This window comes from Nomascus leucogenys, chromosome 11, assembly GCF_006542625.1.
Source record: "Nomascus leucogenys isolate Asia chromosome 11, Asia_NLE_v1, whole genome shotgun sequence".
In the NCBI taxonomy this organism is placed as follows: domain Eukaryota; kingdom Metazoa; phylum Chordata; class Mammalia; order Primates; family Hylobatidae; genus Nomascus; species Nomascus leucogenys.
Window position 1 is genome coordinate 35,315,672 of NC_044391.1, and position 144,179 is coordinate 35,459,850.

Genomic DNA, 144,179 nt, shown 5'->3' on the forward strand with positions numbered 1-144,179 from the left:
AATTTCCTACATTGAATTATAATCGATGGCCTCTGTGTCTTTCTTGCCTACTTAACTGAATTCAAGAGAAGGTGCTGTCTTCTTTACCTTTGTTATGTCCAGAGTATGCTCGATAAATTATATTAAAGTAATTAAGAATTGCATGTTTTATAAACACAATAAAACAATTCCCTCAGTAAAAGTAATAGACAAGTAAGGCAAGTTCCAGTTTTGCAATGTTGACACCCTTGTCTTCAGCAAACTCTGTGTGGCTAGATGCACAGCAGTTCCATCCATGTGTTCTTAAATTTCTCACTATGAATATCAGTGTAGTCATCATCATCTCCTTTAAAGGTGTCATCTCCACTGTGGGAAACTTTATGATGAATTCCAATTTTATTTTCCTTTAAACTCAAAGGGCGTTATTAAAGGCTAATGGCAGATTGTTTTCACATATTAAATGCCCATTCCTGCAAAAAGATTGTATATCCCCACTCACTTCAACTCAAACATAGCCATGTGACGTTCTATGGCCAATCACTATGAATGAAAGTGCTGAGCGTTAACTTCGGAGCAGAAGCTCCAACAGCCAGCAGTTGATTACCAAGTTGCTTATTTTTTCCCCTATGCAGCAAATGTCATCAATGTTCTGGGTTGATACTGTACCATCAGAAGGAAAACTAAAACAGGACTGCAGTTGAGTCATGTGGATATGTAAAGAAAGAATAAAATACACCACGCTTTTGCAAACCACTTAGCACAGTTTGGTATATCCTGCCTGAGGAAATGCTCTTGTGACATTAAGCTCTTGAATAAGCATCTTAGAGTTTCCCAAGCAGATATGACAATTAGCCTGAACATGGAAACCTCAGCTACTGGGTTTGCTATGGTGTATTCAACAGTGTTTTGAGCTTTTTGTGGGGAGTGAACACGGGGACATTTAGAACTCTGTGGTGTGTGTGTGTATGTGTGTAGGGGCTTGGTTGTTATAGTTACAGGGGACCTACTGTCATGTAGTACCTAGGGGCTACAGATGCTATATATCCTGCAATCCAAGAGAGAGCCCTGCTTAAGCCTAAAAACCCATTGCTTTGGTGGAGAGACACTGGACCATGCAAACCAGTGACAAATGTGCAGATTCATTAGTTATTTTCATAGTGGATTTATCAAAAATGTGTACTAGAATTTAACCTTCATTTAAATAGATTACTGAATCTACTAGTTTGTCAAGAATATTCACATGTATTCTTCCAAACCCTTGTTCAGAAAGTCATTGCATTTCTAATTTTACAGTACATTCTTGAGCCAATTCATTAATCAAAGGGTGATGTATGAAGACTTTTTTCCTGACATAACCTGTTCCCCCTCCCACCAAGATTTTTAATTGTTACTAATGTAGGTATAAATTTATTTATGCCCAGTTTTACCGGTTGTATGTTTTCCTGCCCTTTAGAAAATATTATCTTTTGCTGCTATCCTTAACAGATGTTATATATCTGCAGACTGACTTTATAGCTCCTTTCCCCTTTGTTTAACAATACCATACATATTTTGATTTTTCATCATAGGCTGATCCTGCCACTTCACATCATTCCTGTTGCTATGCTCTGATTTTCCTCTGTACCTTTTTGTTATTCTAGAAAGAAATGATTCTAAAGAGAATAAATTCTGCCTTCCAGAAGAAAATTTAATATTATATTCAGAAACTGATGAATCTTGTTCATCTTCATCTAATAGATCAAACATTGTGTTATATCTCTTGGGTGATACCTGACACTGTAAACTCATACGCAAGTTGCTGTTTCCTGTCAGCTCATTGCATCCTTAGCATTGCTGCTGCGTGTTTCTCTCCTTTCCAAGTTACTCTTGTGCATTGCATTTAATATATGTATTTCTTACTTGTGCCGGGGCATTGGTGTAATTTTACTGGCCTCACTGCTTCTAGTAGCACCTTGTATCAACTGTGAATTTGGTTGGAATACTTCTGCTCCCTTCTCTTTATTTAATTAAGTATCATATTTAACCTTCACCTTGAGGGCAGTATCTTACATAAAGTATCCACAGACTCTGGTGGAATCCATGTATCCTGATCACTAAAAAGTCAAGAAACCAAGAGTGCCTCTGTCATCTTTTCCATGGATCCTTAGTATTAGACCAGGAAGATTGGATGACTGAAAAAATTGGCTTGTCCTAAGACACAAGAAAAGACGAATAAAGGCATCCATGACCGAATTTTAGGGCGTGAAGTGAATAAATGAGTTAGTAATACAAGTAACTTTCAAAAGCAGCAAAAATCTTTGAGGCAAAATCTATTTTCTTCTTTCTCTGAATCTGGATTGATTGTATATATTGTCTGTAGTCATAGGGTGCATTCTAAGTCCTTTATTCCGTTTCTTTATATCAAGCCCAAGAAAGCAGTGTGAATGTTAATAGGTACTGAATAAACCCTGTGATCACTGTAGTACCTTATAATGATGTGTTCCCAAGCTGCCATATCACGGTTGATTATTACTTCTTTTTCTTTGCAATCCTTCATTTAATTTCCATTCCTTACCTTGCTGTTAATATTCCTGACTATTTGAATTCGTTTGAGAGTGCATGAGATGCTGTATCAAATGTTTTTGCTAAAATCCAAATGTATTACATCTCTCACGTTGCATTCATCCACTAATCTTGTAATTCAATAAAAAAAAAGCAATCAGATTTGTTTGGCATGATTTGTTCTGTGTAAATCCATGCTGCTTATTGCTCAATGGTGCTTAAATGATAAGTAGTGCTCAACGCAAATTTCCTCATCTAACTTCTCATTTTAGCTCAGAAAAGTCTATACTGTTTTTGTTCACAGATTTCTTCCTGGCACACAGCTAGTTTCTAGGTCCTAAAAACCAGAGAACAGAAAGACTACACTAGCTTTATTACAGTACCTTTTTTTTTTTTGCTTTTATATTATTCCTTTCCCAATTTATTATTCCTACATTTTCTCATTAGATTTCCATTAAATTTACAAGAGGAGTAATTTCTTTATTCTTATTTTCGTACACTATCTATTTAAGAAAAGTGTTAATGAAGGTACATGAAGACTATGAGAATAAAATTTATTTCAAGCATCTCCATTGAGAATAACGGACGATGCCTTGGTTATATTTATACAATTTCTTTCTCCATATTAGTCATGTAATATAATAAAGATAGATTAGCAATTCATCTCTTAATCTCAAATATACTGGTGGTAATCATTTTATTTTTATGGATCACTTTCATTTGGCCATAATTTAAGAACTTGTTATGGGTTGTATTGTGTCTCTCAAAGAAGACATGTTGGAATCCTAACCCCAGTACCTCAGAATGTGACCTTATTTAGAGATAGGGTCTTTATAGGCGTAAGCTGAAATGAGGTCATTTGGGTAGGTCTGAATTCCAGTATGACTGGTGTCCTTCAAAAAGGGGGAAATTTAGTCAGAAACAGAAATGCGTACAGAGAAGATGAGAGAGACAGAGAGAGGATGCCATCTACAAGTCAAATAAAGAGGCCTGAAACAGATCCAGCCCTCAGAAGGTACTGTCCCTGCTCACACCTTGATTTTGGAATTCTAGTCTCTAGAATTACAAGGTAATAATTTTCTGTTGTTTAAACCACCGTCTGTGCTACTTTGCTACAGCAGCCCTGGCCATCCAGTGTGGTACCTATCGTACATGTACATTATTTTGTTAGCATCATTATTCCGTTTAGATTACACTCTTCTGCAATGTGACAAATATTTCTGGTTCTTACTAATTACCGTTTTTATGCACATGTACCACCACAGCAAGCTTCAAGATACTTTAGGAATCAAAATATTCTTGAAAAAATGGAAGAAAAAAAGGATATTATATATCCAGCAGTTTTACACTTCTAAAGATGGATGATACTATTTTTAGTGACTTTGAGAAAGACTTGACACCCAGGAGTTAATTTTACTTCTTTTTAAGTTTTCAATCACCTCTCATCCATCAGGCAAGGGCTTAATGAGATGGTACGATAAGACCCCATGTCTTTTTATAGTCACGGGGTAGGGACACAAATCAAGGGAAAATTTTTGGCTTCTCTCATTTGGGTTCTGAATCTTGTGAGAAGTAATACAAGAATGGAAAGATAGTTGGTGATCATTGATTTCAGCAACAGTGACCTAAATAGACCTATGATTGTCTCCTGCTGGAAGAAGCGATAGGAATAATCCAACAAATAAGAGTTTTTAAACCAAAGTTCTCTGTTATTCCATCAGTTTTGCCATCTATTCACATCCTTCTACTATGCTCTTTGTCTACTTAAAGCAGGCATGGCCATGCTACATTCATTTTCATGAAGATATATCTAAAATTTATAAACCTTAAAATCTACCCAGTTCAGCCTCACACAAACTCAGACGCATATGTCCTTAATTCCTATAAATTTCCACAATTGGTTGACTGATATAATAGAAGATGAAAGCTATTATGGGTCACCATAGATAAATAAAGGGAAAAAAGGTTAATTTTACCAGATATAGAAAAGTTTTCCTGTTTGGGATATTTATTCTGGAAGGATGTTGTGATAATTCAATCATAAAATTTCTCCTGCAAGGCAACCCATGAAGAGCATTTCAACCAGGTTGTCCGATCTAGGGTGTAGGTAAAGAGTCAATTTATTTTCTAAACTTTGAGAGTAAAAGTGGGCGCTGTTAGCAATATGCTGAGAAAATAGATGTAAACAGGAACTGTCCTGAGACAAACTGTTGTACATAGGCAGTACCAAATTAGAAGCTTCCTTTTACAAAATAGTCACCGCAATGGACAGGTGGATCAAGGATTGGAATCCCTCAATGTCGGAAAGATCCCGTGACTCACTTCTAATGCCCTTTCTGAGCTTCCATGGTGGTGGGGTCGAGGTAGGGGGCCAGTTGTTAGGTGTGTTCCACAGCATCCACAAAATGGGGCCTGTTGGCTTTGAAAACCTCCTAACCAGTTGGTAATCGTTGCTTGGAACCAGCAAACACTCACTAATTCAATGACCCTCTTAGAACACAGTGAGGATTCCTAGTATGTACGTGTGCACAGCAAGTGGGCAGTTGATAAATGCTTTTAATCAAGATGGTCATGATCAAGGCAGTCCACAAGTTAATGAGTCAGTGATCTGCCCTGCCTTGATTTTAACTTAAATTCTCAACATCCTACTGCATTTTATGCCATATAGACCTACTTTAGTGATTAATTACTTTATTTGATAGCAACAGATATGATTGAACTTAAACACTCATAAATTTGAATGAAAGTATCCAGGCTTTTCACTGCCATCAGCAATCTTAAAGCTAGTTATTTACTGTACTCCTTTTATATAGGGTCTAAACCATACTGTTGAGCACTAAATGAGATACAACATCATATATCACTCAAGTGTGTGTTAGATCTATGTGGGTTAGTCTTAGTTTGAGGACAGGGATCACTTTTTATAGCTCTATTATATCTTCCATAGAATCTACCTATGAATTTGGATCCAGAAAATACACAGTCCACTGATGCTATAGTGGTGTTTAAAACTGATTAGGAAGATATTCATATTTGGGGATTCTGAAGGATTGAGTAAATGGATTTCCTAACATAGAACAAAGTGAAATGAATAATCCAGAGTGTGTTCTAATATGAGTGAATTAATACCCACTCAATGAATGAATCAGTGTACAGTTTTTCTCCTTTAGGATATAAATTGTCCAAATATTTATTTTCATATTTCTTCTTGTTTTGGTTTTAGAAATACTGCCTCAAGCTTTCTACAGAATCACAAATTCTTGTGAAAATAAGTGAACAATAAATGCAGGGGAAGAAGTCTTTTTTCACTTGATTCTGTTTCACAATTTTCTTGATACTGGATTTCAGAGGTAAACGTGACATAATTTGAATGGCAATTTTATGAGTTATATTTGTAGTATTTGCTATTTATACCTGCAAAACAAGCTCTTCATAAAGCCAAATCAGAAACAATGAACACACTTGGAATGCATCTCATTAGGGGTTGGTACCACAGGTGTCCCCTGGTATATGCTAGAGATTGGTTCCAGGACCTCCATATGTACTCAAATCTGGCCATTCAAGTCTGAAAAGTCACAGAAAAATATTCAGTTTCTGTTTTAATTTAGGAAGTTCTTAATGTTGTTTAAACCAATAATATGGTAAGAGGATAGTGTAGAGTGGGCCAATTTATCTCATTAGCCTAATTTTACTTTAATTAAATACTGTTGTTAGATCTAGCATGTTTGTTTTGGAATTTTTTTTCCTAAAAAAAGGTTATCTGAAATTATTACAGTCCTAAAGAGTTTAATAATAATCTATGCAATATGTTTGTGTCTTTGTGATGTTAATCAAATCTATTAATTCAAACTAAAGAAACATGAGTTCAAAAGATCAGTTTGTTGTTTGATGTGGTTTAAGGGGCTGTTTGTAAATATAAATATAAATTGCTGAGTGATTTCAAAATATTCAATAGGCTAGTTAAACTTTTTTTTCTTGCAACGGCTATTGGAACTATGTAAAATAGTTTTACACAACACTATTTATATACAATATTCATTTTTTTCCTTAATAAAGCTATTAGGCCAGGTGCGGCGGCTGACACCTGTAATCCCAGCAGTTGGGGAGACCGAGGTGGTGGATCACGAGGTCAGGAGTTCAAGGCCAGCCTGGCCAAGATGGTGAAACCCTTTCTCTTCTAAAAATACAAAAGTTAGCGGGGCATGCTGGGGGGCACCTGTAATCCCAGCTACTCGGGAGGCTGAGGCAGAGAATTGCTTGAATCCAGGAGGCAGACGTTGCAGTGAGCCGAGATCTCACCGCTGCACTCCAGCCTGGGTGACACAGTGAGACTCCGTTTCAAAAAATAAATAAATAAATAATAAATAAAGCTATTAAACTACAGTATAAAATCAAGAACAACCTATTAGTAAGTAAACTATAATTAATTTAAATTATCAGAAAGCATAAATTTGCATGTTTAAATTACTAATTGTAATATATGAAAAAGCATTTCTTTGACCATTTTTATTTTTATTTATTTTTACTTAAATTTTTTTGTCTTTTTTTTTTTTTTGAGATGGAGTTTCACTCTTGTTTCTCAGCCTGGAGTGCAGTGGTGCGATCTCAGCTCTCGGCAACCTCCATCTCTCAGGTTCAAGTGATTCTCCTGCCTCAGCCTCCCGAGTAGCTGAGATTACAGGCGCCCGCCACCATGCCCTGCTAATTTTCTGTATTTTTAGTAGAGAGGGGATTTCACCATGTTAGCCAGGCTGGTCTCGAACTCCTGACCTCAGGCGATCCACCTGCTCCAGCCTCCCAAAGTGCTGGGATTACAGGCATGAGTCACCAGGCTCGGCCCTAAAAAACAATTTTTTAAAGACGGAGTCTTGCTGTCACTCAGGCTAGAGAACAGTGGTGAAAGCTCACTGCAACCTCCGCCTCCTGGGTTCACGTGATTCTCCTGCCTCAGCCTCCTGAGTAGCTAAGATTACAGGTGCCACATCACCACGCCAGGCTAATTTTTGAATTTTTGGTAGAGACAGGGTTTTCCCATTTTGGACAAGTTGATCTCTAATTCCTGACATCAGGAGATTCACCTGCCTCGGCCTCCCAAATTGCTGGGATTACAAGCGTGAGCCACTGCACCTGGTTTCCTTGACCATTTTTGATAATACTTTATGAATAAAAACATCTAAACAGTTTGGAAATAGATAATGGTGATGGTTGTACAACACTGTGAATGTAATTAATGCCACTGAATTGTACACTTAAAAATGGTTAAAATGATGAGTAGTATTTCATATACATTTTACCACAATTTTTTTAAGTATAAAAATATTTGTTTAAAGAATGTAATGTTTGCAAATATTTTTAAGAACAAAGAAAAATAGTTTTGTGGTCATTGAAATAGAATAGTATTTTGCAGTTTAAAAAGCAATGGCCAGCCGGGCGCGATGGCTCACGCTTGTAATCCCAGCACTTTGGGAGGCTGAGGCAGGCGGATCACGAGGTCAGGAGATCGAGACCACGGTGAAACCCTGTCTCTACTAAAAACACACAAAAAATTAGCCGGGCGTGGTGGTGGGCGCCTGTAGTCCCAGCTACTCGGAGAGGCTGAGGCAGGAGAATGGCGTGAACCCGGGAGGCGGAGCTTGCAGTGAGCCGAGATTGCGCCACTGCACTCCAGCCTGGGCGACAAAGCGAGACTCCGTCTCAAAAAAAAAAAAAAAAAAGCAATGGCCAGGCATGGTGGCTCACAGCTGTAATCCCAGCACTTTGGGAGGCCAAGTCAGGAGTATTAATTGAGTCCAGGAGTTCAAGACCAGACTGGACGACATAAGATCATGGGGATACCCCATCTCTGCAAAAAACAAACAAACAAAAAAATCAAAAAAATTGTGAGACCTCACCTCTATAAAAAAATACAGACATTAGCTGGGAATAGCGGTGCACAGCTGTGGTCCCAGCTACATGGGAGGCTGAGGTGGGAGGATCGCTTGAGCCTGGGAGGAGGTCAAGGCTGCAGTGAGCCGTGTTCGCATGAAACTGCAGCCTGGGTAACGGAGCAAGATCCTGTCTCAAATAAAAATAAAAATAAAAAAAGTAATGTCACATGTGTAATCTTAATTTTTTTCTTCCCACCAACCTTGCCAATTAAATTCTCACATTAAACTTTCTATAAGATAAGTAGTTTCAATGTTACTTAAATGTGTACAAGAATGCCATAGTCCCCTTTGCAGAAATATGTCATTTAAAACAATTAATATTCTTTCATACAATAATTTCTATGTTTCTAGTCTTACTTTCTTTCTTTTTTTTTTTTTTTTGAGACAGAGTCTTGCCCTGTTGCCCAGGCTGGAGTGCAGTGGCACCATCTCAGCTCACTGCAAGCTCCGCCTCCCGGGTTCACGCCATTCTCCTGCCTCAGCCTCCTGAGTAGCAGGGACTACAGGTGCCCACCACCACATCCAGCTAATTTTTTGTATTTTTAGTAGAGACAGCGTTTTACCATGTTAGCCAAGATAGTCTTGATCTCCTGACCTCGTGATATGCCTTCCTCGGCCTTCCAAAGTGCTGGGATTACAGGTGTGAGCCACCGCACCCGGCCTCTAGTCTTACTTTCTATTTTAAAAACCATTTTTTGGCTTTTTCTGAATCATTTGACTTGAATCTTCCATGCTTTAAAAGTTTCCTGAAAATTCTATTACTTTCAGAAGTCCTGTCTAATAATGTAAATGATGGGGACAGTATATATAACTTTCTGAAGAGTTTGAGTAGTATTTGTTTCTTCATTAAGCTGTACCCATCTCCAATAGAAAGAAACAAAGAGGTACTTCAATCAGTTTGATTTCTAAATGTTTAAAGACACTTAAAAAACAACTCAGTTTATTGTTGCTGTTGTTTAAATAGTGCTTGATTTCTTTTTAGATTTTTCTACAAGGAATATTCAAAAATGAAAAAAAATTAACACTGTGTTTCAGCAGAATGTGTTATTATTATAGATATTTCTGTCATTAGAAATTAAATCAGAAAAGTAGCTAGGTCCAAGTTCCACAAAAAATGTAGGGTTCATGAATTGCCTGTGACCACGACATCTTGACACCAAGATATTCTGGTTTTGCCATTAGCTTCAGTGTCTCATCAGACAAAGCCAAGCAATTTGGAGGCAGTAACATAATTCACATATCTGTGCTGTCTGGCACATGGGAGTCACTGAAATAATTTATTTAGTTCCCTTCCCCAAATTTCTCCATGATATATTTATTGAAGGATTTATGGGAAACAAGGTATTTACAGAGATTAGAACATAGAACTCAAAAAGGATTTATCAGGGTCCTGGTATCTAAATTATCTTAAAAAAAGAATAATATATGGAAAAGTAGTGCAAAGACATTACTTGAGTGCCGTGGTCATAAACTACTAAAAATGACAAGATGATTAGAAGGCAGTCAAAAATTTAGATGACATTTATCAGTTTTAGATGTGCTACCTTTCAGAGTGATCATGACAGTCCAATATTTTCGGTTTCTGGGCTTTTATTTTAGATTTAAATTTTGAGCATATTTAATTTGCTATAATCACAATTTTCATAGCATGTTTTCTCAAACCATAAGTATAATTTTAATACAACCAAGTGAATTAAAAATTTTCTTCCCCATAGAAACATAAATATAATTTTAGAATGAAAGTAAATAATATTGGAGTCTATATGCAAAAAAGACCCTACCTTACATATGAATCCATAAACAATAGCTACGGTATATACACTTTTCATTGAAAATTCTGAAATCATTAATATTTCTATAAAGATATCCACTTAGTCTAATCAAATTCTCCTCTTAAACTATACTTTCCATAAACTGTTTTTTTTTTAAGTATGTCAAAGTGAGTCTCATGTATATAAAAAAAGAAGTCCTAAAAGTACTAGTTGAGCTCTGAATAAACTGGGTGAAATTTTCTGCTATCAAGTCCAACTATTACCATCTTTTTGAAACTTGGTTTTTGCAATTCTTAGTAGAATTGCTTAATATGTACATTTGCCTTCCTTATATTTTTTCCACCATCACTTTTACCCAATTTGTATTTTTTTTGTAATTCTATTTCCTCTCTTCTCCATATCAAATTGCAACTGGAAAATAGCTTACTCCCTTCTTATTTTTAAATTTTAGTTTTTGTTTTCTAGGATTCCAAGTAATAAACATCCAAATGACCTTCTCCTCTGTAATGTTTTCTCATTATAAGCTCTGCAAAGGCTGCATGATAGACAAAGTGGATCATTTTAGAAACCCCTATCATGTGGCAAAATTCTGTAGCTTCTGGCAATAGATCTCTTTCCTGGTTATAGAAAGATAAGTTGACTCATTTTTACAATTTTTTTTTGAGGAATAGAAATATTTTACACATTGTTCTTACCAAAAAGTAATGATCACTAGCAAATGATAAGATCACATAGTAACCCATATTAACACCAAAAGAAATGTATTAAAAAATAAAATCTGGATTAGACCACTGATTTAACTGTCATTACTATTATTATCATACCTTCTGTTTTTCTGTTTCATGACTTAGTGTTTTCCTGGGGGCTGGGGAAGGATTTGAATAATCTAAAGGCTTGATGTGATTACCAGACATTTTAGTGGAATAGATGAACTTTAATATAGCAAGTTTTCAAAATTATTTATGCAGAGCAAGATAAAAATATCTCAGTGGTAAATAAAAACAAACTCTAGTACTTTCAAACCCTAGATCCCTCAGCAGAACTCCATTGTTCCTGAGTAAATCAGTTAGAGTCTTTGCTCCACAGTCTTCCTCCTCCGTGTGGTGTTCTGAATAACAGCCCTGCCCTCACCCCTTATATCCATGTCCTAATCCCTGGGACCTATGAATAATTATCTAGCCAAAGGGACTTGGCACACGTCATCAAGGATCTTGAGATGGAGAGATTGTCCTGGATTATCTGCGCATCCCCTAAATGTAATCACAAGCATCCTTATAAGAGGCAGGAAGGAAATCTGACTATAGTAGAAGAGTATGTGACCATGGAAGCAGAGATTGAAGTGATGTAGCCAGGAGCCAAGGAATGTCAGCAGACTCTAGAAGTGAAAGCTGGAAGAATCTCCCCTGGAGCCTCCAGAAGGAACCAGACCTAAGGACATCTTGGTTTTAGCCTCTTAAGGCTTCTTTTGAACTTCTGCCTCCAGAACTATAAGACAAATTTGTGTAAATTACTGAAGTTGTGGTAATTGGTTACAGCATCTGCGGGAAACTAGACCTCCAAGATCCGCCTATGATTTGAGAAAAATGTTCTGCACTGTCAGCCTTGTGGATTTTTATTTTGAAGCACTTTTCATGGACATAACTTAAGAAAAATTATTTTTACTTAGTTATTTGAGATATAAGTGTTTGTTGCAATTAATCTATTGGGTATTAACATGTCATCATCAAGAGACAGCAAACAGCAGTGAAGATAAAAGCTGAGAGAAGATATTACATCATTAATGAATGATTTCTATGTTTGAGTAGCCAATTCAATGAGAAATTCAAAACACAAGCATCTTGCAGAAATCAGCTGCCAGATTTATTAATCTACCTGAAAATAAAAACATAAAAACACAACCAAAAAGTGGAATAAAAACAGAACTTAAAAAATTTTAGATACATTTTTCAAAAGAGTTTATAATGTAATATTTTCAACCCTTCTGTATTGGAAATACACTTAATGTTGGTCAATTATGTATTTAGTTCAGTGAGTCCTACGTTAAAACAGCAAAACATATAGTTTGTCCTTAAATATTATATAATTAATACCATTTCTGCCATTGTTCTCTTGTGATAACCCATGGCCCAATTCTTCCTCACTGACTGACTAAAACTAGACTATTAAAAAGAAGAAAAAGGAGAAAAGAGAAAAAGAAAAAAAAAGGAACAAAAATGAATCCTCAATAGTTTTCATTCAGAATATATTTTAAAGACTCACTTAAATTTTCTCCTTCAATTTCACCAAATCTCAATTATATATCTCAATTCTTTTTCCAATAAAACTTTCACTGAATATTTTAACATCTGTTTTTATTCTAAGTGCTGTAGATGGCCACATAAGCATAGTGGGGGGAAAAGGTTCTGATTTTTAAGGCATAGTTTTCTTTTTTAGGCCCATAACGGGCCAAAATAATACATGATGTATATGAACAACAATCATTGAAATCGCAGGTTACATACATATTTTGAAATTGGAGTATTTTTTGTAGTATTAAATGTGAAGAGTAGCAATTTTGGTGTTTGGGTTTCTCGACAACTGCTCCACTTAGAGAAATGAGCTGTGATCTGTGTAGTTTTGGAAAATGGGTAGCTGGGGGGATCATCTTTAAAGAATCTTTTTCATGCTCATCACGAAATGCTTTTACAATAGGTTTATTTTGACTTTGTGTTTAGAATTTTTTTTTTTTTTTTTTTACTTTTTGCTATAGACTCTTTAAAAAAGTTGTTCTTCTGGATATTATTGATAGATGGAACAAAATTCAAGTCCCTTGCTTGAATCTTTTAGCAAGCTATTCAGAGATTCTATATCCCCATTTACTCATGTTTTTTTCAAGGTGAATGAAACAACATACCCTGCTTTCAATATTTTCTCCAAATGCAAAACAAAAACAAAACAAAAAACTTTGAAACTTTACATCTTCTTTCAAACAATCCAATCACATTTACAGAAGTGTCCAAAAAGAGATGATGGATAATATCAGTGCCAGCACTATGTCATACAGCAACTTCCTCATACTCTTTGACAGTTTGTACATAATTTTCCATATCACCAAAAGTTACAAAAGGTTCCACAGTTTCCTTTAGCAAGCTGAAGCTTACTCTTCATTTGTCAATGTGCATAAAAGCTGCTTATAGCATAGCATGGCGTAAGCTATTTTTTAAGCAATAAATGGTTTGAGTCATCTATTTTGTCCTGAAATGCTATCTGTAGTTAACTGCACTGCTTATAAATGGTCATAGTAAATTCAGCATGAAAGAGAATACTACAGAAAAGACAGCAGCAGAAGCATTAGCATTATCTAATATTTATATACGTTATCAACATAACACAGCAGTAAAAGGTTTAAATGCATATCAATGGGTACCATGTCTAAAAATTACTATAGTACCTATTTAGTGTATTGGATATTTTTCTTAAAGAGTGTTTGCTGTAACTAGAACAGCATAATACATGATTTAGTACAGTTAATTCTTATTGATTAAATAATGTATTTATGTACTGAAGAAAGTGAAAAGGAGACAGATATTTTTTGCTTCATTTTGATCCCAGATTTAACATTTAAATGAAGATTCCAAAGGACCATGACATGTCATTATTTAACTGAAATGGGCTTCAAAATATTTAAAAGACAGTATGATTTGTATCTAAACAGCAAGGTGGCACCAGATACATGTAATGCTACTGGCCTATGACTCAGTTTGGAGCCAGAGTCCAAAATTGTGCCCCTCATTTACAGTCATGGCGATTATTCAACTTCAGAGAGAATTACCCATTTTATGGTTATCCTCTGCAAGTCATATATAAAGCAAAACAAAACAACAAACAGCAAATGCAATCGCTAAATACCTTTTTACAAGAGGTGCAAAAACAGTCATTTCTAACAATTAAACTGCCATTTACAGTAGATTGGGGTTTTTTTGTACACCTGCAGAGACTCATAAATGACAGGGGGAAATGCCCAAGGCAAATAGTCTCCAAGTGGATATTTACACAACGTGAAATTAACTGTACCATAGATACCCAGATAAAATAAACATTATCTTATGTTGTTATGAAATCAAATAGACATGATATAGTTTCATCATACTCAAAACTTGTAGGACCCCATCCCAAGCCTAAGTAAAAAGTAATCCCCAAATCCCTCTGCCCATTCACCCATTAGCTTCCTGTTACACAGAATAAATGTTTAGATTACTCCCACCCACCCTCAAATAAAGTGCACAGTCCATGGCAGACCATAGAATAATGCAACAGGAAAAGCCCCTTTTTGTGTATTATTATTTAAAAATAAAATACAAATAACAGAAATAAAACAAAGATTCAGCGATTCTCTGTATCTTGCAGAAAAAAGGAAAAGCGCAAAAACGCCCTGCTTGACTGTCACTTGTGTTAATACACGTAGCCTTCGTTGTAGGGATGGGGGTTGCAGCAGCCCCCTTCCGGCATGTAGGCCACGCTCTCATCAAAGTGAGATAGAGGCACTGTGTCCTCCTCATTGATGTGACGTTCCATGTCTGTCTTCAGCAGTGGGCGCTGATTATCTGGAAAGGCCATGGAGAAAAGGGCTTCTGGATCACACACAAATTTGTAGACATATCTCTCTCCAGCCACCTGATGATAACATGGAAGAGAAAAACCCATCCTCACCATCGCCAGATGGAGAAGGACAGGGAAGGAAAAGAACAGAAACGTGGTTTAATATACCAGCAAGGATGGGTAACTCTGGCCCATAAAAAGCAAACAACTAATAGCAGATACACATAAAAAAAAAAAAAAAGTCTTTACATTGTGGAATAATCTACAATTCAGTCAAGGAAGATGCAAAATGTTGACCTTGAATAATAATTAATTAATTCCAGATATAGCTAGGAAGCACAGGAATTTGCTTGTTTTAATATACAGGTAAACTTACATTGTTGTTTTGAAAAAAAAGTCAATTATTTAATGCAGGCATTTCATATTGAAAGCTTTTTTCTGCATTTTGAAAGGTAGTATCTACAAATCTGTACTTTTAAGGTACACTGTCCCTCTTAATATTACATATCTGAAATGGTAGAAAAACTAAATTCAAAATTTAAAAGAAAAATGTGCTTTATTCTCAGTAAGAATAGACTAGTGATTCACTGATTCACAGAGTAAATGGATTCTGTACTTTTTTTGGCACTGTGTGTTAAAGAAAGAAAGAAAGAAAGAGAGAAAGAAAGAAAGAAAGAGAGAAAGAAAGAAAGAAAGAAAGAAAGGATACATAGCCTCATTTAAATGAAAGATGGATCAAAAGGACAGTATCCTGGGTACATCACTTTTAAAAATGAAGGCAAGATGCATTAGACAGAGTTAAGGATGTGTGTAAAGTGTCAAATTGAAGTAAGAGGTGTAAAAAAGTGAAAGGAATTTAAAATACACAATGCATAGGGAGGAAATGAGAAAAAGAAATGTGACAACTGCCTGGAATAAAGAAATAGCATAATTTACAGGGTATGACATACCCCAAACTTAAATTCTGAGGACTAATGCTTCCCTAGAAAATTATAAACAACTGAGTGAGACGAATACGCCTCTTGTTAATAGACAATGCTGAGATCCTCTCAAAACCCCGGGGGGGCGGGGTGGGTGGATGAATACAGTTCTTTCTATTAACTTTGATAGTCACTTTGTATGGGTGTGTAGAGGTATGAGATTTTAGAAAGCTGAAGGTGACACGACACCTCCATGTTCCTGTATATGAACAAGGCATTTGCTAGTTGATTTTTCATGTGGGGCAACAGTGTGTTCCTGGGTTATAAAGTATCGCTATATCTTTGAGGGAAAAGGAACAATTGCCAATGAACACTGCTGCTCTGAATTCAACTTTTGAACATTTTTTTTTTGTTTTGCCCTGAATTTAAGTAAGAGGAACCACTTTAGAGAATTCCAATAATCTGAATGTACCTAGGTTTGAAAGAATGAACATGTAGTAGTTTTTGTGAATTTGGACCTGTTTCTTAGACTACCTCTCAGTGGCCTTTGCTGTGAAATGGAGACAGGAATGGCGCCTCAGAAAGCCCGTTGCGAGGCTGGGATGGAAGTCTCCAGCACAGAGCACTGTGCCATAAAGAGGAGTCTGGCATACATTTATTTACTTTAGTCCTTCATACAAAGAAAACTAAGATCTTAAAGGCGAAATGATGAAATGACCATAAACATAAAAATAGGCACTATCAGGAACAAAACTGAGATAGTAAATCCTAGTTTTCCTTTATTTTTTTCTTTGTTCAAAGTATTTGGAGAAAAAATAAAATAAAATAAATGGCCTGCATACCTCTGAGTGTTTTATAATGTGCTTTGTTTTGTTTGGGGCTGTGGAGGAAGAGACATTTGCTTTAAGTACTGGACTTCCTTTGACGGGTTGCTATTGGCTATACTTAGAAATTATGTAATAAATGAATTAAAATGTGTAACATGTAATTAAGCTTATACGATCTCTTAAGACTCTGCCTTTCCTCACTGCTTCCTTCTGTATTGCTTTTGAATAAACATTTTTAGGGCTACTACTTCATTTGCTGGACTATGTTAAATGCTACTGAGTTTAGAACAAGGGATGACAACCAACCAAGGGGAATGATGTCTTCCATTATGAGTAATAGAAGTACTAACGTGAAAAATGCTGTACATTAAGTATGGCCAAAATGCAACACTGAGACAGACAGAAAAAACAGGAATTTTTCCAGGGAGATAAATCAAAAGTAAACAAGAAGATAGCTTTAGAGCTGTGCTTTCAATGGCTGGATATTTAAATTATGTTTTATCTCTTAAAAGTTCAGAAGTAATATGGGGATTCTGAAGGATAAATTAGAAATTATCAATTAAGTTAAAACAAAGGGTCTATAATTATATCATCCAGAATATAATCACTGTTAACATATTGGTATATATTGTTCTAGGCATTTCCTAATTTTGAAATAGAAGTACACATAGGCATTGTCTGTAAGGTAAACATACACCGTTCCATTGTTTCTTACTTCTTCCGTATTACTAAAATTAATTACTGGTTTTCAATTTTTTTTAACATGTTCAGATGTAAGTTATTTTTATTTTTCTCTAATCTTCTAATTTTCTGTATTACATACACCACATATGTCCACAAAGTTTTAAGTTAATGAACAAATATAGCCATATAAATATTTTCTCCTACATGTTAAAATATATAATTCAACATCATAGTTTTTGCTATTTAAAAAAGGACAGCCTAGTTTTCCTCTGAATGACTATACTAGAATTTACTTGAACATCAGAATGGTAGGCATCTGAGAATGTAATTAGCTGGGTGCAGTGATGCAAGCCTGTAGTTCCAGCTACTCAAGAGGCTGAGGCAGGAGGATTGCTGGAGCCCAGGAGTTCAGAGATACTTTACATTGTGCCAGTTACAATGTAAAGTATCTCAAGTACATTATTTCATTTAATAATCACAGCAACTTTAATGAGGTAAGAATACCACCATTTACTAGGAAAATAATCTGTTCAAGAATGTAGTCTGGTGAGAGGCTAGCATTCAACTCTAATTCCTGACTGCCTTATCTGTTACTACTGTGCAATACTGCCCAGGGACACTGCTGAGCACCATCTGTGACAGCCCAGGTGATGTGCCCCTGCATTAGGAAGATGATGGTGAAAAGAAAGGAATGGAATGTATTTGAAGGATCTGACTACAAAAAGGTAGGTGAGAGAAAGGGAGGAATTAGAAATGACCCCAGGGTTGAGATGAAAAAGACAGGAGGAGCAGGTAGTAAACAGTTATACATTTTGAAGGCGTGATTCAGAAAACAGGAAGCAAGTGAAAATCGAAGTCAGCCTTTTCTTTTAAGGATCATGGAAGTTCTAACGTCTGAGCCAGCAAATTCTAGAGCACTGAGATAATATGCCTCTTGTTAATAGACAATGTTCTAGGAAAGTCAACAGTGCTATTTTTCGCTGCTCTAATAAGCTTCATGTAGCAACTGGTCTAGTTTTTCTCGGTATAACTATGGTGACATAAAAATGTGCCACAATCTATAACATGTAACTATGTTTACAAACACTAAAATAAACAAATGATACAAAATAAAACTGTAACGTTCATAATAGGTAAATCACAGACTTGGTTCACAGTGAAAGCAATTAGATTTCTGTACACTTGTAAAGCTAAAGGGTGTGATAACAACAAATATCCACGTTTTATCTTCATTCATTTATTTATTCCTTTCTTCAAAAATTTTATATTTTATTTTAAGTGTAATTCACTTGTTTTATCTCTACTCTTTTTTAAAAAGCTACTTTTGGCCGGGTGCATTGGTTCATGTTTGTAATCCTAGCCCCTTGGAGGCCAAGGCAGGCAGATTACCTGACGTCAGGAGTTCAAGACCAGACTGGCCAATATGGCGAAACGCCATCTCTTCTAAAAACACAAAAATTAGCTGGGCGTGGTGCGCACCTGTAGTCCCAGCAACTTAGGAGGCTGAGGCAGGAGAACTGCTTGAACCTGGGGGATGGAGGTTGCAGTGAACCAAGATCACACCATCGCACTCCACCCTAGGCGACAGAGCTAGAATCTGTCTCAAAACAAACAAACAAACAAACAAACAAACAAAAAGCTACTTTCAAATATTATGGGAAGCTCATTTGAAATAAAATATATTGAACTTCCACCAACCAAATGAGATCAAATGTTCATTTTTAATGAATGGTTTGGGATGTCAAACTATCAGATGATAAAACTAGGCAAGATTTGAGGCAAGGAAAAAAATGTTTTTACAAGTGAGAAAAAGAAATGTCTGTTTTAAGAATCAAAACAAGAAAAAAGAACAAATTTATTCTAAAGATTCTTTATGGCTATAAACAAAAGCAAGCATTTCAAAATTATATAATTGTAGACAACATGCATAAAAACTTCTGAAGATAGATGTGATATTAATACTAAAACAATCTTTTTTAACCATGTGCAGCAAAGTAGGACCTTCCAGAAAGCCTATTATTCTGAATACAATATCACTACACATTTGTCTACAATGTCTATGCATTTATACATAGAAAGGCTTGTAATACCAAAACCAAGAGGTAAGCATTTGTTAAAATGAGTGAAAACCTTGCTTCAGCAATGCAACGATATGTGGCGTTTAAAGTATGACGTGCAGATTAATGTGCAACATTTCAATGAATTTTAATGCTGTATTAGCTGCTCACCTTTTGCATAATTCCTTTCTCATAGTAATAGCGGAGTGAACGGCTAAGTTTATCATAGTTCATAGCTGGCCTGTTTTTCTGAATGCCCCAACGTCGGGCCACCTGCCGCAAAACAGAATTACATTGTAGTGTTAAGTATTAACTTATCAGCATATTTCATAAAAATTATCTAATTAATTAATTACTTCCAAACCCACAAAAATGTCCAACTCAAGGATATAAGTAAAGTGGCAAGAGCTATCGTAATCTGGATTTCCTGTGTCCTGGTTTTTTTTTTTTTTTTTTTCTTTTTGAGACAGAGTCTTCTTCTGTCACCCAGGCTGGGAGTGCAGTGGCGCGATCTTGGCTCACTGCAACCTCCGCCTCCCGTGTTCAAGCAATTCTCCTGCCTCAGCCTTCTGAGTAGCTGGGATTACAGGTGGGCCCCACCACGCCCGGCTAATTTTTGTATTTTTAGTAGAGATGGGGTTTCACCATGTTGGCCAGGCTGGTCTCGAACTGCTGACCTCAGGTGGTCTACCCACCTTGGCCTCCCAAAGTGTTGGGATTACAGGCGTGAGCCACTGCGCCTGGCCTGGTTTGTATTTTAAACCAGGCGTGCAGTGATCCTTCTGAAACACCACAATAGAATTATTTGTCACTATTGTTTTGGATACAAAATTAAATGGAAATAAGGAAATGTTTTTACAACAGGAATGAACAGGCTACAGTTCACCAAAATGAGGCATGTTTTTCATTCTGAGATATACTGTCTGTTTTATCCTTCTTGGTTTTTCAGACAAAAACTATTGATAAAGAGCAGCTTAGTGATCTCCTTGTAAAGGTGTTTTACTGAGGTTATGATAAGCCAAAGGAAAAAAGATACTCTGCTCAATACTATATGAAAGAGTGAACAAGTGGCAATGTGTGTAGCAGAGGAAACAGTATACAAATTAATAAGCCGAACTGCAAATACTTTTTATTGCCTAAAGCAGCAGCAGAATAAAACTGTGGGCAATACTAAACTGATGAATTAAGCATTCATTCAGAGAACAGTAATTGGATGCTAAAAATAAGAAGGAAGTGGAAAAGGTCACCATGTATATGAGTCCACAAACAAAAATCTCTAAAGCAGAATGTCTACTCTGTTGTTTAATAAAAAAACTCAGAGCTTTTTATTATGTGGCTTTGGAGGAGTAATGTATCTAAGAGTTTTTCAATAGCACTTTAAAAAAAATCCTCTCTCCTCAATGTATAATATCCCTACCTCATCACCACCCCAGGCTAGCCAAAGCAGTATACAGAAGAGTGTACCTTGCTTTTCCTACCCCAGCTAAAGTCACTCTCTCATTAATTTCCACTTTTTATTAGTCTGAGAAGAAACTGCAGCTGCCATGCAAACCTGGGCAACCCCAAGAGGACATTATCTAATAGGGCTAGGGAGTGCCTTCATTTCCATAAAATTCCAAGTTGTTGCTACGTAATATATACTAAAATAGAATGCTTTTCAAAGAGATCATTCTGTCTCTCTTCGCTTTATTAGTAATAACCTTTCTCCAGGTATTTTTTTTTTTTTAGAAATACTGATTCTAGCTATTTTCTGTCTCAGTAATTTTTATTCTCTGAATGAAGACATAAAGTACTTTAATGACATGCATCAGTATGTTTTTTAAGAGTAGAGAGATGTGATGTAACAGGGACAACATCATACATCCCAGCAGACAATCACAGTGGCAGGTACATCTTAATTTTCCAAAGATAAACTTTTTTTAATGTAAATCTTCTGAGCAATAGTGAATTGAAGTGGGGGGGGGAGGCTGGGGGGAGGCAATAAGAAATGAAAGCCATTTTCTAAAGAATATTTCATTCAAAAACGTAACTATGGACATCAGTGAACCTTTAATAAGCATAGCAGCCAAACTACATGCAAACCTGGAGGGGATGTGAAAATAAAGTATTAGTATCTCCTTAAACAATAATTTCTGAATCCTTATTCATTTATAAATGATTATTTTCTAGAAAGTCACCAGGATGCACCTAGAAAATAAAATACAACAACTTTAAGACAATGTGGTGGAGGTCTCTGGAGAGAGAAATATGATTTTTAAAAATACCACAGATGCTAAATGACGAGGTAATGGGTGCAGGAAATCAACATGGCACATGGATACATATGTAACAAACCTGCACATTGTGCACATGTACCCTAGAACCTAAAGTATAATAAAAAAAAAAAAAAAGAAAGTAATTGTTGGTTGAGATAGGTCATGTTTTGCTTTGTTTTGGTCCATTAAAAGAGTATTAGAGCAGAAAAAATAAAAATAAAAAAATAAAAAATAAAAATAAAAATACCACAGAGTTTGACGCTTCTCATGCCGGCTCATTCTCAGCATCACGGGTATTAGCGGACATTTAAAAACAATAGAATGTATTCTTAGAGTTGTTTTAGTGTGATATTCCTAATAGAGTTGAGGTAAATGGGAGAGAGCAATATGCTTAAGAGTTGCAGACAAGACAAAAGTTTTAAATTAACAGCATAAATAATTCCAGGCCAGGTAGACCAACCACCAACTAAGAAAGTTCATTCAGCCTTCACATACGACTGACCAATCGCCACCATATCCGACACCACTCAAAGTCAAGGCATAGTTTCCAATATGGAGTGGGAAAAATGGTGGGAAAACTTCCAGTGACTTCCTTATAATACGCTTTCAAATGAAAACTTAAGTTGTTAGCGAAGAGAGTAATAATACGCCTTCAAATGAAAACTTAAGTTGTTAGCGAAGAGAGTAAAAAGATGATAGCACTATGGCATTCACCCTTATCGTCAAATAAATTAAGTAAGACAATGTAATAGTTCAAGCATTATTCAACTTACTTTAAAATATCATGCTTGAATATGTAACACTGAACCTGAAAATAACAATCACGGCCTGGCTATCAGACTTTCTAGTAACTCTTCCAGCTTAGCAAGCTTCAATTTCATCAGAAGACTTTTATACTGAGTCTTATAGACGACTTTCTATGTTAATAATTGTTTCCTGGCCAGGCACAATGGCTCACACCTGTAATCCTAGCACTCTGGGAGGCTGAGGTGGGCAGATCACCTGAGGTCAGGAGTTCAAGACCACCCTGGCCAACATAGTGAAACCCCGTCCCTACTAAAAATACAAAAATTAGCTGGGTGTGGGGGTGCACACCTGAAATCCTAGCTACTGGGGAGGCTGAGGCAGGAGAATCACTTGAACCCGGGAGGCAGAGGTTGCAGTGAGCCAAGATCGCACCCCTGCACTCCAGCCTGGGTGACAGAGTGAGATTCCATCTCAAAAAAAAAAAACAAACAGTTGTTTCCTGGAACAATTCCCTAGGAGTCATGACTAATTCAAAAATAATATTTCATTATCTCAAATATCTCAGAAAAAGAGATGTTATGTGTTTTCTAAAGTTACCCTAAACACACTGAGCAGATAATCTGTGCAGGTCTGGAGTCTCACTCAATATCATTTTAAACTGCAAGATGAAATATAAAGAAAGGGAGCCCATCAGTAATTCCAATAAGATGGCTTCAGAGACATTTTTCACGGACTGTGCTGACACAGGCACCCAATGAGCTGCTAGGCAGTAGAGGGAACAGGGTGACCACAGGTCACAAAGACAAGAAATTTCACAAACCCTTTCCAAAGAAGAAATTTAAACAAGACCCTACAGTCATTGCCTGATGGAAGTAATTGCAACAGTCAGCAATGCAGCAATCAGATATGGGATGTTTCATTTTGAACAAAAGCCTTAGGAGACATTCAGTGCTTATTGCACAATTCCCATTGAGTTAGTTATTATTTGGAAATGCTCTACTGACTCTGAATTATCCAGCCTCTGTTTAACTTTATGAGGCTGCTACAGAAGAGTTGTCTAAATGTCAGTCTGTTGTATGGAACAGATGTAATTCTACTTCTTCCCTCCATTTAAAAATCACAGTAACTCAGAATTTGACAAAAATTAATGGTCATCTGGTGAAATCCCCTACTTATTCAAATCTGAACATCATAAAAGTCAACAGTTGCTATATAAAAAGCTTAATCATTTGCAAAAGAATTTTTCTTCTTCTGAGTGGATCAAGAAATACTGGCATAATTCAGTAATGTTCCCTATCTTAACAAATATATGGCAGGAATAACAACAACAAAAACCTCTGCTCAGTTTATTTTAATCACAGGTGAAGGGAAATAACTGTTTAACTGATACAAATCTCTGTAGAATGTGCTCAGTTCCAGCATGAACCAACTCTTGCAGTGATTATTAACATCTTCCATGAGGTGAAGAGCACACACTCCCATCATGCGAAAGGGCTTTCAAATTACATTGTTAAATGCTTCTAGTCTCAATTTGTTAGTGCTTAACATTTTTGTGGTTCTTTCACTTACATCATTTAAGAGTATCTATGAAAAAACTAATCTTCTTTGACAGCTAAGTTAATTTTAAACACACTACAGCATTCAAACACCCAAACATCATCCTGGATAATGAAAATTTTCAAATACTGACATTGAGTCTTCTGTGTGTGCATGCTTGATGTGGGGCAAGGAAGATACTGCAAAACTAACCTTCTAGTGTTACTAAAGTATTGATATAAACTGAAGGAGACTTGACTGTTCTAACCAGTGCCTTTTATTTCATACTTTCAGTACATTCTTGAGTCAGATAATCTCTTAAATTTTAAAAAGTTATGTAACCTTATCTTCTGGACATCAAATTAGGGCATGTTATCTGATTATAATTGAATACGTGGTTTAATAAAGACAGAAAATTCAAGACCCAGTAGTCAAGGCTGTGGATGTTCAGTGTATATGAAAATCACTTTGGGTTCAAACATTTTTTAAACTTACTGAATTTTTCAATATTACTGAGGTGTTTAGATTCAATACCTAATATAATCAGTTGGAGGTATGCTAGCTAAAAATCTTCCATTGCTTTTTTGGCTGATATAAACTACAGTCAATTTTAATAGTAGCAGAGAAAGTATCTTTAGTAATGAAGACATAACAACTTGATATTAACTTCACCTTTCCATCAGCAGTCCAAAATACTATTGATGAGTTATGCTACAGGAACAATAGTAGCCTTAAGCCTAAAGCTAGTTCTGGGAAGAATAAAAACTGAACTGAGAAATTCTTCATGGAAATACTCCATTAGTGTGTGGGGAGTGGGAAGGAGGGGACAATTGAAGTTAGTTGAAGGTGTCCTCCATTTCTCCGTACAGTATTATCTCTGTCCCGACTCTTCTTATTTTAGTAATTTTTTATGTGCTGTGGCAACATTTTAAACTTCATCCCAACCTTCCAATGGAGTATGCCAGTCCAGCTGACTTGGAACAAGTGTCACGGACAAAGGAAAATGTTTCTACCAGGCCTGTGCCTTGTAAGAGACACTTAAGGGCTGAGAATTTTCCACTGTTGCCCTTGCATCCCTTTATTCGCCACAGCTGTTTTTCCCTAATCTTCTTTTGAGCGTAACTTTGGCCTCTAAATGCTCCTCTCCAACCCTCATGACAAAATCCAAGTTGTCCAAATAATGATTTCTAATTTGAAAGAATCATTCGCCCATCCCCCAACCAGTTGACTTTTGCAGACATCGTTCCTCTCCCCTAAGGACCATAAAACCTCCCTCCTGCCTCGTTTCTCTAATTCAGATGCTCCTTTAGAAAGCCAGACATTCTTAAATAAAGGTGCAAAGCATGCTCTTGTTAATTTTCTCCAACATCAGTTTTGTAGGATTGTATACAACTGGAAGGAACATGCAATACATTGGTGATTTTAAGGGTAGACATGTTTTATCTCTGCATGCTTTTTAATTCAGAAAGTTTCCCTAAAGTCTTGAAATGATTAAGAATACATTTTTGGTATATTAATCAAATATGTCAGTTTCTTTATGTTATAACATGTCTGAGTGTCCTAATTAAAATCTATTAAACTAACCTCCTCAGGCTCAATCAGTTTAAATTCCATGCCTCGACCAGTCCAGGCAATAAAATGAGAATTTGAAGGGTCATCCAGAAGAGCTACCAAAAACTGCCAGAGCTGAAGTGATCCTCGCCGTTGGTATGTGGGTCCTTCCCGATACATTCCTGGCTCTTGTTTGATGTCTCCTAAATTAAAACATTTTTAAATTTCTATTATTAGCAATACTATGCTATCTTACATAAAATGTACATTAAATCAATCACTAATATGGTTAAACCACAATCAACCACTTTATGCGTGTTTATGAAATATATTATTACCATTATAGAGGAATTTGAAATAGTTAAATGGTTGAATATAAACGAGCAAGCTGTACAAACTTACAGATAACTATATATAACACAGGTGCAGAATAAATCCTGTGTCAATACGAATGACACACATCATTTACTTACAAAAATATTGTGGAACTATCTTTTTTTTAAATTGACTTCTTTAAAAACCATCGTATCTAATCAGACTTCTTTGCTTTTATTGTTAATGCTATTACCCACTGCTCTAGGCAACACTGAAGAGGGAATAATCAATCTTAAGCTCTGGGCATTTGATTCATACAAATTAAATTCTGTAAACTATAATTTATAAATATCTTATTGACCTGCTCATGACAGACTATTGAAAATTTTAATGCAAATATTTCAAAGCAAATTTGATAGTATCCTAAACTGAGTTAAGTAATCTTCACTTTATATAAATAAGGAAAATCTTGTGGGTAATTCAGGGCATACTGCATTATCATAGTACTACCCCTCCTTCACCGCATCATATACCTTCCTACTAAAGCTACTCCTTTTTCAACTGGTAACAAAAATTCTCTCTCATTTTTCTTTACCTCGTTTGTACTTCACTCACTTGAATTTAACTTGCTATTGTTTTTTCTAAAAGTCCAACTTAAAAATGCATGCACGAGAGATTTCTGTAAGTATGTATTTTTAAGCACAAAAAGTTTGTGTTACATTTATTTGATATTCATATCTAGTGTAAAAATCTGTTAAATAGAGCACAGCAATAAAGGTGTTCATGTTGCAATGCTTCTGGTATAAATCTGGTCAGTTATGTTAATTTTACAAAAAAAAAATACAAAGTTTTATGACTTCTGATTATTTACTTCCATCTCCAGCCACATGTCTCAAAAATATGTGGAACTGCTCACATTGGGGATTGAGTGTCTAGGGCCCTGCAAATATATCATTGTTAATGCATAAATTGCTCTTGCTCTTCTCCACTAAAGAAACAATTCAGACAAAATATATCTAAGCCTATGTAGTCATACTAAGTGTGAATTATAAAATAAACCAAATTGCACACTTTCTAAAACTTACCTATGGTCAGTAGAGAGACATATACCTCTTAAAATAATTACAGAAAGGGCAACATTTGAAAAACCTAAACCAAAATATGAAATGTGTGAGTCAATAGCTGCTAAAATCATTATGTTGTTTTGGTCTTAACATGATAATATAGAAGTGTATCTTCATATTGATTTCAATGACAGTTTTATTTATCTCAGTTTTTCCTTCTGAGATTTACAGTTTTTTTTTATGGGAGTAACTGAGTAATTATGCAGATAGAGTGAAACACTTAAATTTTATAGTCTCTATATTGCTTCTGCCTATAAATGTGACTCATCACACTGACCATGTACAGTGAAAAAATAACCCCCTCATTTTTCTTTCTTCTTGTTCTACATTACTTATAAAATACAAGACAAATACTATCTTCCAAAAAATGCTTTATTAGTGTAAAATTTAAGAGTATTTAAAAGTCGAAGGGAATAATCAAGGCAGCTTGTCCCCTAAATATTAGTGTGACTTTGGCCTGTCAGATTATATTGCAATTCTGTCCATAATTTTGAGATATTTTTCTTCCTTATATGCCCTTACTAATTTTCAAGATCTCTGAAAATACGAAGCTCACCAAACACGAAAGAAACTAATGAAGGTCATTCCAAGAATAAGAGGCTTTATATACTTTGTCTAAGAGAAAATGCTGTATTTTAAGAATTCTGATGCTCTGCTAATGTTGCTAAATAGTACGGTTCACCCCTCTGAAATGCAAAGCTTAAAGCTAACATCTATTGTAGAATAAAACCAAAAATGTGATTCCTATAGTTTTTTGTTTTTTTTGACTTTGAATGAATTTAGAAATTAAAAGGAGGATAAAGAAGCAGATCTTCCCTAGACTTACCAGACCTTCTGAGAAGGGTAAGGGTAGCAGAAAGCTCGGGAAGATGGGGTAATCTTCAAGCAACTAATCAGAAATTGAAAAGCAATCTGAGCATGTACATTGCTGTTTAAATAATGACAATTTAAAACTTTAGAGAGCACCCAAGTATTTATACCCATGATCCCCAAAGTTTGTGCAGTTAATCAGAGGGCCCCTGCTCGTTTCCTGTCAAACGATCAAAGCAGGAAATATGAAAACCACTCTGAAGAACCACTAAATCAATTAACTGTTTACTTTTTACCCAACCTTCCTAAAGATGCCAACTTTTGTCACCTTTGTAAAAAAAAAAAAAAATTCAATTTAACTTGACACCCTTTTCTAACATCTGAGACCTTTGCATTGCAATAGCAAGTGATATTAAAAGGTAATGCTTTCCTAACTCCCTTTTAAGCAATTACGAAGTCATGCTACATTAGTAACATACATCTTCCCCAGTAAAAAAAAAAAAAGGGGACTAACAATCACTAACTAAATGGGCAGTTATGTTGTTCCTGTGTTCCATAATGCATCTTTTCATGAACAATGAAAGAAGAGAGGCGGCGTTAGTCATTGGTCCATCCGCAGCAGCACGTTTTCTGCTCTGCTTTGTTAATTACAGGATCAGCTTTCAATAAATCTCGAATAACAAGCTGCATGTGCTCAGCAGGGCAATGGAAAGCCCCCTCTTAAGCTACACAAAGCTCAGCAAGAATGATGCTCTTTGGCTATTTCTCCAAAAATGAACTCTCCCCTAACATAAAAGAAAAGGTTTCTTACTGGGGCAAGGAAGAGATAAATTGTAATAGGTCAACGTTAGCTAAAATAAAGTGCATGATGAATTATGTGCATAGGAATCTTTAAGTAGGGACGTCCACTGTTTTCAGAAGAAGCGAAAGTAATCACTCCATCTTTAGAAAAATCAAAACTTGAGGCAAAGTGTAAAACTTACCATCGAATTTTTCTGGGACAACACAGGTGTCATCATAGAACTGCCTGGGGCCCTTTTCAAACATACAGCCTGTGGATGATAAAGGAATACATTTATTCATGATAGAAATGAAGCTCACAAACACTTAAAATGTAACCATTTAACATAAAAATTGTGATAGAAAATGACTCAGCCACCACCTTTCAGTTCCTTGACCCCTGGACACATTACTTAACCTCTGTGCCTCAGTTTCCTCATCTATTAAATGGGATGACAGTAACACCACTTATCATGTTATAGGGTTGCTGTAGTTTAGAGTGATGCCTAGTACACAGTGAAATATAAAAGTTAGTTATTTATATTGTTAACTCAAGCCAGAGCTCACCTAAATATTGGCAAGGATTTATAATGTATCGTCTCCTTTTTCAGATTCATCTAAATTTTATTGTTCAATGAAAAAGTGAGAAAGCAAGGTGAATTACTGGTATTCACATTAAATTATTAGTCTGATGCTCTGAGACAGATTTATTTTATCCCCTTACTTTCTTGTAAAAATATTTAGGTGGATTAACCTTCCTGTACTCAATTAGCAAGATAAAAGGAAAAAATAAGTTTCCCTTTTTTTTTTTTTTTTTTTTTTTTGCTGTAAGGTAAGTCCACAGAAAAAAAATGCAAAATAAATCAACAGCTTTTCATAATAATTTCCTCTCTCAAATATCCTTCACTGTGAACTTTCGTTGTTGCTATCTGTAACTACCAGGAATAAATTTCATAGAGTTTACTTTTATTTCTCAAATGTATTGGTCTTTATGGTGGGTATATAATACTAACAACAGAAGCAATGATAATTACATTGCATTTGTGCAAAACTTTTAATTTCAAATATTTTACATTTACCATCTCATACTACCCTTTAAAATTCTACTAATATCATTTATACAAAATAACCAATATTAGACCTAGCCTAAAAGAATGCATCCAAGTCGATCCTATTAAAGAGATGTAGAGTGTTTAGGTTAGGAACCATGCACATATTTCAGAAATCCTTTACTGACGATTATATCCAGATGAAATCATTTTTACCATTACTTTTTAGGTATCAAAGTCCTTTAGAGGCAAAGCTTTCCTACCACGGTTACCACAAACCTGTCTACGAGAAAACTCTTTCTCTAGGTCTCCTATGTGAAATCTCATTCATATAAATTATTTGTCCAAAAATATAAAATCCAGAACATTTAAAGGTGAAAACCTTTAAATCGATGGTATTTTACTCCAAAACTATGACTAGGTCTGTAAAAGCAAAACCAAATATTCCTCGAAGATACATTTCAGTAGTAGTAAAGTCGGCTAATCTATAAAGCATATGTTCTATTTTAAAAGGATGTGGTTGTTGACAAAAAAGAACACAGAAATCCACTTTTCAGTTGTTTCTATGCATATGACTCATGTTAACAACAAGATAGCACTACCTGAAACATCTTCTTTTTACTTTGGAGATAGTCTTAAAACAATTGCTTAGGGAACATAAATGATTTTTCCCAAATAATATAATGATTAATTAAATGACGTCATATTTGGGATGTCTGATTATTCTGAACGGTATTTACACGGAATTTCAATGGTGGACAACTTAACTTCTGTTCTGCTGGGATGAGCCAGGAAGCCTTCTTGCCTCATATAAATGGAGTGGCAGCTAGGCACTTCTGAAAGAGGAGACAATATTGGTGAAAAAGTCTGGAACTGAAACGCTGCAGTTATCAATGGACAGGGTGCAGACAGAGAAGATACAGAAACGGACACAGGTTCCCATGTGGGGAACATGTCAAAATATAATCAACATTTCAGGCAGGGCCCACACATGAAAGGAAAGAATGAAGAGTATATATCTTGGTGAATGCTGATTCTCTTGAATAGGAAGGTGAATTCAAAGTTTTACCCAAATAAACCTTGCTAAAGGTCAGCTCAAACAGCAACCCACATGAATGTGATGGTGTCCTTGAAACAGGGTCACAAGTTTTAAATATGCACCAGGACATTTAGCAAATACATTTGTATAATCCCATAGCATTCTATGAATATAGCAACATTTGAAACACTTAGAAGCTTTCAAGTTGAAAATACTGTAAAATGTATTATCAAAAGTTTTATTATGCTATTATACTATGCCTTCTTCATATGAAGTATTATGAAGCATATAATTCTGACCATATAAAAGACAGAGTTAACACTGTTTCCTGATATCTGCATTTATAATAGGGTTGCAGTATAGTTAATCTTTAGGGTTACCAAATAGTTAGCAATCCATTTTAGCTCAACTTCTTAGCCAATGGTACTTCAAATTAATTTTTAATGCTATTTTGATTTATTCCCAGACATAAGGTCCCTTAAAGCAGCTGGGGCTGGAAGGGACAGTGTTAATAACTCTGCCATCAGCTCAGCAGCTGCTTTGAGGCAAGCATTTTGTTGAACTAATGTTGACACCCTGCCACAAAATACTTTTATTGACTGCTGCACACCTGGATTGCGGCTATAAAAACAGCTGGCTGACTCTGGAGGCAGCTAGAGGAAAACAGATAGGCTAAACTCTATTACATATAAGTGTGACTAAATGCAGTCTTTCCTTCCCAGAGTGGGAGAAAAGGAGGGAGAAAGGAAGTGCAAACATTTCTGAGAAATTCACTATTTAATGTCAAAGAACACCTTATAAAAGTGTTTTAACATATTACAAAATTAGCATAATCCTGGAAAACTAGGTATTTGACATCAGATTTGAGATCTGATGAATAATTTCACTAATACATACCATCTCTATTCAAACAGCTGATTTGTTTGTTGCTATATTTACTTTATAACATTCTTAATAAATTCTAATCTATGATATTTAAGATATACTGATGTAAAATTCATAATAAATTAATAACTTATATAATAAGGCTAATGCCAGAATCTCCATTACACTTCCAAAGGCCAAAACTTGTGAACTCAAAAAAGCAATGGATGGCAGTTTAGAAATATATGGAATACGACTGTGTTTTTGCCAATTCCTGTTACTATTTATACTCTAGTGTAAATAAAATTAACATCTAGCTCTTAAAATGGATACACTTGGCTAGCATTGTTTAAATCTGGTCTATACTTAAAATTGGTGTCCTTTATACAGTCCAGAGAAGCCTGAAAAAATATGGCTAAGGGGAGATTATCCCTATAAAGTAAGTAAAGTCATGTTATCCTTAAGTGATATCAGTTAATTTATGACTATCAGAGTGGGTCAGACTCTAATCAAATTGTAGAAACATTTCCAAAGTGATTATTCAATCAAATGACTAACATGGTTAATTAGGAGCCATAAACATTGCTCTGAAGTTCATCAAAGTAATGACTTGCCCAGAAAAATTACTGCTAATTAAATTGCCTGCTGCTTTCATTTCTACCTTATCTAATAAAAAATCCAACCAATGAAGTTTGGCATTACATTTTAACTTTTGTTAAATGCTTGACTATGATCCAAACTAGCTAAGCGGCGACTTCAAAGGCAAATGTTTTGTGGCAGAGGAAGGAGGCATTGCATATACATTCACTTCTGTTTCTTCACAAATAAAATGTACATAGTTCAACAACTGTAACAAGATGTAGTTTGACCCATGCAAAAATATTAAGATGACAGCATATTCACACTGTCCTATTATGCATCCACAGATTATAGTTTTAGGATCATTAGTACAAGTACAGCACAATGGTTATAAACAGGCACCTTGTCATCTGATAGAACTGATTTTGAATCTCAGTTCTGACATTGCATGGGAGTATGACATTTTGTTGTTATTTAACATCTCTAACTCCCAACTTCCTCATCTGTAAAATGGGAATAATAATAATGACATCCTTAGAAGGGTTGTTGGGAGGACCATATGGAGTAAGTTACGTGCAACATTTTGCGCAGTATCTGCACACTGTAAGAATTCACCATACGGGAATTTATTAATAACACTCTATTTTTAAGTGATCCTCACAAGTATTTAAACTAAGTACTTTAACCACAGTACTTAAAACTAGAAATAATTATATATCTAAATAAGTTACATTTGTTATCTTACTCTGCTGTTCTTAAATTATATGAGATGACTGATTTGTTGATTATTAGTGTACCTATTCTGGAATGTTTTTCACAAATCTATCTATTAATCTATGATATCTAAAATACAATAAAATTCATTATAAACTTATAAGGTTTAAGCCAGACTCTCCAGTAGATGCTTTAACTATTTGGGGGTACCTCTTTTTTTTTTTTTTTGAGACAGTCTCGCTCTGTCGCCCAGGCTGGAGTGCAGTGGCGCGATCTCGGCTCACTGCAAGCTCCGCCTCCTGGCTCACGCCATTCTCCTGCCTCAGCCTCCTGAGTAGCTGGGACTACAGGCGTCCGCCAGCACGCCCGGCTAATTTTTTGTATTTTTAGTAGAGATGGGGTTTCACCATGTTGACCAGGCTGGTCTCGAACTCTTGACCTCAAGTGATCCATCCACCTCGGCCTCCCAAAGTGCTGGGATTACAGGCATGAGTCACCTCGCCCGGCCGGGGGTACCTCTTTTGAGCTTCTTTTTACAGTATTACCCCCTCATGTTAGCTCCTAAAGGGCTCTGGCTTTAAAAGTTTTAAATTAAATCTAAAAATTAAATTATGTAAATTTAATTTAGAACAAAGAATTTTATTTGTTTCAAAACTTGTGGATCAAAGACCTCTATGACATATTAGTACTGGCCAAATCAGCTTACAGAAATTAAACTGCCTATAATTTGTTACAGATGAGTTCATGGTGATGAAAGCTGATCTAATATGCTGTAAAAATTCAAAGCAACAAAGCACTGCTGTCATTTTAATGCACTAATCAATGTAATGGAAGTTAAGAATAATAAACTAACAACCCAAACTATCTAATTTGATTAGTCTTCACGTTTAGTAACATCAGTAAAGTTCTCTTCAAATTAAAATACACAGACAAGAAACTAAAAAAAAAAAAAAACTTACTTTCTTCTCTGTCTCTTGATTTGCATTTTCAAGCTATGCTGGGAAACATAATATTGATTTGGGAAGATTTACCAAAGGTTTGACCACAAAGTGCAGTTTTGAATTTGCACATTTAAAATTGCTAGGCACTCTCTGATTTGCATATTTGCTGCCTCTATGGCAGAATGGAGGCTCTCCTTTAGGGGAGAGTTTGCTTAAAATTTCAAGGAGCTACATCAGGCCACGGCAAAGAGAAAAGATTTGCCACAATTGTCTGAAATATCTGTACAGAGGTGGCTGAAATTGCTCTGCTATCAAATGGTGTGTAAATCTGGAATTATAACATAACCTCTAAATAAGGGAGAAAAACAAGTCTCTTTCATTTGATGCTTTTGGTTAAATTCCTCTAGCAATAATGAGTGTATAACTTAATTAAGCATTCGAATCTCTTAGAGTAAATGAGAAATCTCAGTAAAATATAAATATGTTTGATGTTTTATTTTAATGTGGTTTTGCTTTCCTGTAAGTATATAGTGCAAAGCTGGATTGATTATACACTTCACTAACTCCTTGTGGAGGTGATATGACAAAATCAAGCCCACATAAACTTGTCTATTGTATATTGATGATTTCTAAAACTTGGCACATAAAATATCCACAGCCAAAATGTGTATGTAAACACATACCTGAAATTATCATATACTCAGTAAAAAATGTGTGTGTGTATCAATGCATACCTAGGAGTTTCAACTAGTTTTTCAAAAACATTTGTCTATTATGTAAAAAATACTGAGTTATATTAAGCATTAATGTCACCAATCTCATTCAAGAAAGATGAGCATACTGACAGATCTTGCCAATATTCTATCTCTTTTAAACTTGGTACTTTACTAGATTTTTTGTTTGCTTACTTCTTCTCATTTGCTGTTAAGCTCATAGTTTATGTTTAAAATCCAAAGGTTTACAAGGGTGCATAAATAACCTGAGTTTTATGCAGATGTGTTTAAATGCAAAGGCATCACATATATGCCATACTTTTAGCCTGCTTTTCCAATTGTCACGTCAAATTGAGTGCAGTCAATTGAGAAAACTTATTTCATAAAGTTTCCTAGAATGAATGATAATGGAAATAAATTTTTTTTTACCACTTTTACCATATGACTACTCTATTGTAGAACAAGTCTAAAAGTAATTATCTTCCAAAATAAGGACATATATATCTGAATTCATGTGAGAATGATAGCAAAAAAGTCAAGTTTTATAAGACCTATTTGCTGTTCATTAGTAAGCTCAATGTGAATATAACATCTTAGTTACTAAACTTGATGTGAATGTAACATCTTAGCTACTGAACTGGATGTGAATATAACATCTTAGTTACTGAACTTCACATGAATGTAACATCTTAGTTACTGAACTTCACATGAATGTAACATCTTAGTTACTGAACCTCATGTGAAGAAGGCAGCAAAGCTGGAGAAATCCTGACAAGGGAGTGATAAATTTAGTATTACCTCACTCACACTTAGATGGGATCTTTCTCTTTAGGGTTTTAAGTAAACTGTGAATATAAATAATGTAAAATCTGCAGAGATACTTACTTCACAATAGCTCAGAGGTACTGAATCTACTATTGATTGAGTATAGGGGGAGAACTATGTTAATTTTTAGATGGTTTTAATATGCTTGTAACAGCATTTGCAAAATCTTAAAAAAAGAGAGAGAAAAGTAGGGGTCAGAGGTGGTGGCTCACGTCTGTAATCCTAGCACTTTGGGAGGCCAAGGTGGGCAGATCGCTTGAGGTCAGGGGTTCCAGACCACCCTAGCCAACATGGTGAAACCCTGTCTCTACTAAAAATACAAAATTTAGCCGGGCATGGTGGCGCGTGCCTGTCATCCTAGCTACTCGGGAGGCTGAGGCAGGAGAATCACTTGAACCTAGGAGGTGGAGGTTTCAGCAAGCCGAGATTGTACCACTGCACTCCAGCCTGGGTGACAGAGTGAGACTCCGTCTCAAAAAAAGAGTAGGCAGGGCACAGTAGCTCGTGCCTGTAATCTTGGCACTTTGGGAGGCCGAGGTGGGAGGATTGATTGAGCCCAGGAGTTCAAGACCAGCCTGGGCAATATGGTGAAACCCCATCTCTACCAAAAATATTTAAAAAGTTAGCTGGATGTGGTGGCACACACCTGTAGTCCCAGCTACTCAAGAGGCTAAGATGGGAGGATGGTTTGAGCATAGGAGGCAGAGGTTGCAGTGAGCCCAGATCATACTACTGTACTCCAACCTAGGCAACAGAGCCAGACCTTGTCCAAAAAAAAAAAAAGTAAAAGTAAAGTAAAGAAAGAAAAAGTAAAAGTAAAATAAGTAAATAATGAAGTTATAGCAGTTATCTGAATTTAGGTGCTTTTGAAAACTTAAGGCTACATGGCAAAAAGTAACAGTATAGAATTTTATCTACACAATTATAAACTTCTCTTGTAAGCACCTGGGGTTTTCTTTTGGACAGTACCCCACACAAATAATGACCAGATCCAAACAACATTAGATTATATGATCTACTAGGCTCACACTATTACAAGTTTTACAAGCCTGTGATAGTCTTACTAAGCTGAAATTTTAAAATAAAGTTGAAGTGATAGAAAACATGGGCACAACTGTAACTTTGAGTATTTATTTATTTATTTATTTTGAGATGGAGTTTCACTCTTGTTGCCCAGGCTGGAGTGTAACAGTGCGATCTCAGCTCACTGCAACCTTTGCCTCCCGGGTTCAAGTGATTCTCCCGCCTCAGCCTCCCTAGTAGCTGGGATTACAGGCATGCACCACCATGCCCTGCTAATTTTGTACTTTTAGTAGAGACAGGGTTTCACTATCTTAAGTCAGGCTGGTTTTGAACTCCTGACCTCAGGTGATCCACCGCCTTGGCCTCCCAAAGTACTGGGGTTACAGGCGTAAGCCACCACGCCTGACCAACTTTGAGTATTTATTTCATACTAACATACTCTGACAATTAACAGAGGTTTAAAAGAAAATATGAGGCCGGGCGCGGGGGCTCACACCTGTAATCCCAGCATTTTGGGAGGCCGAGGCGGGTGGATCATGAGGTCAGGAGATGGAGACCATCCTGGCTAACACGGTGAAACCCCATCTCTACTGAAAATACAAAAAATTAGCCAGGAGTGGTGGTGGGCGCCAGTAGTCCCAGCCATGTGGGAGGCTGAGGCAGGAGAATGGGGTGAACCCGGGAGGCGGAGCTTGCAGTTAACCGAGATCGTGCCACTGCACTCCAGACTGGGAGACAGAGTGAGACTCCATCTCAAAAAAAAAAAAAAAAAAAAAGAAAAGAAAAAGAAAATATGATACAGGATGCCATTAGCTGCCAAAATGGGCCACACAAAATTCTGAAGAGATAGTGGTTTTAACGTGGAATTTCAATGCTAAATTTCTCTCCTGCTGGAATCTACATGATTTGAAAAAAAACATACCATGAACAGCTTTGTCCTCTTGTTTTCATCTCTCCTTGGATCACCACAATATTCAGATAACTTTTTCTATTTGCTTTGAATATGAATAATACTACTAAGAAGTTCAGCAAGACTGTTTCTCTTGCTGGACTAGCACAATATGACTGTTTTAAGAGTATTGTCCCTCTTATTTTATCTTATCCTGTAGCCCCAAATACTGTACTTTTAATTATTAGAAATAATAATGGCATCTTAATAAAGGACTAGCAGTCTTTGAAGAAGTATCTAGTCAAAATAAAATCATGTCAATGGAAATCCTTTATTATTGCCTGCACCCCATTATGTGCTAGAAACTGTAACTTTATAAACATAACCATATTTATATATTTATATCAGTAACTTTATAAACATAACCATATTTAACCATTACAAAAACACTAAAAGATGAGAGTTATTTGCCCTTTTATAAATGAGGAAACTGGAGGCATAAGGGGTTACAAAACACGCTCAATATGACACAAATTGTAAATGGATGTCAGGCCCAGGATTTAGTATAATATTTCCAGTGTCATACTAAGTGAGTGGTTTTTTTTTTTTAAAATACTGAGAAAAACAGATGAAGCAGTGAAATGTACAGACCCACATACTAAAAAAAAAAAAAAAAAAAATTACCGGAACGGAGAGTTGAAAAATACTTTTAAAGAGAATAGTTAAATGAATCACAGTAACACATGCTTGTTGTTCTTTTGGTTTTTTTTTTTTTGATACTTTTCATATTTATCTTTGAATTACTTTCCTGTAAAATTTTCCAGATTGTTAGAGAAAACTAAATAGAAACCACACACACACACACACACACACACACACACACACAATAAGAACAATAACCATCCATTTAATCTGATAAAAATTCCTTGAAAATTTTTTCAAGTTGTTCATATCCTAGTTGAAAATGTTTTATGATATAAAATGTCTCTTTTCCTCAAACCTATTAGTTAACTCATTTAAGTATAGAAATCATTTAAGTGTAAAAATTCTAAAACTATAATAGAAACCTAAAAACATATACTTAGTTATGTAAACACTTTAAAAAATGTTATATGTTCCCTTCTTTTGTTCACATTCATGAAACAGACAAAAACACACAAAGACACACACACACACACACACAGAGAGAGAGAGAGAGAGAGAAGAGAGATCCAAACATGTATCTTTAAACTGTCTCATTTAATTTCAAATCTCAGTTCCACTTATAAAAACAGTTGTATGTTCACTTTACCCACTTGAAATAAGCAGTTCTGGGCCTAAATATCCTGGTTGTTTTATTAAAAAAGAAACTAAAAGTCCCACACTATAAAAGCACACTCCACCCCCTTCTAATTGCCTTTTTCCAAGCTAGTACAACTCACAAGCAGATTACCCATCCCTTCCCCCTTTCCTGCCTGTAAAATCCAAGTTAGACAAACACTGTGGGGCTGAAATGACATATTTGAATGGAATTCAGACCCACCAGTTCCTGTTTATGTTTCTGATTTGAGAATGTTGTCTTCTCATTCACTATACATTAGGAACACTGCAAGGCCATAAATAGTGTCAGGTTACTTGCAAGCAGGACCAATGAGCATTAATCATTACTTCCAGTCAACTGGCAAAAGCAGCAGCTGATGGAACACTACACCCTTCAGCTCTGTATAAATGGACATTCCAGAGACAGTGAGTGTGTGTGTGTGTGTGTTTCCTTTCAGTCTCCATTTTATGAATGAAACTCCAGGCTCTATAGCATCCATTCATGTAAGAGAAATGCTTACAGGGCTCTGCCCCTAGGGATCAATCAGTCATGGGTAAAACTGGTATGATTGGTTTAAGACAGCCTTCAGCCTTCCATTACTGACTTAAAATGCAGTCCCTGTCCATTTGGCCTGTGTTAATGCATAAAGAGTAAATCCAGACTGTAGTCTCAATTCTCAAATCAAATCACTAGAGCCAATGCCACTTACTGTAACTGTAGATTTAGAGCATATTTAAGTATTTCTTAGAAAAACTGATATAGTGGGCCAGAGTACTGGTTTGGGAGATTTGCAATTTTAACTCCAAAAGGAATGAGGAAAACTCATATGAGACATGCTAAGCAATAAAATGCAAAGTCAAATTGTGAGGCCAATCTATGACCTCTATTATAATAACAAAATCAATTAGGAAGACATCACTGTCACTTTTCACGATTGAAGCACCTAAAAATCAGAGATTAAGTGATCTACTAGTCCACAAATCACTGGCTGAGTTAAAGAAAATTATCTTTGGATATTGAGAAAGAGCTAAGATGTTAACATTTTCTGAAAGTTCAATAGCTCATTCTTTAAAGTTCCCAAGTGATCCTATACTTGAATGTCTTTAAGCAATAGTTTTAGAGTTAGGAGGGAAAAAATGAGCTGCCATGTTTCAGGAGAAAATGTAGCCATAAGCAAATGATGTTCTGTACTGGCATAAGGCCATAGTTTGGCCTTTGGAAGTGTTACATATCAAGTACAAAAGGCCAAAGTTCATGGAATCATAATCATTGCTGCACTGGAAATTACTAAAGATGGCAATACTTAAAAATATCCAGAGTTTTTAGGGAAAGGAAGCAATATACGAGCAATTATGGAAATACTTTTTGAAGAGTCAATCCTATCCTGAATAGTGTTAAATATGGAATGGGTTTTATTAGCCATTTGTAATTTGGTCCTTGACTCCAAAGGGGAAAAAAACACTTTTTTCTTTCGGTGACCTGAAGCCATGTGAGAAAAAAGTTGCAGTAAACAGTCCCTGTGTATATCTCTAAACCACTGATCAACAGATCCCTACCATGCCTACAGAAAAGGAAGAGGATAAACAGAAAAATTGCCCAGTCTTTGGTTTTAAACCTGGGAAGGATTATTTATTATGGCATTGTGACAAATATTTAACCTCCAATTTCTAATATCTGATTAATAAAGTCATACAGAATAAATAAATTTATGGCCATATGTTAGAGCTCAAAACTAAAATACTTAACTTAGGCAGGTGGGAGACAAACCCACCATTCAGAAAAAATATGGGACAGAGGAAAGTCACTAAAGAGTGAACGTATACCGAATTATTAATTTTTTGCTAACTTTTTTTCCAGGGCTTTAAAAATAGTCAATATTTTCTAAGGAATTACTCTTTAAGGTGGTTCAAAAATATGTAAATAAAAATGACAAACTGAAGATGAATATCTTCAAATGTAATATTTCATATTTAAAATAATTGTAATATGTTGTCTAACTTCCATTATTCAATATATTTAAAGTCTGATCAATGTAATACATGAATTACAACTTTATAATTATTAGGGGCTGGATATAAAATTCATAATAGATTGATTTGAGAAGTATATGCATTATCTATATTGAAATAATTTGTTTAGGTGTTCAGAGTTTTAGATATTGTGGTTTTTATAATTCTAGGCCTTCTCCTATAACTATATAAGAGAGAGGTGGGTCTTGAGATAGACTGCTGCAGTTGCTGAGAAGAGAAGAAGGCATACATTCGTAACAACTTGGTGACTCTTCCATACTTTCAAAGGGAATATGAATAGAAAAATACTATCCTACTTCCTTTCCTCCTTAGCTGCCTAATTAGAATCCCAGCAATAATACAATTTTTAAAAAATAACTGAGATAAAATAATTTCTTCAGTGTGAAAACACTGAATAGTAAGTGACATTGGAATGTTCAGACAGTGGTGGTATGCACCTGTAATCCCAACCACGGTGAGGCTGAGGAGGGAGAATTGCTTGAGGCCAAGAGTTAGCAACTTACCTGGGCAAGACAGCGAGACCCTATCTCTTTAAAACACATCAGGCAAAACAAAACAAGACACACACACACAGAATGTTCAAGCGGGAGAAATTATTGATCATGGGCTTTCCATTTTGGAAATAATGAAGCCTGCTAGTTTATGGTAATCCTTGAATATTCAAAATAAATATCAGTTACCTTTATTTCTACTCCCTGTGTTCCATCTGACTTTAATTAGTGTCTTTCAACAGCTTTCCTTTTTGTAATCACTGCATACTTTCTGTTTCCTGGATAATATTTTTGGTTGTTTATGTGTACCCCAATTGTTCAGAAAGGATGAAAGAAAAGTGTATTAGAAAATATGTGTGAGGTTAGTTTCCCTAGAATACGTATCTCATCTTGTAAGTAAATAGTAATAAATTGTTTTTTAAGGTAAAATATCCTGATGACACAATTTCTGAGATATTGCTAGATGAGTAGTAGTAATAAATGCAATAGTAATAGTTTAGAAATAAATGACTGGGACATTTTAGCCCTCTGAATGTTGTCATTTTTTTCTTAAGTTTTGTGCAAGTTTAGTCAGTTGACTGAGGCTCTGACACGTCATCTCCAAACCTATAAAACACTACACATTTATATTTTTATATGGATGCAAAAAATAACCATGTTGTTCTTGCTCCATTACCCAATTATTTAATCCTACAACTTTCACTTTCAAACCATATTATAAACTCTGCAAGGGGAAGCCCAAGCAATGCTTACTACTACAGGCAGCATTAGGAATTACTTCACTACTTTTCCTACTATTTGATTAGGATGAGTATCCACCAACACAGCAAAACATAGAATAACATTTACAATATAAAAACATTCCTCTCTTGCCATTTCAGAAACCCAAGAGTATTTAAATTTCTTGATTAAAGTGCCAGCTTGGGCCTATGTGAATAGCAGATAGATTTGTCAGCTCTGACAGATGAAAGTTAAACATATTCCAGTTTTAACATATTTAACATAAGGTAAATATTTTTTCAGTATTTATTTCATCATTTTCCTGCCTACACATAATTTTTCGATGTGCTAAGGACAGATAACCGTTCTCTAAATTTACAGGCTTTTCTACTGGCTTTTGTCAAAGCCCTAATAGGGTAATAAAGAAGTATATGAGGAGCTTGGGAGGGGTTGTTGGGGTGAATAATGGATGGATTTTAAATGAAGAATGGGCCTGGCACGGTGGCTCATGCCTGTTATCCCAGCATTTTGGGAGGCTGAGGTGGGCGGATCACCTAAGGTTGGAAGTTTGAGACCAGCATGACCAACATGGAGAAACCGTGTCTCTACTAAAAATACAAAATTAGCCGGGCATGGTGGTGGTGCACGCCTGTGATCCCAGCTACTCAGGAGGCTGAGGCAGGAGAATCATTTGAATTAGGGAGGCAGAGGTTGTGGTGAGCTGAGATCGTGCCATTGTACTCCAGCCGGGGCAACAAGAGTGAAACTCCGTCTCAAAAAAAATAATAAAATAAATAAAATAAAATGAAGAATGGAAAAAGCACCCTATTCCTCAAAAACAGCTTTCTTTACATCTGTTGGAGATCCTGTAATCCCTCATAAGCTTACTTGTGAAAAATGGATTCAGCTAACAATGGTCTGAAAAGCACGGCTCAAGGTGAAGTGTAAGCCACTGAGCCATCAAGGGCATTAAGAAAGAAAGAGTGAGGTCCAATGAGAAGACTCAAACTAAGTTCATGCAATCAAGGACTTAGAGCTTGGAAGGGCCATTAATTAGCCACTTTTTCTTCTCATTATTTTTCAGCCTTTTTCAAAAGAGCTATTACAAAAGATCACTTCTTTGATAATCTCAGTTCTTAAGAATGCTCATGGTATATTTTTTAAAAGAAAGCAGAATGCATCTTCATCATTTATATCGTTGAATTGCTCTATTTTTCTACCTCACTGCAGTGAACACCTTAACATTTAGAGTAAAATGTGGGCACTATTTAATGTGAAATGTTCTCCTCCCAAATTAGTGAAAGCACACCTCACATCTTCAAGCAGATGCCCTGGATCATGAAGAGCCTTCGAAAACCATACAAAAACACTCAGTATTTCCTTTTAATCTGAACAATTATGTAGAAAGACAAATCATGAACTCTCCACTAAACTAAGAATTAGAAAATACTAATTTTAGTTTTGGCTGCTTCACAATATATCTGTAACTGATGGTAAGTTACTTCATTTGGATGAACCTCAGATATTTATCTGTAAAATTTGGGTGTGAAGAAGAAGTTTGAAGTAGGTGAACTTCAAGAGCTTTCATGATAAAAGGATTTAGAATTCTATGAAACATTTATTTGTGTCAACTTCCCAATTTAAAATAGCATGAACAACATTTGCCGCCAAAGAGTTACGTGCCTCCAAATTGAAAAAAGGCCTTATCAGCAGCGGCAGGAGTGGCCTTAAGAAACACAATTTAAAAATGCAAAAACATTTTCTTTGGCAAACATATGATGTTGAGTTCTCACCCCTGCCCTCTGCTTTTATTTCCTACTCTCTCTAAGCTCAAAGTACGCGGCATTGTCCTTTATTTTCTTATTTTAGCTATCTTCCTCTCACCTTTGAAAGTTCTTCTTTCCCTCTCTTCATTCCCTACTCTGATTAAGTTGCTCCACCACATGGCTGAGAAGCATTGTTTAATTAGGATAACAGACTAGGTCTTAAGGGCTAAAAACACCTTATTAATGTACATTACTCCTCCAACCAACTACTGGGTTAAGATTTTTAATAAACTACAATGTGCAAAGGAATAAAATCCTAATGGTAGGACTGCAAGCACTGTGCCAGGTGAACATGAATCCCATTATTTTCCCTCCCTCCTCTAAGGCAGTCCTAGACACAAACCAATAGAAAGTCATTTACGCTTACAACATATGAGACTGTAACATCCTTTACTTGTTTTCACTTATAGGACTGACGTGATGACTTTGGACAATTCTCTTCTTCAACTATAAATTGATTGTTTTTTTTTTTTTTTTTTTTTGAGACGGAGTCTCGCTCTGTTGCCCAGGCTGGAGTGCAGTGGCGCGATCTCGGCTCACTGCAAGCTCCACCTCCCATGTTCACACCATTCTCCTGCCTCAGCCTCCCGAGTAGCTGGGACTACAGGTGCCCGCCACCGTGTCCGGCTAATTTTTTGTATTTTTTTTTAGTAGAGACGGGGTTTCACCGTGGTCTTGATCTCCTGACCTCGTGATCCACCCACCCCACCCTCCCAAAGTGCTGGGATTACAGGCATGAGCCACCGTGCCTGGCCAGATTGATTTTTTTTTTTTAAATACTCATTCTGTTTGATTAGGAAAGCAGCACATAAGCATTGTTAAAATATAAAATATTAATACTTCACAGATACAAAATATCACCTATAATATCACCACCTATATATAGCCAAGGTATTTCTGTACTGGCTCTTAATTTGCATGAGTTATGCTTTGCATACTTTTAAAAACTCAGTAGTCTCATTTTATTAAATATTTTTCAAAAATCTGACTTCTAATGGCTGCATAATATTTCTTTTACAGGTACCCATAACTTACTTTACCATTCACTTATTATATATTTTTAATATTTTGCTTTCTCTCTGTCTCTCTCAAACATTCACTATGCATCTTTCACTATGTCTTAGAATAAATTCCTGAGAGTGAAATTACCCCCATCAAAACATGTGAACACTGTGTGCTGGTATTTTTTAAAGTCAAAGTTTAGTTTCATGTGCCCACTACCCCTCTAAAAAAATCTACTGTAAGATATCAAAAAGTAAAATAAAATGAAACAAAAAAAGCAAAATATCAACCAACCAACTAACAAATTCAGCTCTAATAAAATATATTGCTATAAACATCTAAAATATTTGCCTCACTGGACATTCTGAATTTGCAAAACCTCATATGTGGTCATGAAAATGGGAAAATAGTCTTGACTCTAAGAAAAAAGAATACTTTGTACGGGAATCTCCATGAGGCACTCCAGATGAAGCACTCAATGTGTATTTAATACTTCTTATGTGGGCATTTGACCATAAGGGAATGAAAAAAAAATCATGTTGGATTTAGAAAAAAGCAACCAACCAACAACAACAAAAAATGTGTACTGCTTTATGCAGCATAATTAAGGCTAGAGAAGACAAGGAAAGTGACAAAAATAGATGGATTGGATTGGATCTTTTAGAACCTAGTATCATGATACAATCATGATCATACTGTACTGGTTCATCAAATTGGCCCTAAATATCTGTTTCTTGTTTCCTCACTGTCTTCTGATCGAAGTTATTTTCTTTTCTCCTGAATAAAAATTTATACTCTACTAACATAGTATTTTGCATTTTTTATCTTAAATATTAGGCAGTTGAAATTGCATTCCTGTAATTATAATTATAACTAATAGACCTTCCATTTCCCATGTCATAATTAATGTCAGGCTTTATTAGAGCACAATCATAAGCTACCTTTTCCCTTACGAGGCTTCTTTTATTTTCACAACATTTATGGTGTATAGAATTAAGCAATAAAGAGTTCTAAAGGTCTTCTGTAAGAATAGCCTTTGGATCATAGATGCTGAGTTAACTGACTTAGAAAATGCTTTTTACGGCAGGGCGCAGTGGCTCACGCCTGTAATCCCGGCACTTTGGGAGGCTGAGGCTGGCGGATCACTTGAGGTCAGGCGTTTGAGACCAGCCTAGCCAACGTGATGAACCCCTGTCTCTAATTAAAAACAGAAAAATCAGCTGGGCATGGTGGTACACGCCTGTAGTCCCAGATACTCAGGAGGCTGAGGCAGGAGAACTGCTTGAACCTGGGAGGCGGAGGTTGCGGTGAGCCGAAATCACACCACTGCACTCCAGCCTGGGCGACAGAATGAAACTCCATCTCAAAATACAAAAACAAATAAAGAAAATGCTTTTCACATTGTTTTTAAACCACATATAAATCTATGTGCTTCCTAATGTGCTATTTGTTCAACACCAATAGGTGAAAAAATAAATCACTGATTCAGTGATAAATGCATTAGATTTCCTCAAAGATTATTAAGCATACTTTCAGCAAGGATGAAAAAATTAATGACAACCAAACAAAATATCTACGGATCATATTTGTTGATTGCAATGTATGACATTTACACATGTGTCAACTTAACTGCAGCAATCTCGTGGCGAGTAAAATACATTTTGATACCCACAGATTAATTTTTCATAGGCCCTGGTTATGGGGTTACTATATTTATTTTAAATCCTATCGGAAAGATATAATTTTACCATTTAACTATTCAAGCAAAATACAACTGTATCCTACTGCGAACTGAAATTAGAACTCAAAGGTGGTATACAACTTTGGTAATTTTAAATATAATTTAAAGCGCAGAATGCAATATAAAATTAACAGCTTTTTAGGTAAGAATTTTACAAGTAATCTGCAAGACATGGCATACTTACAAAAGAGATGCCATACATACCTTCGACAAACGATGCTGGACTATGTTTTGAAGATTATATATGACTCAATCTGTGCTTTTGAGGGTCAAATAGTGACTGGCTCTGAAGTCCGTATTACGTATGAATGTAATTCTTACAGCACAAGATGCTATATTTCGCCTTTATTAGAATTTTAAAATCTCGTTTCCATTAGGTTCACATCTTCTTAAGAAAAGTTATACATTCTCAATACCACACTACATATAACTGTATATACAATATAAATATGAGGAGAAGATATACATGGAGCAATCATAGAATCAAGAAAAGAGTTTCAGGCTGGGCATGGTGGCTCACGCCTGTAATCCCAGCACTTTAGCAGGCTGAGGCGGGCAGATCACTAGGTCAAGAGATTGAGACCAGCCTGACCAACATGGAGAAACCCCATCTCTACTAAAAATACAAAATTAGCCGGGCATGGTGGCGCATGCCTGTAATCCCAGCTACTCCGGAGGCTGAGGCAGGAGAATCGCTTGAACCTGGGAGGCAGAGTTTGCGGTGAGCTGAGATTGAGCCACTGCACTCCAGCCTGGCAACAGAGCAAGACTCCATCTCAAAAAAAAAAAAAAAAAAAAGAAAGAAAAAGAAGAGTTTCAATGTTGCTCTTTTTGGTATCATACATATAAAAACATTTCTAGGCAGGGCATGGTGGCTCACACCAGTAATCCCAGCACTTTGGGAGGCCAAGGCAGCCAGATCACCTGAGGTCAGGAGTCTGAGACCAGCCTGGCCAACATGGTGAAACCCCGTCTCTACTAAAACTACAAAAATCAGCCGGGCATGATGGCGGGTGCCTGTAATCCCAGTTACTCGGGAGGCTGAGGCGGGAGTATTGCTTGGACCCGGGAGGCGGAGGTTGCAGTGAGCTGAGAATGCACCACTGCACTCAAGCCTGGGCGACAGAGCGAGACTCCGTCTCAAAAAAAATTCATTTCTAGAGCACAAAAAGAAATATTTTAAGTGCTATGCTATACATGTTCTTTGGAATGATTATTTGAGATAATTTATATGATTTCCACATAAAGTTTCTTGAAATCATGATGAATTTTAAAAACTACAACAAATTAAAATGTGGTTTTGGGAATAAGGATAATATAAATTAACAGGATTTGAAATTTACAGAGATAAATGTGTACTATTTATAATAAAGCCCACTGTATTGCAGGGTTCTTAATTATAGACACCAGTGGACGATACAAAAGGTTCTAAACCGAGACCACAATGGGAATTTCAAGATACTCCCCAAATTACAGTCCCTGGGGCAAAAATTCAAATAAAGACTCTTATACAATCTGTTAAAATTTCTTAAATTGTAAATCAGCCAAGTAAACTGATAAATAAGGTGTCTTCTCATCTTTGCAACTGTATACCATAACAACCTCACAGCCATGTCAAATTTAGTAGTTGAGGAAATCTCTAAAATGAGCCTGGAAGAGTATGGTATGGAGAAAGCTAGTACCCAGTCTTCAGATCCTGACGCACCCCACTTTTTGTCTCTCTTCCTATCCTTGAGCTCAATACTGGGCCACGCTGTGAGAGTTTCACACACCAAGATCCATCCTCATGCCTTCACAAACAGCTGCCCTTTAGCCACCCTTGAACCTAGCACTATATATAGGAGCAATGTGCTCTGCTTTCAGAAAACAGGGCCTGGGATGAACTTGCTCAGGCCTTGGAAGTAGACTCAAGGCCACTTGGGCAGAGAATTCATAGGTTTTGGGGAGCTCGCATGCTTTCTAGAAGTTGAGGCATGCCTCAAGGGGGCCAATTCCCTTCATCCTTTGAACTTATTGGCCAGTGTAGAAGGATGACCAGAGGGAGACTTCTAAGTCACAGGGGTCTCTTTTGCAGAGCCTTAAGGGCGTTCATTATCAAGCAGGTAATCTCATATGCAAACTGGTAGCTCCAGACCTGGAGATAGTTTTCTTTACTCAAGTAGACTGATGATAGAAAAACTCAGCAGAGGAAGCAATACTCCCTTCATAAAGAATACCCAAACTTTATATCCAGACAAAAGGAAATGAAACTGTTCTCAAATATTTCCATATCCACAACCATCTATTGACCAGATACAATAATGTTAACAATATTTTACAGGTACATGGTAACCTTATAAACATTAGCTTTTATTTCATAGATTATTTTTCAAAATACCTGAGATGTGTTAAAAACAGATGTCCTGATTTGGCAGATTATAGAAGGAAAAACTCAGCAGAGTTAAGTAATTCTTTTAAAGTCTCAAGGTTCAAATATTGGCAAAGTTGGTGGTACTATTTGGAAAAAAAAAATTTTTTTTTTTTTTTGAGATGGAGTCTTACTCTGTCACCCAGGCTGGAGTGCAATGGCACAATCTCGGCTCACTATAACTTCCACCTCCTGGGTTCAACCAACTTTCCTGCCTCAGCCTATCAAGTAGCTGGGACTACAGGCACGTGCCACCATGCCCAGCTAATTTTTTGTATTTTTAGTAGAGACAGGGTTTCACCATGTTAGCCAGGATGGTCTCAATCTCCTGACCTCGTAACCCACCCACCTCGGCCTCCCAAAGTGCTGGGATTACAGGCATGAGCCACCAGACTGGAAAAGATTTTAAACCTTCCCTCCTTTCAGGAAACCCCTCTCCCCCACTTGACGCGCTGCTTTGTACTACTTTCTAGCTCACAGAGACAAAGCTAAACTTTACGAATAATCTGTTATTCCCCTCTTAATATAATATGTAAGAATTCTTACTTACGAACACTTAGAATCTTTGCCACCAATAATTTTTTTTTTTTTTTTTTTTTAGATTTTTGAGACGGAGTCTCTCTCTGTCACCCAGGCTGGAGTGCAGTGGTGCGATCTCGGCTCACTGCAACCTCTGCCTCCCGGGTTCAAGCAATTCTCTTGCCTCAGCCTCCCGAGTACCTGGGACTACAGGCACGTGCCACCATCCCTGGCTAATTTTTTGTATATTTAGTAGAGACGGGGTTTCACCGTGTTAGCCAGGGTGGCCTCAATCTCCTGACCTCGTGATCCACCAGTCTCAGCCTCCCAAAGTGCTGGGATTACAGGCGTGATCCACCACACCAGGACCCCAGTAATTTTTTAAAAAATGTTATAAGCAATATGTGACCTAGTTCAGAAGAATATTACTTTCTGTAAACATTTTTATTAAGTAGCACTGTAGTAGCAAAATAACAAGAAAAAAAAAATGCAGAATTAAGAAAAAAATTGCAATGTCCCTCTTGAGCTGAGACTGTACATAATTCTGTAAAGTGTATTTTTCTTTAAACTGGTTTTGTTTCCAGACACTATTTCAACCATCACCTCATGTCAAAATGACCTGATAGTCCAAATCTTTACACGTAGATGAAGTTTTAATGAAGGGACAAAATCTGAAAGATCTTATTAAAAAATGATCAGGAGCTACCTAGTCTGATACCAACACTAACCAACGTGACAAGGGAGGTGAAAAAGTGCCTTGAATGTAATTTGAGCAGAGCACGGGCCTACCTGAGTCATATGCAAAATCTCTGGGTTCCTGTTTAATCATCAGAGGAGGGGGAAAGCTTTGGCTGGCCGCACTGCCAACCATGGTGTTGTGTTCATACACTGGGTCGTGGTACTCCTGCTTAAAGCCTTGTGGTGGGAAGGGGATGTTTGGCTCAGACATCTGGCGTTGGTACATAGGACGTCCTTCCCTTGGCATTGTCGGCAAAGGAGGAAAGGAGTTACAGGGTTCAGAAAGCTGGCGGCGAAATCTAGGGAATAAGAGAGTGTGTTTCAGATGAAATGGTAACGTGGAACATTCTTTAAAATACGGATACGGTTTTTCATTTCTTAGTGAATGAACATGATACCAGCTGACCTGAAGTGTAAATCTTTAACAAGCATTACATTTTTCTTTCCTGGGTTAATAGCTCTATGTTTTTTAATCATATGACTTACATTCCCTTTCTAATCAGTCTCTTGCAGCACTGTTGCAGTATATGAATTAAAGATGTACTTTGAGTAAGGATTGGAGAGCAATGAACAACTTTGAGGATTTTACACACACACACACACACCACACACACACACACACACAACGATTAATGGCTAAAACACCTAGTTCTAAATCAATTGGATCACTGATAATTTCCACACAAAAGAGTCTTAAATGATTATATACCAAAAAAAAAAGGGAGGAGGGAAATAGAGTCTGATCTCAAACTGCATCCTCTATCTTTTAATTCTGTTACCAAACTGATCAATAAACAAAAAACCAAACAAACAAAAACCTACTTATTGGTTTTCCTTCCATTACCATCCATTGCTGAGGAAGTAAGAGAGGAATGACTCTTCTCAAATCAGCAGGACTTTCAATTCCTCAACAATGTCCTAATTAACATTGTGTTCTAGTAAGAAACAAAACTGGGTATTATAAGGACTCAAACCCAAGCTGGTTTTAAAAAGACTACCTCTTTACTGTCAAACAGCAATGCAGACCATATTGGCTTCCAATAGATTCAAATACAGTATCAGGTTGATAAAAAAAAAAGCATAAATCCACAGCTGATCTCCAAAGGTGAAAATAACATATAGTGTTGGTATAGGTTTGGGGCAAGTCCCGCTGTTAGGACATGAGGAAGTTCTGAGGCCTCAGCAGAAGGCTAGAAATGAGTCCTATGCCTCTTCCTTCTTGGTTATACTTCATAACGATTGGCTAATCACATAATCCTTCTGTTCTGTGTTTCTCATCCATAATATCATTGACCCACCACAAAGATGTGGATTAATTAAAGATTTAAAAGTGCTCTAAAAATGCCCCAGGAGTGCTTAAAAATAACCTATAAAACACTTCTATGAGCAAATATAAGCCTATTAACCCCCCCACTAAAAGCATTCCTGAGACTTTAATTTGGAAAGTTAGCATTTAATTTCGGTAATGTTAAATGAAAATAAGGTAAAAGCTAAAGAATGGCAAAGCGATTGCTTTAGCATTTCTAAGAACACTCCATCCTGTGATTTAACTCTAGGCTCACTGGTGGTCATGGAAAGCACTGAAATTCCACCTACACCTGCAGAAAATAAACTTAGAAACTCGGATATTGCAGAGCAGTTAGGCTGACTGGCACTGCATTCATTTCCCTTCTCTTGCTTATTTCATTAGCCAAAAAAAGAAACAGAAATTATCATTAAGAACTGTCAAGGAGTGAATCAGAAAATTGTAACTTGAAGTTAAAATAAGAAACTGGCTCACTTGTGAAGCCTTAAAAGGAAGTTAATAATACTTGTAACTGAAAGCTTTGTAAGGAATCAAGCCATTTGTTTTTACGAGTCGACCTGATTCCAGTTGGAAGTTGCTGGGGAACATGTATATATCAAACACGCATGCTTCTCAGGAAGTTGCAAGGTTTTGGTGCAATTCTTAGGAGCCACTGACCAATGGTAAAGAGAAAGTGATTCAAGAAGCTTCTGGAAAGGAGTTAACAGATAAGGAGACATACTGATGAACTCCCAGATCAAGAAAAACAGGGTGTAAGTGGTGGAAACACTGAGAAAGAGAGACAGGGCTCCTGCACAGTGGGTTCAGGAAAAAGTGCCAAAGGGCTGGCCCAAGGAGCAGAGTGAGGCTGAGGAAAGGAAGCAGGGTGCAGGCCAGTTGGCCGTAAAGCGTTCCCAGAGTGAAGTGGGGTGCCTGGCTGGAGGGGGTGTTTTGGGGAAAGGATCTGTTCCCAGAGCAAATTTGCCATTTATAACTGAGGGACTGTCATTTGTTGGCCAGAGCCCTCTAAGAAATCCTCCTCAGAAACATACGGCTTCAGAGATTTTCCTGGGACTGGCCAGCTGGTACTGTCCTCAAAACTCAGTCAGGGGTCAGTGGGAAAAGACCCCGAGCTTCCCTCTTGGAGTTCCGGGCCGGCTGTTCGCAGTCTCAAATATTTGACTTCAAGTAGAGAAACTAAAATGGATTTGGCTAAAGCATTTCAAGTTAGGTCACCTAAAACCAGGCACACTGCTTATTCAGCAGTCACCTTCCCTAAGAAATAACCAGTTTGCACAAAAAGCGAATTATACAATCTGTAATTCTGGCGCTGATCAGAAGAGTGAGATTCAGTTATCAAGAGCTCCGAGAAGTCACCAGTAGTGGAGAAAATAAAACTTTGTTTGTTCATACTTTTTTGTTCCCTTTTAGCTCTGCACAATGTGCATCTGTTTAATGGCCCACCCTGCAATAAGAATTCTTTCATCTGTATTTACAAAACTGTTTACACAGATGCACATACCATTGCACTCTGACAAAGTCTCAAGGCTACGGGGTGAGAAGAAAAAGATAATAGGAAGCATTTAATAACTACCCCACAAGAGGACTTAGTGATGGAAACAAGGGTGGAAAAGACAAGGCTTTGTATCACATTGTAAAGAACGCTTTCATCTTATGCCCTTTATAGCAAAATGAGTTTCTGAATTTGAGATTGAGTCCCATGAAAAAACCTATAAAAAGTAGATTTGAGTGCTCCCTTATTTTCAGAAAGTTGCCAGTGGCACATCTTCTGCTTTCCTCTGCTGATCTAGAAGATTCCTTTGGCTGAGTTATTTTTACAATGGTGTCTCAGAGCCAGTTTGCACTGACTTATTGTCAAACTTGCAGGAATTTTTTGAGCCAGTTCTTAAACACAGCCACTATTAAGAGTTAAATTATATAACTTCACAATCAAAAAATATGTTAAAAACAAAAGATAAAAATGCAAAACTCATCACTTTCTAATGATCTTACTACATTTCATTACCAATTATACACCTGAGGTTACTTATGTCTCCTGTATCCGTATGCTAGAAATACTACATTACGCTGTGCTATTGCATCTTTGCAACTCGGCATTCAGGGTTGTCACAGTGATGGCTCATAGTGGGCCATGAAAGCAATATGTACATCACAGACCCAGCAAAAGCTACTGATGAGGGCGTTTTGTTTTTCTCTCATGCAGGCTGTTGCAAACATTTACCAGCACACCACTGCATATAGAAGCACAAGGCAGAAGAGATAAAGGAGATGCTGTATATAAGCAACCTGGATTTTAAGCTGTATATTAAGGTAGTACATCTCAGAACCTCTACAGGTTTTATTTAATATTTTATTTAAATATGAATTTCTTAATCTCAAGGAGTCAAGAATTACCTAACACAGTATTCTCCTTAGATCTTCGCTATGTTTCTTGCCTTGCTCCTTTCTAAGTAATACTAATTGAGTCTCTATCTCTTTAATTGTATATTCTCAGTGTCCAGAGTCATGTGTCTACTGATATTAAATATTCATCACCTGGAAAAGATGGTCAACAGTTTTAATCAAATAAATTATATTCTGCAAAACTATGTACAGCTGAACCATTCAATATAAGGTAAAAAACCTAATTCCATAAGCTACCTACTAAAATTAGTCTCCTAACTTTACAGAACAAGTACACACATATGCTCATAAAAATGGGATGATCTGATTTAAAGTTTAAGTGAAGCAATTTAATTCAAGCAAAGCGAAAGGGAAATGCTCAAATGTCAGTAGATAGATTAATTTTCCATTTTAGCAACCAATTTAAATGTTTATAAAAGGAATGTTTATAAATGACTTTCTCCACAAATTATAAGTATAGATAGAGTGAGCTCTTTCTAAAAATATTTTGCACAGATGTGCAAAATTAATAGGCTCACCTTAGATCTACTCCAGGCCTTCAGAATTGTTAATACAAATTTTTTCCAAGAATGCAAAAAACAGTTTCTAGAAAACTGGTATCTGCAGGTTACCTGTGGTCCATGGGGTAGCTGCTATCTGGTATGGACTGCGATGGAGGGAGGTGAGCTGGGAAGGCCCGGTCAGGTTTCGGTGTATGAGTTGAGTTTGGAGATGCATGATGCAGTGGGGACACTGGCGTGCTGGATGGTGTGGGGGGGTTGGAGGGCCTCATTCCCACTTGTGGCTTCTGATCATAGGCACTACCCAGGGGACAAAAGAAAAGAGAACATTTCTTTCTTTGGAGCAATTTTTTTAAGAAGTTTCTAATCCAAAGGAAGAAAAGATATTTTAGACTGAAGTCAAATGGAAATGAAAACTTTGTTGTTGCTGTTGTTGTTTAAATCCAGAACAGATAAACTTCAAAATCACAACACCCTTAAACAGAAAATAGGATAATTAATGCAAAACCTTGTAACACAACAAATATTAAATGTGTATTTTTAATGCATATACAAACAACTTAGTATAGGGAAAATTACGTCCAAAAAAGCAGTGGTATTTTTCCCATCTATTCTTGATATATCTATTTAACAAAGTTTGATAGATCTTTCCTAAATTATTAAATACTTCTGATATTATATTCTTCTTTTATATTATGTAAGATTTTAAAACAAGAACATCAGCTTAATAAGGTAGAGACTACACCTGGCTTGCTTTTATTTGTGGTGGGATTTTAAGATGCTTTTACTTTATTTTCATTTTATTATATTAAATAAATGATGCTTGGCATTAACTTCCTCACATGGGATAATGAAGATTAATGAGGTAAATTAAAATGTCTGATATATTTAAACTTTCTTAGAGAATAAGTACAAAATAATGTTATTAGGAATAAAATCCTATTATAGTCTAACTTCTAAACACTCACAGTTACAAAAGAATAAAACGAGTAAGCTTGATTTTATATTATGATTTTAAACTGCTTTCCTACGTGTAACTTTCAGGAATGTGATTTAACTAATTTTTGTCATCTATAAAATATTTTACTAAAACTAAATTTTCTTAAAATTTTTTAACAACAGGACATTTCTAAGTTAGAATGCTGTATTTCATTTTGCTGGGCGCAGTGGCTCTTGCCCGTGATCCTAGCACTTTGGGAGACTGAGGTGGGAGGATCGCTTAAGCACAGGAGTTTAAGATCAGCCTGAGCAACATGGTGAAACCCCGTCTCTACTAAAAATACAAAAAATTAGCTGGGCGTGGTGATGCATGTCTGTAGGCTCAGATACTCCCGAGACTGAGGTGAGAGGATCGCTTAAACTCGGGAGGCAGAGGTTGCAGTGAGCCCAGATTGCGCCACTGCACTCCAGCCTGGCTGACAGAGTGAGACCCTGTCTCCAAAAAAATAAGTAAAATAAAATAAAAAGCAATCATCAGTACACTTTTTTCTTTAGAAAGAAATATTTCTTTTTGAATTAAATTATGTAATAATTTATTCTGTTGCTCCATCAATGCAACGGAATCATATCCAGCTGCAAAAATCTTTTACAAGGAGTAAAGGAATATATGCTGCACAAGGCTGCTCTTGCTTTAAAGCAAAGTCAACAGTGTTCATATAATGAATTCCATGTTTGGTTCCACCTGTGTTCTTTACCAGTATTTCTGAAGAAAAACCCACTTCTTTTGTGAAATGGTTCACCTAACTCATTCTCATGAATGAAGAAAAAAATGATACTATTCCCCCATGAAATGCTGTACTCAATAATATTTTCTGTGTAGAGATGGAAGTACCAGAATTTATTGCATATACCATATATCACTGTGGGGATTATTCATCCCCCAAAAGAAACACAAAATATTCAGGTAATTCCTTTATTATTGATTTGTGGATGTCAGATATGGCATATAAAACAGTGATGATTTCACAGTCACAATTCTGATTAATGCTGAAAGGCAATGACAATTCTATATCTAACTGGCATTGACTAGAAATTCCTCAATATGTTAAATAATTATGCTGTGGATACACAGTACTTGTAAGGAGAAAATGCAAAAACAAAACTAAACTATAAAATAAAACTCCGATCGATCAATACTGTCTTATCTGAACTCAGTATGCTTTAATAGTTAGCTTCTACAAGAGACCTTTTTTTATAAAACTTTGCAGTTTCAACTGAGCTAGCTCATAATTTCAGGCTCTGGTGAACCTCTTAGAAAAGCAAATATAAAAGACAAGTTTGCAAGAACAAATGGTAATAAAATATCTGAGCATTGGTCAGCTGCCATAATGGCACAAGTCTATGTTTCTTTTTTATTTTTGAGATGGAGTCTCGCTCTTGTTGCCCAGGCTGGAGTGCAATGGCGTGATCTCGGCTCACAGCAACCTCCACCTCCCAGGTTCAAGCGATTCTCCTGCCTCAGCCTCCGGAGTAGCTGGGATTACAGGCATGCGCCACTATGCCCGGCTAATTTTGTATTTTTAGTAGAGACGAGGTTTCTCCATGTTGGTCAGGCTGGTCCTGAACTCCCGACCTCAGGTGATCCGACCAGCTCTGCCTCCCAAAGTGTTGGGATTACAGGCATGAGCCACCACATCTGGCCTATGTTTCTAGAATCTTACATGTCTTGGACATAAAGAGTGTATGCAATAAATATCTAAGGAAGACCCCTTTGGGTCATAATGTACAATGAATCTGAATTGATATAACTTATAAAACAGTACGAATATTTGGAATAATTTGTGTAAGTTTCCAAACTTCTTTTAAGAACTAAGTTTCTACTGTGATTGAGAGTGATAATACTCAGTAGAGGCAGCCAACTTTTTCTTTATGCAATTAAAGGCCAATATGAAAAGTAGCATCATGCAATTTACTTTGAAGGGTTTTTAATGAACACATATGTGATCAAATTTTCTAATAAATGAACACTGTACTTTTACTGCACCACCCTTTATTATCATAAGAAGAACAACCAGCTTTTTAATAGATAATAGCCTCTGCTAAGCCTTATGAAATTCCCTTTTTATTGCCATTGTCCATGAACTCATCTTATAGATCATCTGCAAAGCCTGACAGATAACTAATGTACTGCTTAGACCTGCCAAATGTTTCATTTTTTTCTACAAACTCTCTATCTAAAGTGTATAATGCATTCATTCTAATGGGAACTTTCAAAAGCTGCTTGTGCCAAGTAAAACCCCTTTTTCCAACCCAAGATGCATCACTACAGTAGAAAAGCAACTAATGATCTGGATAAAAATTATTGCTTTAAAATGAATCCAAAGTGTGTGATTGGATGGTAAATAGTTCTTTAGAGTTCTGCTAAATGCATTACCTAATTAGCTTGTTACATATTAAAGATGTAACTCATAAAATATGACTTGAGATTTCATATTATTCTGGACTTTTTGATTCAGTAAGAACCACTATCCTACATACATACACCTGGTGGCTTTACCTGACATTGTACAGGCACTTTTCTCCATAGCTGAATTTAAAGGGCTGTTCTTGACTGCAGGCAGAGCCGATTTCTGAACATGGACTGTGGGGTTCTTTCTTGATTTTCAGTGGTAGGCCATGAAAAGCCACTAGAAAAAAGAACAAACATATCCACAAAAATTAAATGCTGTTAGGAATTATGGAGATTAATGTGTTCTACTTCTCTTGTTAAAAATGTCATTCACATTTCATATTAACTTATATATGTAAGAAAAATCATGTTTGATGAATTTCAGTAGCAGAAGATTTCAGAGAATCTTCATATACTCCTTTTCTGCCTTTATTGTGTAACAAAATGCATGCTTGAATTTTCTCTCATTACTTAAGTGAATCACTTGTAATTTGCTTAACTAATATTAACAATGCTAGAAGCTCAATTTCAAGAAAGTACATTTTGAAAACATATCAGAAAGGTTTCCAATGACTAAAGCAGAAAAATTACAACTGATTAGCCAAGAATCAACTAAAGACCAAAATATAATTTTAAGCATTATTGAAAGGAAAATATATCAACTGCATCAATAATAATAGTTTAATGAAATGACAACTAGACTGGGACAAAGAAAATCCAGGTGCAGGTCCAGAAGTGACTGATATTACTTTGGGCAAAAACTCAACATCTTTGAGGCCAGTTCTCATCTATAAAATAGAGATTAAGTATCTGCCTATCTAATTACCAGAACTGTGAAGATGAAATCTGAGAAATATGTAAATGTTGTTTGTCACATGTAATCTACCATGAAACAATTATTTGATATGAAATGATGTTTTCACCTTTTTACTGTGACTTAATGCATAGTAACGCTTACATGTATTTATGTTCAATAACGTACAAAGCTACATCACAAAATATGAAAACTAGAAAAATATGTATATGGGGAGGGAATCACAGCTGTAAATTCAATAATTAAAAAAACATGCTATAGGCCGGGTGCTGTGGCTCACGCCGGTAATCCCAACACTTTGGGAGGCCAAGGCAAGTGGATCACCTGAGGTCAGGAGTTTAAGACCAGCCTGAGCAACATGGTGAAAGCCTGTCTCTACAAAAATACAAAAATTAGCCGGGTATGATTGCAGGTGCTTGTAATCCCAGCTACTTGGGAGGCTGAGACAGGAGAATTGCTTGAACCGAGAAGGTGGAGGTTGCAGTGAGCCGAGATCATGCCATTGCACTCCAGCCTGGGCAACAGAGCGAGACTCCACCTCAAAAAAAAAAAAAAAGAAAAAAAAAAGCTATATATTTTTTATTCTTCGATATGAAACTGAAGAAATGCCTATTAGAAATCATATTAGAATAATTAAATTTTTGGTATAAATGGGAAATTGGTTTAAAAAAGGAAAAAATAGTCATAAGAATAGATTTTGTAATTTACATATAATATCCACAGGTATGAATAGTCAAGGGATAAACACATAACAGAGACACACGTTCTGGAGATTTATTCTAACTCTTACACAAACTAAAATTAAAACACAGTATGTTAAGTCCGCTTTCCATAAGGGAAGATATGACAAGAGGAATTTTGTGGTTTTTGATGTCATTTGTCATTCAATCTTAATTATGCCATTATAGAATTATAAACTTGCATTAGCTTGAATGTTATATATAATTTTTAATATAAAAATTTGGTATCACAAACTACCAAGCTTCAAGAAAACAAATACTATTTGTTTTATATGCATATAATTTTGCTACAAGTGTTCAATGGCAATCAAGAGTCATCTGAAATATTCTAGAAAACAAATTTGCCAAATAGGCACATTTTACTTAAGTGATCTAAGAGAAACTTAACACATAATAATAAAATAATTACCCTGGGTATACTATTTCAAAGCATTTTTTAATGTAGTGTGTGTGTACATACATGTTTCGTATGCCTATTCAAAGTAAAGAGAAAAGAAAAAGAGAAATTTTGTCTATCTCCATATATCAAGAATACTCATGTGCATTAACTTTACCAAGTCAGAAAGCTCTAATTCTTCCAATAGAAAAGGCCTAAGAGCCTCAAGAATCAATTATGAGGATTTGAATTCTGATTTGAACAAACCAACTATAAAAAGACAACTCTGCAATAAATAAGACATTTTAGTATAGACTAGTTATTAGATAATTTAATAAATCATTGTTAATTTTGTTGGATGTAACAATAGTTGTATTTTAAAAGTTTTAATGTTAGAGGCTCATAAAATATTTACAGATAAATATCCAGAATTTCCTTTAAAATACTCCAGAAAAAATAATTGTGTATGAGGAAAGTGATGAATAAGACTAGAAAAATGTTGGTAAATGGTAAAAGCCAATTGAAGGGCAGGAGGGAGTTAACATTATTCTCTTAACATTTGTCTATGTGTCCTAAATTTCCTGGGTAAACATTTTTTAAATGTGAAAAGCAAACCCACGAAGAATTTAAAGTAGTGCCCTAGGCCCAGTACGGTGGCTCACACCTGTAATCCCAGCTCTTTGGGAGGTCAATGTGGGGAGATCACTTGAGTCCAAGAGTTGGAGACCAGTCTGGTCAAACCCCATCTCCACTAAAAATACAAAAATTAGCCAGATATGGTGATGTTCACCTATAATTCCAGCTACTCGGGAGGCTGGGGCACGAGAATCACTTGAACCCGCAAGGCAGAGTTTGCTGAGATCGCGCCAGTGCACTCCAGCCTAGGTGACAGAGTGAGATTCTGCCTCGAATAAATAAATAAATAAAGTAAGAAAATTGTCTCCCAGTGTATATCTGCGTGTTGTGTGTGTGTACGTGAGATCTTAGAATAACAAATACTAAATGACACAGCTTTGTAATACATTAACCATGCATTTCTTTTTTCTTTTTTTTTTTTTTTTTTTGAGACGGAGTCTCGCTCTGTCGCCCAGGCTGGAGTTCAGTGGCGTGATCTTGGCTCACTGCAAGCTCCGCCTCCCAGGTTCATGCCATTCTCCTGCCTCAGCCTCCCGAGTAGCTGGGACTACAGGCGCCCACCACCACACCCAGCTAATTTTTGTATTTTTAGTAGAGACGGGGTTTCACTGTGTTAGTCAGGATGGTCTCGATTTCCTGACCTCATGATCCGCCTGCCTCGGCCTCCTAAAACGCTGGGATTACAGGCGTGAGCCACCGTGCCTGGCCTCTTTTTTTTTTTTTAAACAAGTGGTTTTCAATTATTTATTACATCTTTGAACATATTTAGCAAAATGTGTATTTCCAAGTTTTGTTTTGTTTTTTAACTTTCATTTTAGGTTCAGGGGTACATGTGCAGATAGGTAAACTCGTGTCATGGGGGTTTGTTGTACAGATTATTTCATCACCCAGATACTAAGCCTAGTACCCAGTAGTTATTTTTTCTGGTCCTCTTCGTCTTTCCACCCTCCATCCTCAAGTAGCCCCCAGTGTCTGTTCTTCCCCTTTGTGTCCATGTGTTCTCATCATCTAGCTCCTACTTATAAGTGAGAACATGCATATATCCAAGTTTTAGCACTTCAGATTCAGTATTGGGTTGTACATTTTCATAAGAAAAAGTAGTAGCAACATATAAGGAATTCAAGTAACAAATCATATTATACCTGAGAGATTAGATCAGGTTTACATGACTAACAATTGATGACCTCTATAGCTAATAAATATGCATGCAGTATGATATAAAGTTTATCATATTTATCAAAATGTCAGCCATACTGGAGACTATAATGTTTAATATTACTATATTTTAAGTCTTGAGTACTATGAAGTAGGAAAATATTTATAAACAGGACACAAAAAGTACTAACCATAAAAGACAAAATATCAGCAAATTAAGCTTCAATGAAATTAAGAACACCTTTTCAAAAGACACTATTAAAAAAAGGAAAGTAAGTCACAAGCTATAAGATGTTTTAAGTAGAAAGATCTGACAAAGAACTCATATTTAACAAAATAGGAATTGCAGCATATCAGTAAGACAAGACAAATTCCCCATTTAAAAAATGGGCAAAAAGTCTTGAAACAGGCAGGTAGTTCACAAAAGAGGATATCCAGATGGCAAAACAAATCGGAACGACAACAAAATATATGCAAAGGTATTTAAAATCTTTATTCTTCAGCAAACTGCAAAATAATCCACATGAGATTATCACCGTATAGCTGTATCAGATAGATATAGATATCACTAGAATGACTAACCTGCAAAAGATAGACATTACGAACTTTTGGTGAAGACATGAAGCAATAAGCTGCTGAGAGTATGGATTAGTATAATAAGCACTTTGGAAAACTTTCTGGCAGTAGAGGGCAACAGAAATCTACTCTATGATCCATTAAGACACCCTTAGGATATATCCAAGAAAAACGAGTGCATATGTTCACCAAAAGACATGTGTGAGAATGTTCAAAGAAGCTTTATTCATGATAGCAAAAACTGGAAAAACTCAAATATTCATCAATGGGCAAATGGATAAATAAATCATGGCATATGCATACAATGGAATGAATACTATACAGGAATAAAAAGGGACAAATTACATGCAAAAACACAGATAATCTCACAGGTAAAAAGTTATGGAAATACATCTTGCTGGAAACATTTTATATCTTGCTCTGGGTGGTGGTTATATGGATATATACACATGTAAAATTCATCAAACTATACACTTCAGATTTTTGCATTATAATGAATGTATATCAATGTAAAATTTAAAAAACTGAGGGACATTAATCAAAGCTACACTAATTAAGTTACTTGAACATGTCCGGCCTTCTGACCCAGTTGAGACATCTGAAAATGTGCTTCAACTTCACAGGAGAAATTATTCCAGATGGGTAGGGAATGGAGGGTGGAGAGAAATGGCATGTTTGGGGCGCCATCAAGAATGGCTGCTAGCATAACAACAGCCTTCTACCAAAATGTCCATTAACATGGACCTAGAAGCAAAAGGCATGATCCATGCTAGTGGAAATGCTATTTGGTGCTCTACTGCTTTCAGATTGGCCCAGTGAGTTTCCTGGAGTGACCTTAGAAGAAAGGGCATGTCTTCGTCTGTTTAGGCTGCTGTAACAAAAATACCATAGACTGTATGGTTTATAAACAACAGGTATTTATTGCTCACAGTTCTGGAAGCTGGGAAATCCAGCATCCAGTCACCAGCAGATTAAGTGTTTGGTAAAAGCTCACTTCCTGGTTCACAGATAGCCATCTTCTTGTTGCAACTTCACATAGCAAAAATCACAAGTGAGCTCCCTGGGATCTCTTTAGTAAGGGAATAGCGGCACTAATCCCATTGGCTCCATCTTCATGACCTAATCACTTCCCAAAGTCCTCACCTCCAAATACCATCACATTGGGGAGTAAGTTTCAAAATCTGAATTTGCTGGGGTGGGGGTGGTGGGACGGAGACACAAACATTCAGTCTACTGCAGGGCATAAGGATTCTCAAAAGGTTATCAGAGGCAAGCTGATCCCTGAACACAGGATCCCCAAATCTGGCACATCATCAAATTATCTAGGGAGCTGCTGGAGAAACACAGATTCTCAGACCTCGTTTGTTATTGGTTGGATTGTGTCCCCGCAAAATTTACATGTTGAAATTTCAACACCGGAATCTCTTATTTGGAAGATTAAATTAACATAAGGTCATTAAGGTGAGCACTAATCCAATATGACTAGTATCCTTATAAAAGGGGGAATCTGGATAAAGAAACATGCACACAGGGAGACTGCTACGTGAAAATGAGGGCATAGGTAAGAGTGAGGCCTCTACCAGCCAAGGAATGCCAGAGGTTCCCAAGAAACTACCAGAGCTAGGGAAGAGGCAGGGAATAGATTCTCTCTCACAGCCCTCCGATCCCTGCTGACATCCTTCATCTTGGATTTCCAGCCTCCAGAATTGTGAAACAACAAATTTCACAAAGCAACCCAGTTTGTAATACTTAGTTACAGCAGCTCAAGAAAACTAATACACCACTCCCAGAAATTCCATTCATTAGAGCTGGGTTGTATCAGGATTCTGAATCTTATAAAACTTTTTAGGTGATGCTCATAATTGGGCAAATTTGAATCCACTGTGATCTGATGTATGCTGCATTCAAATAGGTCCAGTAGTTGAAAAGAGTTTTTTTTTAAAAAATCCAGCAACATCTTCCTTTTCCTTAGATGCCAACACTCAAGGATTCTTACAAGTTCTTCCGCTCCAGCAGTTTTGGGATCCCCAACTCTCTCCATAACAGGTTCAACTATGTGGGCCTCGGTCACTATGGGCCCTTGAAACTGATTTTTTTTTTCTAATCGTAAGCCAAATAAGTAATCCAATGAATCTGAGATGGCAAAAAAAACCTTTTTTTTTTGAATTGCTGCATGTGAGGAAAAAAGAGAAAGCCAACCTAAAAATCTTCAACTTATAGCACAAAAGCCGTAGGCTACATTATTTTCCTCATTTTAACTTTCCTGCTTCCTGGAGATTCTATGTCACAAAAATGACTTCTCTTATTTATTCTTAAATAAGAGTACTGTAGAGACCCCCCCATCAGAGAGGGCTGAGTTGAAAACGTGTTGGGTATTTCATCACAGGGCTGAGAATCTGAGTCTGCTAACAGGCGGTTTTCCAGTTCATTGGCACAGGCACAAGCGAAAGCAGCACATTCATTTTGTGCAATTTGCTTTACCTTCCCACATGGAGTTGGTGCATGTAAAAGGCTGTTAAGTACTAAATTATTCCTTATCAAATCACCATCATCTGGAGTCATGATCAACACTAATTAAATTACTTTCGTTGAACACGGCTCCAGCCTGCTGCCGAGGCTGCTAGGTACTTTTCATTTCTCTTACAGTACCGTCCTTGCTGGGTCTGGAACAGAGTTACAGGCATCTGCATTGTTTGTAGTTTTAATTACAGTGAATCTTTCCTTCTTCAAGTGTACCAAATCAAGTGAGTTAAGTCCTTCATTTCATTTGCAAAGCGGTGGTTCAAAATGATATTATATTTTTTATCCCTGACTTCAGACAGGTCAGATAATTTATCTAGAAAATCTGCAGTCTTCCTCTGGCATTCTTCAAACACATTTTCCATGGAAACTTTTATGATCCACAACTCCTCCGGACAATCAAATTTTTGGGAGGAAAGGCAGAAAGAACACTCAAGAGATGTTTCGTGCATTTTTTCTTTGATGGAAGCTTGACCTTTAAAACCACATCTTAAGGCTGACTAATGATCACTTGAGTTCTTCTAATGGTTAAATTTAAGAGCTCCAAAATACCAAGACTTTAAAAAATGCACTTCCAAAATAAACTTAACCACTTCTTAATTCAGAAGTTTACTTGGGGTTATGGTATTCCTCATGAAGTGTTTGCTTAACTAGTAACTGTTTTCACTTTAGAACTATGAACTATGACACATCATTGCTTTCCATTTTTTCTACCTATATTTTAGAAAGAGGGCACAATCTCGTCATTATTATTCTACCAGAGGATAGAAATGCCCTTAGCTGTCTAAAAGCAACAATGCTGGTATACAACTACAGCTTTGGCTGAGGGTAGATACATAGTGTAAAATCACATTTGAACACTTGAAATATAAGTGGATAATATGCATTTATTTATTTACTTATTTTATTTATTTATTCATTCATTTATTTATTTTGAGACAGAGTCTCACTCTGTCCGCCAGGCTGGAGTGCAATGGCAGGATCTCAGCTCACCACAACCTCTGCCTCGTGGGTTCAAGCGATTCTCCTGCTTCAGCCTCCCAAGTAGCTGGGTTACAGGTGTGTGCCACCATGCTCAGCTAAGTTTTTTGTATTTTTAGTAGAGACGGGGTTTCACCATGTTGGCCAGGCTGGTCTCAAACTCCTGACCGCCTCAGCCTCCCAAAGTGCTGGGATTATAGGCGTGAGCCACCACACCTGGCTGAGAATATGAATTTAAAATTTGCTCATAGGAGAATAATTTCCCAAACAATCATAACATTGGGGCATTATTTGTATCCTTACATTGAAAACAGATAATGTTTGTTACAACTGACTGGTTAATGTAAATCCAGAGAATGAACAATGAAATCTATGAGTCACGTATGTTTTTGTTTATATTTTTACAGTGAAGATGATGATGTCTTGTAAATTTAACAAAGATAATATGTTTAAGTGTTGACTGAACAAACTCTGGTTGAGTTTGGAATCCTAATAGAAAACACTAACTATACAAAAAAAATAAAATAACTCAAACACACATAATATTTAACCATTTTCAAAGAATTGTCCCATATTCTATTTGATTCTCATGAGTTAAGACAAGAACATATATAATCCTTCCCATTTAACAGATCTTTTAAAAAGGCACAAAGAAGTTAAGCACCATGTCTGACTAAAGATCTAACACTAAATCATAACACATTAAGAATTAGAGCCCTGGGCTCAATCTTAAGATTGTAACTGTTGAACTCTTGAGTATATAATTCAAATTGATTTATACACACACATTCATTATTTCCTTCATGCATGAGCACCACTATCACATTATACGAGATGTTTATTCATTCATTTCTTCAGCAATTAATTCATTAATTCATTTGTTAATTCATCTACCATGCCCCAGACACTATGGCAGGTCCTGAAAGGGTGAAGGAGTATGGAGCTATGGAATGAAGATAAATAGTAAGACACAGTCCTTATTATCAAGAGCTCATAGAAGTCCAATTAGAGCTTTATTTGGTGTTTTAACAATTCCCTAATAAAGACATTAGGCAGTATTCTTTAAGTTTGACTAATTCACGTGTGTCTGATACATGTATCTGTATGTATGACCTTAGTACTATATTCTTGGCACATGTATCTAAATAAAAACACTTCTCAGAGTATTCATGTTTGCTTTTAGGCAATCTGCCTTCTTTCAATTTATTACTGTGACCAAAGGCATTTAAAAATTCACACCACTCATATTCCACTGAAGGAAGAATGTTGCTATTCAACATTTGAAGCTTCCCCTATACTCTGATAACCAAAATGTCACAATGATGGAAAGGTCTCCTTCTATATGTGGACAGCGAAAGTAAATACAGTGATAAGTTGTCTTGGCTCTGACCTTTCACTCTGCTTTCCTCCCAACTCTTGTCATAAGAGTGAAATAGGGTATCAGTTTCTGTGAGTAGCAAACAATTACCCTGGGAAGAGAAACACATTTTTAATTCTTCTCTAAACAGAAATAAAATTTATAGTTTTGGAGGAAGAGCCTTGAAGACAGTCTCTTTATTTTGAGGTTGTGTTTTCTGGTCTGTTCAAAAATTATGTTTTAGAATAGTCTTCTGTATGCTGTTCTAGAACAGAGGTTGGCAAATTACAGCCCATGGGCCAAATCTGGCCTTCCACCTGTTTTTGTAAATGAAGCGTTAGTAGAACACTCTCCCACCCGTTCATTTCGGTCTAGTCTAGGGCTACTTTGAGCTACAATGGCCAAATGGAGTAGTTGTAACAGAAACCATATGACCCACAAAGCCTGAAATATTTACTATCTGACTCTTTACAGAGAAAAGTTTGCTGATTCCTGTTCAGAATATAATCTATAATAAAAAAAGGAGAAGGAAAACACCAAAGTGGCTGGATGGAAAGTGACACCTGCTAGTGACAGAGACAGCTCAACTAGTCAACAAAGGACACTTAATTTTCATCCCTTAACTCTTGGTTTACTCTGACTCTCAAAACCAAAAATGTGCAGACTTGTGTAGCCAATTTTACAGCAATATACACAAACTAGCTGATTAAAAAAATGACACAAAATTGAGACTAAAACTCTACAAATTTATGTGCTTTGAGAAATTTCAAGGCATTTACTTAGATCAGGGTGATGATGTATAACATGGAGAATTTTTTGCACCTGTCTAAAAAATATAACTGAAAAAGTCAAAACAAATCATAGTGTGGATACTAAAGTGCTTGTAAAAAAAATTTTCACTTGGCTATAGCAGTGATTTAAAAAAAAAAAAATCTCTGTAAAAGGGAGGGGGGAAGTAAATGGTATACATAAATTAGATTATTTAAGACCAGATACAAGCATGGCATGAAAAATGCACACAGCGTTTTATACAAATATATGTAGTTAGGAATACACTCAGTAGATGAAAAGCATTCACTTTAAGTTAATATCACTTCAATTTCAGGTAATAAATGGATCACAATGACCTCAATTAGTGCTCAGTTAAATTCTAGAAGCAAAGGGGAAGGCTTGAGTATAAATAAAGACAATGGTGTCACATGCTTTGTGAATCCATCTTCCAAGACACACAGAAGCAGAAGGCACTTTCAGCTGCATCTGAGGCTCTCAAAGATTCTTTCTAGTACATTTACCTCTTCCAAGCCCTCCCCACCCCCACTGTGTACATATACCACTCACACATACACACACCAATATCCATTACTAAAGGGCCTAATCTCAGCCATCAGCAGAGTGCCTTTATGGGGCCATTAAACCATTTCTCTTGTTTACAGTGCCTGAAGAAAGATGTGAATTATGTCTGTGACAAAACAAGCGATAACATTTCTAAACTGCTATCAAAATGCAAACTGAAACACATTTAAGGACAGGGACCCTGATTCGAGTTTTCATGATTTTCCATTATTTGCAGCATCTGGAAATACATTCACCTATAATATTTCCGAGAGAGGAATTTAGACCATAGCACAGCAAGTTGATATGTATTTTTTTCTTAAATAATATTCTTTAAGGAGAGCAGCCATTTAAAAAAAAATGCCACCAAGTTTTAAAGGAGTATTGTCAGTCTGCAGAGATCAGATACCCAGTTTGCCCCTGGAAGTTATTTTGGCAGCACAGGGGAAAAGTGATGTGAACTCTCATCCCTTTTTAGGAACATCAGGGTTTTTAAATTGAAGCAGACGTTAGATATGATTAAGTTTTCAGGATTGAGCCAGTGTTTGTTTTAGCTTCAGAGACCTTTGTACTAAAGAAATCACAATTGGAAGCCCAGTGTGCAAAACAGATAAGAGTGGAGCTACCTTTATGGGGGAAGGCAAGCAGTCATCAATATGCCCCCACCTTGCTTCCTGAAGTAGATCCTTAGCACGTGCAAGGATCTTCCTGGGCAGTTCAAAAATCAGTGCTGAGTCTCAGAACTCATTTCACAGAAGGGAGCATCAAACTTTTGTGAGTGTGTTTGTGTGTGTGAGTGTGTGTGTGTATGAAAGAGAGAGAGAGATCCCAAACTCCTACCAGTAACAGTAACTTCACACTCTCTTGCAGGGATCCCTGAGTAGTCTTGCCAGGGTGTACCTAAATGAAGGAGATACAGTTTGAAAAAGCCCCGGAAGTGATCAGGTGTCTACAGACTTGGAAACTAGTGCTGAGGACAGAGTGGCGGCTTTCGGATGAATGCTGCAGCCTCATAAGGCAGCTGTTTCTCAAAAGCAGACTTAAACATTCAACTGTCTCTACATTGGAGAATACCATAACATCTTAATAGAAGAGAATGGGTAAGTATTCCAGATTGGGGTCCATCTTTCATCTTTTCAAAAAGTAGTGGGGATACCAAGATGTGGCCAACTCTCACTTTCAGAAGGTCACTTTCCCGCAGCCCTGATGATCTAAATCAGAGGTTGCCAACATTTCTTTGTTTCAGAGTGGTTGCAAATAACTTCAATTAACTGTGGTCATTTAAAAATCAGCTTCAAAATCTTCTGGTTTAAAAATCCAAACTGCTGGCTGGCTTCTCTAGGAACACACACACACACACACACACACACACACACACACACAATATCAAGCAATACTGGGTCCAATATCCTGCTTGAAAAACAGGTCAGGAGTTGGCTGAGCCACTCTCAGCTGCCCCTTTGCCCAGGACCTGTGCTTTCCTATATGCCACAGTCCCCACAGTCCCCACCACTCCATTCCCCATACCACTTGGGCTAAGTTCACTTCACTCACTTATCAGCCTGCCTACCCCCTATTTAACACATAGATAAGAAATCATGTTTACAAGTAAATGTGCACGTGCATGTTCTCTCTCTCTCTCACACACACATACACATCATCTCTAATTAGCAAAAATAAATATTATAAAACTTATGTTACACTCATGAGTTAAATACTCAAGTACCTACTCACGAGCAATAAGACATAGTGGCAAAGCTAGCAGGCACTTAAATCTGCCTAGTTCCAAATCTTGCCACTGCCACTTATTAACTGTAAGACTGGGCAATCCACTTAACCTCTCTGTACTTCGGTTTTCTCATCTATAAAATGGGATAATAACAGCACCTGCCTCACAGAGTTTCTGATAGGACTAAGGGAGCCACTACGTATAAAGTGTATATTGAGTCCTTAATGATGTTAATTGTTGGTGTTATTATTCAAACCCGGAATCATCAAGTGTTACAGCCAAAAGAGAACATGTAGATGACCCAGCTACATAAAAGCTGACTGGTTACAAACATGGAGACTAAATCTTGGCTTTGCCACTTACTAACTGAAGGACTTCTGGTGAGCTAGGTAACCTTTGTGTTACTCAGTTTCCCCTTTTGTAATATCAAATATTGTAATATCAAAGTTATTCATTATAATTTCAAATATTGTAATGTCAAAAATCCCACAGAACTTCCTCATGGGATTTGTGTAAGAATTTAATGAGGTAACACATATGAGAACTTAATAGTACCTGACATGTGGCAAGTACTCAGTAAATGTTTGTTACTACTAGTAATAGTCCAACCACCTCCTTATACCGAAGACAAACAGACTCAAGGATGTACACTGACTTGTAGAAACAGAGCTTCAAGCCATCAGATGTTACTTCACTACTTTTTCTATTTAATCTTGTTTCCAATTTCTCTATCAGCCAACTACACACTAAGAGCAAAAAAATAAATAAAAATAAACATGGAAAAAGTCAATTAGGACAAGGTATCCTGACAGAAGGAAAAAGCAAAAGGTGTGGCCTGGTAGAAAGAACATTGGATTAGGAGTTGAGTAATCTCTACCCAGTTCCTACCCAGCTAGCTGCATAATCATGGACTAACTGTGCAACCTCCCTGGGCTTCTATTCCTAATCTGCAAACTGAAGCCATTAGGCCAAGTCATCTTTTTTGTAGCTCTAAAATGTAATGCCTGTGTGTAAGTGCCTGCTTATTTACTGATGTAAGAGAGAAGAGGAAAATGGCAAAGGTCTGATACAAGAATTCCAAGGGCATAACATTCTAAAGCCATTTACTAATAAGGGCACAGAGCTCTACAAGCTTCAATAATAACTGAGGGCATTTGCTGCATTTTAGCAAAGGGTGGCAACCAACGTTCATAATGGCAACCCTTAATCATCACGAAAAAGCAAAATTGGGTATAAGTACTATATTTAAGAAGGGAGGGAGGGTACATAATGCACATTAGAAAGAGGTACATGCAATACGGTTAACATTTTTAAATACTTGATGCTTTAAAATTTGACTACAGGGACCCCCCACTTTTCAGTAGGAAATTTGGGAAAGTAAGATGTTACTATATTAATAAAGAAAAGGCAGAATTGAAAGACAAAGTTAGATTCCTAATTTTAAAAGCATCACAAGCATCATCAATTGCAAAATAAAGAGACCAAATGCAGAATATGTTGATTCATTCCTCTAAATTTTAAAGCCAAAACTTAATATAATGGTACTTCAGCAGTAGTGGTACTAAATGATCCTCATCTTCACAGTCTAATTGCCAGGAGAAAGTGCCCTGGGAGGAAACTGGTTCTTCCATCTGGAAAAAGGATAAGAACAGGGAAAGGAAGGCCTAATGTATGAACAATCCAAATCTAATCAGTTTTGCATTTTGCATTGGCTTCAAATCAGATCTTCCTACCCCTACTGGTCCAGTAGATGGAAAGCAGCATGACACTATTTTTTTGGAAACAAATTCTGTACAGGGAGCCCAAACATACAGTACTTCATATCCAACTGGCAGGAATAAAACCTGAACAAGCTGCAGCTATTTGAGAAACAGATCTAATAAATTGAAATGAAGTGCCTGAATCAAGATACCCATCCAAATCCACACCTCTCAAAATTTGCTATACTTAATAAATTACCTAATTATGACCTTTATGAATATTGAAAACACCTCTTCTACAGAAATTGTCCCACTTTGCTGTAATAGGGACACTCTTTAAGCCCTGCAAAGTTCCAAAAATAAAAATCTCTTCTCTGCCTAGTAATGCTGTAAGTTTTTTCAAATAATGGACAATACTTATTTAGAAGAGACTGGGAAGTATTTGTTGTTATTCGTAGCTGAGTTGAGGTTGGAAGATCCCAGCACTTGCGGGTGTTTCTCAGGCCAGGATGAAGTACTGAGGAATGCTACGGCAGGTGGGCCTGCAGAACGTGCAGACACCAGAGGTGCTTTGTCCTGGCTACTGAGTGACTATGAAGACAGGTTCTTCCCATAAGAACATGTAAAAAAAATAAATAAATAAAAAGGTGGGCTTCCTTCTACGCTGCATCCCCCACACCTCCACCAGGATGCCAGAACAAATTCCATAGTGCTACCCTCTGTAGGCAATCTGTATAGATCTCTAACAAATAGTTTAGAACAAAGTGGTAAATATATTCCTTGAAGTCCAGTGCTACAAAAAAGAAAGCTGATCATAAACAGCAGAAAATAGTGGATGAAGATGTAGCATCTAAAGATAACTTATTCAGAAGTAAATGATAAATATGATCTTTAATTTTCCTTTTTTATTAAATCACAAACACAGGAGCTCCACCTTAAGATTTTACATTAGTTATTTTATCAATGCGCCATAGTAACATACAAAATTAATATTGCTACCAAACACTAATATGCCTGTCATCGCTTTGAAATAATAATTACTAAAAAGGCATTTCTAAGATTTGTAAGTATTACTCACTAAGAACAAGTAGTCAAATAAATGTATTAACATGAAATAAAATAAAATCATTTTCTCCAGCAGTATTTTAAAGGCAATAAAATAAGTAATCAGTGATGCAAATACTTGCTTAAATGAATTTATTACTGTGGTCTTCAGAACCAGAGCAGTATAATTCTAAATTTAGAATTCACCTCATATGGATTGGCATGATCTAAACAATTCTTCAAATAAGCCCAGAGGTAAGAGCAATGGTACATGGCTTACAAAGTGGAGAAGGCCAACACCAAGACAACTAAAACTCCACATCTATACACCACACTCATGAATCTAGGGAAATACTGTTATTGTTCCATTCGTCAAATGTTTGTGCATTACCTGTTTAATATTTAGCTCCTGGAAAGGATCTTTCAATCTCAGTTTGGTGATCCTATATTGCTTGAAAAATTTTATTCTCTTTTGAGTTATTGAATCCTCACTTTTGATACATCATTTCACATACTTTTCTTCCAGTCTGTATGTAAAAAGGGTCTGTAGTTTGAATGGTCTTAAATTGACTATTTTAGCACCAAAATGACATGCTGGATAAGTAGGAAACAACCCTCAACGGTTGAAGTACACCTGCAGCATTCTTATGTCACCCTACTGAAGACATGATTGAGATCAATTCAGACATCACTAGTCACTTGGCTCCTTGTTCAAAACAACCCCATTGGTAGACAATCAAAGCTGAAAATATGTTCTGAATACCAGAGCTAGGAAAGTTTGCCCAAAAAAAGAAAGCCAGCTGGCTAGGGCCAAAAAAAGTACCTTTCAGTAAATGCCAATAAAACTTTACAGGCTGCCAAAATAACAAAGATAGAGTAATTACAAAGGAAACTTCACAATTTTCCTGACAATAAACACCTTCTTAAAACGAAATTTTCTGTCACCTGGTCTCAATTGTTACAGTTGTTAATACTGGCTGGGGTAAATCTTGCAAAAACATTTTATTTGAACCAACTACTAATTTGGCACAACATTTTTATAATTTTTACCCCAAAATAAATTTGAAAAATGTTCTTTAAAAATCCCTTCTGATATTTAATTCAATGTATATTGAAGGAGTTTCCATGAGGAACTGCCACTCTTACAGAAAAGCTTCTACCCAAAGTATTTCACCCAACTTGAAAATTTTTCATTTAACTGTATAAGATTAAGAATCCCCCCTCAAAAAAAAGGGAGATGTATGACATACAAAAGTAAAGACTGTGATTGGGCAGGGCCACTTTTTTTTAAAGTAGTCAAGTCCTTTTTTAATTTCTTAACAGTAAAATAAATATTAACTTAAAAACATTTACAGCAAAAGAGCTACATCAGAATAACGAACTCTAAGAGTCTCTGCTGACACAAACCCAGCCATTGCCAATAAAACAAGTAGCAAACAAGCCAAACGCTGACAAGGAAAGCCAAGCAAGAAAGGCTTGGATAGACTTAACCGTGGCCATGAAATACACAGTGAGGAGACACTGTGTAAGACACCTATGTAAGAAACTAATTTGAATACCTCTTTAAATATTTTGCAAGTATTGTAGGAACTAAATGTATTGGATCAGTGAATGCACAGATCACATTTCCATACCTAGAGGATATACTCCCAAGAAAATTATTATTGGAATGAAGAATTTTTGAATTATATTAGCATATTATGAGTAATTTTTGTGATTTCTTAACACACTCACTTTTTTCTACAAGAACACATCTCTAATTTTTCATCGGGATCCATTTGGGAGTTCTGAATCACAAATGAACCAAGCCAAATTACAGTATTTCATAAGGAGTTTAAGAGATTACTCTTGTCCATCTGCACAGTCTTTAAAATGAACAGTTACTGAGAAGTGCTGTAATCATAGATATGCAGCTTGTTAAATCTGATTTCAATACCAATACCCTGCATGCAGTTTATATTAAGTCATATTTATACAAAGTTACAATTACATTTGACTTCGTTGATATGATCTAGTGATAAAGAAATATTACAATAGCTGAAAATATAAAATGAAGTATTGTACAACTATTCATTAATTACATACACTTGTAACCTAAGAAATGTTCTTAATTTTCACCCTATTTATAATAATCCAGAAGTGCTTCTTAAATGTTCGTTAAATTCTTGTTACACTTTATAGAGTCGTTGATATAACTTCCCAGCTGCTAGTTCAAAGGATTTTTGTTTCTTTTTTATCAGCTCTAGAGTCTCCCTATTACACTGTTCCAGGAGTGTACCCTTAAGGCTGTATTACAGGAGAGAACTCCATATAATAAGATCATTTCCATCCTTCAGGAACCAAGCCTTGTCTGATGGGAACCAAGATAGTTCACCTGTTACTAAATTTGCCTCCATAGCAATAGTGTCATGGCAACATTCCAATGTATATTTTTTACTTTGACTTGCTAACTGCAAATAAGGGGAAATTAGATTACTACATTAAGCATAAAATGTAGAGCATAACTAGGTAGCGGTGGTGTACAGGTGTTACTGGAAATAGAAAATCTCAGCATGGAAGCAATAATACTTGAATAGTACAAATCTTTTTGCTTCTATCTTGGGCAGAGCATTTTGTAGTAACATCAAAATACATATCAAATCATACTAATCCTTGCACAATGCAAGTCTTTATGTTATACATAATATACAGTATACAGAGGCACTACATAGGAAATAAACTCTGCATTTGATTTTATTGTCACATAAATTTCATTGAAGTAAATATCAGTTACTAATTTCTGTGGATTAATAAAATTTTTAAAAGACTCCAAGGAAAATTGCAAAATGTCAAAAAAATCAAGATGTGATTATGAAATTATGAAGATGGATCTCTATTATTAAATGAGGAGGTATATCCAAATATTCAAGAGTTCTAATGTTTAACTGCCTTCTTTAAAAACATCAAACTATATTTACTGCTACGTAAACCTAAGGCACCTATTTATTTATTTATTTTTTATTTTTATTTTTTTTGAGATGGAGTCTCACTCTGTCGCCCAGGCTGGAGTGCAGTGGTGGGATCTCGGCTCACTGCAAGCTCCGCCTCCCAGGTTCACGCCATTCTCCTGCCTCAGCCTCCCAAGTAGCTGGGACTACAGGTGGCCGCCACCATGCCTGGCTAATTTTTTGTATTTTTTAGTAGAGATGGGGTTTCACTGTGTTAGCCAGGATGGTCTCGATCTCCTGACCTCGTGATTTGCCCGCCTCGGCCTCCCAAAGTGCTGAGATTACAGGCATGAGCCACTGCGCCCAGCCTAAGGCACCTATTTAAATGTAACCTTTTGAGATGCTTAGATGGTGGCATCAAGCCCATTTGAATGAACAGGTATTACAATGTTTGCTCTAGATCACAGATCAATTAAAGGGATAATCATTTTTCTACAACTTGGTGATCAAAGAGGACGGTAAACAATGACAACAAACAGCATTGGTTGTCTACCAACACAATACAATGGTGGAAACTTGCATATGGAATGAATTTTTTAATATTTCTGTCTTATTTTATTTTCTGCATTATAATCTAGTTCTTTAGAACAATGAGCTCTGCCAAAGCGTCTGCTGTAACTCCACGTGTAAGGTGCATCAAATACTGTAGCCAGCTGATATATTCAGCAGCTTATATTAGCACTTAAACACACAAAGAAGATTTATACAGCACTCCTTTGTAATTGATAGTTCCAAAAAACTAGAAAAGTATGAAGATGAAAGAGCGCTCTGCTCTCCTTCCAAGTGTGCAAATAGAAAAGATGAACTGTGGAGAAACACATGGATACCACCTGCAAAACAATCCTATGATCACAACCACGATAGGCCTGGTTTGCATTCTCCTCCTCACCGCTTTGAAGTAAATAGAAGCTTTGTAAATTGAGGGTGTGCATAGGGATAAAAGTTAAGTCAGATAAAGCCTGATTCTCCTCTTACCATACAAGGCATACATAAATTCTTAGCCAGTGACTATTTCTTTGAATTACCACATTTGATTCCACTGACATAAAATTTCTGGTATATATGCATTATTTAGCATGTATTTGTTTTAAATATGGTTAACTAGAAGTGTGCCTATATGCTAAAATCCATTTACAAAAATACATTATACCCTTTGCTTTTTTCTTTCCACTTTCTCCTCCCCAATAACACGACATTTTCATCCTCAGAAATTTCCAGGTTGGCCCATTTGTTGTTGTTCAGATAAACCTTGAATACATCTGACTTCTGCTAACCCACAAAATGACCTATCAAACTTCATTCCCATTGCTATCCAGTGTGTATGTCTATATTCAAACACTGCTATCATTCTCTCTGATGGACAGAGCAATTAATACCTGGTCTTGTCTCAACTTAATAGGCCCTCCCCTCATCACTCGGTAAATCATACAAATCTTGAGAAGCCCAGTTGATATGCGGTAAGCACAGATATATTAAAAATTAGGTGCCAAGGAAGATCGTTCCAGTTCTGTCACTACTTGGGTACTGTTTGTTACTTTGGGCAAACTGTTTTGCTCCCGACAATCTTAGTTTTGGCACACAGCTCTAGGAGACAGTGTAGTATCGTGGTTAAGAGTATAAACTCTGCAGCCAGATCTACAACTTGGCTGCTGTATGACACAGGACAATCCACCTAACTACTCTGTGCCTCGATTTTCTCACCAAAAGAAGGAGATAATAATAGTTTCTACTAAATAAGGATGTTATGAAGATTGGCTGCGTTAAGATATTTATAACGTGTTTAGAAGAGGAACTAGCACATAGTGAGTATTACACAAGTATTAGCTATTATTATCCAACAAATACAGAGATATTGAGTGAATAATCTCCAGGTTCCTGTCATTTCTAATATTTCATTGAGTAGATTTCTCATTCTGTTGTAGGTGAGGCTTCATTTTCTTCATGAGGTCTTTCTCAAGTACTCCAATCTGTGCTGATCTTACTTAAAAAAAAAAAAAAAAAAAACTATAGAATTTAGTGTCTGTAAGGACCACTCATTTAATTTGTAGTCAGGTAGTATTTTTTAAATTGTTAATACAATAATAGTAATAATATTAATAATTATGAATGCTCTATTTTATCCTCCTTACACATCTCTAGTATCCTCACTCTTCAAAGCCCCTTTGAAAGATGAGGAAATGGAAGTACTAAGAGATTAATTGACATACCAAGGTTACCTGGCTATCAATAGGAAGTAGTAGATGGGGCACTGAGCCTAACTAGTAAGACTCCAAAGCCTGCACTCTTAGGTGCTATTTTAACTTCCCACTCTACTGTACCTTAACTAGTCCCAGCATATGCTTCCCCTTCTTCCATACTTCACAGTATGCTTTTACAAGGCAGGAATCATGTTTTTTTAAATATTTTTATGCATAAGAATTATATCCCATATAAACAGATACTTAAGTACCTATCTATCTTTATCCTGGCATTATAACTATGCAAGTAATTCATATAATGTCTAAAATGGAATAAGTCTCAAAATGATTGCTTAAAAATGGTTTGTTCTGGCCAGGCACAGTGGCTCACACCTGTAATCCCAGCACTTTGCAAGGCCGAGGCAGGTGGATCATTTGAGGTCAGGAGTTCCAGACCAGCCTGGCCTACATGGTGAAACCCCGTCTCTATTAAAAATACAAAAAGTAGCCAGAGTGGTGGCACATGCCTGTAATCCCACCTACTCGGGAGGCTGAGGCAGGAGAATGGCTGGAACCTGGGAGGCAGAGGTTCCAGTGAGCCAAGATAACACTACTGCCCTCCAGCCTGGGCAGCAGAGTGAGACTCTGTCTCAAAAAAAAAAAAAAAAAAAAGACTTATTCTCTGGAACCTTTTTTTTTTTAAAAATTGGGAGCCATACATAGATTATTTATCTTTCTTAAGTTAAATACTTAAGAGTACTGTGCACAGACAACCTACCACATAAAATAAAGAGCAGGCTCTTTCACAGATCTGTAATGTATTTGCTGCTACATCTAAAGTATTTCTTCTCTTTGAGTTGTTAGTGGAGGACAATGGAAAGGAAGATGGTATTCACCTCTTAGAGAACAATCTATAATGAATAATTACATCTGTCTAGGGAAGATATGCTACCAGTATGTGGCAGCAGTAATGACATCACAAACCAACTCTTCCATGGCTAAATTAATCAAATGCAATCATCTTAAATTCTTTTAACTGTATTATCAACATTGCTATTCTGAATTTTCATTACTGTTACTGTACCTTATAAAGTCCTCTGCCCTCAAAACAGTACATAAATTAAGTAGATATTGATACTGCCTGACTTCTACAGAGCTACTGAGTTATTCAATACTCATCTTTGTGCCAGATTCTTCAGACAAGATACCTCATTTAATCATTACATTCATCCATTTATTTTCCCCTTTTACTTACACAGTTTAAAGAAGTTAATTAGTTCAAAATCACAAAAATGGCAAATTATAAAACTTAGATTTAAACCTACTCCAATCTATAAATCTATAAATAAAATTATAAATCTATAAATCTATAAATTTTCTATAAAACTTAGATTTAAACCTACTCCAAAGCTCACATGTGGCCATGTGAGCTTATAGCACTACTTTAAGATTTTACCTCAGTGCCAAATTCTCTGATGCTAGTAATTCTTTTTGGAGAGAGAAAAACTAGAACCTATTTTTCTTATATTTAGCATGCAGAATCCAATTGATGAAACTCAAATTCTAATTTGTTTTGTTGTTGTTATTGATTTTTCTTGGGAGCTGAAAATATAAGAATCTGTTATCATATGCCAGGAGTGGTGGCTAATGCCTACAATGCCAACACTTTGTGAGGAAGGATCACTTGGGTCCACAAGTTCAAGACTGCTGGGCAACACAGCAATACCTCCTTTCTACAAACAATAATAATAATAATTAAAAAATAGCTGGGCATAGTAGCGCACACCGGTAGTCCCAGCTACTCAAGAGGCTGAGTTGGGAGGATCGCTTGAGCGCGGGTGGTTGAGGCTGCAGTGAGCCATGATTGCCCCACTGCACTCCAGCCTAGAAAACAGAGCAAGACCTCATCTCGAAAAAAAGAAAAAGAAAAAGAATCTGTTATTATATAAGAATGATAGAACTAATATTTGTGAAATACTTTGGGTCAAATACATCTGGTCCTGTAGAAGCCCAGCCATAGCCTAATAATTGATTGATTGGAAAAGTAGCTATTTTATAAGGTGATCTTTGGTCATTCACAATTTAAGCAGCCCATTAATTTAAAATGGGCTTCAAGAGGACCATTTTAAAGCTGAATACCACTTCACTGCAAATAGTGTTACAGCAAGGGTCCTGTGGATTCATTTTTATTATTTAAATAGCAATGATCATAAAATTAGCACCCTTGTAATGTAGTTCTCATCTTGATTATTGCTATTTAACTAGTGAAATTTTTTCTTCAGGCTGAGTGAACACTATAATTATTACAGCTTTACATTGTAAAGGTTGCATCTTAATTGAAAAATCAACACTTTTTTTTCCCCTTTCAATGAATACATCAACTTTGAAAGCAAAAAAAACATGGAGGATAGAAGCAATTTTGTTAGACCCACAAATTAGGGTGTCCTTGACTGACCAGAATTCATAACCCATAATCTTACACATAAGATGCTAACTGATCCTATAGTAGGGTCTATATTATAAATATCAGAATGTTTCCAGCACAACACTTTTTGTTTTTGAATTCCTATGGTCAAAGTAGATTTGAACAAACAACACTTCTGAGTTTCTTCTGACAGTATCATTACAGATATGCACCCAACTACTTGGTGTCATCAACAGCAAAAGATCAAGTTGTTACAACTATTTATAGTATGTATAGATACAGTAGATAAAGTCCACATGTTGGTAGGTGTAGACATTATTTATGAGTATGAAGAAAAACACTAAAAGGTAAGTTGATCAGAAATGAATGCACGTGTGATATATTATGAATGTTATGTTTTGTGTATTTCATATATCTATATATTTTTGTATATACAGAATAAAAGCTTATATAGTATGTTCCATGTGCCAAATATATTACTTAGATATTTCACATAAACATATACAATGTTACACACACACACACACGTGTGTATATATATATATATATACTCATTTAGTCACCCTAGGGAAGATAATATTTATCCCATTTTTATGCAAGAAGAAACTGAGGCACAATGATTTAAATTGCTTGTACAAGGTCACACACCTAGTAAATAGTAGAGATTTGAACTCAAGAGGCCTAGGTCCAATGTCCTACTCTTATACAGTACAATGTACTCAGTCCCATAGATAAATCTCATCACGTTTATATCATATGGCTTTAGTGTCTTCAACATCAACACTATCAGTAGCATGAAATAATATAAAAAAGTAGTATCAGACAAAATGCAAAATGTGATATTCAATTAATTTCAGCACATTAGCAAATGTTCCTGGCCTAATTATGTGTTGCCAAACAGAGTCCAAACCAAAATTTTAAAATTCTCTTTTGAGAGCATCATTATTTTGTTAAGCAAACATTCAGGATTCCTGAAGCTGAAGACCTATGTATACATAGAACTTAACCACATTTCTACAATCCAAAGCACGAGCATAAAGATTTTCATAGACAAACAGGGAACTTCAGGGATTGTCTACCCTACCCTTGCTTTCCATAAATGTATTAGTTTGTGCATTATGTTATAAATTAGAATAATTCCATGAAGAATAAAAATCATTTTTGATAAATTTTCCATTTTTCTTTTATTTTATTACACAAGCATACAAATATATGTATGTATACACAGATGTGGCTAAAACACTTATTTTACATCTTTAATTCATTTGTATAGTCATGGCAAATCAATGAGTAACAACTTTGTACATTTTACTGGAATGCATACAAGGGAAAATGTGTTACAAGGTGAGTTTTGGTTCTGCCATTCCACACCTATGAATGTAGTTCCTTATATAGGAACCACACTAAACCTGCAGGAGCTTTGTCTACTCTCTCTATATCCTAAGGTCATTGTGAGAATCAAATGAGATACAGGATGTGAAAATGGCCTATGAAATCTAAAATGCTGGATATAAATGATTAGTATTATTGCTAGTATTGTATTCATCTTTCAGTTCACAGCACCTAGCGCAATGCCTGGCACTATGAATATTTGTGAACATAACTTATTTTTCATTATGAAAAAAAGCTATGGTAAGAATTTAACCAACAGGACAAGCTGCATGTTACCAAAATAAAAATGCCAAATCTAAAGAGTCTAAAACTGCTATTCCCTTAACTATTATAAATAATATGAAAATAAGAGCATATTTTTCCAATTTTGTAATCACAAAATTCATGTGTGTCTTACTGTATTCACAACTATTGAAATTTTGCATTAAGGTTTTTGAAAACATTTTAATACCAATCTTGGCAAAAAAAAAAAAAATGTAATGCACACACACACCTATACATATATATATATAGAGAGAAGTTCACTGATGACTTCTCATTTTCTTAGAATTTAACAAAAATTCTAAGAAAAGAATGTTATATTTTACATAAAATTCAGATGCTTGCATATATTAGCCTGCTTATATGTACATCGCGCACACATAAATTCATATGTCCATCTCTACATAAGACCTATAAATAAGAGGATAGGTCTATATATTCCATAAGCACATTATCCGAACTTCAGAAATTGCTGTATAAAAGCCAAAAGCCTAAATTTCCACTTTGATCAATGGGACAGCTTTATCACAAAATGGGATGACTGGCGTTTATTGATTAGCTGATAACTTTCTAATGCGACAGCCTTTAATCTGCAATAAAACTATGAATGAAAATAGAGCTTTCACAAAGGAAAACAGGGGTTGATTTTCCTGAAAGAATACAAGAACATGGAGATTTCAGATGGCAAAAACATCCAGAGAAACACAGCAATGACATCCAGGTATTTGGCTTTCCCTGCAGACCCATGAGTTGAGACAACTGCATCACCTGACATTCTGGCCCCAGTGCCAAGGACTAAGGAATCAAATCAAATCAACATAATAAGGCTGTTGTGTTCATGAGGATGGAGAAAAACAACCCCAAACAGCAGTAAAAGTTCACTTCACAGCAGGACCACCATTTCAAAGGAAAAGCTAACACTACTGAGAGGTTTGCTTCAATACTACCCATACATCTTGATAGGGATGAGCCATTTTTAACCATGTTGGGTGGCCTTGATAGTATTTGACAGAACTTTTGCTGGTAACTCTGCAGCTGGAAATAATTCTAAGAAAAGCATCTTCCGGTTTAGGACTAAATTCAGTGTTGAAAAATTCTGGGGGATAAATGGAGAAAGGAGGGCATATATTTCTAATCAAAATTTATCCAGAATTTTGTATTGGTTTATAGATCATGATCATACTTAATGTGAAAAATCTACATAATACTAAGCTAAGAATTATGCATAGATACATTAACATTGATAAAGGAGACAAAACCTGGAATAAAAATATTGAATTGAATTCATTCCTTCATCCAACAAATATACATTTGTGCTAGTGATGTAGCAGAATTTAAAAATACCCTTTTGAATAACAAAATGGGTGAGAAAAGTATTTCTTATTCCAGTGTCACAAATAGTGAATCTGATAAAGAAAAAAATCACTAATGAGTGAAAGTATCCAGGTTCATATTTTTTCTTATTTGCTATTTTCCCAACACACAACTAAGGGTGTACAATCTTTCTTTTAAAATCATAAAGAGCCTGATAATCTTCTTGGATTTCAGTTTTCCATCTTTAAATTAAAGGTGTTGATATCATTAATCTTTATCGTCTCAAGCTACAGCTTTGAAATTTCTATGAATATTTACTACTATAATGGGAATTCCATGAACACTAGTAATACTCCTACTGCTACTACTAATACCTCCGCCGCTGCTGCTACTACTACTACTGCCTTCATTCCCAAATGGCTGTTCTCCTCCAGTGAGAAAAATACGCCATGTCTGAAACATTCTGGGGCCAAAACCTGTGCATAAACAACACATAAATACACAGTGTTATCATAAACATCTCTCGAATTCTGGTAAATAAGAGAAAATCTCTGAGGCAGAGAAGTGCACACACTGCAGCCTAGACAAGGACTGGAATAGTTCCTGAACACCATGTCCTCCCATCTATTTTTCTCACAGCTATTCGCTCAGATGAGTTCACAGAGTATCTTTCTTGAGACAAACCTCTATTGCAAGGAGCTCTTGGTCTCTCTTCATCTATCATAACTTGGTGAGAATAATTTTCAAAAACTATTAGTGAAACACATTCTTTGTTAGCCATGCAGATTTTTTTTTTCAGAATAGAAACAGTTTTGAAGCTTGTATGTGTAGTCTGAGTATTGGCTATCAGGGAGGGAAGATCTGCACAGACTAAGCAACCATGAGTTGGGATTCTCAGCTGTGTAATTTCAGTCATCACGTGCCTTAGTTATTTGATTATTTTATGCCCTGGGTTTCTCTTCATGTAAAACAGGAACAATATCAAGTTATTTCAGAGTATTTGTCCTAATAGAGATTATTGAGAAATGTGTGGTGAGATAGGAGTATCTAATAATATTTATTAAAGTGCCCTAATCTGGTAACTGAGATTTAGCTCTAATGTTACATAAATGCAAACAGCTTTCCATTAGCCCTCAAAGAAAAATAAAACAGAGGGAAATAAAAGCAGATATTGGCACTCGTTTTCAAACAATTCAAGCCACCTGTGCATGAATACGTTTTTTAAAAAATAAGATTCTAAATACCCAAGAAACTATTCATTCAATTCAGTATTCAATGAATACCTCAAACATGTGAATCATACACATAAACAGGGCATGAACCATCCTCTATAAGCCAATGAAAACAGGATTAAAATTAGGATCTATGTAAAGTATGTATTGGCACATAGAATTCGTTAATTCTGACTAAGATAATCAAGGGAAAAATAACATCTGATCTGAATCTTAAAGAACAAATATGATCTCAATGAATAGGACAATACTTTGTAAATAGTAATAATTAACAGTAGAGTACATCACTTTTTAAAAGTCCAAAGATATTCTTGTCAGTCCCCTATAACATGAATTTTAGCGTAGGTCAACAAGGTGTTAACACAGACACTGATAGCCATCATCCACTAGGGAATCCAGTGGCCTTGCCTTTGGAAAGAGTACATTTTGTTAAAGTAAGTATAAAATTAAGTCTGGGTGTGGTGGCTCACACCTGTAATCCCAGCACAGTAGGGGGTCAAGGCGGGAGGATTGCTTGGTCTCAGGAGTTCGAGACCGGCATGGGCAACATGGCGAAACCCCATCTCTACAAAAAAATACAAAAATTAGCTGGGATGGTGGTGCATGCCTATGGTCTCAGGCTGAGATGGGAGAGTCATTTGAGCCCAGGAGATTGAGGTCGCTTGAGCCCAGGAGATTGAGGCTGCAGTGAGCTGAGATCATGCTACTGCACTCCAGACTGGGTGACAGAGTGAGACCCAGTCTCAAAAACAAAAACAAAAACAAACAAAAACACCTAAAATTACATGAAACCTAAGCACATTTTCTTCAATATGTAATAGATCAGAGTCTGAATACACAGTGATTATGCATAGATTTCACATCACTCATATAATTTCACATTACTCAATATGTGATAAATACAACTTCATTTATCAATTATATGCAGTAAGAACATAAGCTCCATGATAGCAGATATTTTTCTGACTTTTTTCACCACTGTATCGCCAGTGACTAGGACAAAGCCTGGCATATAATAGGGACTCAAAACTCATTTGTTGAATGAATAAACATCTAGAGTCTTATAAACCTACGTAACACCTGTACAGACTACAACTGTGTAGCATATGTACCCAATAAATAAATTAATTAAACTAAAATCTCATAGGTAAAATAAGAATTGTTACACTGTTAAGATTTATTATTCATATTTAAAAATCATAAAAATAACAGTAATGGATACAGATCTCATTTGCAAAATATAATCATTCCAATTTTGCAAACAGAAATGTGAATACAAGATTCTGCTACAATAAAAGATAATTAAAGGGTCCATCACAATTCAAACCTCTTCAACAGGACCTAAAAACTAGTCAAAACAGGACTATATAGGCAATAACTAGGAGTAACTATGAAACAAATCTCTGAATAGCTTAATAATGTCACACCTACAGCAAAACAAACCAAAAAAACTTCTTTGCTAAACTCTAGATTTACAAAAGATTCAAAAGATTACATGCAAAACCATTGCACAAAGGTACTTTTCTGATCTTAAAGCTTAATCAGATATTGTATAAACAGTATTTTTAATCTAGCCATTCCTGATATATTGCCAATAATGGAGTTCTTGAGTTAACATTACCCTTAGCTACTGTCAAATGCAAATAGTGCTTTAGATTTAAGAAAACAATGGCATCTAACCAAAATTTTTACCTAGTAAGACACAGCACCAACTCTCTTTAGGAAAAAATTCAATAACAGACAGAAGCAAATACGCATCGTGCATCTTAAATAGATGTTTATTATGATTTTAAAAAAGTGGAAAAATGATACCAATAAAAACCCATAACAAACACTAAGCATACAATTACGATGTGAAGGTCCACATGTACTAGTTTAGCTCAGGTTATTTCTTCTTTATATCTTATTTTATGAAACTTACATATTCTTTGAGGTGGTAGCCCCCAAATATATTTATTTTCATGACTGCTTTTATTTTAGTTTCAAATACTAATAATTGTTGTGTTTACTTTTTTACGTATCAGAATATATAGATGTATGTGTATTTATTAAAAATATGGGGACAAAAAGTATAATATTTGGTTCTACAAATAATTTTCCACTAACATCCTTTACCTAGATTTTTCCAATAAATATTGTTTGGCTTATATTTCTATCAAGTCCATACATTGTATAACAAAATAATTATTTAATATGAGGTCAAGTTCAACCAAATAAGGTATAGATTACTGTCTTCAAAATAACTTGTGACCAATTATAGGGAGGGTAAGTAAAAAATATTTGCTGACATAACTTCCTTTGAGCACATTTCAAAAGTCAATTTCTACAATATATTGTTATATTAAGGACAAAATTAAAGAAGAAAAATAGGAAAGAAAAAGCTAATTAGACTTGGGTTAATATACATATTTTTAGCTTTCAGCTTTGGAAGAGCAAGCACCAGTTTTGTAGAGTTTTGAATTTTAGTTTTTGGTTTTCATCTGGGCAGTAAGCTTGCCCTATCTACCTTAACAAGAATAAACTGGTAAAACCAAAAATAATGAAAAGTATCTACCAGAGCATACTTTACTAAAATCAAGACTAATATAATTTTGTCACTGTAAGTATACAGAATATAAGTATTGGCTGCACCTGTCCAATACTTATATTCCGTATACTTACAGTGAGAAAATTATAAGTATACCAATAAAGGAAAGTACACCTACTTCCTATAAAGGAAAGTGTCCTTCATAGCAAATTCTACATACATTATTCCCCCATGAATTATGTTTTTTTCTAAAACTCACTTTTCAATTCAAGCACACATTCACCATATTTAGCTAGTATCCTTTCTCTTTTCCTTCTGGCACAAAATCATAATGTGGCTCTGGGCCTGAAAGATTTGTTTCCCTGTCAACTTACAGATAAGTAAATAAAGGTTAGGAGACATACCCAAGGTCTATGATTTAGATTTTATTTCTTTTACTGGACTTGATGGATTCCTGGGAGGGTATCTAAAATAAAAATTATTGCAAGAGATCCTACTTGCAAGATGGAGAGTACCTTTCATTGGATTTTCATTTTGATTTAAAAAATGTATTCCTTGTAAAACAATCAAGGACCAAACTAAAATTTTTGCTTTACTGGAAAGGGGGCTGCTGGGCTTTGTGACAGAGATAGACCGCATTTGCACCAGTGGAAGAGTAGAACATCTAATGACAAGAATTCCTACTAGACACACCTAGAACAGGGTGGGTCATCAGTGCCTTGGCTCTCTCTAATCAGCATTGGGAAGTTCCTTCTAAACTAGAATTGGTTCCAGTATAACAGAAATCTACAATCAGCAATGACTTTCTCACAGCTAAAATAGAGAATAATCTTTGGAAGTGGAAAATATATATAATTCTAGCAAAGATGATAAAAAATAAGAACATATTTAAAATATCATTTTTATATAGCCTTCATTTTTTGATTCCCTAGTATATTTTAAAAATAAGATGACAACATATTACTTAAATAATATTTTCCAGAAACTGATTGCCTCTATCACATAACGAATTGTATATGGGTATGAATGGCAAGGTTCATCTTACAACTTAATTGCAAAAGACTGATACTGCTGTCTTTATTTTATAATTAAAGTATATGAGAAAATATCTAACCTTGCACTCCACGAAAGGCCTGCATCAGAATCACCTAACAGCTCCTTAGAGATACAGAAGCCTAGTTCTAGGCCTCTAATGTCAAGCTCTCACAGGACAGGAAACAGGAAGCTGCATTTGCACAAGCTTCCCAAATGATTTTTATTCATGCCCAGGTCTGAATAAGATTAACGGACTGAAGTAGAATCAGACAGCGGATTACTGGCATTAAAGTAATTAAAACCTATCGAAAATGTTTTTCTTTCTTCGTAGGACAACAGGTAAAATCTAAAACTGATAAAACAAGAAGTTGCAGTACAAGCATATTATTTAGTATGTAGGACAACCAAAAGGCAGTTGCTTCTAGAGAGGACTGTGAGTTGTGGGTTGCAGGAATGGGGAATAATTTTATTTGCACTTTTTCCTACTCTGTAAATATACTGCTTTGACAAAATATTTAAACTGGGCCAGGTGCAGTGGCTCACGTTGGGAGGCCGAGGCAGGAGAATCACGAGGTCAGGAGATGGAGACCATCCTGGCTAACACAGTGAAACCCCGTCTACACTAAAAATACAAAAAAAAAATTAGCCGGGCGTGGTGGCGGGCGCCTGTGGTCCCAGCTACTCGGGAGGCTGAGGCCGGAGAACGGCATGAACCCGGGAGGCGGAGCTTGCAGTGAGCCGAGGTAACGCCACTGCACTCCTGCCTGGGCGACAGAGCGAGATCCCGTCTCAAAACACACACACACACACACACACACACACACACACACACACACACACACAAAGCAGCAACTGCAAAAAGCATACCCAAAAGAAACTCAGAACCATCAAGAGGTAGCTATCGTGTAGCTCTCAGGAATACTAACTTGGGCGAGAAGGTATGCAACTAGTCATGCTTGAAATGGATAGTTTGAGTCTATTTGGTAACATGTTTAAATATGCTTCAAAAAAAGTTTTAAATTTTTTTGAAACTGAAAACAAACCAAAAAACCATGTTCTTAAATCCAAAAAAATGCCATTTCTCTTTCAGTGTGTGCTCTCATTTTGGTAAAAGCAGTCAGAAAAACGAAAGAAGACGAAGTTTTCCTGACCAATCATATCAAAAAAACTTAATCGGGCAAGAAAGTTTTCAAAATTAGTAATAAAAAAATCAACTTTATAAAGTACTCACTGTATGTGTTGAAAGAAACAAGATGTAGGAAGGTAACTTAGTAAAAAGGCAGGAAATTATGAAAACAAACCATAAATGGAATTTTTCTGATCCTGGACAAGAATGTGTTAACATAAATTATTCAGTCAGGGTCTACACAGACCTGACTGACTTCAGTTTTCTAAGAAGCAGATTTGTAACAGTAATCTAAGTACTTCTTTTTTCCACTTCATTGCAAAAAAAAAAAGTCAAATGCTATTCTTTCTTTTATTTATTTTATTTTATTTATTTATTTTTTGAGACAGAATCTTACTCTGTCACCCAGGCTGGACTGCAATGGCACGATCTCGGCTCACTGCAACCTCTACCTCACAGGTTCAAGTAATTCTCCTGCCCCAGCCTCCTGAGTAGCTGGGATTACAGGCATGCGACACCACGCCCAGATAATTTTGTAGTTTTAGTAGAGATGGGGTTTCGCCATGTTAGCCAGGCTAGTCTCGAACTCCTGACCTTAGGTGATATGCCTGCCTCGGCCTCCCAAAGTGCTGGAACTACAGACGTGAGCCAATGTGCCCGACCCAAATGCTATTCTTAAACCAGAAATTCTTAAAGAAACAAAGTGTAGTTATGATTTTCATTTACTTAAAGTGTCATCCATGTAATAATAATAGTGGTTTTAAACAGTTGAGTCCCCAAACAAGGGTTTGTCTGGATGATTTTTGTATGGTCCACTAGTATTGTATTACAGTTATCTGATAAAGTATAGAAGTTTGCAAAAGATTTACTTTTGTAAATAGTGAAGAGTCAGGGTTATTATTATTTCTCTAATAACATTTTTTCCAAATTGACTTGCATTCCAGTGTGTTTTACTGACTGTAAGACAAAGCAGTAGAGTTACAAGGATCTATCCTGTTGGGAATTTTGCATAACCCTGGGACTTATGCACACTCCTGGAAATGTTCTGGAAGAAGATAAAATGTAAACGTGAAAGTCATTATCATGTGAATCACTACAGAGAAAAGACTGAAATGAACTAATGTAACCAAATGGAAACAAACTAGTTATAAAAAATAACACATAACTTTGTTACGAAGAACAAAATGAAAGGTGGTAGATTTTTAAAGATGAATGATATAACGGCCAGGCATGGTGGCTCATGACTGTAATCCCAGCACTTTGGGAAGCTAAGGCGGGCAGATCACTTGAAGTCAGGTGTTTGAGACTAGCCTGGACATCAATAGTGAAACTCTGTCTCTACTAAAAATATAAAAATTATCCGGGCATGGTAGCGCATGCCTGTAATCCCAGCTACCTGGGAGGCTGGGGCAAGAGACACTTGAACCCGGGAGGCAGGAGTTGCAGTGAGCCGAGATCGTACCACTGCACTCCAGCCTAGATGATACAGCAAGACTCTGTCTCAAAAAGAAAAAAAAAAATGATGTAACTGAATTTAAAATACATGATTTAAGGCTGGGCATGATGGCTCATGCCTGCAATCCTGGCACTTCAGGAGGTCGACTTGAGCAGATCACTTAAGCCTAGGAGTTCAAGACCAGCCTGGGCAAAACCCCATCTCTCTATAAAATACAAAAATTGGCCGGGCATGGTGGTGCATGCCTGTAGTCCCAGCTACTTGGGAGGCTGAAGTAGGGTAGACTGCTGAACTGAGGATGCAGAGTTTGCAGTGAGCCAAAATCATGCCACTGCACTCTAGCCAGGGCAACCAAGCAAGACCCTGTCTCAGAATAAAATAAGATTGAAAACATAAGATTATTGATGTAATTAGAGTAAACAATTTAGGAAAATTCTGTTTAAATACAAACGTATATCCACTTCAGAAACATAAGGATCACCTATGTTTGAAATACTCCTTAATTTGTCCTTTTTGAGAAGATACACTTCTATTTCTTCTGGACTAAAGCACATCCTAACGTAATTCTATTTTTTCCAACAGAGTGTCTGAGTTATGAAAAGATTTATTGCTAAGAAATAAACAATTTGTTAAAAGCATGTTATCGTTTCTCTTAGCCTTCATCGATTTCCTGGCATGCACGTGTAGGAACTTGTTTTCACTTGGTTTTTATTTTTATTTTCTGATAGATATAGGGTCTCATTATGTTGCCCAGGCTGGTCTCCAACTCCCGAGCTCAAGCAATTCTCCACTTCAACCTTCCAAAGTGCCAGGATTATAGGCATGAGCCACCATGCCCAGGCTCTGTTTTCACTTATTTTTAATGCCTATACTTGCTTCAAAGTTAGCATCCTTCAAAGGTTAGCAATCTATAGTATACTATTACTGGATTCCACGTTTCCAATTAAAATATTTTGTAAACAGCAACAAACGATGCTTAGGGAAATTTTTAGAAAGTTCTCAAGTGTTATGGTTTAATCTCATTTTCACAATTTTTGGATGCTCTGATCTCTATTATTCTACATGCATTTAAACATGTTACAGTCAAATGCATGTTCTATAATCTAGTATTGAGCAAAATTTTGTTCTTCATTCTCTTAACCTTCATTTACCAAAGGACTAAAGCAGTAAAAGCTAAGGCAGAAGCATCTTATTTCATTGAGGTATGCAGGGAAAACTGATTACTCACATTTTAAAAAATATCCCCATATTTTTTGTAACAGGCCACACAGAGGGGATGGAGTTTCTTTCTCTTTCTAGAGATAGGATCCCTCTGCCCCCACTAAGCATACCCAGATGGACAAGAATCAAACATCTGTTTAAAGGCATTTTGGAGACCATCTAACCTCTCAATTCCAATATTTGATAAACTTCTGCATCCAGAAATCCTTTTTAGTATCTAATACAAATGCCCTATTCTTCTTTTTAAATCATTTCCCTCTTGTCCTTTCTTCGGTGAAGAATAAAATTAGCTGGTCATTATGATCTGAACAATAGTCCTTCATGTCTGTGAAAACCTGAAATAACATATCCCTCCACTTTTTTTTTAAATTAGGCTATTTCAGACTTATTTTTGCCTCTGTTTATAGGTTTTTAAAAATTATTATGTGTCTTATTTACATGTCCCAAAGCCATATTTGTTAAACTGTAAATATTCTCTAATTGAAGTAAAATAAACCTTCACAATTCTGAAAACATTTGGTTAAACTTTCATAGTTTTGGCAAGTTTTCCCAGAATGAGACTATACATGCAGTTTTAAGGCCTATCATATGTTTCTACCTTAAGAAAGGAATTAAGACTCTGAAGATGCTTAAGAGGAAATAAGCACTAAGAAGGTGATCATGAATACAATGATAATTTTACTTATTGTTCTTCTATAACGTGTAAACCATGCTGAATGTGACGTGCTTCTTATACCCTCAAGAAGTTCACAATCTTATCAAAGACACAAATGTATCTAAAATACTATAATACAATAAATATAATATACAAGATGCTGTGGAGTCCAGCTAACTCTGTGGGGTCAGGGTGGCAAGAAAAGGTTGAGAAAGACTTCAATGAGGTGAAATCTAAGCTGAGTCTGAAATAGGAGGTTCACCAGATTGCAAAGCAAAAATGAAAAGTTTTAAAGCAAAATGAACGTATGCAAGGCCAAAGAGATTTAAAACAACTCAATCTGCCCAGAGAACTGAAAAATTAGAAGGGCTAAAGTACAGAGGAAAGGAAAAGACAGGGTACTGGAGTAGCAAGAGTTTAAACCGAAAGGATAGTGAAGGCCTGGGTTATAGAAGAATTTTCCGTACAGCTAAAGAAATAGGACTTTGTCCTGCAGGCAGTTTAAGAAGAAAAGTAACAAGGCCAAATAGTTGTGTGTTAATGCTACTGCACGGGGTGGCTTGCAAAGAGGGAAAATCAAAAGACAAGAAAACCAACCAAAAGGCTGACTCAGAAGTTCAGTCAAGGCAGAATGTAGGTGTGTGAACTAAAGCAATGAAATAGGGATGAAAGAGAGGCCATGAAATTAAGATATTTTTGAAAGCTAGGATCAACAACTTGGTTAGCAATTTGAGGTTTATTGTAAAGAACCGAGGTCTCTGAGGATAAATATCAGGATTTCAGTTTGGATGGTGATGCCACTAACTTAGAAAGGCAACAGAAGTAAAAGAGCAACGTCGGTCAGGAAAAAATCATGATTTCACTGTTGGACTTGCTAAGTGTAAATTGTCTGTGGAGCGCTGCGTTAAAGATTGGAGTTGGCATGTAGATGGTGTTTTGTGCAATGCACAGCCAAGGGCTAAGGGAGTGAGTCCAGAGGTGCTGCCTTTTTCTAATCTGCACAGGGACACTAGGGGGGATCAGGTGAGGATGTCCAATAGACAGCTTCGGAGGGAAGAACCAGGCTGGAGACAACAATGTGGAAGACATCACTGTTCGAAGCTGTGCTGACCAATACAGTAGCCAGTAGCCAGACATGTCTAAATTTAAAATAATCAAAATTAAATAAAGTTAAAAATTCATTTCCTCAGTCCCACTAACCATATTTGGTGCGCTCAACGGCCAATGTGGTTAGTGGACACTGTATCAGGTGGCACAGGTGTAGTCATTTCCATCACAGAAAGTTCTATGGGACAGTGCTGGCATGGTGCATGTAAAATAAGAGGAAAGGGGCTCATACCTGTGATCCCAGTACTTTGGGAGGCCAAGGCGGGCGGATCACGAGGTCAGGAGATCGAGACCATCCTGGCCAACACGGTGAAACCCCATCTCTACTAAAAATATATAAAATTAGCTGGGCATGGTGGCAGATGCCTATAGTCCCAGCTACTGGGGAGGCTGAGACAGGAGAATGGCTGAGCCAGGAGAATGGCGTGAACCCGGGAGGTGGAGCTTGCAGTGAGCCAAGATTGCGCCACTGCACTCTAGCCTGGGCAATAGGGTGAGACTCTGTCTCAAAAAAAAAAAAAAAAAAAGAAAGAAAAAAAAAAAGGAAAGGTTTGGGGACAGAACCCCAGGGAAAGAAGAGGTCCTCAAAGAGGAGGGAAGGAAGATGAGTTGAGTAAGAAGGAGTGGTCAAGGGAGTAACAAACAAAAAAAAAAAAAAAAAAGGAAGAAAATCACGCCAGTGTGGCCTTCAGAGAAGAGTTCAAAGAGACTAAATATTCAAGAATAAGAAAACCTGACAAGAAGTCAAATAAGAAAAGCAGTAAAAAATTACCTGTAGGTGGTTCATTTTACCCTGACAATTGGTATAATATTGGAATTGCTATCAATTACTTTGGATGTAAAATATCAACGAGATTAATTCTTCTACTCAGACGACGTGTTTAGCTTTTAGAAAGAAGAATTCAATTGCCCACAGGAAGGGAAATGTTGGAAATAGGACCATTCTCTTCCCATACTTTAATCAAGAAGGGGAGGACTTGTATGAGCCATCATCCTTCTGGGAGTGTTTCTAAGGGTGTCTAATATATATATATATATATATATATATATATATATGTCTATATATAGATATGTCTATATATATATGTCTATATATAGATATGTCTATATATAGATATGTCTATATATATATATATATGTCTATATAGTTGCTGAGTAAGTTTCTTGGAAGCCAATGTCAAATACCTGTATTTAGACATCAAACAGCATTATACAGTTTTCTTCTCGGATCAAAAATAAAGCTAATACAACAGTGGTTACCAGGGACTGAGGGCAGAGAAATGGGAGTTATTGTTTTACAGGTACGGAACTTCAGCTTGGGATATAAAAAAGTTCTGAAGTTGAATAGTGGTGAAAGTTGTACAACAACGTGAATGTACTTAATGCCATTGAACTACAAACTTAAAAATAGTTAAAATGGTAAATTTTGTGGTGTGTATATTTTACCACAGTAATTTCTTTATAACCAAGCTGAGTTGAAACATGTAACATGTTAGAGAATCTGGACAAAACCTTGCACAACCCTCTACGCCTGAGAAATTTAACTTACCAAACATAAATGCTGAAAACATTGCCCACAACATCTGTTACTTGAAGTAATGCAGGTATTTGTATTAGAAAAAATAAAACAAATTTAGATGTCACCAACAGAACAAAAATGCATTAGGCCAGTTTCATAATTAAGATGGCATTTATACCCTTTTCCTTACTATTTGCTCCTTTGGTCAGTAGCGGCAGTTAGCTGGTAGAGTGGCAGATTATAAATACCAGCAGTAAACCCCAAGGCAACCACGTTTGTACGGGCAAAACGCTCACTCTGCAATTAAGGGACAGTGAATACTACATGCATCACTCCTCGTGCATTCTCTGACAGACCCGGGAGCAAGGCTCAGGGAAAGGAACGCGGAAGGAGGAACCCTGAGAGAAGCCAATGGCTGCTTCCATTTGTGCTACTGCAACCAGGAAGCAGAAAATTTCAGGCTAAAAATTAAATAAAAGCAGGTGACAATTCATGAATGTACAATACTACAATAAGCCAATGAATGTTTGGTCCAGAATCTTTTATAAATTATACAATAACTAATCTCAAGTAGTTTTTAACTCTATCTCCCATCAGCATCCAGGCATTTCTCTGTAAGCATATTGGCAAACTGGAAGTAAACATGTGCATGTTCATGGATCACACCCTATTTCCTCCCAAAGATATTTACCAATATGAAGAACAAGACCATCTTTCAATCAACTCAGTCTTCCTTGCCTGCTATTTGGAGTTCTATTCCGATATACAGAATTCAAGGATTCTGCTCAAAATAGAGTTTCTGCTGATGTCACAACCTAACAAATCAAATCATCTTATGGCTGTAAGTTAAAAAGGCGCTGGTACAATGTAAGACAAGACACTGGACGTGAAAACCAACCAAAGAGAAAGAAGGAAAGAAGGAAACCAGAAAGACAGAAAAATACAAGAGATGAGTCATACTATACTTACAACTTTCAGCCTGATAGTCTGGTACAAACTGCTCATCATTGTCAGGTACCTGAGCTGAAGAAGAAAAAGAAAATTAAAAAAAAATTAAGAGAGAAACTGCCAAAAGCATAAGGAATGTCAAGTAAAATCTGTCAAGTAAGATCTTCTTGGGCTAAGATCAAACCTATGATTATTTGCCAATGAGCTCCTATTTAAAATGGTATTGACAACACTACTTAGGAGGAGAAATGGAAGGGGATCATTGATGTCAACTAGGAACCATATATATGTCAGAAATAGGATGATGGCAGGTGTATTCCCTCTGAATTTCACCTGCCAGATGGAAATAAAAGAGATGCAAAATAAAGAAAGCTATAGAATTTCCATTTCCTGCAGTTTTTTTTTTTCAAGAATAGAGCAAAAGCTATTTCAATTCACCCACTGCCAGTGTGTAAGCAGCCCATTTAAATTAACCACACAATTATTTTAAGTGATGTGCAGTTATCACACACGTCCCTCTGCTTTTTTAGAAACGTCTGCTGGTATGTTCTCTGTCCTGCAAAATACACCATATTTTAAGATGCTTGCACTAAATTTTGCCAAAGTATGCTACAAAGGTTTTTAAATGGAAGAATGGTCTTTGATTTGGCTCATATATGATAAAGTATTATATTTCAAAGATTATATTCACATTAACAAAATAACAAACAATAACACAAATGTCATCTTTTCATTCAAAATATTTTCCTGGCAACTACTAGGCGTTAACAAAAAGAATATCACTAGTTCATCAGTCCTAATGTCAAAAGACTTTCCTATTTTTAGTAAAGGAAAAATACTGAATAGCAAGGACTTAATGCATTTGGCAGCAATCAAAACACAAGTGCGTTTTTCACTTCTAAAATGTTTTCATCACAGTTGATTTAGACATCGAAGTAACCTATTCCAAACTGAATATTAATAATAAGCTTTCACAAACACACATAAATACATGCAAACACACACACATACACACATGCCCAAAAAATAGAAGTTAGGTTACTTTTAATTTGATAAAAATATAATGAATTATCATCCTAATTAACTTTAGCTGTCATTTGACTAGCTAGTATTACTTTATTAGTGTTACGTAATACTGAAACTTTTTTATCCAGCCAAGTCATATTTAAATAGATGTTAATTAACTTTCTTAAATGAGCCTATTCTGTATGAGGAATGCTTATTAAAATAAACAGTCTCTTTTGAAAATGCTTCAGGTTGGTAATTGAATGGCTTAAGAAAAAAATCTACATAAAAAGGAATTCTACATTTTAAAAAAATTTTATATAAAAAAGAATACAATATACAGAATTAAAGTTTCTTTTTATTAGTTTAATACTATTCTTCAAAAACAGACATTTGGCTGAATAAAATTTATGTTGTATTATGAAGAGCATAAAAATCTGATAATTGTGCCTGTTATAAAAATGTATGCAGTTTGACATTCAACTGTTTTCTAACAACTCTCTTCTGTACACCAATAATTAACCTTATTACGAATGCACCCTATCCCCACTACCAAACAAAATCAAACAAATTAAGAATTTTTTTCAAGTTTTAACTGATGCCTATTTGATCAGCCTATATTGCAAGGAGAACTTTTTTCTCTTCATATTGCTGTAATATCTGATACTGTGGGTAACAACTTTAAAGTTAGCAAACAGCAAATCAGCAAATCTTAATTCTGTGACATGCTAGTTGTGCAACTTTGGTTAAGTTACTGAACCTCTTCGAATGGAATTTTACTTATCAGTTTACTAGTGAAAATACAAGTTTTTTGGTGAGGATTAAATGAAACAGTCTAAACACAATGCCAGCTACTCAAGAAATGTTCCTTATTTTCTTCTTTCCAGCCCTTTACCCACCAACCCTTGTCTTTCAAGTCATCCACAAAAAAGTACTTGTCATTACAATGCTCAGTTTAATATCTTTACTTCTAATGAAGTCTACTAGAGAGGCAAAGAAACAGCGAAAATCTGTACATTAGCATCCTCTCAGCTATTAACACAACATATTTTTTTGACACTGCAGAAAAAAATGTTCTAAAAGTTTCATAAATTACGAGGCAAAGGGTGTGCTTTCAAATAAGTCTTCATACCAAAAAAATTACAAGTGTTTTAAATATATATTTAATAAATAACAGCAAGTACACAGATTCAAATCCTGCACATTTTTCCCATTATATCCTTGTTTTGGTTTTCCCTCAGAATTAACAGCTAAACAGATATAACTATTGAGATGCAAATATATCAACCACAACAATTACTGGGCTTTTAAAAAGCCAACATTTACAGGAATCTAATAAAAATATAATATCCCTTTACAGGAAAAGTTAAAAATAGCTGGTGAGTAACAAAAGTATATTTGTAACTGAATATGATGGTATGAATGTCCTAAAGGTCTTTTGTTTGTTTTTGTAGTATCATAAGCAGATTTGCAACTTTATAATATATGTCACTGCAAGAGCAGCACAGAATCATTGATGGGTGTGTGATGTGTGCTGGAATATGTGTGAGGAAAAAAGGGCCAAATTTTAGGGGTAGAATAACCTAGAAGTTGTATCTCGCAAATATACAGAAAATAGCTGCACAATAACAACCTGTAAAGAGTAAGAATAAGAACTCCTATTTCTGTTCTAACTCCTTAACATACTGAATAAATACTTCACACTTATTCCTGAACATATTACAGAATTTTAACAAAAAACATGACTCACGTTTTCACAGAAGCTAATCTTAAGAAACTGAATAGACCAAATGAAGCAGCATGCTACTTAAATAGACAAAGGCTTAAGTATACATCTAATTTCAAGTTAGAGTAAATGGAAAGCAGTTAACTAAAAACACAAGTTGGATCTAGGCAAGGAAAATATGACAAAGTATTGCCACACTTGTATCATACATTTTCTTTTTTCTTCAATTCAGGGGAATACTGTGAAGGAGCAAACTGCAGCTGCCTGAAAATTTGCAGCAAGCCATACCAACTCCAAAGTTGAAAATTAACAATAGAGGTCAACCTAAAAAAGCAATGTTTTTGCCACTACTATCTGTTATAAACTGTGCTTGATATAATCACCTTTGGGGAATGAAAATGTTTCCCCACACTATGTAATTAAAGATGAAGGGGAAGAGGAGGAAAGGAGAAAGGGAGAAAGTATATACCAAAAGACCAATAAAATGCTTTCAAGGAGATTAAGCATGTGGATTTTATTGGGAATAGCTGGAGCGGCTCTATCAGTTCATTGCACATTAATAGACAAGTTGCCATCAAGTCTCAGGATCTCGGCTTTAAAAGGGCAGTATCTGCACTCTCAGCTATTTGTTTTACCTAGATTATTATCCAAAGTTGTTTTACTGTTTTCTCTCTTTTTGCAACGTATCAATACATATTATCAGAAAGAAATTCATAAAAATATTAATCATGACCTATATGTCACAAACTCACCAATTCTCCTTTTTAATTTTAATACTTTTCTTAACTAATATTGCCTTAGGGATGGGTAATTTTAAATATAGCTTGCCTTTATGTTATGCTTATTTTTAACTTTCAAATGAAATAATAATCATTACTTAAGAAAAAGTAAGCGATGAAAAAGTTTCCAAGGTTGGCTGCAGGGAAGCGAAAGCCCTCCTATTCTTACAAACTATGTGCCTATTGGGTTTTCTTTTAAAGCTAAGGAAAAAGTGGAAGAATTACAAATAAAACAAACTTCAAGTATAAAAGGGGTTAATATTTAATTAAAACCAGTTCTATCCACTGTAACAATGACCTGGAGCCAAACAAGGCGGAAGATGTATGAGTCATTCTTTCTGCCCGTGAATGAGACAGCTGATCTCCTCAGCAATTCCTCAAGACAAGCAGGCAGAACTGGAGTTCTGCCTCCATTCACAAAAACACAGTCCAGCATATGAGCCATGTGGCCCAACCACAATCTTTTCATGTCACACCCTTCCAGGGAGCTAAAGCAAGTAAACTTGGACTTGCAATATAAACACACCAATTTTATTGCTGTCTCAGAGCTCAGATCCATTAAAGGAACACATTTAAATAAATGACAAGTTTACAAAGTTACATATATACATACATATATATATATACACACAAATACATACATACACATATCCCATCCTGCTTTACAAAGTAACTTGTTACAGAAACTTGCATGTATAAAACTAAGGAAGAAAAAAGGAAAAGACACAAAGATGCAAAGAAGGTTTCAAGAAAGGGAAAAGAAAAACCATTACAGAAATGCCTGATTTTTCTTGCCTATTATCCAAGTATTTTTATCATAAGAATACTGTAGATTGTTTGTTGAACTTTGTAGCATTTCTCTTTGAAGCAAAGAGTTAGAAACAAATTTCTTGTGAGAAATTTAAATTTTATTTCAAATAAGAAGCAAAAAAAGAAAAATCCACCTTCCTACAGTGGTATGCTGTTTAATCCTAAATTGAAGCTACAGGCCATGGAACAAAATAATCATGAGTCCACTAAGCTTGGTTTTATACCACATCCACTTTTAACATTAAAATGATTGTGCAAATGTAGAAGCATTAATTATGCAGAAGTATAAACATATTTAAACATACAAAAAAAGGAGGCAACTTTCCAATGACAAAAACATCTTTAATACTTGATTAAGGCATTATTTCCATATTTCTGTATTCTTACTATAACAGTAAAGTTTTAGTTGTTGTGAGTGTCAAATCAGCTTAAATTCCTAACTAAAATTGACCTGCAGTAACTTGAAAACTTAAAGGAAGCTCAGAGCCAACTAGCTGTTGTTTCTAGCCAAATATTTTCTCTAATGCTACAGAGGTCTGACTCTATTTTTTTTTATTATAACATTATACACAAGTCAAAGGGAATAAAGTTATACTACAAAATGTAACAAACTGCACATTTCCTATAACTGAAATAGAAAAGCTTAGCAATATTTTATTTATTAGGATCCTCTGGAAAAACTACACTATACTATACCAAATCCTATTTTTCTATTTTTAAAAAAAATTTTCTATTTTGTAAATAAAACATGGATGAAAAAACATTTATGCAATTCCAATGAATGTTTAGAAATAAAATATACTTACTCTATCTGCTGTCTTTAAGTCAAACTCAAATGAGAAGTCTTTCTCTCATATTTTAGATTATTTTCTAGTACAACAAAAAGAGGGGTGATAGCCCATCCTCTCCCCGCCCACACACACGTGAAATTATTGTTGTTCAATTATAAGAAATTATATGGACTTCTCTAATTCAATGCTTAATTCTAAATTCATGTTTTATGTAAACCACATAAAATAATATAGTTTTTAAACCTTTAATCCTTATTGCACCAAGTGGGGGAAAATAATTCATGAGCACATAACCAATTTTATGTTCCATTAAAAAAAAGTAGGATTTCTGAAAAATAAAAATGAGTGTATTATGACTACTGTATATTGTGGATGACATTACACATAGTGAGTAACAATAGCACATATTACTTAAAAAACATCACATAATGATTTTGAATATAAATTTAGCATCAGCCATTAAAGCGAATTGAGGGGAAAGTAATGACATCTCTGCTTTTAAGTCAACCTGACTGTTGTTTGAAGGTCACATAAAACCAAGAGGAAAAAATCCTTATTTGTATGATGTAATAACCTTTGCTGTAGAAAGGTTGTTCTTGGAGATAAAACTCCTACTCGAAGTGTGGCGGCAGCACTAAACTTGACTCAATACAAAACCACTGAAAAACATTTTAGCCTGAAGACAGAGAATATTGTTGATGAAAGTGAACCTGAAAGAACATCTAGACCCGAAATAAAATAACAGTCAAGACAGCAGCTATACATTTACATCAGATATATACTGAAAATTATTATTTCTCTTTAAGTTGTGTTAGTAGGTGAGCTTTAAGAAGCAAGTTTGGAAGAATGCAATCCTTTCTTAATTTTTTACATCTTTCTATTTTTGTTCCGGATACACAAGAGGTTCCATTTTAACTATGACTTTCAGGTTGTTAAGAATAAGACATCACCATGATGTTGATAGGATTGATATTTAAACTCATTATTTCATGGAATCAAATAATTGCAATTGCCTTTCTGTCAGTAGCAGTCTAATTCAAAAGACAAAGAATCAATAAAGAATTGCACATAGTAAAATTATAACATAAAGTGACTATGGCAACATTTTAAAATTGGCATATTCCCTGACTTTTTTTTTTTTTAACTACTGTGGTCACTGAAAACATTAACTTTTCAGCTTTCTTCAGAATAAGATAATTGTTTTAAACTGTGTTTAGATGTTAAAAAAAAAAAACCTTTAAATTGCAGTGTTAGTTCTTGGGAAATGATACTAATGTAAAGTTATATTCTCCACCAACATATTTAAATCTCTGTATGGGAATTAACTTTCTTGGTAGAATGCAAGTGTATTTTTACAGAGGACTTTACTGAACTGAAAATACTGGTCCCATCCCCACCCTCAAACACTACTGCCTTATCTATTCCAACTTCCCCTTAGAAATAAAACAAATTTTATAATCCATAATAATTTACCCATGAGTAATCCATATGTTGCATTTGGGGTAAAATTTATGAAAAGTCTTACAGAAAAAAACAAACTAAACATGCTAAGATATCATTTCACAAATATTTGAGGACTTTTATAATTTTTCAAAAAGAATTATCATATGACATATGACAACTAACTTGACTCTTATGTCTAATAAGGTTTTTAGACCTGTTTAACTTCCCAGTGGAATTCTAACTCATGGAAGAAACTTGGTTAACTGCCAATGATCTTTTTTAAAAGGGTCAAGATGTCTTAAAATTCCGTGGTCACTTTCTTGGCTATGGAGCATTATGAAAAGAAATATGTAAACGGTTCATAGTCTGCCAATTTGGCAATGTTTTAATTTCTGGATGTCCAGAAAGACATAAATGGACACATCGCACTACAAATAAACTAGGGTAATTTGGGCACTCTTCTTAGCTAATACTGTTCAAGACGTGGGATAAGTCAAGTTAAAATATCGGTGCAAAATAATATATTTAATTTCTCAAAACAAAAAAAAAGTGGAGTCTAGAAATAAGAAGTTAAAAAGATCTCTTTTCTCACTATTAGATTTTAAACATCACATTAACAACTTTTTGCTTACATCATGATTAGGTAAATTAATGTAAACTATTTTGAAAATGCTTAAATTATTCTAAAATGAAATCTTATCCATACTTTGTAAATAGTAGTCCACCTGGGAATTCATGTAAAACACTCATGATTAATTCCTGACCTTAATTGAAATTATAATTCTTTTCTAAGTAAAGGTCCACGTTCTTCCAAATACATTGATCATTTTCTAGGTTTATTTTTTGTAGTGCTAAATCTTCAGGTTTGATTTACAGGTATGTTAATAATCCCGGAGAAAGACTATTCCCTGTAGAGTTTTAAAAGATAAATTTGGGTAAATTATTGCAATCACTTATCTGAGCTACAAGACACAAAACAAGTCAAAAGTTAAAAAAAAAAAAAAGGACTGAAACTGATTATAAAATTGTTAAGAGTCTGTCACAGATTCCACATTTTAAAATTCCAGGAACAGAGTTGCTATGCACATTCAAAATCTGCCAGCAAGTGCACTGACTTGGAATCAATGAGATTTAAACATCTAAGAACCAACAAACCTTCCAGAACAATTAAAATAGATATTTTAAGTTATTTTGGAGAAGCAAATAAATTCTCTCATAAAGGTAATGTTCTCACAACCTTTGACTTTGCAAAACTAATAGGCATAAGTTAATACGAGAATCTCCATGCAAATTTTCCTTGAAAAACTTGTATTTGAATATGATTTATGTTACAATAAAAAGTAATCTATTGCAGTAAGTTTCATTTACACAGACTAGCAAAATGATCCTTAAATATAGCCAAAACTTTCAGTAAGTCTTACCTTCATTAACATATAAATACAATCATCCTTTCAAAGGACTATTAGGAAAGCTATTTAACTTAAAGATTGATAAAGATTGAAAAAGCTCTTTGGAGAACTAGACTATCAGCAAAACAAAGAAACTTATTTTACATGCTAACAGCAACTTGATCAAGTGCATTCAAGACCACCGATAAAACACATCAGTCTGCCTAAAAGTAGCTACAGCAACACCTGGGTTCCATTTAAAGAGACCCACTCTCTCCTTTTTAACCATCTTAAAATCTGTTCCAAAATTTGCATGTTTCCCATATAATGTGAACACACAAATAATACTGTTATACACTCAATGCTTAAATAGCTATAATTTTTCTCTTTGTATTTCCCACAAAACACACCATAAGATTAATATTTCACATTTTTATGCCAAATCCAAAAGAAAAATTTCAAATTATGAATGCCAACAAAAGTCCCTCAATATTAGGCATTTTTGAAGTTGTATAAAGCTTTATGAAGCAATCTCATTTTCCTATAAAGTTGCATACAATAAAAGATATAACAGATTGCACCACAAAATTTTAACAAAAAATAATTCAAAATAAAAGTAATGCCTTTAAATGTATCCTTGCTCTATTAAATAAATCCTAATAAAACTGACAAAATAGCAAAGGTCAATTTCAACAAACATCACATGAATAGCAACACATGGAAAACATTTTAAAAATCCTCATATCTCCCATTTATTTTAAACCCATAGATTTCCTAAGTATTAGATACACACCTAACGTTCTGTGTTGTGAACAAGGTGGAAAGAAGACACTTGCACTTAAATCTTGAAGCATCCCGTCCTGATGAACCCAGAGAAACTAATTTCTGCCATCAGAAAAGTCCTCCACCAGAACACCAAATAATGATATGCGCTGCTCTAAAGGAAACAGCAAGCCAGCCGGGTTCTGGCTCTAGGAGGTCTCTGGAGGTACAATAATATAAACCTGATCAATTGCAATTAAAATCTGAACAGAGGCTTAGAACTTGAAGTCTTGGTGCATTAGTTCTTGCCAAAAGCAGATGTGATTGTGAGCTGGAAGCAATTTCTCCTGGTAATTTGTGATGACACTGGGTAGTACAGCCCCAGAGTCCCCAAAGACAAACTCATCAGAGGCTCTAATGTATGCATGACACATGAGGTGGCTCTTTTAGAGCTCAATTAATTGGGCTGAATATTAAGACAGCAAGTTCAGGACTTCTTTTTTTTCTCCTTCTAGAGTTGCTTTTCCCCCCTTTTAAAGCAAATTTTGCCTTACCTTCTGCAAGCCATGTTTCCTGTAATTGACTTAGATCTTGAAAGAGTTCTAAAAAACAAGTCAAAGACATAAACGTAAGATTTGCAAATCTTTAGTCTTCATTAAATGGAAATGTTTGTCATGAAATTGGTATTAAATATAAATTTAATTTCAAGAGACGCAGTCAACATAAAAATAAAAAAAGAGGCATAACTTAAATATCTCAATAATACTGCCTACTTTTCATGCCTATTAAGCAACTCTTTAAGAAATTATTTTAGTCAACTAAAGAATAAAGTCAGTCATCTTTTCTTCTTCCATTTTAACAAACAGCTTAATAAATAAGCTCAGGGATACCAGAATTCACAAAAAGGCTGAGGTGAATGCATGTCTATTCACTGAAATCTTTCTTAAATATATTTAACTCTTGCTAAAATAGTAGTAGGGGGAAGATTAGAAAGACTGAAAAGCATTTTATTTATATCTTCTGAATCTTACATAAAAAATATAATGGTACATGGTACAACTGTCAAAGTATTATGTTTTCAACTTAAATACCTCAAAACTAAAAGAAATCACTTCAAATACAAGTTTTTAGAGGAAAATTTCTACATTAATAGGTTTATAAAAGTCAGAAAGATAATTCTTTGGCACCAGGTTATCATCAAGTTCAAAACTATATGGTCATGTTAGGGAGAGAGGGAGGTATTTAAATAGTATGAAGATTTGAGGAAGTTTCAGAATTCAGTATATCTAATTAAAATTGCCAACTAAACTTTGATACTTAAATCTAAGTATATTAAGTTTATTATGAATGTCCTCATATGGCTAAAATAATTTGTAATATATTGACTTCCTAGCAACAGTTCATAAAAAGAATCTGCAAACTAATTTCCCAAATAATTATTAAGGAGGCCGTAAGTATGATTCAGTGAACATATTATGGTCAATAAACAAGGTATTATGACCTCACAATTTAGTCATCAAAATCACCCTTGAAAATTCTGTTAATAGTAGATGGTTTTAGTGTAAAGGAGGTGGGAAACCAAACAATCACTAATACTGTTTAACTTGTAATAAAGGAGAAAGAAAAAAGTAAGCAGTGTACATAGCTGCTGAATTTGTCCCACTGTATTGGGTATTTTTAAATTGTTATCTTAGTGAATGGGGTGAGTTATATGCCATATGGACAAAGGTATTTAAACACAAAACAATGATTAAAAGAAGGTTGTCATTGAGAAGTTTTTATTTCCTTCTTTCATTAGTTTGTGATAGGACCATAAAATAGTCTCCCATGCAAACTGCCACATTGTGTAAATTTTTCCAAGTTAAAGTCTTAGTTAAATTCAGTAATTTCAAAGTTTATTATTTTTAAGATAAGACTGAAGTGCTCCTTTTCTTTTAGCAGGGTGGAGAGTGTAGGTAAAAAAATGGGGATTCAGCCCAAAATCAAACCTCACCTTCTGAATCATGAGCCAGATCTCTGTTAATGAATTTTCTTTTCCTGACATTTGTTGGTTTCTCGTTACAATTTCTCCCACGCTGACTCTACAAAGGGAAAGATAAAATGCTTTAAAAGAATGTAAACCTCAGATCACACACACATGCACACGCGCACACACACACACACACACAGACATGCATACACAAGTCTAATGGATCTTCTCTCTGAATAGAAAAATAAAAGTCCATAGTATCAACTCTAATATTCACTTTCTCACTTATTTGACAGTGAAAGCTTATGTTAAGCAGGCAGGGAGAGTTGCTTCCCAGTGCCGATCTTAGCACATTACTATTTATCAGTCATATATTCATGGTATCTCAGCATCAAAACAACCTTAAGCATTTACACTTAAAGTTGTTTTTAGGCTGGTTCAATGCTAGATTAAAACAGTGGATTTTATTCTCTCTTGGACAGCCCCTCCTCCCCACCCCACCCCCACAAAAAAAAAGCAAAAAGAGTAGAGAAATGAAAGAAAAGAGAAAATGAGAAAAAAAAAAAAAGAAACAAAAACACCCCATATAAACAAAAAGTGTCAGCATTTGTCTCAACTTCATTCTTTTCAATGTGGCAGACAAACCCAGCCAAAAACTTTGAGTGCAGCAGCTGCTGCTGCCCTCCATCTCCTCTTCCACTCATCTTGGGCACTTTAATCAGAAAAAGGGGTCTTAAAAACAAAACTATGCCTTATCCAAATCACTGAAAGGTAAGCTCATTTTGAAGACTGGGCTTCTAGAAGCAGAGTCGCCCTACAGTGGCAACAAAGCAGATAAGTATCTGCAATCCCAACCCCCGTGCCCCCTCCCTTCTCATTTTCTCCCTCTCCCCACCCCCGACGGAGTCAAGTTTATAAACAGCAACTTTCAAACTGATCACTCACATTGGTGACCATGTAAGGCACTTGCTGGTCATAAAATCCATCCATGCTGCTGCTCTTCGCAAATCTCAGCTCAGTATTTTATATTTTGAGCATTTAGCTGGAGATTTCCTCAGGATCTGGACTTCTATCAACCTAGAGGGGAACAAGATGGCTTTTAGGCTTAAAAAAAAAAATCATGAATGAAGCTCTTGAATTTGCATAGCTAATTACCCTCCGACAGTCCCATTCACAAAAATAACCCTCCCTACACCGCCTCCTTCACCTGGATCCAAAGAGAGCCAAGAGAGTTCACAATTTACATATTTTCGGTAGTAGCAAAAATCCGAACAAGAGGCGATGTATTTATTTACACTCTCGATGTTTCCCTGCGCGGTCGGTGTACCCCGGGCAGCTCTGATTCGCAAACGTGTGCAAAACTAGCAATGGCGATCAACGAGACTTGCTTTGCACCTAACGGGACTAAAGAGACGGAGACACCTCTTTCATCAGGATAGTTTTTGCGACCCACAACCATGCAATTATCTGGAGAGACATAAAAAGTTGTTGGAAAGACCCACCTGAAGGCCACGCTAGGCGAAAGGCTGCAAAAACTTCCCTCCAAATTTAATAAAAACATTAATTATAGCGCAGCACTTCCCCCTTGGAAGCCGAAAGCGCCTCTGACAGAGCTCAATTCGGTGGTTTTTCCTCTACTTCTCCTCCAGGGGCCTCCAATCCAAACTGATGGATCGCTGCCTCCCATTGGCTCCGCGTCTCTTTCACAAGATCAGATTTCGGGCTGTCAATCAGGCGGCTTGCTGCCCCTTCCCGCCGGTCTCCCTCGCCCCTCTGCCCTAGGGGGTGCTCGGCCGGTAGGCGCAGGGTCCTCAGCCTGGAAGCGCCACGGAGAGACTCGATTTCCTCTGTAACCCGCTGCTTATTGTTAAGGCGCCTGGGGATACTGAAACCGTGTGTTTCGACTCGCCAGTTCCCATTATTGGAGTGTTAGGTCCACTGTGGGGCTGGTTTCCTTAAAGCACTGTTGTGCGGTTCTGGTATACACTTAGAGGCGCGATCCACAAAGCCGGTACCACCTTATTCAGCCGCCCTTCCCTCAGGATCTCCAACCCCTCTACTCTTGCCCTGACTAGGAGCTCACCTCGCTGTCTATCCTCATTCTCACTAAGCTTTTGGCCCAATTTATTTTTCCGTTTTTCAAAACCCACCATCACCATTATGGTTTATCAAAACATTTTTTTAACAGTCATCCTCAACTAAAATTAGATCCTATCGTTCGTGGGACAGAAACATAAAGAATCTATAAGGAAGGCGCCTAGGAGATGCAGAATTGCTGATTAGCAGAGGTTGTGATGGGAGGACAACAGAGCAGGCTGGGTGAAAAAGTATAAGTCAAAATTGTCCCTACGTGTGCACTGGGAAAAGGTACTTCCAGTCCACTGCGGCTGTGGGGAGTAGGAGGGAGGGCTTGGGGTTGCTCGTATATCCTAGGACCCGCACGTTTCCTGAGCTTTTGTTATGTATACACGGAGGCGGAGGGTGTCACTTACTGTACTTGACGCTTTCACTTCCTCTCCAGCTTTTAAACAGCCAGAGCCCAGGGTTGGGGGCGAGCGGTGAGATGGCTCGGGTTTCAAGGACAATAACTAGGACGTTAAGAAGTGAGGGCTGCATCTCTGAAGCCACTTGCCCTGATCCTCCTATGGGACTCAGAACAGTAAAGCGTCACTTTAAGGAGCCAGTGTCCAGCAGGGGACGGGAGGCCGCGGGGATAGGACCAGGGACTCAATGCTGTTGAAATTCATTTGTGACCAGAACTAGTGACCAAAAGACGTTTCCGGCAGCTGTTGCGCCCGTTAGGAAACGTGCTGCAGTTCTCAATTTCTATTTGAAAGTTTCCTTCCTTAAATAGAACGTTGTGGAGACACATTAAAATGGAGTGTAAGAGCGCACAGCACTCAACCCCGGACCTGGGCAGGAGAAAGATCTATTTAAAAAACAAGCAAACAAACAAAATCAACACTTATTACTGGGAAAACAGCCAATAACTATGGACAGCAAAGACAGACCCCGCGCATTCCCTGAAACTACTAAATCGGAGTTCACAACGCGCGCACCTATAAGCATTTTGAGCGGGAACTGCATTCTAACCCCGGCCAAGGAGAGATTCCAGGAAGAGCCTGGGCCCCTAGGCTGGAACAGTGAAGCTCGTGGGTACTATCTGAGGGTGCAACCAAGCAGGGGGTCAATAACAAGGGTGCTCCACCACCCTGCACTCCTGGAATAACCCAGCGCCTGTAATCTGAGCAACAGTTTCCAAAAACCTCTGCAGCCGGAGCCTGACGGGTATCCAGGGTAACCGCGAGGGGGTGGAGCTTCGGGTTAGGTCCCGGCGAGGTTCCTCCCGCAGCCAATAACGAGCCGTAAATCCCCAGCCCATTGTTGTTTATTGCTGACCCCTCAGCGCTCCGCTAGGAGATTGGCCGCTTTAGGGAAGGGGGCGGAGTCCCGTCCGCCCCAACAGCCACCTTTCGTCTCCATTCACAAAATTCCGGCCCTTCTTGGTCACGTGGTGGGGGGCGTGGAGGGGTAGAGGAAATGACACAACAAAGGCCCAAGTATCCCAAACCACAAAACTTTTTTCAGCTCGCTGCCTCCTCTTTGTCCTGTCCCTGAAACAGATACTAGATGAGGAAAAAGAGGTTGGGATCTGGGAGTAATAACAAGAGAGAAAAAAATTAAGACCGAAATTAAAGGAAGGCTCACGTGGGGATAATTCCGGCGTGCACTGCTTAGACAGCTTTTGCACCAGAGGAAAGAAAGAATTGAGAGTGGGGAGAAAGTCTTAAGGACTGGGATCTTTTGCTTGCTGCTTCAAGTCATTGCTTTTAAAGGTGCAAACTGTTCGACTGTAGATGGATTTCAGTTTTTTAACTTAACATTCTGTAATTTTCATTTCTACCTTTTTTTGTATCCCACAGTGTCTTGTCAGTTTTTTAAAGCTTTTATTTATTATTATTATTATTATTATATATTTTTAGGAATATTGATGGTTTTCGCTGGCTGATAGTTTCCATTTCCAAAGACTTCTCACTCCTTCCCAGGCCCCCATAAGCTCTGCGCCCCTTCTCCCTCCCTTTAGTGGACTGGCACTCTCAGGCGCTGCGCTGTTAGCCTCAGATTTTACTACGTATTGCGGTGGCTTCATATTTTCCCTTTTGAGTTCTTTAAACGAACTCATATCTTTTAACTCTTTAATCTTCATAGTAACTGAAAACGATATTCTCGTGTGAATAAGCAGCAAGTCTCGCTACAGCTCGGTTTTCTTGAAACAGCCTAAAATTTTGAGAGAAATGTGTCCCTCTTGCCCGTGAACGATTGAACCACGCTCTTTTCTTTCTCCCACTTTCTCTTCTGTCCTTTCTCTGCATTGATACTTAATGAAACACTATCTCTTCTGTCCTTTCTGTGCCTTGTGAGCCACTAGCTTCTAGGTTGGCAGTTGTTTATCTTCTATGCTTGGCACTGAGAAAAACCGATAGACCAGTTGCTGAAGAGACTGGAAGGGCTGAAAATTTGTTTTTCAGAAAATGTAAGATCTTGGAAAATATCTGCAAAGGCAGCTGTTCTGTCTACAAGACAGGAACATAAAAAGCTGGACAAAGTTTCCACTAGTTTTTGAGAATGTCTTTAAAAAATCAGTTTAGTAAATGCCAGTCCTTTTGAACGGAAAATTTCATTTTGGCAGGATTTCAGGCATAGAATGGCAGAGCAGAGGCCAAGAGGCTTTGACATTTATTTACTAGTATTTTGAAATCCCATTTGGATTTTGAAATAAGAGTTCTTGAGAGAAAGCTACCCCCCTCCAAAAAAAAGTCCATTTTTGAGTTTTGAAAGTTTTTAGGTTGCATGTAAAACTGTTTAAATTTTTATATTTCCCTTGTTGTTATTTAATAAAGTAAAATAATATTCATTAGTGACTTCTCTACAGTTAACTTACTATGGCAGTATGCTGAAAATGCATGTTGTTAAAGAAAGTGAATTTCTAAAAGCAGTTACAGAAAGGAAACAAGCTAAAATGGCGCTGCTTGTTTTAAATGGTTGCTATAATTAAAATCAAATGAAGTTTGCTCAAAATTGAGTAGAGTATTAAGTAAAACAGTAACGTTTAAAATTTGTTGTATTAAAACAGTATGTAAGGGAAATTGTTAAAGATCTAGTTTGCACAGTTACATCAAATAGATAAGAAAAAGATATAAAATTAAACAGCAAAATTGGCCAAGAAAACGAACAAGTGAAAATAATTCCAAAGGAAAACATAGAGTCCTCACAGGAGGGTGAAAGATAATCAGTGACTTTATGAACACTGTATGTGAGGACTAGCAGAAATTTGGGAGGAGGGTGGAGCCTGGGAAGAAGGTAAGGGTATCAAGGAAACTGATACTATGTAGATGTACCCTCTCTCACTCTCAATACTGCCATTTTCACTGGTGAGTATATGTAAACTCCCTCAAGTAGAGGAATTGCAAACAACTTACAAATGTGGAATAAAAAAAAACAAACTTTTAACTGCCCCCCAAATCAGTACATTATACTGTACACTTAAAAAATAAAGATTTTTTTTATTTGTTATTTATTTATTTATTTTGAGACAGAGTCTTGCTCTGTCACCCAGGCTGAAGTGCAGGGGCACGATCTCGGCTCACTGCAACCTCTACCTCCTGGGTTCAAGTGATTCTCCTGCCTCAGCCTCCCAAGTAGCTGGGACTACAGGTGTCTGCTATCATGCCCAGCTAATTTTTGTATTTTTAGTAGAGATGGGGTTTCACCATATTGGCCAGGCTGGTCTCCAACTCCTGACCTTGTGATCCGCCCACCTCGGCCTCCCAAAGTGCTGGGATTACAGGCGTGAGCCACCGCGCCCTGCCTTAAAGAATGTTTTAACTCACCAATTTGGAAGGAAGTTTCTAATAAGAGTTGGATACTAGGATAAGGGCACTCATGTGTATTGCTGGTTGGAATGTGACTTTTTGAAACCTTTTTAAAGTAAGCTTACAATGTCTACTAGACTTTAAAATGAACATCTATTAGACCCTAAAATTATATCCAATAATCCTCATTTGGGAAATCTATCCTACAAAAATAAAAGCAATGGGGCATAAAGACATTTATTGAAATATTAGGTACCAAGGAAAAAATGTGGCAGCAACTTCAGTATCCACCAATAAGGAAATGGATTTGACAAAGTATGATACTCTTATAGTTTGGAATTCAATTATCGTTATATACCTGTTAAAAATTATGCTATATGGTTGGTTCTCAAATTTGAGATTATATAAGACACTCCTTGTTAAAAAGTGACATCCCTGGGTGGATTCATAGAGTTTATGATTCTATAGGCTTGAGCAAATCACATGGGAATTCTGTTGCAGGAGGTTATGTTGCAGTTATTCTGTCAACATTTCTTTGAAAAACCATGGGTTGAACTTCTACCTAACAAGTCCAAAGGAAGCCAACATTGTGTGCTAGTCCAGACCTGTTTTGCTTGACCCACATAATGTTGACCCTCATGGGAAAGTTATTGTCAACATTCAAAATTCATATTATACATAAAAATTTAGACTTCCATTGCTTGAAAAATTAGAGAATGTAGTAACACTGGGCCTAAATTCCCACATAGCAACCATCAGCAGTAGCTGATGTAAAGGAGCTGATGTTCCTTATAAAGAAGCACGGGCTCACAGTTTTGCCATGGTCTACACTCTTCCCCAAACCCTGTTTGTCTTGTTGATGTTACCTACCTTACCTCTGAAATGATTTGCATGCAAGTGTGATTTACATGTGACATAGCATGTTGAATGATAATAAAAGCAAGAGACAGAATATACAGTACCATATATTCTGTTTTTGTTAAAAAGAAAAAAACTGTACATAAAGGTATGTGTATATACACTTACACATATATATGTATTCACAACCTTTTTTTTGTTGTTGCCCCCAAGGAGCTTTTTTAGACATTTTTATTCCTTATCACCTCCTTCTCATTATATTTTAATACCACAGTTTTAGCGTGTATCTGTTTGTGTCCTGTAGTCCTTTAGAGTGTCACAAACCATTATAACACCTAAGATACATCCCTCTAAGAACCAGTTTTCAACACTTGGGGGTAATATCACCGCCAGTAACAACATATGGTATATATATCTATAGTTTTATTTTTTAAGATACTATATTACCTATAAATATTAAAATTTTTATGATGAAATGAGTGGCAGGGAAGGATACACACTTATTTTTACACTAAGTTACATTTTTCTAATAGGTTGGATTGCAAGCGGGAATCAAAATATAATATTTTTTCTAATACTTGAAATGGTTTGTTACAACATGCATGTTTCATAGACGTATTTTTTCTTAATCCACTACATGAAGGAAGAAATTAGTTTGTTAGAGTTAATTAATTAGAGATAAATTATTAGCATTCAAATTAGAGTTTGCAAGGACAACAGAAATTTTTATTTATAGAACGGCAATATATCTAGGTTGTTACAGATCTTAATTTTTGAGTGATACATAAAGTTTGCAAAAACTAATAAGCAAGAAACAAAACACGAACCTCTACCTGCCTTTAAAAATATGATTGTTTGGCCACGCGTGGTGGCTCACGTCTATAATCCCAGCACTTTGGGAGGCCGAAGCGGGCGAATCACAAGGTCAAGAGATCTAGACCATCCTGGCCAACATGGTGAAACCCCGTCTCTATTAAAAATACAAAAATTAGCTGGGCATGATGGCATGCACCTGTAGTCCCAGCTACTTGGGAGGCTGAGGCAGGAGAATCGCTTGAACCCGGGAGGTGGAGGTTGCAGTGAGCTGAGATCGCACCACTGCACTTCAGCCTGGTGACAGAGTGAGACTCTGTCTCAAAAAAAAAAAAAAAGGATCATTTGCATTTCTTTTAGAATGAAAAGCATAACTTTGGTGACTTTAAAGTAAACAGTGAAACATCACCAGACTTCACTAATCTCCACTTCATGGACAACAGTGAGAGATGCAGATGTGGTGGCTATGGTTTCTTTAAATGTAAAAGACAGGTTAGCAACAAAGACAAAAAAGCATCACAAAAATTTGTTTAGAAAGATAATTTTATTCTCTTGAGTTACAACTTGATTTGGAATGATTTAAAGCACAAACAATAAAGTTAGCGTTTTATATGTATTAGCCATTAAGAGGAATAATATTTCCAGCCTGGCTGCCTAAAGTACCTCCTCTGTAAGATCTTTCCGGAATAAGTTGGTTTTCCCCAGTTCTGAACCTCAAATTAGCCTTAGGGAACCTCGTCTTGTGAACTTTCAAAGCTGCCATTTCTCCATAGGTTTATATTCTGTATAAATATTTGTTACTGTTTTTTCATTTGATAAACTTTTTAGGACCTTGTGTTCCTATTCACTGGCACATAGAAGGTATTTAATGCATGTTTTTGGATGAATGAATTAATGAAAGGATAGCATACTTTTGAACTGCCTTTCTCTACAGATTTAAACTAACTTTAAATATTAACCTAGGCCGGGCGCGGTGGCTCACGCTTGTAATCCCAGCATTTTGGGAGGCCGAGGCAGGCGGATCACGAGCTCAGGAGATCGAGACCACGGTGAAACCCCGTCTCTACTAAAAAATACAAAAAATTAGCCGGGCGTGGTGGCGGGCGCCTGTGGTCCCAGCTACTCGGAGAGGCTGAGGCAGGAGAATGGCGTGAACCCGGGAGGCGGAGCTTGCAGTGAGCCGAGATTGCGCCACTGCACTCCAGCCTGGGCGACAGAGAGAGACTCCGTCTCAAATAAATAAATAAATAAATAAATAAATAAATAAATATTAACCTAAGCAATGTTTTGGGAAATGACTTTTCTGAAAACAAACAAACAAAAAATACTGGACAATTAAAACAGCCTGAATATCTGAGTACAAATAAGTTTTAGTTAAAAGATTTTTCTTATTTTTGAGAGTAGATCTCTTACCATACTCTCCCCGCAAAAAAAGTAACTATGTGCAATGATGAATATGCTAATTAACTTGATTGTACGAATCATTTCACAACGTATATACAATCATGAATAGCTTAATGATGGGGATATGTTCTGAAAAAAAGGTTTGGTTAGAGTATTAGTCCATTTTCATACTGCTATGGAGAAGTGCCTGAGACTGGGTAATTTATAAAGAAAAAGAGATTTAATGGACTCACAGGTCCCCATACCTGGGGAGGCTTCACAATCATGGCAGAAGGCGAAGGAGGAGTGAAGACATGTCTTACATGGTGGCAGAAAAGAGAGCGTGTGCAGGTGAACTTCCCTTTATAAAACCATCAGATCTCGTGAGACTTTATTCACTATTACAAGAACATTACAGGAAAAGCCTGCCCCTCATGATTCAATTACTTCTCACAAGGTCTCCTCCCATGACTCATGGGGATTATGGGAACTACAATTCAAGATGAGATTTGGGTATAGCCACAGCCAAAACATATCATTCTGTTCCTGGCCTCTCCCAAATCTCATGTCCTCACATTTCAAAACCAATCATGCCTTCCCTCCCAACAGTCCCCTAAAGTCTTAACTCATTTTAGCTTTAACTCAAAAGTCCAAGTCCCAAGTCTCATCTGAGACAAGGAAAGTCCCTTTTGCCTATGAGCCTGTAAAATCAAAAGCAAGTTAGTTACTTCCTAGATACAATGGGGGTACAGGCATTGGGTAAATACACCTTTTCCAAGTGGGAGAAATTGGCCAAAACAAAGGGGCTACAGGCCCCACACAAGTCCAAAATCCAATAGACCAGTCATTAAACTTTAAAGTTATAAAGTGATCTCCTTTGACTCCATGTGTCACATCCAGGTCACGCTGATGTGAGAGGTGGGTTTCCATGGTCTTGGGCAGCTCCACCACTGTGGCTTTGCAGGGCACGGCACCCATCTCAGCTGCTTTCATGGGCGGGCATTGAGTGTCTGCAGCCTTTCCAGGCACACAATCCAAGCTGGTAATGGATCTAACATTTTGAGGTCTGGAGGACTGTGGTCCTCTTCTCACAGCTCCACTAGGCAGTGCCCTAGTAGGAACTTTGTGTGGGGGCTCTGACCCCACATTTCCCTTCTTCATTGCCCTAGCAAGAGGTTCTCCCTGAGGGCCCCGCCCCTCCAGCAAATACATAAACCACTAATAGTCATTTATTATTATTATATACTGTATGTTGTTGTGTGTGCTATACTTTTACATGACTGGCAATGCCGCAAGTTTGTTTATATCAGCATCAACACAAACAGGTGAGTATCACATTGCACTATGATGCTTTGCCCACTAGACAATAGGAATTTTTCAGCTCCATTGTAATCTTATGAGCCCACCATTGTACATGTGATCTGTTGTTGACTAAAAGATTGTTATGCAGTACATGAATGTATATTAAAACATCACATTATATATCTTAAATATATACAATTTTTATTTGTCAATCATACCTCAATAAAGCTGAAAAATAAAAACAAATGAGTTTTTTCTTAAAATCATTATCAAAAGAAAATTAAAAGCTGTACTGAACTAAATACATTTCTCTAATGCGTAGGTTTCTTTCCTTTTTTTTTTCCTTTGGCACAGAAACAGATTCTTTGTGATTCCTAAAGATGTGGTATTTATGTGACCACCACAGAGTATCTGAAGTTTATAATTCAGAATCATAGCTTGTACTAATGTGAACCTTCTCTTTCTCTTTTTTTAACTTATTAAATAAAGGATGTGTACTTGGTGCCCTTAAGATCCATTATAAAAGAAATCCCTGATTTTTTTATTTTATTTTTAATCATTGGTTATGTTGAGCTCACTAAGGAAAAAAACAAAAAGACAATGTAGTGGAAAGACAATTTGGCATGAGACAGTCATAGATTTGAATGCTGGCTCCATCACTGGTTAAACTACTTCATCTCTCTGAGTCTGTTTCCACATGTGGATAATGTATATAAAACCTATATTCCAAAATTGCTGTGAGAATGAAATACGCTAACATATTGCAACTGTCTTGCAGAGTTGGTACTCTGTAAAAGTTGCCATTCTTGTTTGTTAGAGCTTTTTCTCTAACGTTTGACAATAGACCTCTCCTCTCTAGTTCAGCCTCCATGGCCTGTTCCCATTGAGATCTATCCATAAGACCTTCCAGATGGCTTTTAGGACTGTCCTTTACATCTGGCAATAGCCTGACATCCCGCCTATGTTTAGAAAACTTTTCTAGCTTCCCATCCATGTAGGAGCAAATTCCTGATATGCAATACTCACTTTGCCCAGACAGGGGATTGCCACATCAGAGTCCTCTTCCTGGTCTCTGGTGGTCAGCTGACCTGATGCCTGACACAGCATACCAATTATATTGCAGTTGAGATCTCACTGAGTTCAAAATGTCTAGCACAACAGGAGAATTAGTCTTAAGGAAGTTAAACACAATAGTGATCCAAAACCAAGAGTTTCTGAAAAGGGGGCAAAAGAATGGCCTCATGTCTGTCACTTCCTTAAACCCTAGAAAGTATCCCCTGAATAAGGGTCACCAATGGTATTTAAGTCAGCTTCTTGATATTTGAAGAACAATGTGTCTTTGAACTTTTGTAATAGTGATTTCACTTCTTTGTGATCTCCCTGAATTCCCTTTTATATTTAAAATGTTCCTTTTGTCCTGAATTTCTTCTCAAGTTTAAAAATAGCCGTTTGACTACAGGCATTTCATGTGAGCACATCAAAGAAAGCTACAAATCTTCTTTGTATCTTATGACACACTCTAAATAAAACTCAGATTTTTGTTCTTGATTCACTTTTACATTGTAAGTTAAAATTACTCATTTCTATTGTGTCATATCACATCAATGCTCATTGGTTTATCAAATATATTTGGAAGCAAGTGATCCACCCAAAAATAAGTTATTTAGGAACAAGAGTCTTACCTTGTTTAGGAAAAATTTGTATGTAACACACTTGACAACATTTGAGTCAATAAAGGCAGGCAGCATTTTCAGAAAGGCATTCAGGAAGCAGAATACCATTACTTCAGGTACGTGTATGGATGGGACCTAAAAATAATCTTTGCATTTAGAGTTAAAACAAAAATATTCTTTTCTATACATACGCACGTTGTCACACCCACTCCTACTAAAATCTACTGAGAAATCTTAAAATAATGTGTTATCAGTTAAAATAGAGGAAAAGGCCATGACATTTATTATAAATAGCTCTTGCTACTTGACTCATTTCTGATGTAATGGGGGATATCAGTGCTTGGATTCTGGATACTTCAATCTTAGAACAGGAAGAGGCATCAGTAGATCATCTAGTTTATTATCAATGGCATAACAACTCTTCTTATTTTCCAACACAGAGTCATGCTTAATAGGAATTTGTCAATTCATATTTAAGCCTTGAATATCTTTTTATTGGCCAAGAACACTCTGAATTATTGCTTCCCAAACTATCTGCAGTGAAGGATCTGTATTAGTTATCAATCACTGAGTTACAAACTATCCCAAAATTTAGGAGCTTAAATTAATCCACATTTATAATCTTACAGTTTCTATGACTCAAGAATCCAGGAGCAATTAGCTGGTAGATTCTGGCTCATGGTTTCTCTTGAGGTAGTAGTCAAGCTGTTGAGTAGGGCTACAGTCATCTGTGGCTAGGAAATCTGCTTCTAAGCTCACTCATGGTAGTTGGCAGGTCTCAGTTCCTTGTTGACTTTTGGCCATATACTTTCACTTTTTGCCCCGTGAGTTTCTTCATAAGGCTGCTGACAACATGACCTTCCTTGTGTGAATAAACCGAGAGAGCCCGAGATGGAGCCCATGGTCTTTTGCAATCTTATCTTGGAAGCTACTTAACCATCACTTCTACCATATGTTATTGATCACACAGGTCAATCTTCTTACAATGTAAGGTGGGGTGTGAATTCATAAGGGTGCGAATACCAGGATGCTGGGATCATTGGTGGTCATCTTAGAAGTTGGCTAAAGACCTTTTTTCTTTTTAGGACTTTCAACCTATCACAGATTGAATAAATTTATTTGCTGTCCTTGTTTATGCAATATTGCTTCCACAATTAGATGTATGACTTCCAGGAGGACAGGCGTTTTATCTTATTCATGACTGTATTCTCATCATCTAGCAGAGTGTTTACCACATTGTAGATAGTCAATGACTATTTGTTGATGGAATTAATAAGTATGCACACTATTTTTAAAACTGCTAAAACAAAGAAAATCCATAGCTTCAAGTAACAGTTTTATTTAGGGAATTAACATCTTGGGGTTAGGTTATGTTAATGATACCAAAACTAAATCTGCTATACTGAAGTTTAAACTTATTTCCTCATATTAAAATCTCTATTCACATTCATCATCTACAGTGTGCAAACATTGTATTAGGAATGCACAGATAATATAACATCCCCCCACCAAATCGAGAGAGTAAACTAAAAGTAGAGACATAATAACCACAAAACACCTCTTCATGGGGTCTTCTGTAATCCCCCTCATGTTTCCTCTGTTAAAGAAAAGATAGCAAGTTCAAAATGGAGTTACTCATGCTAAGGCTCCACACCACCAAACTGAAACGTAAGTTGATTACTTGTAAGATCTGATCTTCCAAGAAATCAAGAGGAAGATAATAGCCAAATCTCATTAAACCAACATGTTTTTGTTTACATCCCTACCAGGAAAGTAACCTTGAAATGGCCAATCCACTATTTGTTCCTTTTTCCTGCTTTCTTTCCCTTTTTTCTGCCTGTAAAACTCACCCACTCAGTTTAGTTCATCAGAACTCCCTTCTAATTTACAGATTGAATGCTGTCTGATTCATGAATCACTAATAAAAAGCTAATTAGGTCTCTGAAACTCAATTTGTTGAAACTTATATCTTTGACACCTCTAACTCAGTACCTAACATATTAATCTGTTTTGTTTTCATCATAGGATTTACCCTGTTTGAGGCAAGATGGAATTTATTACTCTTTCCTATAAATCTTGTTTCAGATTTTCTGTGACAAGGTGTAAATTCTACTTTGTTTCATTTATGCTTTCACTTAAAGTCTTACTTCTCAACATTTTAATCACTGTTTCGTTTTTACTCTGAGTCCTCATCCTCTCCCTAGTTTTTAAATTTAAGTTGTGGAGCCACAATATGAGCACGAGATTCTTGTGTCTATTCAATGATTTTGCTTTTATAATTTACATTACCTAATTTAGTTCAGAACTAAGTGATGTCAATGGGTGTTTTGCATGAATAAGGACTGCAAATGAATCTCTTCAAATTAAATGGAAATTAAAGAGACATTTTCAAGGACATTTGTTCTGAAAATTGATCTGCTTTGCAATTATCCATAGTAAAATTATTTTTCAGTAGTCATGGAAATAACAGATAGCCCACTAACCCAAGATTAGTACAGTAGAACATTTCCTTGGAATTTATAAAACTTTGAATATGAGAAGCATTTTTAAAAAATTTAATTTTTACCTGTTCATTTGTTAAATGTTGGGTGGTGGAGGGCTGAGAACAGACATTTAATGGAGTTCTGCTTGGTTCTAGGCTATGAACTGGACACTTCATTTACTGCGTGAATTATTTCACTGGATCTTTAGAACAACCCTGCTTCGGCAGACCAGTGTGTCATTTTACAGCGAAGGAAACAGATGCTCAAGAAAGTGAAAGGATTCATCCAAAGTCATAGAGCCAGCAAATGAACCAACAGAGCCCCTCAGACTATGAATAGCTGGTTGCTAGTTAATTGTTCAGGTCTGATTGCAAGCCCTTTCTAATGTGCAGTCTAAATACCTGTGGTTACACAATAAACAGAAGGACACAGTTTCCCGAAGTACATCCTGAGGAAAGAACATTATGTTGGAATGATAATAGAAGTTATCTGGAAATGAAAAACAAAAAGTTGCCAGGGTAAGTTTGAAAGTTTGGGAAATGTTGGGTTGGACACAATTAAATTGATTTTAAACAAAAAACCCTCTGGCACTTTTCTTTTTTTTTTTTTTTTTTTTGAGACGGAGTCTTGCGCTGTAGCCCAGGCTGGAGTGCAGTGGCGCGATCTCGGCTCACGGCAAACTCCGCCTCCCGGGTTCACACCATTCTCCCGCCTCAGCCTCCCGAGTAGCTGGGACTACAGGCGCCCGACACCACGCCCGGCTAACTTTTGTATTTTTAGTAGAGACGGGGTTTCACTGTGTTAGGATGGTCTCGATCTCCTGACCTCATGATCTGCCCACCTCGGCCCCCCAAAGTGCTGGGATTACAGGCGTGAGCCACCGCACCCGGCCCCCCTCTGGCACTTTTCAAAGCCTTTTTGCTTTTTTTTTTTTTTTTTTTTTTTTTGAGATAAGTTTCGCTCTGTCACCCAGGCTAGAGGCTAGAGTTCAGTAGCGCGATCTCGGCTCACTGCAAGCTCCGCCTCCCGGGTTCACGCCATTCTCCTGCGTCAGCCTCCCGATTGGCTGGGACTACAAGCGCCTGCCACCACGCCCGGCTAATTTTTTCTATTTTTTAGTAGTAACGGGGTTTCACCATGTTAGCCTGGATGGTCTCGATCTCCTGACCTCATGATTCACCCGCCTCAGCCTCCCAAAGTGCTGGGAGTACAGGCGTGAGCCACCGTGCCGACCTTTTCAAAGCCTTTAGTAAGCAAATGTTTCCTGTGAATAAATCTCAAGGTAGTGTTTTGGTGGGGAGGGTGCCTCCAGGAGATGGGGATGGGGAGCCAGGATGAGGTAAAGACTATGCTAAACTTTCCAAATGTGTTTGATTATTTTATTCCCTTGGCAAAACATCTTGTAAGACTGATGCTCTATGGATTACAGTTTGTGAAATATGTGTCTAAATTATGACAGTAAAAACAATAAAATAATTTTCAGGGAGTTTACCATGAGGACTGATAAATATATTGATTCGATATCACCATGTAGACATAAAAATGCTGTTTTCTAAGAAAAGGTTATAATAAGACTAGTGTAAGTTGGTATCAATTAATATTATCCGAAGTGATTGCTCGAGGCACATTTCTTTTTCTTTGCCTTTTTTCCCATCTCTATTTTTCTTTTTTCTTCTATGGTGCCCTGAGTCTATCAGTTCATCAAGTACCACTTAGTCATCTAGGAAAATAGAGAAATTGTTTCACATTTAGAATACCAGGAACAGTTTTTTGTAGAGACTTGATGGTTTCTGAATAGCTCATCAGTTTGCTCAAATTTTAGGTTGATAAAATTTTTAAAAAAGGTATTGAAAGGTCAACATTAAGCTAACAACATTTTATTTTGTCAGATAAGAATACAACTATTGTAAACATGGTGAATACATATTTATCATACTCTTACATTTTTCAATATATATGTATTGTATTGAAAAATTGAAAAATGCTAAGAGTAGATTTTAAGCGTTTTCACCACAAAAACGATAACTATGTGAGGTAGTGAATATGTTAATTAACTCCATTTAGCCATTCTACAATGTATATATATTTCAAACATCATGTTGTATATGGTAAATATATACAATTTTATTTGTCAATTAAAAGCAACAACAACAAAAAAGGTGGGGGAATAACCTAGTTTCGACTATCAAATTATTTTATGAAAATAATCCATTTGTTCAATTAAATTTCTAGGAAGCCATTGGTTTGGAATGAACTCCTGTACTACACTCAACAGACCAAAACAAAATGGAGTTACAAACACTGACGTTTCAAACGACCAAGTAGAAATTAAGCATTTATCTGATACTCGGTGAAATCAGGAAAGAGGGATAATAGCCAATTCCCCACAAGCTAGTTTTAGCCAGTATGATGAGGAAGTCCCCTCTGCTTAGACCTTTACAAAAAACAAACAAGCAAACAAACAAAAACATCCTTAGAAAATACCAGTCTGCTTTTGTTTTTTGATTCTGTTTTCCTCAGCTCTTTTCTGTCTACGTTAATAAAACCAAGTTTCTCTGCTGGGCTCATCAGAACACACATTCTATTTTATGGAATGAGGTGTTGCTGGATTCCAGAAGAGTAAATAAAAGCCAGTTATCATCTTTATAAAGTTGTTTAAATTTTGTCCATTGATGCATTTTAACAAAAAATAAAATGGTACAAAGAACATACACTTAGAATAAGTTCTATCTGTTAAATTGTATAACCTCCTAAAACCTGTGTGTGTGTTGTGTGTATGTATATATTTCACTTTGCCTCATACTTGTGGAAACACTTTTTTCTGTATAAGCACTTGACTGTGGACCACAATTGGAAAACTACGTTTCTAACTTGAATCTCTAAACCAAAGTACCAACCCACAATCTCTTATTTGAAACTTCTGTTATTTTTCACAGTATGGAAAGGAAATCTATATCTCAATATACTGGGCATTGTATAATTCTTAGAGTATGGGACAACTCTCTGGAATATAATACAGTAATACTTCTGCAGAAAAATATATGGATATATATTAAAAATTGAATAAATATAGATTATAAAAAGGCCTAATGTCAGTTTACATAAAGATGCAGCATCAAAACTACCTTTTGGTGGCCGGGCATGGTGGCTCATGCCTGTAATCCCAGCACTTTGGGAGGCCGAGGCAGGAGGATCACCTGAGGTCAGGAGTTTGAGACCAGCCTGGCCAACATGGTGAAATCCCGTCTCTACTAAAAATACAAAAATTAGCTGGGCATGGTGGTGTGCAGCTGTAATCCCACCTACTTGGGAGGCTGAGGCAGGAGAATCACTTGAACCTGGGAGCCGGAGGTTGCAATGAGCCGAGATAGCACCACCGTACTCCAGCCTGGCGACAGAGTGAGACTGTGTCTCAAAACTAAAAACAAAAAACCAAAAAAGTACCTTTTGGTTTTCAGAGCATTTTTGGACCTATGCTGTCTACCCTGTCCCCAACTACCCACTGCACCCCAATATATCTGGCTTTCCATTAATCTGGCCTGGTAAAAAAAAAAAAAAATTCAGTCTCAGAATTTGTGAAATTCACCTCACCTACGTGTTATTGAGTCTACAAGCACTTTCCCTTATGATTCTGAGTATGAGATTTAGCAGTAATGAATGATATTTGCAAGAAAAGGAAGATGGTAAATAATAGGTAACTTATTGGGAAAAATTATTTTCACAGCTACATTTAAGAATGTTTGACTGTGAACGTTATTTATTAATGAGAGGTGCATGGCACAATGATTAAGAAAATGGCTGCATGTTGGTTTTCATGGGCCCTGGGTATTTTTTCCTTAATTGAGGAGGCTGCAGCGTTCTCCTGTTTTTCCCTAGATCCAATTTGTGTGAAAAAAAAAAAAAAAAAAGAAGCCAGGCGCAGTGGCTCATGCCTGCACTGCTTCCAATTACATTGACTGTATATATCATTGGTTCTAAGGAAGAATCTTAGATAAATAACTATAACCAAGAATAACTGAGATAACATTTAATGCAGGCCAATCCTAAATATTTTTGGGACCTGGGACAAAAGTACAAGTGAAGGCCCACAGACCATGTTTCATTAAAAAGTATGAATTAAGCTAAGCTCACACCCCAGCAACAGCCTTCATCGCAAGACAGACCATTTGCTAGAGGCCAGAGGACCTGAGCACTGTTGTCTGTGAGTCTGTGCTATGGCTGGGCAGAGCAGGATGGAAGTTGGTCCCGGGAGGGGGTTGAATCTGCCTCAGCCTAGGATGGGGACTGTCCCATTCCAACACTTCAAGGAGCCAGGTAGGCAGGTTTCCATCTTCTGTATCTTACTTCTGCCTCTCGAGTTTTGGGCAGTTCTAAGCATCTATGAAAACTAGACCAACCAAGAAGAGAGGAGGAAATGGTTATCTGGGCAACCAAGTCTGTCTGGATACCTCTCTTGGGGTGATTGGGTGTTGTCAGTTTAAGCAAACTCCCCACTCCACCTGTGATTTCAATGGTGTCCTCTCCAACATGGACTCCTGGGCTCTCTACCCTGGTCCTCTGGCCTGAGGACATCCTCTTCTACATTTCTTTTTTTTGTAATTCCCATTTACTCAACAGGGTACCAAACTGTCAAGAAAACTTATTTATATGACAGAAAATTACACACACATACACAGACACACACGCACACATAAAAACACTGTTTTTGTATTTGTAAAGCAATGAGTTTTTCTTGGCTGAGTCTAAAGACAAAACTGCTTAGAGGCATCAGTCTCTCCCACTCTCTTCTCTCACACTTTCAAGAATAAAAAAGAGTGGGATATATACATATATTTGGTATTCATTATCTCATCCTAATGACTGGCTTGTGTTCAACAAAAGTCTCTAATTCAATGAAGTGGTATATCTTTAATGGAAGAATTACAAAGAAGGGAAATCTGTATTTTCTGTTTAGTAAAATCAATACAATACATAGAATTTAAGAAGTGGCTGCTAGTATTGTCAGGAGGTGGTTTATATACTATTACAAAAGATTTACTTCCTGACTGAAGTCGTATATATGGGCTTAATTTTTGTGTCTATAAAGGAAAGAGTTGAGAATTTTAAACCAAGAATTAAAAACATAGGTACTTCAGGGTAAGTCTTTGTGTGTGTGTGTGTGTGTGTGTGTATATATATATATATATACCTATAAAGGTAAATACATGTTTCAAAAATAACACGGGGAGGGAAGAAGAAACGTATTTGTTACATATTTGTCTATTTATAAAAACTTTTTCTGCAGTTTGACTGCTTAGCTTATTTTTTGTAGGTCAAGGAAATCAAATATATGATTTTTTTGTTGTTTAGATGTAAAACTGGCTGGGCACAGTGGCTCATGCCTATAATCCCAGCACTTTGGGAGGCTGAGGCAGGTGGATCATGAGGTCAGGAGATCGAGACCATCCTGGTCAACGTGGTGAAACCGCGTCTCTACTAAAAATACAAAAAATTAGCTGGGCATGCTGGTGCACTCCTGTAGTCTCAGCTACTCGGGAGGCTGAGGCAGGAGTTATCGCTTGAACCTGGGAGGTGGAGGTTGCAGTCACTTGAACCCGGGAGGCAGAGGTTGTAGTGAGCTGAGATCACGCCACTAGACTCCAGCCTGGCGACAGAGTGAGACTCTGTCTCAAAAACAAACAAGCAAACAAAAACAAAAACAAAAACCTTTCACAGATACTTCAATAAGACAGGCTGCATCACCCATGGTATTATTGGGGCTCAGAACACAATATCCCAAAGTGTAGTTGCTTGGCGTGATAGGTACTTTGAACTGAAGGATATTGAAAAGGCCTCAGAAGCAAGATCTGTCTGACCTTCTCTAATCCTCCCACTTTCTCCCCCTCCCCACTTTCTCTACTGAAGCAAGTTATTGAAAGCAGAATTCAGTTTCCCCAAGGCAGGTCAAACAACTAGAACCCTTCTTCCCCAAAGTAAGCCATAAAACCTGGAAAGGTCACTCTCCTCCCTCTCCCTTCTCCCTGATGATCTCTATTCCAGAGGGGTCCTGCCCCATATCTGGGATGGAGAAATGCTACCCACTGAAGGACCAAGAAGAATATGAACAGACAGGCTTTGTTGGGTTCCCCCCCCCAAGTCTGTTACCATAAGATCATACTGTTTTGTCCAATCATATTTCTACCTGGCTGTCCATTCTTCATCAAACCTAAGCATCAAAAGACAGTTTTCCCTGGATCTTCGGGTCTTCATTTCTGAGGTTTCCCATGTAATTTAAATACATTTGTTATGCTTTTCTCTTGTTAACCTGTCTTTTGTTATTGGAGTGTTGGCCATGACACTTACAATGGGTGAGGAGAAGTATCACACTTTTCTGTCCCTACAGTATTCTCTATTTTGTATTAGTTGTTTCTATTATTGTTTCTTTAGAGAATGTGAGAAAACTTACTTTATTGGCTAAATATTCTTGCACTTCAGTAAGTACAAAGTATAACCAGAAAGGTTTACTGAGAGAATGAATCTATCTGACATTAATTGTAATATCTATTATCATCGAAATGAAAGACAAATAGCATAAGATTATTTGTATTCTAGACTTGATAGTGCCTACTTCATAATTTTGCGGAAATCAGTGATGTCTATGCTGTAGTTTTCTGAACTATAAAATGGAATTACTACTTTTCTCTGCTTTCCAGTCCTAAAAGCATGTGGGCAATCCAAATATTTGGAGTTCAAATGAATGCCTTCATTTTAGTCTCAGTAAAGTATTACAAATAATTCTCATTGAGCTAACGTACAAAAATATGTATACAAATTGTGATTTTTACAGGGATTAGACCGATTTCCAGCAAACATTTAAGAACTTTAGATTTAAAAGAATGCTGGTACTCTGAGATTCTGGATCTTTGTTCCGCAGTTGGCACGTGCCTAATAGATGTGTCTAGAAAAAGGCATTTTTTAAAGAAAATCATAAATGAGACTAATGCACATTCCTTGTTTTTAGTGAATTGAATACAATATATACACTAAAAGATGATGCTGATTTCAAAGATGCTGCCGTTGCCTAAAACATTTTCAGATCTCATCCTTTGTAGCTGGTGTCAAGGCTGGCAACATACTCTTGGTAAATAATTTTAATATAAGAGAGTCTTTGAGTGTGGGTTTTCGTTGAAACAACTGAAACTATTTGGAGGGCTTCTTGTGAACAAAACAAGGTGGGTAGTTCTGTCTTTATTCAACAGTGATGTGAGTTTAACTAGTAGCATTGAGACTTTGATGTGTTGTTACTCAAATGGACTCTTAAGACGATAAGAAAAGGGAATTCTGAAAATTATAGTTGATGACAGAATCATTTCAGTGACTACTTTAACTGGCAGTATTTCTTTTAGATAAATGATAGTGAAGATGGCAAGGTTTGGGATATTTGACTAAAGATCAGGAAAATAAAATGTTTGGAAGAATTATGATTATAAAATAAATTTGAAGCTGGTGGAAGCTATAGAATCTCCTATTACAATCTTTTTAATTTACAGATGATACCACTGAGAATCAGAAGAGTTAACCGATTTAACCAAATCCACAGTGTTAAGATCAGAATTGGGACTAGAGTCACTATACTTGACACAGTACGTGAATGGTGACAAGTTCACTGGGTTCTCTTTCAAAATAACTAAGCTTTATAGAGTCAAACCTCCTAAATGTTTGGTGATATATACAGATAAGTGCTAAAGAATGCTGTATTATTTTAATTTTAGGTTTCATCGCTTGGGTTTATAAAAATAAATTTAAGAGCTTTACATTTTTGTATGCACTGAAAAATCCTAGAGGATCTTTACCTACAATAATCTGTCATAACAAACTATAACAATATTTTCATTCTATTGTAACGTATATGTTTATTCAATATATATGGTTTGAACATTGCTTTTTGATGTGCACAGCTGAGGAAGATAATTTTAATCTCATTATTCAGAATTATGTTTATAATTCATTTGCTAAGGACATTTTTATTGCTCAATACTTGCAGTCACTATAATTTTTAGTTCCTAAATTCACAAGCAAGAAATGTCATATTATCTTCATGTCATTAAATCAAATTGAATCTGATTCCAAACCTTATCTTTTTTGGCTGTTAAGGGAGCCAACGTTAGTTGTTCTAGCAACATCCATCCACCTCTGTAGAGCCACTGGGGAATTTAGGATTTTGCTGGATGACTGAAAAATGAGGGAAGATCTCAGTTGCTCAGTCAAGCACGACTACGATGACATGCTCATTATCCAAACCCACTTCTTCTTTTTTAAAAAATTATTTTTAGTTTTGATTCAGGAGGGACATGTATTTGTTACACAGGTGCATTGCATAATGGTGGGGTTTGGGATTCTAGTATACCTATCACCCAAGTATTGAACATTGTATCCAACAGGTGATTTTTCAACCTTCACCCTCCTCCCACCCTCTCACCTTTTGGAGTCCGCAGGGTCTATTATCTTCTTCCTTATGTCCATATATATATCCATTGTTTAACTCCTGCTTACAAGTGAGAATATGAAATATTTGATTTTCTGCTTTTGAGTTAGTTCACTTAGGATAATGGCCTCCAGCTGCATCCATGTTGCTGCAAAGGACATGATTTCATTTTTCTTTATGCCAAGCCCACTTCTTCTTGAAGGTAGATAGTGTCAGCCATAGGGAACTTTGCTAAGTCCTTCAGGAACGTCCCTGGACATCTCATGTCTCAGCCAATCTCCCCCAATTCTTCCATACCCCAGGGGGTTCAGCAGGCACTGGGGCATGGATCCCTGTTAATCATGGGCCCAGCAGGTCTCCATCCCTTTCCTAGTCAAGACAACCTTCTTTCTCTTCTTTGATGTTTGTGGTACCCAGCACCTTCCCCCAATTCTTTGCTTCCCTCTCCAACCTTCAGCATCACCCCTCAATAAGCTAAGCCTTTTGAAAACAAAAGCTGGAAAAAGAGTTTACCTTCAAGTAACAAAAGGAACACAAATTCTGGCTACTTTTTGGAATGAGGAAGGAGGGGAATACAGATATAAAAATAAAAATAGATCTGATTTTTTCTAATCCTTGTGTAGCAGTGAAAACAAAACACAAAATAGTATCTTAACAAATTATCCTGTCACATGCTCCACACCTAGGACAACCTATAATTATGGATTGATATTAAAAAATAACTAAACAGAAGTCTCTACTACTACAATATCTTAAGATTAGAGGAAGCACTGGAGATGATCTTGTACTAATTCTTTATTTTACAGGAAATAAAATTAAGGACCAGAGTGGACATTTTACCATTAAATACTTTGTTGCCTGGTGAAGTTAGTATTAATTACCAGTTCAGCATTTTTTGTATTAGAAAAATTCAAAGGCTTTTTTCTTGTGAATGGGAATAAATGATCCTAATGAAAGCTGAGTAGGTTTTTAAAGCACCAACACTGCCAAAGTTAGCAATAGTTTCAGAGCAATTTGCACATAGCTCTTGCCTTGACCTGAACCCTAGTTAAACCAATTAATAAAACACTGAGTAATCATATAAAAATAAACAACTTATTTTCATCACAAATTGTTTCAAATTGGAATTCTCCTCTTGCCTCTCCACACCACCTTATAGACACGGCAAAATAATTGAAATGCTTAGACAATAATAAATAATTTTTGGTATATTTTCTTTGATGATGAAAGTTTGAAAATGGGGGTCCATTTTCCTATGGGACCTCCTTTACCCATTCTTACCTATGGTGACTTGGGATGAATAACACACCCAGTGTGTCACCTTCCTCAGAATTCTTGGAAAAAAAGAGAGCCTGCTGTTATTAAACTGTATGTGGCAAAAGAAAAACAAAGTCAGAATTGTTCACTTGGACATGAAATTTATTGTCGTAGGCATCTTGTGTTGCTCTAAAAGAATCCTGAGGCTGAATAACTTATTAAGAAAAAAGGTTATTTGGCTCACAATTCTGACGGTCAGAAAATTCAAGATTGGACGCCTGCATCTGGAGAGGGCCTCAGGCTGCTTTCACTCACAATGGAAGATAAAAGGGAGCTGTGTGCAGAGAGCACATGGGGAGAGAGAAAGCAAGGGAAAGGGGAGGAAGATGCTAGGCTTTTTTTGTTAACAACCTGGAACAGTGAGAACTCATTCACTCCTCCCTCCATCCAACCCCTCAGGATACTAACTTATTCATTAGGGATCCACCCTCATGACCTAAACACCTCCCATTCGGCCCCATCTCCAGCTTTGGGAATCAAATTTCAACATTAGATTTGATGAGGACAAACAAACCATATCCAAGTCAGCTAAGGATTTTTGATAGCCAATCTCAAGAGATTTAAAATAACAGAGAATTCAGTATTTAATTTTTAAATTTTGCCATAATAATACACCATTTATTTATTTATTTTAGACAGAGTCTCACGCTCTCGCCCAGGCCTGGAGTGTAATGGTGTGATCTCAGCTTACTGCAACCTCTGCCTCCTGGTTTCAAGCGATTCTCATGCCTCAGCCTCCAAGGTAGCTGGGATTACAGGTGTGCACCACCAGGCCCAGCTAATTTTTTTTTCAGTAGAGACGGGGTTTCACCATGTTGATCAGGCTGTTCTTAAATTCCTGACCTTAAGTGATCTGCCCATCTCAGCCTCCCAAAGTGCTAGGATTATAGGCATGAGCCACAACGCCTGGCCTACTTTAAACTATTCTTTTACTTTCATTTTCAGCTTCAAGGTTTTAGGTATGACTGTTATACAGCAGTTACTAGTTGCATGTTAATTTAAAAAAATAGTTATTAAGCTCTAAATTATCAAATCACTTAGTGCTTTCTAACACTGTCCCATCTTATATAAAAGAGGCTTGAGAGGAATTTTAGGGTTTGACCATCATCGTATTATGAACAAAAATACAGCCAAATATGCAGTTATGGATTTTATTGAGTCTCGTGGCAAAGTAGTAAACTTTTTGAAATAAGATTATATATAAATAAGATGGCCTAGCAAAGTATTTATATATAAAATGTTGCTTAGATTGTAGGTAATTATGCAAGGAGCCAAAGACTTGGTAAAATTATTAAATGTTGACTAGTTTGTAAAGTGGTATCATTTTCACATGGAAAGTAAATTTATTTTTATTTTATTTTGTTTTTAAGCCAGTAAAATTTAGCCATGGGAGTTGTATACCAACTTTAGTGGCAGTAATGTTAATAAGTTCTGATAATCTGTAATAATCAGACCAGCCAGAAAGTCAATATATATGTGTAAAATATTCTGCAGTGTATTTATGTGCATGCTCCATGAAGTTTTCTTTAAAGAAGGGTTTACTGAAACTGATCTTGAGCAACAGGTGTCAGAGTCAACCAAGGTAATTGCTAAAAATTCAGATCTTAAGAAATTTTCTCATAAATTTTATCAATGGAAACTAAAAATTATATCTTTTCATTCTTCTGTTTCGTGTAAACAGGAACTAGAATCCAAATCCATTTATATATTTTTTTTGTTGTTTGTTTGTTTCTTTTTTTGTTTGTTTTGTTTTGTTTTGAGACAGTTTTGCTCTGTCACCAGGCTGGAGTGCAGTGGTGTGATCTTGGCTCACTCCAGCCTCTGCCTCCCTGGTTCAGGTGATTCTCCTACCTCAGCCTCCTGAGTAGCTGGGACTACAGGCAAGTGCCACCACACCTGGCTAATTTTTTGTATTTTTAGTAGAGACAGGGTTTCACTGTGTTAGCCAGGATGATCTCCATCTCCTGACCTCGTGATCCGCCCGCCTCGGCCTCCCAATATTTTTACTGTTTTACTCATTTAAATTGTAGGCTGAATAGAGTCATTGTAATCTTACACAGTAATAGAACTATGAATAATAAAGAATAGTAGCCATACATATGAACATTTTGTCAAGTTCAAAGTCAAAATGAACCATATATTTTTCAGTTTCATAATGGTTACACAGAAAATATGTTTCTATATGGCTAATTTTCACTTAATTTCCTACAAGTTGCAAAATGTTACAAAGAGTAACTACAATTTTATCTTTAGAAATGAAGTATTTTGATACCTGCAATCCAGTTTTTAGATATTAAATATAAATATATGCATAATAAAAAGTAATTATAGAGACAGGTGGTAGGTTGGTCAGTGTGCTCATCACATCTTTCCCATGCCTCCATGCACTTTGCTATGTGGCTTTGGAATTTTCTCCGTTAGAAGTGGTGTTGTTGGGCTTGACCAAATATTTCTTTTGGTCAATGGAATGTGGGCATAAATGATGGGGTCTAGTGATATGCCAAGAAAAAAGGTAAGCCCCAGGTAGTTGCTGCCTTTTTAACTTGGCCCCTCAGAAAGAACACACATGAATAAAACATTAACCCCATTGTCCGTCTGTAGCTAAGCCCACTGAACTGCAACCTGAAGCAGAACACAGCTGAAGTAGTTCAGCTGAACCACAGTCTCCTAAGCATGAGGATACATACTTCTATACACTACTGGGACTTTGTGATTGTTAATTATGCAGTGTTGTTGTAGCAATAGAATAAGCTTCTACAAAAATAATAAAAAATACCAATTCATGGCAAAATAAATGTATAAATCATTTGGATAGAGACTTAGTTCCAAGTACTTTCGGTCCCAGTGTCATTCTTAGCAGTATGATTTGAGCAAACCATTGTGGTTCTCAGATTTATTAACTGTAGTGAGAATGTTCAGAGGTGGTGAATTCTAAGGTCTATACACTTTCAATAATGTAAGAATGCCTTTTCATTCCAAGAATAATTAAAAGTACCCAAAGATAAATATTTCATAAGTTGGGTATCTCTAGAGAATCATTATTGCAAGTTACATGTTACTATCATGTATTCATTCAGTGGTTACTTTAGAACAACTATCTCGAGTTCAGAATTATGTCAAGCACTATGAGGGATCATAGGATGAAGAGGCAATGTCTTCTTCACCTGTATGAAATTAAAAACCTAATGAGGGCATAGCAATACAAAGAAAAATTTAAGGGTTATAAAAGTGCTCCAAATTAAGGGTTTTAAGAGGGTACACTCCATCTGGAGAGATTAGAAAAAGCTCTTGGGAGGAGATGGTATTTGAGCTGGATCTTGGTGGATATGATTTCAACAGGAAGACATTTAATGTCATTTGCTGATAGAAGGAAGGGCTTGGAAGCAGGACAGAAGAAATTATTTAAAATGGTAAGTTTTTTTTGTTTCAGTGGAGTATACTATTTCATAGACAGTATGGAGATATGGCTGAACAGAGAGGCAGGGGCTGTATGTTTTGAAGATTTTGATTTCTATGTTCAGGAGCTCAGAATTTATCATGTAGAGAATGATTACTAAAAGACTGAAAAAGAGAGTGTCTAATGAGTGTTTTAGAAAAATCCAACTGATATGTGCAGGGAAAAAAGAGATGAGTAAGACTCAAGAGAAGATGGCCTCAGAATGGAAGCAATTTTACATGGGCCTGAGCTCAGATGGCAGTGGGGTTGGGCGTTTCAGACAGAAAACCCAGCAAGGTGCATTTATTTTCTTCCAGGAAAAAGAAAGCCTGTTGATAAGATAACATGATACAGTTACTTAAAAGAGGCTTTATAGTGCTGCTAGATTATGAGAAAACAATATTTAAAATGAATTTATTTTTGGAATTACCTTGAAATTTTAATGTGCATAAGAATCACTCGGGTTCTTATGAAAAATACGGATTTCTGGACTTCAACTCTAGAATTCTTGAAACAGTAGGGGTTGCGACAGACCCATGAATCTGTATTTTAACAAGTACCTCAAGTTATAAGGAAGCAGGTGGTCTGCAAATCACTCTTTGATGCTGGCTGGAGAGCATAATATTAACAATAAAAGGAAACATTTATCACTCACTTCCTGTGTACCCAACACCTGGCTAAGTGCAGATACAACATTACCACATTTCATCCTCCATAGTAAGCCTAGGAAGAGACTATTAATATTATTTTCCAACTTACTGAAAATCAAAACTAGGAGGGGTTCAACAGCACTTTGCAAGTCACAGAGCTATTAAGTGATGAATTCAGGATATGAATCAAAGACTGCCAACCTCAGAACTCACATTGGAGAAGTTAATGATATTAAAGAGTGTAGCTTTTGTCTTTTCTCTTGTACATTCTTTTTTTTTTTCAAAAGTTTCAACTGATTGGGACCAGTGCCACATTTAACAAGATTGCCTGATTAAATTTACTCCAGTAAAAAATTTCATTCCTAAGTAGAGAAAGACCAGCTGGAACATAATCAGTCATCATAGTGGGATGCCCTAGATATGAAGATGCCCATCCTACCAAGAATAATACATATGCACATAGCAGTAATTCCAAAATAAATATAGAAAATTTCTACAGCATGTGTTATTATAACCATTTAAGCAAAAACACAAGAACTTTAAAGTGGGACATTATCATTGCCTTGAACATTTTTTTTCCTCCCTGTCTTAAAACTGACATCTCAAAATAAATTCATGGTCTTGAAGCCTAAGAATTAATTGTCTAAAGGAATGGCCCACAATAAAACACGATAAAAGTCAGATTTAATTTTATTCTTCTTAACTATCTCTTGGCCCAAACTACTGTGTCTTTTTAGACTGAAAGGCCACTCATTTATCTACATTACTTATGGTAATGGAAACATAGTAGCTTATGTTTCTTCAAGAGAAAAAAATGAGGTAAAATATGTTATGAGTCATGTTCAAAGTCCAATCAACCCACCACAGATGTTAATTCTCTCCACTTTGAGAAACAGGCTTAAAAAAGGAATCATTAATATAAATTTTCCTCCTAAAACTTAAGAAGAAAAAAATACAAAAAATTTTCCATGAGTTGGGGTAGCAATTAGTATTTGTCATCAGCTGTAATTTTCCAGTTTAAAACCCAAGAGCTCTTCATTGTGATTTTATTTGCTCTTGAAGATAGTGACTGAGGAAAAGGTGATGGTGGTAGTATGTGTCCATTTGAATTGATACAGCGTTTAAATTTGCTTTTTTATCAGTGATCATTTTTCATGTAGTGATATTTTCCCTTCATCCCCAGAAGTGAAGATGATAGTGTTAGAAAAAATCTCCTTTTAATTTCAAATTTAGTAATAACATTCTATGTATCAAGTTTTTATTATTTGTCTGGGCCTTTGTAAATCACTTTTGTTGAAAATCAGCTGTTTCCCAGACACTGTGCTAAACTATGTGCAGGACACCAGTGGACACTGATTTCTCTGCTTTACTTTCCATTTGTATCCAGTTGCCGTGTATCTTCTTGTGTCTTTAAGGAACTTATTAACCCCCCAAAAAAGAAAGGAAAGTAAAAAGCCTATTCGATACCAGAGACAGGAAGTTTAGTATATGATAAAAAATATAAAAAACTAGATTAAAAAACAATTTAATTTAATTAATTTAAAAATTAAATTAAATTGAAAAAAATACCATATGCAGAAGTTGCAGAATTTTAAAAATTTAACGAATCACGCATCACAGGTGCTGGACAGAAGGTAGGCTGGATAACCCCTCAAGTCCCATTCCACATACGTCCTCTGATCTACACTTAGAAACATACTTTTTGATTGCCTGATAATGTGGAGAGAGCCTGGCAGCTTTTTATAGAAATGAAAGACTGAGAACAGAATTGCAAAATTATTATATACTTAAAATAAGATTATTTACTGGGAAACCAAAGAAAATCAACTGAAGCAGCATAAAACTAATGTATAAATATAAAAAGTGAATAAAAATGAATACATTTATATCGATAACATCCTTACAAATAGCCAAAAATAGCTAGAAAATAAAATTATTCTATTTTTAATAGCAACATCTCCAGTATAAAAATGGACAGAACTTATATGGAAAAACAATAGACTATTAGTATCTTTTTTATATAACAACCTTGCATAAATGAGACATAACATGAAAATAATTGCAAATATGTTGATTTTTTCAAAGTGTACTATAAATTTAACATAATTTCACTCAATATCCCAATTAGATTTTTCTTATAAAAATGAACACATTCTAAAAAGCCCCAAATTTTGTCTTAAGAAGAGTATTTGAGGTACAATTTAAAATGTATTTTTTATCATTATTAATGAATGCAATGTGGTGTAGGCACAAGTTTTAACAAGCAGATAATTGGAATGAAAGAGAAAATCTAGAAATGGAACCTAATATATGTAATAACTGAAAATATAATGAGGTAGTTCTTGACTAATAGGGAATATAATTAAATATTTGATATTGAGATAATTGGCTAATCATTTAGGAGACATGTATTAAGAGTTCCTGATCTCATTCTACTTTACTGCCATTAGATTTGAAAAGGACTAAAGATAATAATAGCTAATCTTAGTTGGTTGAAAAATTTGAACAAGAATTTGGCAAAATGTATTAAAAATTTTAAAACATGGTGGCTCACGCCTGTAATCCCAGCACTTTGGGAGGCCAAGGTGGGCGGATCACGAGGTCAGGAGATCAAGACCATGCTGGCTAACACGGTGAAACCCCGTCTCTACTAAAAATACAAAACATTAGCTGGGCGTGGTGGCGGGCACCTGTGGTCCTGGCTACTCCGGAGGCTGAGGCAGGAGAATGGTGTGAACCCAGGAGGTGGAGCTTGTAGTGAGCTGAGATGGCGCCACCACAGTCCAGCCTGGGTGAAAGAATGAGACTCCATCTCAAAAAAAAAAAAAAAATTTTAAAACACACATTAGGAAACTAATAATTTAAGTTCTAAGAATCTATAGTAAGAAAAACATTGAACAAATATGAAAATATTTATGTATAAAGATTTAGCATATTTTTAATAGGGAAAATTAGAAATGACTAAATGGCTAATAGTTGAGAATTTTTTTGATAAATTATGACAAATATTATATAATGAAATATTACATAACCATTTAGTATGATGACTGGAATGTTTATTCAATCCTGTGTATTCAATGTACCAAAATTTTCTTGTGCATGTAAATATAATTTTAAAATGTTTACAAAGACACATACCTTGAAGGAAATACATAGAAATTTTAATGCTAGTTATCTCTTGATTGTATGAACACTTGTTTTTGAGAACACTTTCCTTCTTTCAATTCTGCTTATATATGAATTTTCTTATTTTCAAAAGTAAATATGCTCTGCTTTTAAAATTAACAGGGAACAAAAATATTCGTTTTTTTCTCCATCCTGTAAAATGGAACAGATGAAAAATTAAGAAGATATCTTTCAATGCAATGTAAACTTTCATTGCCATTTTGATGAATTTTCTACCCACATCAGTCTTGTGAGAGTAAATTCCCAAGTTATTGGTACCAGGACTCATTCACTGAGTTGTAAAGACCATTTCGTATCTCAGGGTAACACAGAGGGATTGGGGTCATTTGCTTGGAGGATCTTAGGAGATTCAACTAACTATATAACATCTATTTTGCCATGAAAGTTAGGCAACACCTTTGCACAGGGAAAACAGAGGGAATGTTTTGAAAAACTTCAGTATACCATATCCTCTCCAGTCTCTTCCAAATGTAACTTTCTTTAGTCATAGCCCACAGAACAAAAGGATAAGTAGAAATGTTTCTGCTGTTTGTCATGTCACAGGCATTAACTTCTCTTTGATACGGCATGGGCAATCACTTGGACATTCCATGCCAGGCATTTTAAATCTTAGATTATCTTGATCATGTGGTAATGATCGTGTACAAGAACTCCACAGCCAGTATGTCTGGATTGAAATTCTAACTTTGCCTCTCAGTCAGTTGTGAAATTTGGAGTACTTTGTACATTGGTTTTCTCACTTTCAGTCTGGGGAACTGGATTTTGTATGAATTTTTCTGATTTTTAAATGTCAACTGAAGTTTCCTCTGTAAATACTACACTGTTTTAACCAAGTACATACACAGGCAACTAAGTCTGGTCTAAAGCTATCAACTTGATTGACCTTTTGAGGCATTCAGGATAAACTTTAAACTACATGGGTTGACATGAAAGACCCATCTTTGATCTGATCCTGTCTTTCCTCATCTATTTCTTCAAACTTTCTAGTCTGCTTTCAATCCCTCATGCACAGCACTCAACTCAATGCTTTTGCATGTCATATCCTTCTGTCTGAATTCTATTCCGACTTGTTTCTTTTCTGAAAAGCTCTTCTCATGTAGAACTCAGGCACCATGTTCCCCAGGAAGCATTTCTAACTTTCACCTTTAGTCTAAGCTATATTCCCTTCCTAGATTTTCACAGACCGTCATATGTATTTGCATGGAGCAAATTGTATATTTACCTCTCTACACTAAACTACAAAGTCTCTATACTAAACTAGAAACTCTCTACACTAAACAACAAACGCTCTACACTAATTATACCTATCTATCTATATATATAGATATACCTGTCTATACTAAGTTATATATATACATATCTACTTCTCTATACTAAACTACAAACTCTTTGAAGACAGACACTGCATGTATTATTCTAAGATCCTTGTGCAGTTCCTTGCCCCAAATAGATGTCAGCAAATTCCTTGTGTTTCTCTCCCTTTGCACCTGGCAAAGATGAACAAATTCACTCTTGTTTATTTCTCACAATCTTTAAGTATGGCTCATTTTCTGATGTTTACAGTAATTGTAGGTCCCCTAATGTAATAACACTAATGACCAAATACTTACCACTTTATTACTTTATTTCTTCAAGGCCAACTATTTGCTACTCTACTTATGATGCTGTGCAGAAGACACATAAAACATGAAGGATTCTGAATGTTTAATCATGGGTATTCTGTTTTTTTTTTTTCTTTTGAGACAGAGTCTTTCTCTGTCCCCCAGGCTGGAGTGCAGTGGCGCGATCTCGGCTCACTGCAAGCTCTGCCTCCCGGGTTCACGCCATTCTCCTGCCTCAGCCTCTCCGAGTAGCTGGGACTACAGGCGCCCGGCTAATTTTTTGTATTTTTAGTAGAGACGGGGTTTCACCATGGTCTCGATCTCCTGACCTCGTGATCCGCCCGCCTCGGCCTCCCAAAGTGCTGGGATTACAGGCTTGAGCCACAGCGCCCGGCCGGGTATTCTGTTTTAATGTTTGCCTTCTTCCTCTGTTTACTATCTGGTAGGTGACTGTTAAAATGGAGAGAATCTAAAGTGAAAAGGATAGAAGAAGAACCACTTATAAAGAATATGAGTAATCTATAAATTGGATAAAAGTTGTTTTGAATAGTTGAGAATTGACTGCTTAACACTACTGCAACTCCTCTTCTTAAGAGCAAATAGCTATAGTGTAATAAACTGCTTTAAACTCCTATTAGTAAAGACATTGCCTATTTAGGTATAAACTCCAAAACGAAGTTTTATATTAGAGAATAAACAATGCTCTAATCTCAGGGTTAAACTATTATTCCTTTTCTTGTTGTTCATAGGAGATATAAAATAAATCAAAGGGACAAATAACTAAAACATAAAATATGCTTATATTTTAATCCAGAAAGATAACCTGAGCCCGTAGAACCTGGGAGCCTTCTTCAATTTCACTATAGTCCACTTCCCTGCCTAGCCCCCAGCATTATAGCGTGCCTGCCCAACATCACATCACAATCTCGAAGATCTATGTAGGTCTAACTCTATTCGAGTTTCTCATCACATTCATTCAGGACTATATCATCAGAATCATCTGGACATGTTTATTAAAAATGCAAATTCCTTGGCACTATTCCAAACCTACTAAATCATTTTCTGAATATTATCAGCAGAAAATCTTCACTTTTTCACTAGTTCTCCAGGTGGTGATTACTCACACTACAGTCTGAGAACCACTGCTACAGATGGGGAAAAAAATGCTATGTGGTGCTGCATAATTGTGGAAAAATTATACAAAATGAAAAATAATATCAGTTACACAAACCCTGAATCATGAGTCATAATTTTACTTGTTTGTCAACAATTAAAAGCACAAATATTTTATTAATATATTAGAATATAGGTACATATATATACACACACGTGCGTGCACACGCACACACACACACACACAGAGGGGGAAAAACCCTTGTAATAAAGATATTTATTGCTTTCTCATCAGATTGTGCTCCCGTTTGCATTTTTTCCCACTCAACACTTAGGGTAGAATTCAAAAAATCTGTTCTTTTAGCTTAAAAAATAATTATGACAGACTAGTTTCTTCCTTGAAATTAGTGCATTTTTTTTTTCATGAAATGACTTCCTACTTCCAACTTTTACTTCATCTTCTGGCAACTATTTATATTCTTTAAACGAATTATCAGCATGCAAACTTCCTGTTATTTTTCCTAGTTTGAAAAAGTCTCTCTGGACCTCACTAACTCCTCAAGCTACCACTTGTTTCCTCTCCTTTCTTTACAGCAATACTCCATCAAAGATTTGTCTGTACTTACATTTAAAAATCTCCCTTTACCTATTCTTTTGTCAGTTCACCTCATGTCTCCACCAGAATTCTGTTATCAAGGCCACCAATGACTTCCACGTGCTAAAACCTATGGTCCATTCTCAGTTTTTATTGTACATGACCTGTCAGCAGCATTTGACAAAACAGATGTGTTTAAACACAACTTACCTAAGCAGTTTTTTCTCTTGACTTCTAGGACACTGCACTTCCTGGTCTTATTTCCTGATAATCTGCTGTCTTTCAGAATCCTAGTTATCAATTTTCTGCAGCTCCCTGACCTCTAAATTTTGAGATGATTTTCAGTTTGGTACTTAGATTACTTCCCTTTCTATTGACGTGTAGCTCTAGAAGGTCTTATCCAGACTCAAGGCTTTAAATGCCACCTATATTATGCATATTCCTAAATTTATATTTGCAATTTGGACCTCTCCCCTGATCATTTGATTCACACATCTAGTTGATCACTTGGAGCTTAACTTGCATGTCTAACAGGTATATTAAATGGGGCAGACCTCAAACTGTGCTTTCATATCCTTCATCTTTAAATCTGCTTCTCTTATAGCTTTCCCCATCTCTGTATATAGCATATTAACCTTGTCAGATACTTTGGAGACCTTCTTGACTTTTTCCCTTCTTTCTTACAGCTTACCTCTATCCCATCAACAAACCCTTCTGGCTCTTTCTGCAAATGTGTCAGACTCTGACCACTTCTCATCACTTCCCCTGCTTCCACTGGAGTTCAGGTCTTCATCATCTCTCACTTGAACTAGGAAAATAGCCTCTAAACTCTTCTTCATGCTTCTGCCTTTATTCCCCAAAAATCATACTCAATGCAACAGCAACAGTAATCCTTTTAAAATGCAAGTCATCATTCCTCTTCCCAAGATCTTCCAATGGTTTTCCATCACATTCAGAGAGACGCAAAGTTATCAAAATGAACTATAAGATCTTAAGTAGCATATATTAGTCATCTATGACTGCATGACAACTTGCTCTAAAATGTCACAGCTTAAGACAACAAACATTTACATATCCCAGTTCCTGTGGGTCAAGAATTTGGGTGCAATTTAGCTGGTTTCTCTGACTCAGGGTCTCTCACAAGGTGTCCGCTAAGGCAGTTGTCTCCTGTGAAGAATCGACTTGTGGAAGATCCTTTTCCAGTATTGCTGATGAGGATGTTGGCAGATTTCATTTGTGTTGGATGGAGGCCTCTCTTCGTCCTTGCTATGGCCCTCTCCTTAGGTCAGCTCACAACACGGCAGCTGGCTTCCATCAGAGGGTGAGCAAGGAAGTAAGAGAATATGAGCAAAATTGGAACTAGAGGCTTTTTGTAACCTAATCTTGAAAGGGATATCTCATGATTTTTGCTGTACTTTCTTCATTAGAAGCAAGTCACTAGGTGCAGCCCACACTCAAAGTGTGAATGCTAAACAAAAACATGAATACCAGGAGGTGGGATACATTAGAGCCAACTTAAAAGCTGCCTACCAGAAATAAACTGCACCCCTCCCATTATATATCTGACTTTATGTCTTGCGACTTTCTGCTTGATCACTCTGCTTCACTTACACTGGCTCCTTTGTTATTCCATGTGTGAGTCATACCCTTTCATGCCATTTGGGCTAGACATGTAAAGAGATGTTTGATTTTTAAAGGTTACATCGAAATTCTAAGAAGTTATCTGAAGCAACGAGGATGGTGGTGATCTCATATCAACATCATAGGAGTCCATTGTTGTCTTGAAGTCAGTAGCATGTTTAGAGTCTTGTTGCTGAGAGTGGGCTCTGTAACATATTACCATGAATTTATAGCATCATGCATGATGAAAATTATCTCAGGAGTCATATGGAGCTGGATTTGTGAATTACAGGATTCTCTTGGCCAGTTGCAATTCTATTAACAGGGAGGAAGTGAATCTCTATTATCCCAGAACTTGTTTATTGGTTAAGACAAGAATTCCCTGATGGCTGCAATGCTGAGAATGATCAGAGGAAAAATACTGTGTAAAACATCAAAGTCCAAAAATCAGATGGAAAGCAAAAAACAACATACCATATAGCTATTCATTAAAAAAGAAGAGGAAAACAAAACTACTACTATACAAGTTAACCAGATTGAGCTTCACAAGAACTTGCAGCAGAGTCTACAGACAACCCAAAAAATCCTCATAAATGAAGTGCAAAACTTAGTATGAAAAGATATGGGTAAAATAAGCCTTTATTATAGGAGCAAAACCAGAGATATGGCCCTGAATTGTAACTATAAAAACAATGTACATTAATAATCTGTTTTGATAGAACAGTGATAGGAAGTGAGAAAGTCTAAAAAATAAAAATATTATTAGAATGCCATTTTGGTAAAATGTTTGTCTTTGTTCTACTAGATCTTTCATTAGTACCTCCTTACAAAGGTTGGTTATGTTACTATACATTCCCTCAGAGAAGGATCAGGATTTGTGGGTTTCCAATGAACTTTATAGATGCTTCATAAATATTAAATAATCAATTTCAATTCAGCAAGCAATGACAAGATCTTCAACAGCAGCACTACGTTTTCCTGACCATTACGTTGTATACAAATAAATGGATTTTTTAAAAAGATTGAATAGGACATTTATTTAAAATATTTCTTCTTCATTAATTTACTCTCTCCTATAAAACAGTCATAGCTCATTTATTATGAAATCATGTTTTCTACTTAAATATCAACATAATCTTTGAATATTACAATTGGTAGTGAAAGTATCAAATGCTAAGAAAGAATATTTTTTAAAAATAATTTCAGTATGTTTTTTAAAAGCCTAGAACTTAAAAATTTTTTGTTCTGGAAAAATTTTACGGTAAATTAGATTAGTAAAGCAAACTTCCCAATTTCTATATAGTGCACAAAGAGGAAGGTTTTAAATATTATATATTAATAGGAAGGGGCCATAGTTTTGATTAAATGTATCTACTACTTGCTAATC

General features: G+C 36.3%; 1 protein-coding gene across 10 annotated transcripts; it reads right to left on the bottom strand.

Moving 5' to 3' along the window:
* Positions 1 to 10,025: 10,025 nt before the first annotated feature.
* Positions 10,026 to 108,382, bottom strand: ETV1 (ETS variant transcription factor 1). Of its 10 annotated transcripts, none has more exons than XM_030822164.1 (14): positions 107,928 to 108,382; positions 107,371 to 107,502; positions 106,450 to 106,537; positions 105,011 to 105,058; positions 95,774 to 95,827; positions 83,301 to 83,402; positions 57,519 to 57,648; positions 54,134 to 54,322; positions 49,865 to 50,112; positions 30,220 to 30,288; positions 28,607 to 28,675; positions 25,408 to 25,577; positions 19,457 to 19,558; positions 11,817 to 14,872 (listed from the first exon to the last, which is right to left on the bottom strand). In XM_030822164.1, the coding sequence occupies exons 2-14, from the start codon at positions 107,413 to 107,415 to the stop codon at positions 14,651 to 14,653; spliced, it is 1,536 nt and encodes a 511-aa protein (XP_030678024.1). In that variant the 5' UTR covers positions 107,416 to 107,502; positions 107,928 to 108,382; the 3' UTR covers positions 11,817 to 14,650. The 10 variants fall into 10 exon arrangements, with proteins under 10 accessions (XP_003252627.1, XP_030678024.1, XP_030678018.1 ...); XM_030822158.1 differs by lacking the exon at positions 83,301 to 83,402 and adding an exon at positions 107,633 to 107,829 and having other exon boundaries at positions 107,928 to 108,306; XM_030822157.1 differs by lacking the exon at positions 83,301 to 83,402.
* Between the last annotated feature and the right edge of the window lie 35,797 nt (positions 108,383 to 144,179).

Excerpts from the sequence above, each read along its gene's own strand:
- ETV1 (XM_030822164.1), bottom strand. The coding sequence starts at position 107,415 with ATGGATGGATTTTATGACCAGCAAGTGCCTTACATGGTCACCAAT. Across the intron at positions 83,403-95,773 it reads AGACTATCAGGCTGAAAGTT|GTTTTGGCCCCAGAATGTTT; the intron begins GTAAGTATAGTA and ends GTTTATGCACAG. Across the intron at positions 25,578-28,606 it reads TGTCCCAGAAAAATTCGATG|GAGACATCAAACAAGAGCCA; the intron begins GTAAGTTTTACA and ends GTTTTAATTTAG.